This window comes from Uloborus diversus, chromosome 2 (genome assembly GCF_026930045.1).
Source record: "Uloborus diversus isolate 005 chromosome 2, Udiv.v.3.1, whole genome shotgun sequence".
Taxonomy (NCBI): Eukaryota; Metazoa; Arthropoda; class Arachnida; order Araneae; family Uloboridae; genus Uloborus; species Uloborus diversus.
In genome coordinates, this window is record NC_072732.1 from 175,830,787 (window position 1) to 175,974,965 (window position 144,179).

Here is a 144,179-nt window from a genome sequence, read left to right on the forward strand (position 1 = left end):
AAAGGTAGCGAAACGGAGCTATTTTATACGTTTAGATACCATGATTATAAATGGTTTGTTGTTAACACGGTCTCGTTAAAATTGGGTTGTTTCTCTTCTTTCAAAAATATTTTTTTCTGAAATTTCGGCTAATAATTGCTCGCAGTGAAAAGTCACCAAAAGGCGATAACTTTCCAGAAAAGACAACCACGCGCTCCGATTCAAGATGGCTGTCTTCATTTGTGACGTCACAGGATGAAACATTTTGTTTTAGAAATCTAGCATTTAAAAAATGAATTAAAAATTAAATGTTGAGAAAAAAAAATATTTTTTGACTACATGTGAGGCAGTGAGAAGCAAACGGATGCAAGTGGACGTTTTCAAGTTTTGAATAAAACGCATTTGAAGATTAGCTTTTAGGTAGGCTTTCATTAATTTTTTTTTTCTAAATCATGCTGTGTAACAGCAACTACCAGGGTTACTAGTACCATCTCTTGCCCCAAGACAGAGGAGAGGTTCACCTACTATGTGTACTGGTTATCTCCAAGTTTTTAATTTTGCCACTTGCATCTCTTTGCTTCTCACTGCCTCATGTTATATTTTTTCACTTACTCTATCAATTTCAGCGACCAAAAGTAGAGTTCTTTTGACTAAAGGAAACACCCCTCATTGCTATTCATAAAGGAACAAAAATTGTGGAAGAATTTACCTGGAACTACTTATTTTTTTGTTTTCGCTAGTAAGACCATCAGGCAAAGGCGATGAAGTAGCTGGTTTTCTTATTGGAGATTCACGAGAACTTATTGTATGTTGTCGTCTGATTTTCTTCTGCCATGAAGTTTTAATATCTGAAAAGAGAAAAATCATTTTTTGTTAAAACAGGGTTCGTAAGCTCATTCAAAACTCCTCTAATATTCCTTCTTTCTTAGTTCAAGACTATATAGCTATACAGTCTTCCTCTGTGACAGTAACTTAAAATATTTCAATCAACAACTTATCTTCGTCACAAGGGCGATTTTCATGTAGTAATTTTGTATATGTTTTTCCTCACAAAAATGTGATTTACAAATTGATCATATAAATTATAAAAGTTGAAGGTGAAAATATTAATAGATGACTAAGACATTTCATAAATGAAGTAAATCATGCTCAAATGGTGCTTGGCTATTTTTTCAAGTTAAATGATTCCTTGATCCCTTTTCCCTCCGCCCCACTCTCAGCGGCAAAAGTCAGTTTGTCAAATCATTATTTAAATATTAAAAATACCTGTACTGTATTAAGTGATTGTGTTAAAAAGACAATTGTTTAGTAAATCACAGTTATGATATTAGTGATGTCATGCCTTGAGGGAGAGACAGGTTCATGAAATTGTGACAAGGGGAAGAGAGAGGGTGACAAAAAGTGACATCACACAGTTATTGTAACAATATGTTTATAAAAATATGACATGTGGCAAGAGGAGGAGTAAGATAGAGTGTGACACTTTGTGACAAATGTGAAGGGGGTCAAACATGTTGAAAAAAAAGTGTGACGTCATTTAAGGACAGCCCATTGGTACTCCTTCAAAATCTCATTTCACTCCTTCATTTTATTTCTGAAATTGAGTACGAACCCTGTAAAAGATGTGGAAGAACTGCTTACTTGCAAATATAATCATCAATTATTATCTAACTCTTTCAAAAACTCAGCGACTGGATCAGCTGAATTTTGTGCATCCTGATGTTCTCTTATTTAAAGGCCGAAACTTGTAATTAAGAGAAATTATAATTTAAAACATTTTTGTAAGTTACAATGTGTTTTGTGAATTCTGTTAAAAATAAATCAAAAAGAATCAAAAGTTAATTTCAGAAATGAGAGTAAATGCATGTTTATTGCAAATAATTACTTTAATTTCTTGTTCTCCCTCTCCTCCATCTATTGTTCAAAGCTTTAAAGTATCTGGGTTAAATTTTCTTCTTGTAGAAATGGGTTGAATGTTTACCCATTGCTTGTTTTCTCATAAAAGGACTTATTTAATTAATTGGGAACAATGAAGACGAAAAATAAGTTGAACCCAACCATTTTGAATTTAGGTAAGGTTGCAACATTAAGTGTTACCGAAGATTGATAAATGGTAACACATCAACGATTTGCTATAGAATTTGTAAAATAAGGGTTGTTAAGGGTCAGATATTGGTATAGTCCGACCGCAAACAAATAAACATTGTCAATCATTTGAGAAAACGGGTCCATTCCTTAAAGAATAGAGAAGGAAGATCATTGCAGCCCTACTCGAGCCAATTTTTTATTTGGAATTAATTATCGGGGACGTTATTCTTGCTGACCTATGGCTGATGAAAGAAGTAAAACCCAAACCCACCCACTTACGTAGGGCATGACCTGTCCAATGAGACAACTGCCTTGACCGCACAAAATTAAAATTTTTTACCTCTGTGAGTATTTTCTTAAATTCCTAGGTGACGTACTCAATCTATAGAACCAATGACGCACTTGCAAACTCCGTTTCAACTTTTCTCTCCATATCGTTCCTTCACGAAAGTGAACAATTCTGAAACGGGGCGTGGTCAGACTTTAGCAGTCGCTTCTCCTGCTATCTCCTTTCAGTTAACTGGGCAAGAGCGAAAAATTGCGAAAATTATTTGTATAAAACTTTGGTTAACAACGAATTATGGTTTAATGTATATTTGTAGTACAGCCTTACATAAAGTTCTTCTAAAATGGAGCCAGCTAGGTTACTTCAATCTTAAGTTTTTATTAACATACTTAACAGGCTTTACTTAACATATCTAATTTAAATAACATAGTTAAAGATAAAATTTAACCGACAGATTTTCCTGCATTTCAGATATCCTATTTTAACGCCCATTCTCAGCATCCAAAAAGCCGCAGAGGAAATTTTGCATGCCATCAGAACAGAAGAATTTATTGCTGCGTTGCCACGCCGAGTGTATTGCTTCATTATTGGATCGAAGTAAGTCTCTCACTTAAAATAAAATTTGGTCAGAGCAGAGCGAAACTGTTTCTAATATATGTTTTAACAAGAGGCCCGCTCCGACCTTGTTCGAGGTGAAAAATTATCCATCTGAAAATCTATCCCCAAATTTTCTATCCCCAATGTCTGAAGCTCTTTTTTTTTTTTGGGGGGGGGGGGGGGTCTTTTCTTTTTATGTTTTTTATTCTTTTCAACTTAAAAGAGCGATCGACCTATTAGAGTTTAATTATATTTAGTTTTTGCAAAAATAAATGAATAGGTAAGAAAAATAGTAACTGAAAGCAAAATAATGGAAATAATACACAAAACAGAATAAAATAACCAACAGTATTGGAACAACTTAAACACAAAACGTATACTGCTATTTACGTTCTTTCAAAATTAAAATCTAAATGACTTTGCATGTTATTATTATTGACTACAAACAACTAACAAAAAAATATTTTTTAGATTATTTCCAAGAAAATGCTTTTGTGAAATTATGGATTTCGTGGACTACTGTCGAATGGCCAACGTTGCTTCTGAAAACTCGAAAACAAACAACGATTCGACGCTGAAGTGAATGAAGACCAAAAAAGTATTTAAGCAGAGTTTCCCGAAATCATCAATAACGTCACTATCTTCGAATTACAAAGAAGAAATATGGTACTGTGTCAAGAAAAAAAAAAAAAGAAAAGAAAAACTAAGCAACTGTTTTTTTTTTCCATTTGGAGGCAGGAGAACATAAGTGCAGTGTGAATCCGTTATCAATCCATCTCGCTTTGTACTTTTCAAAATTAAATTAAAATACCATCACTTTTATTTTTTTAATTTAATAATAATCAAGTACATAACTCTGAAAATTCGAACTAATTAGGGCCATAGATAGTTCAGATTTTCGAAAATAACCAATTAAATAATGTTCAGGAAAATAGTATTCTATTTGATGGATAAAAGTGGCTTATTCCAGCGATTCTCAACTGGTGGTCCGGAGGACCAGCAAAGGCAAGGTAAAATAATTGATCAGTCCGCAGTAATTTTTGCTCGCCCACGTCACAAAAATTTTCCTTAGTAAAAAAACCAAAAAAAAAAAAAAAAAAAAACTCACGATAATTTAAAAAAAAAAATGGTATAGTTCATTATTTATGAGAATTTTGTAATAATTTTCATAGTTTTCTATGAATTTTCTTCAATGTTTTTTACTTATGTATAATTATTACAATAATTACTTATTTTTTCTTATCATTTAAATATTTTTCGTTACTTCTTTAAACACCAAGTAAAGTTTAATTTACATAGTATTTACTAATTCATTTATTATTATTTTTATTTCGTAAAAAAAGAAAAAAAAAATCTTAACCGTTCGCAAATTTTTTTTTCACAAGGCCTCGAGTCAAAAACATTCTAAAAAAAAAAAAAAAAAAAAAAAAAACATAAACACACACAGAAGAAAGTGAACAAAACCTCACTGGTACGTTAAAAAATTTTTTTCTTTAGCAGTTCTCAAATGCGAAGGTTTTTTTTGCAAAAGAGATAGAGAGAGAAAAGGAACGGAAAAGAAAAGTTTTAAAAAAAAAGTTAAAAAAAAATAATAATAAAAAAAAATAAACATCACTTGTCCGAAAAAATTTGCTCTTGTAAAATAAAATATTTAATTTTTCAATTGTTATTCTTTCTTAAATACGAACAAACTGAACACAAACTGAACACACACCTGTTCATTCAGTAACAATCCCACCACATTTGCTATAATTCAAATTATTTTCAACATTTTCAATTTTACGTCACGATCTCCTTTAAAAAAATACAGTTACTTAAATGTCACCGGTGTTCGATATTTTTTAAAACGTGACCCCGGAGTACCGATATTGAAACCGGTATTAGGAGTTACTGAAAAATTGATCCAAAACGCATTGTTTTGTTGCCATATTTCATTATTTTGTTCAAAAACTGCAAGATTCATGAAAACGTATTGTAAAAAATCTAAAATGAAGAAATAAATGCCATAATAAAAAACCAATAATACAGAAAGAAACAGAAGGCATCTATTGAATTGTCTCTTAGTGTTTGGTACTTCCTCCAGAAAATGTTACCTCGTGAAAAGTTTAATTTTTTAATTGTTTTCTATGGCAACAGTTTTGATAATTGTTGTGTTCTTTCTTCTTGCAAAAGTGTTGTTGCATCTAATGAAGTAGTGGCTTCATGCGTTGTTTATTTTGAAGTAGTGGCTTCATATGTATAATTAGAAGTTAATTAGGAGTAGTGGCTCCTAACTAATAATAAAGTGTGTTGGTTTAACTTTATACAGTCCACATTGTGTTTTGTAAGTTTGTTCATTTCGAACCAGAACGTAACATAGAAATGGTCCTCCAGAGACCGGAGCTTTGAGTAATTAGCCGGTGAGTCATTTAGAATTATTGTTCACTTTATTTCGTCAAACTATGAATGAATTGAAAATAAAATTATTTGTCGCCAAGGCGGCATTAAATCGCCATAATGAAAAAGTAGAGAATTCTGTTGAAAAAGCCGATTTGGTGGAACTCAAGTTATTTGAAACCAAGACAAATCAATTATCGGTAGAGATAAATTCCATTTTTGATGCAATTTATGGAATGTGTAAGGAAACTGAAATCGAGGAATTTATGAATGAAAATTATTTACTGCAAGATATAATTGACGACCTTGCTTTAAAAATTAATCGCGCAAAAGATAGTGTGAGTGTGAAAACCGAAAAACTTGTTCTGCAAGAAAATGGCGACAATTTCGCACAAGTTAAATTACCTGTTCTTTCTCTTCCCATTTTTTCGGGGAAAATTGAAGAGTGGCTAACTTTTAAGGATTTATTCACGACTAGTGTTCATGAAAATAAAAGCATTTCAGATGCAATGAAATTGCAGTATTTGAAGGCTAGTTGTAAAGATGAAGCGTTAAGAATTATAAATTCTATGCCGATTTCAAATGCAAACTATTCGGTTGCTTGGCAACTACTTGAAGATAGGTTTTCTGATAAGCGAGAACTAGTAAATGCACTTATTAGAAAATTGTTTAATTTACAAAGAATTAATGAATCGCCTCAGGCAATTCTTAATTTAATTGATTCAGCTAATGAATTTGTGAGCTCTTTGGCTGTTATAGGTCATAAAATTGAAGAATTTGCTGAAGTTATGGTTGTTTACGCATTAGTTGAAAAACTGGACAAAAATACGAGAAGTTGGTGGGAACGGGAATTAAAAAAAGATGAATTAGGTACCTTGGAGCAATTATTCTCATTTCTTCGTGTACAAGCTCGTACTTTACAGAACAGTAAAAATTCTTTTAACGAAAAGAAAAATTCTAATTGCAAAGTCACATCTTTGTTGACTGAAGCAAAAGTAGATTGTACATTTTGTAAAGGTAATCATGCATTGGTGAAATGTTTTAAATTTAAAAATGTGCCTGTTCAGAAAAGAATTAATTTTGTCAAGTTTAATAATCTGTGTTTTTGTTGTCTTTCTTCCTCTCACCTGTTAAAATTCTGTAAATGTCCTCAAAAATGCAAAGAGTGCGGAAAATCGCATAATTCTATACTGCATATTGATAGGGGTGATAAAGGTATGAGTGCAGTGAATTCGGACAATAAACAAATCTCTAGTACCCTCTCTATTGAAGCTGAATCTTTTACTCCAGGAAAAATGTGCAATTCTGATGAAAGTAAAAATAACGCTAGGCTTTCCGGTGAACTTCCTAGCATCTACACAGGTACTACTTCTCTTCAAGTGGAAGAAAGAGTATCTAGAGGTGAAAATAAAGAAGTATTGCTATGTACAGTTCTTATCAAGGCTTTAGATTCTTCTGGGAGGTTTCAGTTATGTCGTGCCTCATTAGACCCTGGTAGTCAAGCTAATTTTATTACTGAAGATTGTGTTAATCGACTTGGATTAGGTAGAAAAAAGGCAAACATAGCGGTGTCATGCCTTGGCGCTACTGCCGCTCGTACTAATGGTCTTGTAGACTTGGAGTTTTCTCCGCATTTCGATTCTAAGCCAAAGCTTAAAAGTTCAGCATTTGTAATGAATAAAATTGTGGGAAATCTACCGCACACATCAATTGATGTTAGAATTCAAGAAGCCTTCAAGGATCTAGTACTCGCAGACCCCTCTTTTCATAAGTCAGCTCGAATCGACATTTTGCTTGGTATAGATATTTTCCTTCAAGTGTTAAAAGGTGAAATTAGCAACAGAGGTGATGGTTATCCCTCAGCAGTTCGTTCTTCTTTTGGCTGGATCATTTCAGGATCTGTCAATTTATTTAGGGATAATGTTCCACTTGTGTTAAATAATATAGATATTGATACTAATGAACTTATTTCTAAGTTTTGGGAGTTGGACTTGGTGCCATCTGTTAGTTTTCTATCAAGTGCTGAGAAGGCTTGTGAGGAACATTTCAAAAATACTCATTCTAGGGCTGAAGATGGAAAATACATAGTAAAATTGCCTTTCCACACCTCTCCAACAGAATTAGGTGAATCTAGACAGCATGCTTTACGCAGGTTGAATGCAGTTGAACGTTCCTTAAGCTCAAACCCGGCAAAATATAAACAGTACCAGGATTTTATGAAGGAATATCTTGAACTGAAACACATGGAACCAGTTCCCGAAACTGATTATGCAAAGAGTGAAGCATATTACATTCCTCATTTTCCAGTTTTGAGAGAGTCTAGTACAACAACGAAATTGAGGGTGGTGTTTGATGCATCGTCCAAATCATCATCAGGATACTCCCTAAATGATCTATTGATGGTGGGCCCACGCTTGCAGTTGGAATTGTATCCCATTCTACTTCGATTCAGAACATTTCCAGTTGCAGTCTGTGCCGATGTGGAGAAAATGTTTCGACAAATAAGGGTACATCCTGAAGACGTAGATTGGCAGAGAATTTTGTGGAGAAGTAATTTAGAAGAACCGGTAAAAGAATACAGATTGCTCACGGTAACGTATGGAACTGCAAGTGCGCCATTTTTCTCCACGAGAACAATACATCAGCTTGCCTTAGATGAGAAGGACAGCTATCCCCTTGCTTCAAACGCTACATTGAATCATTTTTACGTTGATGACCTTTTAAGTGGTGCGTCATCGGAAGAAGAAGCATCTGAGCTTGTGAAGCAGTTAAAGACTATGATGGCAAAGGGAGGATTTAATCTTCGTAAGTGGAAATCTAATAATACCAACATGATTAAAGAATTCCTAGATGAAGAAGAGGCTGCAAACTTAGAAACTGAAGTTAAGGTTCTTGGTATCCAGTGGTGTCCAAAAGCTGATTATTTTAGTTTTAGCATTGAGTCTGTGAAACAAAAGCTAGAATACTCCAAGAGGGAAATATTGTCTGAGATTTCCCGTGTATTTGATCCTTTGGGATTGCTTTCTCCTTGTGTAGTGTTTATGAAAGTGTTACTTCAAGAATTGTGGAAGTATAAGCTTTCTTGGGATCAAATCATTCCCGAAGAATTAAATAGGAATTGGATATCATTTTGTGAAGAACTGCATCTCCTTGAACAAATGAAAATTCCAAGATTAGTTCTAACTTTTCGCATGCAGATATAAAGTTGCACGCATTTTGTGATGCTTCAGAAAAAGCGTACTGTGCAGCAATTTATGTGAGATGTTTATTACCGAATTCGGATTTTCGTGTGTCTTTGCTTACTGCGAAAACAAGAGTTGCACCCTTGAAAACTCAGTCTCTGCCTCGTTTGGAACTGTGCTCAGCATTGTTGCTAGCTGATTTGTTAGCTGCTGTTTTGAAAAATATTCAAGTTCCAGTTCAGAATACTGTAGCATGGACTGATTCCAAAATAACTCTCGCATGGCTTGCAACTGAACCATATAAATGGCAAGCATTTGTTGCAAACAGAGTGTCTAAAATTCAGACAACCATCCCATCAGTCAAGTGGTTTCACGTCCGTGGAACTGAAAATCCATCGGATCTAGGAACCAGAGGTTTACTTCCGTCTCAATTAATCAGCAATGACATGTGGTTACGAGGTCCAAACTGGTTAAGTCAACCTATGAGTAGTTTCATACCATTAGACGTTACAGAGACATATTCTCTTCCTGAATGTGCTGTAGAAGAGAAGCAAAAAATCATTGCGTGCGCATCTAAATTAAAATTTGTTCCTGAATTCGTGGCAAAAATATCTTCGTTTACAAAATTGATACGTGTTTGTGCATGGGTTTTGAGATATTTGAACAATAGCTGTTCCAGTCGTACCAAAATCTCTGGTTGTTTCACATCCAAAGAACTTCATAACTCAGTGCTTTGTGTGGTGCGAACAATTCAAGAAAATGAGTTCACGTCCGAGAGAAAATTGCTAACTAAAGGAATGCCATTACCGCGTAATAGTAAATTGCTTCCTCTAAATGTGTTTCTTGACTCTGACGGCATTCTTCGTGTAGGAGGCAGACTTTCCAAACATCAATCCTTATCGTACGATCAAAAGCATCCCATGCTGTTACCGAAAAATCACAGCTTTACAGAGAAGGTCATAGATTACTATCACACAACTTATATCCATGCTGGACCGCAGCAAACGTTGTCTTTAATAAGACAAAAATTCTGGTTTGTTGATGGTAGATCAGTTGTTAGAAAACAACTTAAGAAATGCTTGAAGTGCTTCAAGTTGAGTTTGAAATCGGCTCCTCAAGTGATGGGAGATCTTCTGCCGTCAAGGATTGAGCAAACTCGTCCTTTTGAAATTGTTGGAATTGATTTTGCTGGACCCTTTTACACAAAATGTGCTCATAAAAGATCAGTTACCAAGTTTAAGTCTTACATTTGTCTTTTCATTTGTTCAGCAACCAAGGCAGTACACCTAGAACTTGTCTCAGAATTATCGACTGCTGCATTTCTAGCAACATTGCGCAGATTTATATCCAGAAGAGGATGTCCAAGTAAATCAGATAATGGATCAAATTTCCAGGGAACTTCAAGAGTTCTTAAAAGGTTATACCAATTGTGCCGTGAAGCAGAAGTGCAAGATTTCAGTTCAATGAAAGGAATAGAATGGTCCTTCATTCCTCCATATGCACCTCATTTCGGAGGACTGTGGGAAGCTGCTATTAAAAGTACTAAACAATTGCTAGTGATAGTGTCCGGTTCTGCGCTTCTCAACTTTGAGGAGTTTTACACGCTCCTTCTTCAAATAGAAGCCTGTCTCAACTCCAGACCTCTTACCGCATTATCATCCGACCCATCAGACCTCAGTGCCCTGACTCCAGTTCATTTTCTTGTTGGGGGTCCCATTCACCAATTTCCTGAGCCAAGTACTTCATCTAGAGCTTCTTCTCTCTCTGAGAGATGGAAGCTCATTCAGAGACTTCGCCTGGATTTCTGGAACCGCTGGTCAAGAGATTATCTTCATACTCTTCAACCTCGCTCCAAGTGGTGGAAGGAGCAGCCAAATTTGAAGGTTGGGGACATTGTTCTAGTTCACAGAGAAAATGCCGCGCCACTAGAGTGGACTCTTGGTCGGATTGTTGAACTTTTTCCCGGAACTGATGGAAGCGTCCGAGTAGTGACTGTGTATACTAAATACGGACATTTTAAAAGAGGCATAAATAAGGTTTATTTACTTCCAATTTCAACTCAACTATTTATTTATTTAAATTCTTTGTTGTAGTTTGTAATTTAGTTGTTGCCATTTATTATTTCTAAAAAAAATAAATTATTATTCCATAAAAAATATATGTTGAAACCTAATGAGATTTCAAGGGGAGCGGTATGTTTGGTACTTCCTCCAGAAAATGTTACCTCGTGAAAAGTTTAATTTTTTAATTGTTTTCTATGGCAACAGTTTTGATAATTGTTGTGTTCTTTCTTCTTGCAAAAGTGTTGTTGCATCTAATGAAGCAGTGGCTTCATGCGTTGTTTATTTTGAAGTAGTGGCTTCATATGTATAATTAGAAGTTAATCAGGAGTAGTGGCTCCGACTAATAAAGTGTGTTGGTTTAACTTTATACAGTCCACATTGTGTTTTGTAAGTTTGTTCATTTCGAACCAGAACGTAACACTTAGTCTTCAACTCATTTTACTGTACAAATTTTCTACAGTTAAAAATATTTTTCTGAATTCGTGCAGATCGGGGTGGTACTGTTAAAAGTTGTCGATACACCTTATAACCCAGTCAATGAAGGTAAAAAAATAGGCTTTGTCACAACTAATTTAGGGAAAGCTGAATTTTTGCAGGATGTTAGTGCTTAAAATATACACTAAAAAAACACAAAGTCCCGACCCTCACCCCTCTTGCTTCCTCCCCCACCCCTTCCGAAACATTGCAAGAGCAGTACTCTGATTATAAGCTTGATGAATGATGTTACCGGGGAGTTCCTTTTTTTATTTCATTCCTAACAATATTATAAACCAGTGGTGCCCAACCTACGGCACGCGGGACACAGCTAGCCCGCGAAGCTGATCCGTGTGGCCCGTTATTTTAAAATGTTACAACTCGAAGAGTGCGGTTAATGATAATGCTACGAATTAGGAGCCAAATATTTAGAAATAGGTTTCTGAAAAACAGGTTGCATTTAACAAAATAAGCATCAAGTAATGATAACAACAATTATTGATTTGCAATTTTCTTTCCTTTTCCGTATTTTCCCATTTCATTTATAAAAGAGTAAAATATTTTGAAATTTTATATGTGCTCTCTCCCGCTCGCAAGAACGATTTTAGTATGATCTGCGGCCCTCGGGAAGAAAATGTTGGGGAACACTCTTATGAACAAACTATATTATATACACTTTTTATGTAGATAGCTCAGTTTCACAACTTTAACAACTTAATCATATACAGAAAACTCACTACAAAAAGTAACTTCAACAAATTATAGGCTTTTATCTATACTTCTTGGGAAGTTATAGTTGAAATAGAGCAACAATAATGCAATTTTTTGCCACAAAAGTTTATAGTTCGTTTGTGTCGCCGATAGTAGTCTACAAATATGAACACTGTAGTAAAATGCACTGTAACAATATTTTTCGACCAAACATTATTCTGTAGACTATCAGCGACACAAACGAACTATAAACTTTTGTAACAAAATATTGCATTTTCATTGTGAAACCTTAAAGTGAACGTAATTACATTGATGCCCTATTTCAACTAAATGACTATTGCAGATCATCATTGTATTATTAACCTATAAGTTTTGTTCAAACATTTCTTCCCAAGACGTAATGATAAAAAGCTGTTGTTTGTTGAATTTATTTTTTGTTTTTTGTAGTGAGTTTTCTGTATGTGATTAAGTTAGTAAAACAATGAAACTGAGTTATCTCCATAAAAAGTGTATGTAACATAATTTATTTATAACAGTGGTTCTTAATCTTTTTCTTCCCATAAGGGCCGCAAATCATACTAAAATCGTTCTCGCGCGCGGGCTGGAACACATAAAAAATTTCAAAATGTTTTACTCTTTTCTAAATGACATGGAAAAATTTCGAAAAAGGAAGGAAAATTGCAAAAAAAAAAAAAAATTCTTATAATTACTTGATGCTTCTTTTGTTAAATGCAACCTGTTTTTCATGAACCAATTTCTAAATATTTGGCTCCAATTTGGAACATTGTCATTAATCGTGTTCTTCGAGTTGTAACATTTCACAAAACAGCGGGCCACGTGGATCAGCTTTGCGGGCTAGATGTGTCCAGCGGACCATAGGTTGGGCACCACTGGTTTCTCATATTGTTAGGAGTGAAATAAAAAAAGGAACTCCTCGGTAACATCATTAATTTTTGAGCTGTATACGCTTGTAAAATCATAGTACTGCTCTAGCAATGTTTCGGAAGGGTTGGGAGGTGTGGCTATTAAGAGAGGTGAGGGTCGGGACTTTGTGTTGCTTAGTGTATGATTTAAGTACTAACATCGTGCAAAAAATCAGCTTTCTCTTAATTAGTTGCTACACGAAACACGTATAATCATAGTACTGCTCCTGCAATGTCTCGGAGGGGGTGGGGAGAAAAGCAAGAGGGGAGGGGGTTAGAGATGAGTTCGGGCTCATTTTTGAGAGCCCGGACCCGCCCTAAAGCCCGAAATTGTAACCGAGTCCGCCCGAGCCCGAGTGATATTGTCTCGGACCAAAATCCGAGTCCGCCCGAGCTCGAAGGAAACTTTCTTGTATCAAAAACTGAGCCTTCTATATAGTCTGACATCATCTCTCTGTTAAGCGCCAAATGTTCTTCATTAACAGAAGTTTTTGAATTTTCTTAAAATGCTCCACTTCAAATGCATTACTGTATGACATATTGCAATAATAATCGCAAAAAAAAAAAAAAAAAAAAAAAAAAAAAAAACACTGTTAATAAGCGTTAGTTAATTTATTTATATTTTTTTTGGAGGGCGGGAGAGGGGGGTAAATTTAATGCTGATTGAACTGATTTAAATGTTCCTTTCATTTTCTCATAGTAGGAAAATGTTGATTTGCTTTGAATTTGTATGGAGATTGGCGATTGAATATCTGTGCTTGAGCCCGAGCCCGAAACCCATTTTTGGTTCTAGAGCCCGAGCCCGCTTCGGGTACAGGCTCGGGCTTGGGCTGTCGGGCCGGGCTGAACCCGTCTCATCTCTAGTGGGGGGTCGGGACTTAGTGTTTTTTTAGTGTATACTTTATGTGCTAACATCCTGCAAAAATTCAACTTTCCCTAAATTAGTTGCGACACGAAACCTTTATTGACTGGGCTATTATCTAATTGCCCAGAAGTCCTTCAGTTTCAAATAATTCGGTTTTTAGCGTGCTGGTTTTGAATAAATCATTTTTGTGTATGTGTGCGTGGATTTCTTTGTACTATGTGTAGTATTTTTTTTTTTTTAATTTATAGCTAGTTGTAGTTTCTCTTCGAGGAATAATACTTTTCTGATATTAACATCATCTTCAACAATTTCCTCTTGATGAGAATTGGTTTGCGTTTTATTAACCCATTGGTTTGAAATTTACGATGAACTTAACTAAATTCGAACTTTTGTCTTTCTTTATTTCTTTTTTTTTAGGTTGAATTCGTTTATTCGTTTTCTTTTCAAAATTCTTTACAAAAAAATATCTTTCAAATAAAAATATCCGAAATTTTTTTTCCAGTTGATTATATATTTCTTCTACACGATTTTTCAAGGCACTATATAATTGCTAAATATTATCCAGCCGAGCATACAGCTAAATGTTCCAAAATTTGGTAAAGACTTGAAAAAAAATTTAAACTTTATTTGCCAAGTCTAAAAAAAAAAAAAAAAAAAAAAATTAATAAAAAAAATTTGAAAAATCCAAAATGCTATAAAAATTTTAGCAAGTGTTTACGAACTTTTTGGTCAACCTAGTGGCAAGACCAGCATACCGATTCCGGTGACAACAAATTACTATTTGTTATAAATATGAAAAGGGTTTTCTCAAAATTTAATGCAGTTAAAATAAAAAAATAAACAAAAATACCATAAAGCATTGTTACAATTGATGATTATAATAAATTATTTATAGCATAAATACATCCGTAATTACACATGCAATTCGCTTTTACTAAAGGGGAAGTGATCAAGAAAATGGAAAAAATAAGAACATATGGTGCACATAAACGCACGGAAATGTGATTCATCATTTCACCTACAGTTGAAAATATCATTCTGTAATTATTCCGCTACTTTCATTTATTGATGCTTCATTAATTCGTGAATTTGAAGCCAAATTTTGGCATCAATAGATTGATTTTCTTAGTCTCATTGGAAAACAAACTCGCATCTCCAATAAGTTAAAATGAAAATCTTTAATCTCAAAAACTTTTTATTATTTTCAGCTAATACCGAAAATAACGGTACTTTACCTCAGCAAATACCGGTATTATGAAATAGCAAAGTAACTCGAAATACCGGTATTCGGTATACATATTTTGACTGTATTCACTTTAGCTCTGACTACTTCGTACTGCAAGAGAAAAAGGGACTCCAGATTAGGGTGGGCCGAAAAAACTTTTTTTGGAAATCTGTTTTTGGATAGTGCGGAAAAGTTGCTGTATGGGCCCGTTATTGCCCATAAAAAATTTCGCTAAATTTGTTTAATATTTAGCAGGCGCTATTTGACCTTAAAAAACTAAAATAAAAAAAATTTTGAAAAAAAAAAAAAAAGAACCGACTTCAAAATTGCTCTAAAAACTGAAAAATAATTTTATTCTTTGAACACCATCGATAATACTTATAAACATAATTTTTGAAGTTGGCGCAAAAACAAAAAGTAAAATCCAGTGTAACGATGCTTCGTTCAATTTTTTTTCAGAAAATCATCCAAAGTTAGGAACGAAACATTTATATCTTTACTCAAATAGGCTGTTATCAATGCATAATGTATGTGGTAGTGAAGAAACTAGGCCTGGTTAAATTTATAGTTGTAGTTGAGTTATGGCTGCGAATGATCTTATCTATTATTTTAGCGCCAACTTCAAAAATTATATTTATAAGTATTATCGACGGTGTTTAAAGAATAAAATTATTTTTCACTTTTTAGAGCAATTTTGAAGTCGGTTCTATTTTTTTTTCAAAATTTTTTTATTTCATTCTTTTTAGTGTAGATGTAGATATTTCAATGAAAGTAAGAAGTTACCTAGTATGAAGTTCGGCTCTATATCATTGTATTGCTTCAGAGAAGCCTTAATTCAAAATTAGCATTACAATTACTATTAATGTTACTGTTATATGGCACCAAACTTTTAAAACAATGGGTTTCATATTATTTTAATCATTTAATAGGGAAATTGCATGAAATTTACTGTTTTTTGCCCATAACTTTTTTTCTAAAGAACAAATATGGTCAGAAAAAGTAATGGGACCTAAGTTGAGCCATCCCCTATCCATTAAAAAAGGAATCATCGAAATCGGTTCATTAGGTGGGACGCTGTGAGTGGACAAACAAACAAAAAAAAAAAAAAAACATACATACGGTATGAACTGATAACCACCTCCTTTTTAAAGTCGGTTAAAAAAGGGCAAAAATGCATTTTTCAAAAAAAAAAAAAAAACAAAAAAAAAAACAAAGAGGGAGGGGGGGGGGGGGGTCAAAAATAAAAGTTTGAAGCTAGTTTCAGCAAACATTAGAATTATCTGTTAGTGAATTAGTTGAAATCCTCAAAGATTTTTATACATTTCGTAGACTATTTAGCTACGCTCCTTTAAGACTAAAACATGGGAAACATGAAAAAAAAAATAAATAAATAAATAAAATAAAATAATAATAATAATAATAATAATAAAGTAGTTTCGAAATAAGTAAATATTGAAATGTTAAGCAATACGTTACTTAGAAAAAAACTGAAAATTCAATCAATTTTATACGACATTTGTACACCAATTTTAAAAAATGCACACACTCAAATAAAAAATAGTTACATAAGACGCTAATTTTTTAATCTTCGGTTCCAATTGTTTTTCCTGGATAATAAACGACGCTCAACTGCTTCTTCTATTCCTAAGATTATTGAGTGATTACCATGATTTTATCTTATTATTCTAAATACAATAGCGAAACAAAAAATGCTATCAAAGCTAGGCAAATTTAAAGCAGAGGCTACGACTTTGTTTGACATTTGTGCCTGCAAATGCGCAGATTTATATTCGTGCAATTGCAGAAAAAAAAGCAAAAGTCCCTGATAGAGAAAAGTAATTTCTAATTGATCAAAGGACAGTAAGAAAAAAGCTATTGAAAAAGTGGATAAGGTAACAACCCAGAAACTACGAAAAAGAGAAAAAAGATACCAGAAAATTGAAACAAGTGTTGCTTTGGATGAGAAAGACATATCAGTACCCAGCACAAGTGGATTGAGGGTTAAGGAGTCACATTACATTGAATGAACCTGAAACAGAGCTTGAATCAGGAGAAAGCACAGAAAATACAGATGACGATTTTAAATTGAATTATCCGCTTTCAAGAAAACGTAAGCGAACTGATGCGCCATCAACAACGACAAGTCAAAGGAGACTTTCTATGCCTCATACAGCTTTAGCAGCAGATAACTGGCGCTTCAAACAGAGCAGTGGCTAAAATTGCTACAGCAGTTCTCGCTGATTTCGACTTAGTTTCCCCTAAGCAACAAAAATATATAGAAGATAAAAACAAAGTAAGGAGGGAAGTCGATAGAAAAAGGAGCGAGCTAAGAGAAAGGAATTTAAGAGCAGTTAAAGGGGCAGCTATAAAGAGTTTATTCTGACGGCCGCAAAGACGACACCCTTCAAAAGAAATCTGGCCATCAAAAATTAGCATCTGAAGCACATGTAGCATTGATAGAAGAACCAGGTAGCAAAAACATCGGTCATTTATCACTAACAGTTGGCGAAAGTGCAAAAGAAATTTCGCAAAGTATTACAGGCTTCGCAAAAAAAAAATATAATATGAGCTTGCTTAACTTATCGGTTATTGGATGCGACGGAACAAATGTAAATACAGGATGGAAAGGTGGAGTAATTCGTTTACTTGAGACATATTTCAAAAGGCCTTTACAGTGGAACATATGTCTGCTGCATACTTGTGAGTTGCCACTGAGACATCTTATTCTGGAAATAGACAGTTGCACAAAGGGGCCACATTCATATTCTGGAGCTATCAGACAACTTCTTAGAGATTGTGAAAAAAATCAGGTTGTCAAATTTGATAAAATTGACTGCAATCTTCTGGTTTTGGACATGGAAGATAAAAAAAATTACTAAACAACAATATTTGTACAGAACCTGTCTTGCAGTAAAAGATGGTAGTTGTCCTTCTAGCGTGGCTGACAGTAGCCCAGGCAAACTCAGTCATGCGCGATGCCTGACAGCTGCAAACCGTTTGTTACGCTTGTATATAGGCACTCCAACTCCATCAAAAAATCTTACAATGCTTGTAAAGTATGTAATGTTAGTTTATGCTCCAATGTGGTTTGAAATAAAAATGAAACCGAACTGCCAGTATGGTGCCCAACATTTTTGGAAAATGATTTCTCTTGCAAGGCAGTTTCCAGACAACGTTAAGGAGATCTCTCAAATAATGCATATTTCGCTCATCTTGAACAGCTACTGTTGACAATGTTGTTTGACTCAAGAAAATACATTCGGGAATTAACTGTTCGGCGCATTCTGAACTCTAGAAATAAGAAGACGCTCGGATTGTGTACGATTTTTTAAGCGTCCTAAACTCAATTTTGAAGCCGTTGATTATGTTGATTTAGTAGATTGGGCAAACTGTGTTGTAACAGAGCCACGTCTTACAATGCATCTAAAAGACCAACAATTGAAAAAAATGTGCAAAGAACAACCTACAGCAGTTCACTTCGAGAAATTTCCCTGTCACATGCAAGCTGTGGAACGTTGTGTGAAACTAATAACCGAAGCTGCAATAAAAGTTCGTGGTGAAACTGCAAGAGATGGATACATTCGTGCCAAACTTCAAGCTAGGAAAGAACTTCCATCATTTGATAACAAGGAATGCATGAGGTATTGTAAATCAAATTTGAAGATTTCTTTTTCAAATTTTTATTATTTCTATGTGTAATTCTAGAAAATGTATGATACTATTGCGTGATAATAATTACTATGATTAATAGTGCTATTTAATTAATTAGTCTATGATTTAATTTTGAAAAATAATTTTCACATTGGTTTTTAAAGAAATTCAATATTTTTTAATTTTTCTCCAATTTTTGATGTCGGAAAGGGGCGGTTAAATGCTCATTAAAATCAATGAAACATTTTATGGGCTCGAACTGGCTCATTATATAACATTTTCGGTGCATTCCAGCAAAATATTTGGAATTTAGTTTAAAAAAAAAATTTCGACAAAAATTCATTCTTCTCTTTTTTTTTCGGTTTTTCAGTGTCAAATAGCGCCTGCTAGATATTTTTTAATATCCAAGAAATTTTTTGTGAGTGCTAACTAGCTCACTACGCAACTTTTGCGCGCTATCCAAAAATTGATTTCGAAAAAAAAAAATTTTTCGGCTTATTTCGGCCCACCCTACTCCAGATGTCGTTATCTTTGGAGGATTAATTTACAATCCTCATACAAATAATAGCCGATGATCGAGTAACTCACGTGTTTCAACGATGAAACACGCTCCACGGCATGATAATTTGATAATATGTTTTGGTAATGTTTAATATGCAGAGAAAGGCTTTATCGTGACAAGGCTGAACTCGATCCGGTGACTTAACTGTTTTACTGGTAAGACCGTGTCATTTCAGGGGAATCAAGAAACGAAAAAAATGGTCAACAATGAACGCTATCTACATGAATTTAGGGTTAATCATTTGGAGTTAGGGTTACAATTTCAACTATCAAAATATCATCAAACAAGCAATGACTTCGTTCAAATGTAGAAGCCATACCTTGACGGGCGATTTTCTAGTTCCTTCAATATTTACAGTCGATCCCAAAATTTTGGCGAACATATGAGGTAAGTTAATTAGAAAAATATTTTATTTTTATTCTGATCATTATTCATTGGGAACTTAATTTTATTAATCAATAAGCTATTTTTTGCCGCTGGAATTTTAGAAAACTGATAGCTTTTAAAAGAATTAAATGTTAGGTTATTTATTTATTTTTTTAAATTTAAAACCAACTTATGTTTCCCTATTCTTTACCAGTAGCTTTATATCATTATTGTATTTATCGCAAGTTTAAAGATTATTTTATTTTTTGGAAAATCATTTAGCAATGGGATCGTTTCCAAAATTTTAAAAGTATTTTTTTCTAAAAGAGCATGCTTAAAAACATAGGATCTCACCATTTTTAAAATAAATCGACTATATTTAATGTTTTTAAAAAATTACTTTAATCGATGCGCTTTCATTGTTTATGCTTCTGCCAATGACATCGCAAATGATGAAATGCCATTCACTGATGCCAAAGCGTAAGGCAAAATATTTAATTCGCATCTTTACTCCCGTGGATTGGCAACGATATGGTTGATAACAAGCGTAGAGCGCAATACAGTCGACTCCCGCTACAACGCGATTCGACTTACGCGAAATGGCTATAACGCGAGTTTTTCACGAGCAACGAATTTTAGAGCTAAAGCGAATTTCTTCCTCGCAACACAAAAATATTTTGATATAGTGGGGCTAAGTGTCGGCTTCCTCATTAACTACTTAATTTTGGTTTCGTGAATGTACTTTCATCCTTTTAGCGTCACTAACTGCTCAAGATCCCACACAACACTTGTCTAAAAATCGCTTTGTTAGTGTGAATAAATAACCATCCCACATTTTTCATTTATTTTTCTAAATTCTAAATATGAGAGGTGATGAAACATTGTGGCAACTAAGCACGCTGTTTCATCTACAGATTTAAGATGGAAAGAAAAAGAAAAGGTTTTTGACAATTTAAGAAAAGGAAAAGATTATTGATACACTTGCAATACTAAAAAATGGATCGAAGGTAGCAAGACAGTTTAGGTATGAGTGGATATTCCATACATGCAATTAAAAGTCAAGAAAAGAAAACCGTGATGGTTCAGGACCGTAAAGGTTCTTATGAAGCTCGCAGAGAAGTGTCTAAGCAAAATGCTAACAGTATGAAATTGGAAACTACTCTTGCATTGTGGATTATAGAGACCCTAGAAGAGAGGCGTTACGATAAATGAAAACCTTATAAAAGGAAATGCGACGCAATGTGTGATTAAAAATATATTAGAGTAACGATCTGATAGCGCAAAATAAATCATCATCTTTAATTTTTGATTTATAAATATAACTATTGTATCTATGTACAGTTGCTATTATAGTGCAACGTTTTATTATTACTACATACTGTACATAACGTACTGTTTTACTTTATAACTCTCTCTCCCATTAATCATTGATTTCGTGCATCGTAACAGTATTTTAGGCTGAATATATATTGCAGATTATTTTAAAATACAGTAAAAATTCAGCTCTTTAGGTAAAAAACGATAATATGTAGTTAAGAAATGTTCTAAAGGAGTTGAGGGGCGTTTGAAACTGTCTAAAATAATATGGGTATGCCAGCAAAAAATTCATTATATCATCCTTTTTCCACAACGCGAAATTTCAACTTACGCGAAGGGTCTTGGAACGCATCCCTCGCGTAAGTCGGGACTCGACTGTATTTAATTCGCTTCTTCTCTAAGAGTGGCAGCAGACACATGCCAAAGTACATCATTTGTGTCATCATAAAGACCACGCCTTGTTTGAAAAATCGGACATTTTAAAAAATTAATTAAAAAATAGCTGTTGGGAAAATAAAAGTATTTTCTGGGTCCATGTTATTTATTTATTTATTGCTTATTCTATCAATTTCAGTGACTAAAAGTATTATATTTGACTGAAGAAAACAACCCCATTAAAATTTTTTTTTCAATATTTTTAGTAATTGTAAGATTATTGTGTATTATACCAGTTTTTTCGGAGAAAAAATGATGAATTGGCTTACATGTAAATTCCTACTTATTTAAACATTTTGCATGATTTGTTGGAAGCCGAAAAAAAATTGTTGAAAATATTAGATTTATAAATGTATGCGCTAGTTTTAAAATATAGGGTCTGGTGGGGGAAAGTGGTCAATGGGGTAAAGTGGTCATACTTCAAATAAATGACTATAGCTTGGAAATAAATGTTCGAATGAATGTGAAAATTTTATTTTAGGTTCGGTGAGTTAGAAACTACATTTTGAATACAAAATTTCAAAACTGGCAAAATTTTATTTGGTAAAAAAAATATTTTGTGTAAACATGAAAAATTTAAAAATCTAAACACCTCTTTTAACTTCTTTGGGAAATTTTGTTTGTTAGAATTATGAACAGATTGACGGCACAGGAAGCTTCCTACATGTCTTAAGATCGCTTACTCATTAGCAGTTAGCTGAATATATTTTAGATAATTTTTTAGAACAATTTCCGTAAGATGGGGTAAAGTGGTCATAATATTAGGCTTAACGAATATTGTTCTTCTAATGTCACTTAATAGTTAAGTATAAAGCAGATATAAATTAAATATTAATTTCACTTAATATGTATTGTTTTTACAGTAAGTAGGGTTAAATATACCAGTATATACGTATGCATACGCATATACTCGTGTAGGCGCGTACATAAACGTATTCACATAAATGCATCAATAAATACGTATACGGGTATCTGCGATATGGGTATTTTTTATCTATGCAGATATACATTCGACTACACACGTATATACTTGCTTTTACTCGTATGTATACGAACTCGTATACGTATATACTCAGGTAGACACGTATAATACACGTACGTACTCGAGTAGACACTTACATACAAGCATATGATATACAAGTATACAGGATGAGTTTAAACTCTTGGGAAAATTTTTAAAAGGTGTAGAGGGGAGGATAAGAAGCAAGAATAATAAGGAAAATATGGTCACAAACACAATGCTGACGCACTACATGCATGCAAAGTCAAAGACTGATGGATGCAAAACAGGTTACAAATTTGTTACACTAAGACAATTTTACACAACATTTTAGGTCGAAAGAAAGTTTCAAAGCGATTGAAGAAATCTGCGGCCTGCAGCTGTAATACAGGCGTCGTAATCACAAAGACCTCTCTGTTTTAATAACGAGGACTTTTGAAAAACTTTCATCCGTCGCTGCGCCTTTGTTGCGATGCGTGTATTAAAACCACTACGGGCCGTAAATTTTAACAAGTGCTATAAATATTTCTTAAAAACAAAAATGTTGAGTAAAATCATCTTTGTGTAAAAAAATTTGTGACCTATTTTGCATCCATCAGTTTCTGGCTTTGTGTGCATGTAGTGCGTCAGCGACGATATGCTCCTTATTACTCTTTGCATTTTATTCTCCCCTCTCACACCCCTTAGATTTTTGCTCCAGAGCTTGGATTCACTCTGTAGGCATGCATGTATATAAGCGTATATACTCGTGTATACATATATGTACTGGTGTATACACGTAAATGAACGTATATAATCATGCTTCCAAATATACCTGTATATACGTGAGTAGATACGTACAAACACGCACTGGATGCATCCACGAATTAACTCGTGTATACCCGTATATACATTTATGTACACTTGTGAATGTACCCACATGTACACCTGTACATTTATGCGTATATACGTCTACTATACACGTATATATTCAAGTATGCACGTGTATACTCGAGATACAAGTGCGCGTATACGTTCGTTTATACGCGTATATACACGTAACACGTATATAAACATGACACATATATACTCGTGTAGATATGTCAACACTCCTTTAGGTAATCACGTATACATGCTTATATACTCTGTATACACGTATATACTTGAGTAGGCACGTGCATGCATGTATCTGATGTATACATGTATCTACTCATATATGAACATGTTTACTCATGTTTACACGACACGTATATACTCGTGTATATACACATATATTAGTGCATATACTTGTAACCATAAAAATAACTGAAATATACAAATATTATTATTATTTAATATGGTTTTGCATTTATTTTTAACTATGACCACTTTACCCCATGCTATGACCACTTTCCCCCATCCCATGGGGTAAAGTGGTCATAAATACAAAGGAAAAAGAAAGTGTTGTAAAACTAATTAAATCAATATATTTTTTTCTAAACTTCAATGTACTGTGTTCTTTAATAATGCAATGTAAAATATCAACAAAAAAAGTTGAAGTGTTTAAATAATTTGTTGTGTTTATTATCCACCAAAGTTGAAAACCTACGATTTTATGACCACTTTACCCCACCAGACCCTACTAAATTTAACGCTCTTTTTGTTCCATCTGTATCACTGTCATTTTTGCATTAATTGTTTTTTAGTTACAATATTTGCCTAGCTTGTTAAATTTCAATAGAAATATGGTGCAAAGCATAGATTAGATAGTTGCAATTTTATTTTCACAAAACACTGATTTAGATGTTGTTGGGAAAAAGTAAATTTTTTCTGAAAAAAATTGCATCCCGTGAGTCATGGAAAGTTACCAGCATTAGTCACGGAAAATCATGGATTTTTAAACTCTGAATGTAGCAGAAACCCTGTGTGTAGCACATTAGCCTTTATGCTTCTATGCTTGTTTTAAGCAACTTCTCGCAAGATTCGTCAAGAGCTACTATTGTTCCAGAAAATCTTCTTATTCAATTCTAAAATGGCTCTGCATTATTTCTGGAGGAAAAAAAAGTTCTTTGTACTGATATTATTCTGTTTCGAAGACTGTTGAGGGACTAAAATATTCATCGTCCTTTTCTTTAGCTTTTGTAGTACTCATGTAGTTTTTTGTATTACTTTTTATTTTGTTACTATAGTTACTGCATTCTGAATTGGAATTGGTGTCCATTCATCGTTCGTGTGAAAGTAAATGTGTCTTAAACGTTTGAACAATGGAATCGAAAGAAATCAAAGCACCCGTTTTGTATTAAACGGGTATTAAGTTCCCCCAATGAAGCAATAAAAAGAATGTAAGAACTTTTTCTTTTTCTGAATAAATATTTAAGGAGAAATATTTTTTTCTAAATAAATATTTAGGAAAAACAAGGCAAATAAATAAATAAATAAATAAAAAATAATAAATAAATAAAGAAAAACAAGTGAATAACAATAATAATAAAAAACACAAGTGAATACAAATTGAACGAATAGTTTTGTTATGGTGCAGCAATTCTTAATTCGAGCTATTTTCTTAAACTCTAAATTTACTTTGAAATTCAAAGAATACACTAACAGAAAAACTAATCAAATCTAACAATCTTTGTATGTGTATTAAAAAAAGCAATTTCAACGAAATTGTGAAATAGTGTCCGTGGCTGTCCCACGTCCAAGAGAACCTACAGCACCTACAAATTTGATATTTGGTTCAAACTTTCGTCGGATTCCGAGGGTTTGCACCTAGCTATACGTTTTTTTTTTTTTTTTTGTTTTTTTTAAATTTCGAAATAACCTTTCTGTAATTAATGTTTTTAACTAAAATTTCACAGAAAATTAAAAGAATCAAAGATTTTTCCCCGCTCTTTATTCATTACTTGACTAAGCATAACAAATTTGATTCCTATATAAGAAGGTCTATAGGTTACTATCATTTCCAAAGGAGTTTACCTCGTATTGCTAATTCTAATTAAAGTATACTTTTTTCTCTTGGGGTTAAATATTTGTATCTTTTTGTACATAACGCACCAAGTTGTGACCTTCGAACAGTAAAGCTTGGCCTTTCAAATATCTTACATTTCGAAACCCAGAACCTTCCTCTTGATAAAAAGGTTCATTGCACACCGAAACAGATATCAGAAATTATATAACGAATTTGTTGTGCTTGTATGCAGTGGCCTCTATCCAGGATGTTTCTGGCTGACGTTTCCCTTGTCATGTCTCAAGCTTATTCAAAGCACAAAATCCTGGATGTTTCTGGCTAAGTTTCGCCCGACATGTCTCAAACTTCTTCAGAACACAAAATTTGGGCTGTTTCTGGTTGACGTTTACCGTGACATTTCTCTGGCTTCTTCTGAGCCCTAACTTAAGGATGTTTCCATCGGACTTTTCACCTGACGTGTATCAAGCTTCTTCAGAGCACAAAATTTGGGTTGTTTCTGACTGACGTTTTGCGTAACATGCCTCTGGCTTCTGAGTCGAACTGCAGGATGTTTCCCTTTGACTTTTCACCCAACGTGTGTCATTCTTTTTCAGAGTACAGAATCTAGGATGTTTCTGACTAACGTTTAGCGTGACATGTCTCTGGCTTCTTCTGAGCCCTAACTCCAGGATGTTTCCGTCTGACTTTTCACCTGACGTGCATCAAGCTTCTTCAGAGCACAAAATTTGGGCTGTTTCTGACTGACGTTTTGCGTAACATGCTTCTGGCTTCTGAGTCGAACTGCAGGATGTTTCCCTCTGACTTTTCACCCAACGTGTGTCAGGCTTTTTCAGAGCACAGGATCTAGGATGTTTCTGACTAACGTTTAGCGTCACATGTCTCTGGCTTCTTCTGAGCCCTAACTCCAGGATGTTTCCGTCTGACTTTTCACCTGACGTGTATCAAGCTTCTTCAGAGCACAAAATTTGGGCTGTTTCTGACTGACGTTTTGCGTGACATGCCTCTGGCTTCTAAGCCCGAACTCCAGGATGTTTCCCTATGACTTTTCACCCAACGTATGTCAGGCTTTTTCAGAGCACAGAATCTAGGATGTTTCTGACTGACGTTTAGCGTCACATGTCTCTGGCTTCTTCTGAGCCCTAACTCCAGGATGTTTCCGTCTGACTTTGACAAGTATCAAACTTTTTCAGAGCACAAAATCCAGGGTGTTTTTGACTGACGTTTCGCCTGACGTATCTCAGCTCTCTTTAGAGCGCAAATGTGGGCTCTGAAGAAGCCTAAAAAAGACAAGCGCAGCGTCAGCCTGAATTTTCCTGAATGGACCATGGCCTGCAAACCCTGAAATTAGTTATATCATTAACGCCGGCCGTAAAACACTGAGTTTTAAAAGGTTCTGGAGTTTTCTTGCAATTTGTGCTTTTATTATTTGGTTTTTTTTGAAGTGAAGCTGTTTATGTGAGGGCTTTGAAATTCTAATCTGCAACTTTTGCGGGACGGAAGTGACGTAGTAGTTTTTGTGTGACGAAAAGTCACACATGCGCTCTTCTCCCTTTCTTTCTCGTTGTCCGTGCGTTCAGGTGGTGTTGAATTCACCGAGTACAGTTTTTGGTTATGAACAGAGCATCTATTGAAATACGTGTGTATAACCAACGCATTTCAAGTATTGTTTATTGTTCTCGTTGTTTATAATTTATTTTCTTTACTAAAATATCCAGTTTTGATGTGAATATTCGTAAAATCATCAAATATGTACAATATAAATATATTTCTAAAAATAAACGAGTATTCATTTCACTTTTCACAAACAGAAAAATAGTGTCGGCGAACCAGGAGAGTCACTCATTACAGTTTTCGCTGTTTTGGGAATTTCTCAGTGAGAGGGGGAAGGAAATTTTAGTGTCTGCCAGGGGGGGGGGAGGGTTAAGCCAAGCACTTACAGCATGCAATCAACAGTAATAGGTAGGCACAATCATATTCTAGTTTAGATTGCATTTGAAAACATAAAAGTTCCGAATTTTCTCAACCCTTCCATTAGTGGAAGCATACATTTCAATACGAAAGTATCATTCACAAAAAGGCTCCATTTATTTATTCAAATGAATTTCATTACTTGCAGCGAAATGACTTGTCCGAACACTAAATTGCTTTAATGTTTTACATGTCACGCAAAGTTTGCCCGCCCCCTTCAGGAACGAGGGTCCGGTCGTTGTCGATCGAGTTGCCTTAGAAATGTTTTTCTCTCCTTCGGAGTGGAGATCTTACTTTCAGCGGTATGCGAGACTCGAGTGCTTGGCGAGTGGTGAAGGGTAGGATTTTGTTGGTTTCCGTTATGCTTTTGATTGGCGGTAAATCCTGGTAAGAACAGAGATATATTTTTTAAAATTATAGTAAACTATTTTGAATAGTTTTTGAATTGCATTTATGTTCAAATTTTGAATTTAAAAAAAAAACACTGCAATCCTTATTTTTTAAAAAAGGATAACGGTTTTTATTTTTTTATTTTTTTAAATTTTGATGCAATATTGTGCAGATAATTATTTGATAACTAATTGCAGATCGTAAAGTGATACTAATAAATAAGTAAATGAAATAAAAATTACAAAGTAATTTTCAATGTAACTTTTAAGCCCCTTGCGGGTTAACCTTTTTAATAGGTTAATTGAGGCGTTTAATATCAAAACCGCTCATTCAACAAATTTTTAAGAGTTGTCCATAAATGATGTCACGCTTTTTTTTTCAGCATATTTGACACTATTCCCACCCTTTGTCACAAAGTCTCACACTTCACCTCTCCCCCTCTCCTCCACTTGTCACATATCATAACACATTGTTTTAAAAATGTGTGATGTCACACTTCCCGTTACGCCCTCCCTCCCCATTGGCACAAACTTTCACAAATTCACGAGCACCCCTCCCCCTCTCAAATCATGACATAATTACCTCAAAGCATGACGCTTATACCAAGGGGGGGGGGGGGGAAGGTGAAGCTCCGAGGCCGTATGCGGCCTCTACGAGTTTCTTGTGCGGAATTGATAAAACCTAGCTCTTGTATTAATTAATATTTCCATATCTAAACTATCAATTTCAAAATCGATTTTAAAATTGTATTTCAAATAATTTATATCATGTTCCAAGTAAGGCGTATGTCCGTGTTGCCTTATGCCTAGTATAGTAGATAGCAAGAATATATACACTATAAGTATAGTAATATTCATTAATTTTCAAATCCGAAATAAAAGCAAACACCGCACTAAATTTTTCGACGAATTTTAAAACTGTTTTGCACAATAATGTACTCTGATGCAATTGTACTACCGAATTCCGTTGCTTTTTTTGACATCTATCGGTAAAATGAGGAATATTATATCACCTGTTGTACGCCGAGGAAGATCTTTATAAGAAAGGATAATGATCTTAAGAGCAGTCCTCGTACGCAAGTCGCACAATCGCGTTTAATAGTGCACCTGCTATGCCTGTTGAGTCATCAACTTGAAATAAAAAGTTTTCCTGTTATTCCCATTTTTTTAACCAATATTTTCCCATTGTTACCCGATATGTCTTTAATTCTTATGTCATACTCTTATTGGTGTCTAAAGTGGCACTCTAACTACTTCATTCATTGCATCGGAATCTATTACTCCCTGTACGGTTTCTTTACACGCTGGCAAAATAAGGTATTATAATAACCGCTGGTGAGCATTTCTGTTTTGGCTAAATTTAACTAGCAACATTATACAGGTAGTTACCAAAATAATAGAAACATTCTGTGACAAGTGAGTTGGGAATCGCTATACTCTACCGTAAATGTTCTGTTAAAAAAGGTGCTTTCTGACAGTAATCACTCACACTGGTGAATCCAGATGGTGATTGAGTTCTGTGGTCACTTTTGCTGCTATTGCTCGATTTTTAGATATTACAATTCATTTCAATACCCGACGGTTTCTTTTACTAAGCTTCTCTTTCATTCCACTATTCTTCTTTGCCGAGCTCAAGTGCTTAAAAAAAATCCAAGACTTCCGGAACTTCAATTGATACCAGAATATGTATATTTCTGTTCATTAAAAAAAAAAAAATAATAATAATAATTTGAATTTTGTCATCTTGAATTCAAATTATGTTTTTCGCAATCACGAGTGTGTGTGTGTTTGTGTGTGGGGAATATGTGTGTAGGCATATGTGTTTGTGTCTGTGTGCAGGCATGAGTTTGTGGGTAGTTGTGTGTATGTGTGTAGGTTTGTGTGGGCGGTATGTGTATGTGTGTAGGTGTGTGTGGGCGATATGTGTGTGTAGGCATATGTGTTTGTGTCTGTGTGCAGGCATGAGTGTGTGGGTAGTTGTGTGTATGTGAGTGTGTAGGTGCGTGTATGTATGCCTGTAAGTGTAGGATATTGACGAAACCTGGAGACGGTTTTCGCTAGAGGTGCAGCATCGTGAGGAGCCGGTCGACGGTGATGATGCGGAGGGTGCTGGTGGGAAAAATCAAAGGAACGTCAAAAACAGTCAAATGAAAGCAATAAGCAATCGTGATTGCTTAAAAAAACAGATATCTACCTGTTATATTCTTTATTACTTACGAAGCACATTCAACAGCGTCACTTTTACTCACAGGTGTTCCCATTCTTTTGATAACTACCTGTATCTATCCTCTTGTAAACTATCAAACTTTCGCACAGGTAAAATACATCATCGCTCGATCTTTTTCTAAGGTTTCGAAAATACCATGGCACTTCAAAGATATTTAGTCGCGGCACTCGGTTGTAAAGCACTCTAATATAGGATTGGTAACACTAAATAGTGCTGTTGGACAAATAATAGACAGCACTATGTAAGTTATTAATAAAATAATGATTTAACATTATTTTGACGCGGTTGAAAAGGATATACTATATAAATTATGAATACATCAGACGTCACTAACTTGATAATTCTATTTAAAAAAAAAAAAAAACTTATCTTCAAAAATTTCCTTTTTCAGCAAATGTTGTGAATGTATTCGGAAAAATCTTCTGATAACAGATGATTATAAAGCGTATGAAGCACCTCTACAATCTGGTAAGTGACCAGGTAGGTTTTACCCCTCTGTAAAGAAACTTTTGCGTATAGGGGAAGCAGGGTCGCCAAAAGTCAGGGCGGGTCTGTTGTCAGTTTGGTCTTCGGGCTTTCCTAAGGCCCCTATAGTGGAAGAGCCGACGCATCCGCCATTTTGGAGCAAACTTAATCCAGTGCTTCGTAGCGATAGCATTGCTGCTGATGTTTACATTTCTCTAGCATGTGCTAAATTGAGTCAAATGGGTGGTTGTTCGGCTGTAAATTGTGCAAACAGTTCCAAAAAAGGATTTCAGTTCTTTAGATTTCCAGCAGATGCAGAAAAAAAAAAAGAAATGGATAATTAATAGCCCGCGAAGTGAGTAGCAGCCTAGAAACGACGCCAACTATTTTCAAAATTTCGCCAATGTTCACCCTCGCTCTCTGACTCTCCAATTCCCCGTTTGGCGAATGATTGCCAATAAAGGTAGCTTTCCCTGTTGTACGCTTGCTCCAATATGGCGGATGCGTCGGCCTCTCCAGTTATAGGGGCTCTAGGCTTTCCTCCCCTCGGAAAATTTAAAACTTATGCTACTCCGATTCCGAACTGGGCCCCTATGTTTCCGACTAGTCTGATATAGCCTCTCGTCCGGCCTGAGGGGAACGCGAGGCAAAGTGGAGTAATCAAGGACACGAAACTTTCATCTATATTTTACTCATGAGCTCTTGGCTCAACGTATAATCACTGCAACAAAATTCTACTGTTCTCAAAAACTAGATGAAAGAGTGAAAATTGAAAATATTTTTAAAAACCTCGCTTAAATTAATTACAAACACTTCATTTGTTAACAAATAGACGATGGCAATAGATAAAAATTTTAAATCATTAAGGACCGTCTGCAACAATTGGATGGCGTGAAAGGTTTGCACCATAGACTAATAATAAGAGTAGACCGAGCTTTCCCAGACTTGCTGATGAAAAATTGGCTCATGGATACATCATGTAACCGGTGGGAGGCTTGGCGAAAACTTTGGCAGCATGGTTGCTAGATGGCAACATTATCTATAGTTTGGCACTCGACATGCATTTTAAGACGTAATGTGTTTTCATTATAATTTTTTTCCCAGGTGCAGAGATTGAACTGTTTTTCTTTTAGTTATGAATTATTTTAACATTAGTAATTAGTTTTTGATCACAGTTTTCAGTAACTTTTATTTCATTTGGAACTGCTACGTCAGCGTTGGCGTGAACGTAATGGCGTAAACGTTTTGCATTAACGCAAAAATGTACTAATCGGTATCTTAAATTGAAATTGTAGAAATCGGCAAACGGTAAAAATCTTACCGTTTGCCGATTCTTTTTGGGCGCTTGCATCTTTAATTGCTTAGAGAGTTATTAAAATTGACTAAAAAAATGCACAATACTATCTAAACGAAAAACTCACTATATTAACAAAATAATTACAACTTAGAATAACAAATTTACAAATCGGACTCCATAAAAGATCATTTTTCCGCGTTCCATCAATTCTATTTATTTTATTTCTCGCTGGCGGCCGCTGTTGCTAGGATATCCACCAGTCACATGGTTTGGTTTATGGGCAGCAAAAGGGTTGCCATAGCTCGGTCTATTCTTATTATTAGTCAATGGTTTGCACAAGACAGTCGTAAGTGAAAACATTTTAATGTGATTTATCTTTCTCATTGTTGACTTAATTAAACGCAAAAGATGAATGATATAATCTGTTATTTCTGAACTAAATGTTTGTCGTGAATGCCTTAAGGGAAATCTTTAAATAATAGAATTTTCCTCATTCTATGCTGTCTTTGTTTTAGATAACAAACCAACATATGTCTTCGTTAATCTTGACATCTTAGATATAGACTACATAAGTGAAGAAGGTATGGTAAGTTAATTTTTGAATTTTTTTGTTGTTTCTTAGAATGCTAGTTAAGGGAAAACGGCATTTTGTTGAAAATACACTAGCTTTAAGAATGACTCAGCAGTTTTATTTTCAACTAATTTGATATCCGTTCAATTTTACGTAGGATAACTAAAATTTTTTTCAGATTAGCATGCTGAATTAGCGATGGGAACGGTAAAAAAAAATATAAAATAAATAAATAAAAAAAAACGGAAATTTTGGGGAAAAAAGCTTTTCCCCATTTTTTTCCAAAGAAGTTTAGTTTCACTGGGGAACACTGAAAAAAAGTTACTTGCCCAAAATAATGCTTTTGGAAATTTATATTTTGTATATTCCATTGCTTTTTTTTTCCTTCTTTTTGCTTAAATATTTTTTTATGTTCACTACACCACATAGAAACACAAAATTTGATTATATAAACCAAGGGCGCCCATATGGGGGGGGGGGGCGCAAGTGGGGGCTCAAGCCCGCCCCTATGAAATTAGAACTTCCTTGCTATTAGTACTTTTTTCTTTGCAAAAAATGTAAAAATATTCCTTCTCCAGAAATTAATGAATAAGTTATTAAAAATGTCAAATTTTAATAACTTTAATCTGTAATGAAATTGGTTTCTATGGGGCATATATCCTGCTAAACCATAGAGAAAATATCTGTGTCGCCCCCCCCCCCTTAAAATTTTGCATATGTCCGCCCTTGATATAAGCTGCAAGGCAATTTAATTTTTTGACAGGAACAGAAATGTATGTAAATGCATGAAACAAACTTGGATAGGGAAAAAAACAACTTCTTGGTTAAAATCTCTTGGCCAACTTCTTGGCCGTACAAAGAAAACAGACACACACATATTTCTGTCAAAAAAGTGATTTAATAACAATCACACATAACTCAAAATTAAATGCCGAATGATGATTGGACTAATTCAGGTAATTTGTGGTGTTTTAAACTTAGATCTGTCTTCAGTTAGAAAATAGAAATGGCTCTTTTAATAGTAAAAGTTTTATGCTATTTCTGAGAAGGAAAAATTATATATAGGGCTGCTTTTTTATCTGCATATACTATATTTAAATATCAAGCTCTTTTTAAGTTTTGTTAGAAACTATAATTACTAAATTACATATAACTGGCAAAAAATCAATTCCATTTTTTCCAATCTTTCCAAAAAAAAAAAAAAAAAAAGAAACCTTCAAAATTTCCGGAAGTAATATGTCTCTGTGCTGGATGAAGCAATGTACTTTTAACTATAAACATTATCGCATCGTTTCATTTGATGGCATTGTTTCTAAAAAGCGTTTTGATAATTAAAAACGAAACTAAGTCAAAAAACAAAAATAAATAAAGATTAATTACAGTAAGTTAACTAATTAATAACGAAAACAAATCACACCACTGAAAAATTTTAGCAGCAAGGTAAATAGTTATGCATCAATTTTATTTTAAAGAATATATGTTTATCTTACATTTTCATTTTAACTATGAACTAAAAAAAAACTTAAATATTAAAATAACAATTATTTTTCAGAATTTTGCTGCCGTGTATTCTTTTTGAATTCTGTTGGAAATGCTTTCGAAGTGGAGCTGAAATATATTTTAATTACTATTATTGCACTTATTTTTCCCATTGTAGTGACGTTTCGTAGCGATTCTTCTTTACCTTCTCAATTTAATCATCATATTTACATTAGGAATATTCGATTCAGTTCTATGTTAACGAATACTGGAAAGATATGCGGTTGAACAATTCTTATTTCGGCAAGAAAAAACGAATACAAGTGCCGAGAAGTTGGGTTCCGGATCTATGGACTCCTGATACAATATTTGAGAATTCAAAAGGAGGTTGGATCTATCCAATTTCTGTTCCGAATGTGTGCTTGCAGTTCCATGATTTTTCCTACATTCATCGATTTACTAGGTAAGGATTTTCGTCTGATTCTCTGTTATGATTTTTATTAAATACAGGAATTTAAAAAAAAATAATTTGAATTCTGAAATTTTGAATTCAAATTATGTTTTTCGCAATCACGAGTTGCGACACGACCCTACTCATTGGAGTTATTTATATTCTAGAAACGACTGTTGTCCCCTCAAACCTGCCCCTCCTCCTGGGCGGTTACGTGTGTATATTGGTGTGTGAAGGCGTGTGCATGCATGTGTATTAGAGTGCGTCTTATAATGCACTGTTTGAAAAACATTTGAATTTCTTATGGGGCACTCCTTTAATTGCTTCCTTTTGATGAAAAAACACCTACTTAAAAGTTTTATAGAATAATTTGAACAAAATTTAGAGGTTGCTACCAGCGATTAAAATTACGTTCATTGTGAAAAAACAGAGTAAAAATATATTCGCAATTTTCTATTGCAATATTTGACATCAACATGAAATTGAGTTGGTTAAGGTAAAAACATAACCCAAATACTTATTTACTATACATACAAAAAAATAATAAGCATTTCATGGTTGCTATGCTGTGTAATAATGTCAAACAAAAATCATGCAAAAGTTCCACTACGCCTTTTAGATCATTGGTTTACAATTTCAGTTTTTACATTCACCAATATTGTAATTTTCCCCCCTTTGTTTCTAGTAATGTGAAATATACAAGCCTTTTTCTGACTGCTACTCATCATCCAAACTGTTTGATAATATTTCTTCAAAAAAACTTGGTGAAAAGACCTTTATGGTAAAAAATCTGAATGTTGGTAATGAAATCCTCTATTTTTTTTTTCCTTTAGTTTTAGTTCTACAACATCTGCTGTTCAGTGCTTCATTGGAGAAGTTGTTCTTTTAGGTTTTTTAAGAAAGAGACCAATTTGGAGTTTGTCTCTTCAGAAATGACACGTAGATGTCAAAGAAAATTGCTTGAAGCAACAATTTCCTTCTTGTAAATGAAAATGCTTTTCAACAACAAAATGCCAAATCTAGATAAACTTGATTGCAAATTCTTGTTCTTCAGAATCAGTCAAAGTACATTCAGTTACAACAGAGGTTAAAAAAACTACTTTCACTACTAGACCGGGATCTGAAGGGGGTTGAGCATGCATGGAAAGGCTGACGCAATATTATTTCTGATTATTGTTACAGGCACGATGGTGATTATGAAACCACATGTCGTCGTCCCCCTGGGTGGTCGACAACCCCGGGGGAGGAGGGAAAGCAGTGGGGGGAGTCGTTTGCTAAAACACTCATAACTCGCGAACTATTTGAGATAAAGCACTGAAAAAAGTGGCAATAGACGCAACAAAACAAGGGCTTCATAAAAGCTAAATATGATTATGGACCTATCTTTGTTGGTTTCAGAGTAAAATTCCATTTTTCGCAAACAAGCAAAATTTTTGAATAAAATGCGCAAAACAAACTTTTTTTGACCAAAATAAATTCCAAATCAAAATTGTTTGATTATTTTTTCAAATGAAGTCCAAAATATCATTATTCAGTTTGTTAAAATCATTTGAGTACTGTTAACGCGTTAAAAAACAAAATGACAGTAGCAAGCTCGAACACGATTTGCATAATAGTTCAGGATCTGAAGGGGTATTTTGAGCATATTTTTGGTTTATATTGAATCAACTCCCCTGTACCTTAGCAGGGCCTTTAGATGTAACCAAGTTTGGGTTTCACTTGAATGAAAATAAATCAATAAAGTCCCACACCTTGTGATGCAACCAGTGTTACCAGATAGTTTAATTCCACCCTGCGCAGGCAAAAGCTGTAAATAATCTTGTAATTGTTTTATCAATAATTCATTTTGCTGTAAATACTGTGCTTTTAAGGCTAAAGCAAAAACCCATAAGCTACAAAATACTCGGAAGAGAACGATTCAATAGAACAATTACAAGTCAACAAAAAAGAGTATGATCCAGCTTTCAGAATTTCTGATATATTAATGCTTTATGTATGCATATTGATATTCTACAATTATTTTTAATACGCATTATTTTACTAATTTTATTTAATTAGTTTTTTTTAGAACTCTAGTGTATAATTTTATATTTATTCGTTTTCATAAAAGCTCAAGCTTCTTATTTTTTATATTTATTTAGTACATATTATTTCTTGTATCATTGTTCTTTGTTGAGTAAATTATAAAAAGCAATATCCGCAAAACAATACCCGCAATATTCTTTTGTGCAAATTGAAAACACAAATTAATAGAAATAAATTAAAATTATATTTGAATTGAAACTACTGTGGGCCTGGTTCCCTAGTTCCTCTCAAATTTAAAGCAGTATATAACAAAATTAAAGCCATAGTTAAATACTTCGCAATTAGAATGTTTGTAAACTGAAGATTGAATAGTTCGTCATAAGGATAATAAGGCTATTTTTTTTCTCCTTAGCATACTGCCGTTTTATTCAATGCCGCAAACTTAGGCAAGTGCTTGCATTTTCTATTTCGCTTTTAAACGCTCACGTTAGTAATAATTAAGTAGTTTTAAACAAACTGAATAATGAAATTTCAGGTTTTATTGATTCCCTTAACGGTTAAATAATTAAAAAAAAACTTATCTTTGAAAAAAAAGCTTTTTGTATTTTATTCAAAATTTTTGCATGGCTGCTAAAAAAGGTATTTTAATTAAAAACCAACAAAGATAAGACCATAAACATATTTAGGTTTTTCAATCCCTTGTTCTGTTGCATCTTTTGCCACTTTTTTCAGTGTTTTGTTTCAAATAGTTCGCGAGTTATGAGTGTTTTAGCAAACGGCTCCCCCCACTGCTTTCCCCCCTCCCCCGGGGTTGTCGACCATCCAGGGGGGCGAAGACATGTGGTTTCATATTCACTATAGTGCCTGTGACATTAATCAGAAATAATTTTGCGTCAAGTCTTCCATGCATGCTCAAAATACCCCTTCAGATCCTGAACTATAATGCAAATCATGTTCGAGCTGGCTACTGTCATTTTGTTTTTCAACGCGTAACAGTACTTAAATGATTTTAACAAATTGAATAATGATATTTTGGACTTCATTTGAAAAAAATAATCAAACAATTTTGATTTGGAATTTATTTTGGTCAAAAGAAGGTTGTTTTGCGCATTTTATTCAAAAATTTTGCTTGTTTGCGAAAAATGGAATTGTACTCAGAAACCAACAAAGATAGGTCCATAATTATATTTAGCTTTTATGAAGCACTTGTTTTGTTGCGACGATTGCCACTTTTTTCAGTGTTTTATCTCAATTAGTTCGCGAGTTATGAGTGTTTCAGCAAACGGCTCCCCCACTGTTTCCCCCCTCCCCTGGGGTTGTCGACCACCCAGGGGGGCGACGACATGTGGTTTCATAATCACCATCGTGCCTGTAACAATAATCAGAAATAATATTGCGTCAGCCTTTCCATGCATGCTCAACCCCCTTCAGATCCTGGACTATACAGTTGATTCAGATTCTTCATGATTTTCTTTCTTTCAATATTTCTTCTTTTCGTGCATGTTCTGTTGCCTTTTTAAATAGAGATTTATTTGTTACCAATTTCGCCTTATCCTCCTAGGTTTCTTTCAGTCAGAAATAATTTCTCGCCTGAAGTGAAATCTTGCGTAAAGTATCATCAGCAAGAGCAAGGTCAAGCAAATAATCTAATGAAGGATTCTAATAATTTTGTTTTTGATTATTGAAATAGAATTAATTCTCTCTTTTAATTTTCTTTTTGAGTTTTAACTGACGACTTGTGTTTCTTTGAGTTGCTAACCAACAATTAGTTAAGAGGTTGACAGTTGATTGTAGCTACAGTTAATTAACATGATTTAATAAAATATGAAATAATTTCAAAGTCAGTAACAATCTAATTTATTACTCATTAAAATTAATGACAAAAAGGTAACATAAATAAATATTATAATAATCGATGCAAAAAGAAAAAAAATGTAAGATTTCAAATTTTTCAGCAATGGTAGCAACCTCTAAATTTTATTCAATTTTTATTTTTGAGATATCTGATTTTTTTTTTCATCCAAAGGAACAAAATAATAGGGTGCCTCATGAAAAAATAACATCTTCAAAAATAAGACGCACCCTAATGTGTATGCTTGTGTGTGCGTAGACCTGTGTGTATGCACGTAGGCGTGTGTGTGAGTTTGTATGTGTGAGAGTGTGTATGTGTATGAGCGTGTATTTGTAGGACATGGACACCACCGGCCTGGGGCAGCGGAAACCGGGGGACAGTGCTCAGGACCAGAGGCCGGTGGACGATGGTGCTGCAGAGGCCCCTGGTCCAAGCTGAAAAAGGAACCAAACGCCAAGGACGGTGAAGTGAGAACAATAAACAATCGTGATTGCTCAAAAAAAAACACACACACACACACAAAGCTGTCAATATTATTGGATAAACCAGTAACATCATTACGGGGTGAGGGGGGCTACCCCATACCATATCCCGCACCCATTTGGAGGTGACCCTCAAAATGGATTTAGGAGTGTATAAAAATATTTATTCTTTATTTCTGAACATTTCCTCCAATGTTTCTTAAATTATATTTAAACTATCAAATTTCAACGAAATTAGAGCGCAATATTGGGAGGAGGAGCGGTTACATACGGGTCGAGGGAAAAATATTGCATAAAATATATTCGCAATTTATACTTTTGCTATGATTTAAATTTACGTTTCGATATAAAAATAAAAATAAGTTGTTTCTGAAATTTTAAACTTCATGTTTACATTAAAGATTGAAAACCTTGAAAACATCTTTTTATCGGCAGGTGCGGTTTTATACGTGTCGAGGGCAAATTTTACTTATAATATAAACGTAGTTTACCCTTGTGCTATGATTTAAATTTACGTTTCGCTACAAAAATAAAGATAAACTGTTTCTGAAACTTCAAGCTTCATGTTTACATTAAACATAGAAAACATTTTTTGGCGAGGGAGGGGGGGGGGCATCGCATGTTACCGCCCAAGGTTACACCCGTGCTAGGAATGTCACTAGATACACATTAGCTTATGATATTCTTTGACGAGTATTTTTCAAAATGTGCCATAAAAATAAGATCTATACTCACGAGGGTTGTCTGGAAAGCAAGTAACAATTCGAAAGAAAAAAAAAGCACATAGGGTATCGACCCTAGTAATTGGCACTTTAAGAGTTTGTCCTTAAACTTACCTCTGTTTTTATCACTTAGTTAGAAGAAAAATATTCACTTGCAAATATTTTTGTATCAAAGAATCCACATCTGCGCATCTATTTAGTTCAGTAGAAGCAAAAATTAGTTGAAATGATATTTTTATAAAAATGTTTATATAAAAAATTTACCAAAATTACCAGTAATTGGCACCTGATATCCTAAGAAACATAATTAATCTTAGTTTAAAGCAGGTAATTTTACATAAATTAATGTTAAAGCACACATTTTGACGTTGAAAAAGTATTTTAGAGAAATAAAAATAAATTTGGAGTGTTGCATGGAAAACAATATAGAGATTATTGCTGTTTATGCAATATATGCTAGAGATTATGCAATTTTGATTTTACGAATGATAGCTATTTCCACAGAAAAAGGAACATTAACCCGATGATTCTAACGGACCATAAAAAATGAAATAATTCTTTACTGTCGCAATATCTGACTGATGGCCAAACATATTTGTTTTTTATTGCTTCTCTTAAAAATTTAACAATATATTCTGTAGGATTCAAGTCAATAGTAGAACCTATTTAATACAGTTGCTGTGCAAAAGTATGAGAAATCAAACAAGTGACATATTGCACGACACATTAGTGTTTATAGGCACATGTGCTAATTACTGGAGACTAGCAAAACTGAAGCACCACTAAATGGCATCCATTATTACTTCAAAAATCCAAAAAGGGACAAAAATATACTTCTACCCACTCAAAGTAACACCCTTTCAACTAAACAAAACTTTTGACAACCAAAATTTAAAATATATTTTTAGTCAAATTTTAATGGATTGATGCGCATACTTCCCTTAAGCCGAAAAAATCTTTGCAACAAAAATGGCTGATTTGACAAAAGTCACATTTTTTTTTCTCTTTCCTATGCACTGCTACCATTTAGTAACGTGAATTGAAATTGTAACCTTTAAAGTAAATGTACGTTTAGTTGGTATATAGCCTTCTACTTTTAAAAGATTTGATACGAATCTTATTTTAGGACATTTTTGCTGGAAGTGCCAAACACTGATGATCTGCCAATTACTCGGGGTGTTACCATTGAGAAGGAATAAATACTAATGGAGGGAGCGACAGCAAATGTCTCAGTCAGATAAGCTTGAAAAACATTTCTCCCAGGTCAGGTGACTAGTTTGGCTGGGAAGTTGTTGCGTTTTGGCACGCAATCGCTCTTTTGGCATTAAATATTTTTCAGACGACGGCACTAATTATGAAGTCGGGGCTACAAATCAGAGCTGCAGAGTTGTAGCAAAAATGTCAGACTCTGGCTTGAACAGCTTTACCTAAAACGTAGTCCGACTCCGATTTCAACCCTGAGTTTAAAAACCGTCGGACTCTGACTCTTTGCATAAAAATCAGTCTGAATTTGCAGCCCTGCTACAAACCAGGGCTGTGGAGTCGAAAGTGAAATGACCGACTCCGAGAATTTAGAGCATTCGTCTCCGACTCTTTTTCTTCAAAATCAATTTGACTCCGACTCCGCAGCCCTGCTACAAATTAGGGTGGCAGAGTCAGATGAAAAATGACCGACTCTAACTTTGAAAATTTTAGATCTTTCAACTCAAACTCCTTTACCCAGAAACGCAGTCCGACTCCGACTCTTGCAGTTTGTAAGAACTTAGACTCCTGACGCCGATTCTTTTACACCAAAATCAGTCCAACTTCGCAGCCCTGCTACAAACAAGGTTTGTGAAGTTGGAAGAAAAATGACCGACTCTCTAACTCGGGGAATTTTAGAGCCTTCGACTCCGACTCCGACTCATTTACCCCAAAAGCAGTCAGACTCCGATTTCGACTCGGAGTTTCAAAACCTCCGACAATTTCACTTAAAAATCAGTCCGACTCCGACTCCGCAGCCCTGCCACAAATTAGGGTTGTGGAGTCGGAAGAAAATGACTGACTCCGACTCACAGGGAATTTTAGAGCCTCCAACTTCGACTCCTTTACCCCAAAAACAGTCCGAGTCAGATTTTGACTTGGAGTTTCAAAACCTTTGACCTCTGACTCCAACTCTTGAACTTCAAAATCAGTCCGGTTCCGACTCCGCAAACCTGCAACAAATTAGGGTTGCGGAGTCGTAAGAAAAAAAAACGACTCCAACTCAGGGAATTTTGGAGTCTTTTACTCCTACTCCGACTCTTTTACCCCAAATCAGTCTGACTCCGATTTTGACTCGGAGTTTCAAAATCTTTGAACTCCGACTCCGACCCTTTTACTTCAAAATCAATCATACTCCGACTCTGCAACCGTGCAACAAGTTAGGGTTGCATAGTTGGGAGAAAAAAGGCCGACTCCGACTCCGGGAATTTTAGAGCCTAAGACTCTGATTCCGAAATAGCAAGACTAGATAGCAATCAGTAATTATACACCAAGCTTACAAAAGTAGCAGATAACATTCAGTGCAAATCTTTTAATAAGGACTGATTTCGGATGAATTGTATTTTTAATTGTTTCAGCACATAATGTAAATATTTATTTGATTTGTTGATATTATTATCTTGAATTTCTACTTTTAAACATTGATTGTTTACCAGAAGGTTTTTAGAATGTGTCTTTCTTCCTGTTTTAACTATCTACCCAAATAAATATTCGACAGCTATTAACATTACTAATTTATGTAAAATGTTTGCACACATTTCTGGTAGATCGAGACAATTCGTGAAAATTAAAAGTATCTCTTTATTTTGGTAAAGTCTGCCCATCTCTATTCTATTCGCAACTCCAACGAACTATAGGGGGCGCTGCAGCCACTCTCTAATGGCAGACGAAAAAACTAAAACAAACGCACGCTGTAACGAAGAAAATGCTAATAAGCCTAGTAAACTTTGTTCGTATGCATAATTTTTTCGCTCTATTCTTTTTAAATTAATTTTCAAAGTCTTGTTGATATTCTGACCTACAAAGAAAGAAACGAGAATTCAAGAAGCATTACTAAACGTCAAATATTAAAGCAAACTACGTAGTTCATAGTTCTAAGCAGCCATTTCCACGATGTTGAATTCGATATTTATCAATTCTTGATAAAACTAAATAATAATTGTAGCTTGACAAGAATAACAACTAATGCTAGAAAATTTATTATGACAATATGAATTATTATCAAAAGAAGATAATACTTCTTTGCCTTGCTTGGCTAGCGCTTATTGTTTTGCATTTGTAGCTAAGTTATTTCTGTCAAATTCCCGAATCGGTAAATTTAAAATTTTTCTGTTTCGATGTTTATAATTTCTGAGTTATGATTTAATTATGTCATGTTATGCAAATCATCAACAAAATTCTCTTGGATATATGGTGGCAGTTTTCTTTTCAGTTTGATCTACCATTATTTCTTTTTACTTATCGAATTCTGTAATCTTTCTACCATTTTATTCCACTAATGATAAAAATTAAAAATGGTGGAATGGTAAACATGAGGAATCTCGCCAAGGCTACTTTGTTCGCACAATACTAAAACTATAACCCTAAACAAATTTGGCGAAACCTTTCAGCTGAGAATAAAAGCAATAAAGTAAATTCTTTCTCGGTTAAACGTTTTTCATTTTGTTCTACGATAATATATTCAAGAAAATATTTTGCATACTGTCCATTCCAACTAAATGCTGCTGTAAAATATGGTATCTTAAATTAATTTAAGATTTAAAAAAAAAACCCATATTCTTACAAATTCACACAAAACAATAAAAAATTTTACCTGGTATAACGTTATCCAAGTTTGTTAATCCAGAGTTTTCTTGTGTTAAGGAAAACTAACATTATTTTGAGAAGCTCGGGAATACTACTAAGGGACGAAACAATATTTCTGTAGCTGAAAGCAATCTAAGACACATCGATTGCGTTAATGAATACTCAGAACAAACTGCCTGTGTTTACGTCAACAGATAGACGTGGAACGTAATATGGCAATGTTTTAGTTTTTCCGGCAGTTTTGTAAATCACCGCAAGGTAGCGTATTCGAGCGCTGGAGTTGCGAATTCAAATGAATATGCATAGTGAAAAAATATCGTCTACTTTTAAAAATCAATATTATTAAAACAGAGATTAAAGCCAAGTAAGAAGAAAACAAATTCAGCTGCCCTATTTTTTAATTTATCGTCTGCGTAAATTTATTTTTATTATATTTTGGAAACATGTTTTAACAATTAAGAGTTGTTATTTTTTCTGAGAGTATTAGATCGACCAATTGTGTTGTGAGTAAACGAAAGTTTTCAGCATGAATTATTGTAATGAGTTTTTATGTTGTGCATCGTTAGTTAAATTGAGCTCGTGTGTGTGTGTTTTTAAAAATAGTATTGAAACTTTCTCTATGATTATTATTAGAAGATTAACAGAGTTTTGAGCAATATTGCAGGATCAGTTCTAAAAGGTATCGTTTCTGATTGTTACTTTTCTCCGCACACACCCCACCTCTTAGCCGTAGGCCTTAGGTTCCATCTCACGGGGGGTCCGCGTAGCGGGCCCCCCGCGGGACTGAGTGCGGCGATCGATAGTCGTCTGTGCTACGGACGGGCTTGGTGCTTATTGCGCCGGGGAAGGTCACCATACTGAGCTTCCGCTCAGCTGGGTGTTTACCCCTTAATGTGTGGGTCTTGCTCACCGGCATAGATAATGTCGTGAACCTTTTGCCAGTTTTAAATAAATAACGGATACAAATACAGGCCTGTCATTCAAACTCCCCCCCCCCCCCCCCCCACACACTTCTTCTCGGATTTTAAAATATGATGTAATTGCATTTCTCACGTATTTTGATGTGTATTCCTTGTAATGACGAGCACGTACAAATATATGTTTAAAGTGTTTTGTAATTGACTGAAAATTTATGGCTTCTTGTGTCTTGTAATCAATGTTTTGAAATTATTTCATACGCAGGCATACCAGCATTTAAATTAAAGCATAAAAAAGCAACAAATCCTTATTCTCAAATCTCAAACTTGTTCTAAACGCATCTGCTGTTCACAGGAGCTTGGCGAGAAGCTACTCGCCAACTAAGCAAACGTACACAAAATGCTTAAGATCCGTTAAAATAATTACTAGTTAAGTAAAAGGTATTTTTATGGAACTAAAATGTTATTCGCACTTATGATATGCAATATTTTTTCACATTTATAGGTAAAATCAGTACAAAAATTTAAAAATTATAGGCAACTGTGGGATCTGTACTCGTTGAATGCATATGTATGTTATTTTGTCTTTAATTAGAAGTAAAAGACATTCGTACATACTTATAAAAAGTGAATAGACCTCCTGGTGTGATTTTTTTTTCACATTTTATCATGCTACAATACTGCATTAATGCTATAAATCTTATTTTTCCCTTCTACAGTTAAATGTTTTTATCATTCATGGCTTCAGTTAATGAAAACTTCTTCAGCGGTTACGGTTTACTCGAAATTGCTCCCCAGGTCACATGGTACTGTTGCCGTATCGGGATAGTAGGGTTGCACTCTCTCCATCTATTCCTTCTCAATGGGTGTTACCCTATAAACGATTTTTTAAAGCAAAATTTAGTTTTACAGGAAAGAAGCATTCATTATATAAAACTATTTTTCTACATAGGTGCCACCATTGTTCAGACACTTGTTGTGACGGGAAAACAACATATTTATTTCCTCTTCACAGAAAGATGCCACCAGTGAGGACAGCCATTGTTGAACTCTGTTTTTGCATCTCCATCGCAGTCATAGCTAGTACTTCCAAACAAGTGTTAATCAGAAAGTGCAAGATCGGGAATACGAGCCGGGTAATAGAACGGCTCCCAACCGAATTGAGGTTTTCAGTGACAACAGCAAAATTGCAACCTTTTGACTGCCACTTAATACTTAACTTTAAGAGTGATTTTGGAGGAAGGTACTTCAACAGCAATAACGACGCAAACAACTTACTACAGCAAATGTCTGAACAATAGTAGAAAGGATATTAAAAATAGTTGATGAAATACTATGATTTATTTCATATTGGTACTTACTTTCTGGACAGCAATTCTATTTACAAGCTGTTATTTATTTCTTGATATTGTTGTAAATAAAAATTACAATTTTAAAATGGGAAAGTAATTATCAAAGCCCAAAACACTCTATACTGTAAAAAGTTTCCCTGTGTGTTACCAGAATCTGTAATCTACATACAGTAAATCCAAGTAACCTACTCAAGCGTCACTCTCCGATTGGAATAAAACTTTGCACATCGTTATAAATCTAAAAATATTAATTCCTTTTTTTTTATTGGCAATAAACACTTTGAATTGACTGAAATTTACTCCTAAATATTGGATAATTGGGATATTAGAGGGTGCAATTCACTCTTTTATTTTGAAATTTTAATTGCAAAAATTCAAGTAATTATTGGAATTTGAAAAAACTAAACAAGATTAAGTTGACGTGTTTCAGAATTTTTCTGAAAATACTATTAATAGGGGTAAACATCCTTCACAATCTTAACCCGTCGAGGGCTGGTTGCCTAGGCAACTAGTATTTAGGCAGCAATATTTAGGGGTAAATTTTATCCTGTTAAAAGTGCTTACCGCCGGAAGAAAAAAAAAATGCTTAATATTTTAAAATGTTCTATCGCTGTGCTAGGTTTTATTAAAATCGAAAGGTGACATTTGAGTATAGAGTAAGAGTTCATGAGTGCCAGACCTACGTCATAGTATAAAGGCGCAAAAGTTTTCTGCGTAAGGACATCATAGCAGATAAAAAAGGGTCGCTATTATTTAAGCTGAGTCGCTATGGCTTTGGCGGGAAACAGGTAGCAAAGTTGAGTTACAAAATGAGTCATTCTATGTCAAGTGAGCTCGTCGTCTTCACTCGACCATCTCCGATTTGAATGAAATTTTATAGAAGTGCAAACAGTCCTTTGAAACTCACCTGTACAAATTTTCAGCTTCCAAGACCCAAACTCTGTGGATCTAGAATAGATATAAAAAATAAGGGGGGGGGGCCCTCCAAAATGGCGAATCAGCTTTGTGAAACGAATTGCCATGTTTGACACGGTTTCCCCATTGGAGGGCACTTTGGAGCTCATTTTTTGCTTCCTTTTACAAAAAAGGAAGTATTGTATTCGCGAAAAAAAATTCACTCAAAAATCGACCTTAATTTCCATTTTACTCACCCCCGAATGAATGTTGAGTTTTTTTTTCGACTCGACTACACGAGGATAAGGGGCTAAAAACGTATAGACACGCGAAATATCCATTTTCACGATTCCCGAGATAATTACAACGAGTTTTCTCGTGACGTCTGTATGTACGTATGTATCTCGCATAACTCAAGAACGGTATGTCCTAGAAAGCTGAAATTTGGTACGTAGACTCCTAGTCAGATCTAGTTGTGCAGCTCCCATTTTGGTTGCATTCTGGTGTTTCTAAAGGGGTCTTTTGCCCCTTTTTGGGGGGAAATCATTAATAATTTCGATGCAAACTCGAGTGGTGTTGTAATTTTGCGGACACTTGGCGATATATCGTCAGTGTTTTTTCTTTTTTGCCAAATCTTGTCATTAACTTGGCAACAAAGTTGGCGATTTTTTTTTTCTTTTAAATCCGAGTTCAACTTGGCCACTGTTGGTGATATTTAGAGAGTAAACTATTGAATCACATTAAAATTGCCAGTAATGGGGAAATGACATTAAATTGGAGTAAAAGGAAGTCATGTGATGCACACATCAGCTCGTTTTCTTTTTAAGGTATTCTAAATCCTCATGACTTGTGTCTTGGAAGCTGAAAATTTGCATAGATTAGTTTCAAAGGCATGTCTGCACCTTCATAGAATGTCCTCCAAAACAGAGATGGTCGGATGGGGATCACCAGGTCACGTGACATGGAATGAATCTATGATGTTTAGTTTTTGCAGCAATTTTACGCATCTTTGCTACCTGTTTCCTGCTAAAGCCAGCGCGACTTAACTTAAATAATAGCGAGTCTTTCTTACCTGCTGTGATGTCCTTAGGCAGAAAAATTTTGGGCCTTTATATTTTTACGTAGGTTTGGTGCTCATCGTCTCTTGGACTAGTAGGTTTACTTGTTTGCTAATATTTTTCTTCTCAATTAATACTACCAAATTTGATCTTGCAAAAAAAAAAAAAAAAACTCTTATGTGGATTTTTTTATACTTTGAGTTTTAAAAATATTTTGCATCAAACTTCCCGTAATTTAATAATCAACTTTTTTTTAAAAAATAGGTATAGTATGAAAGTCACGTGTTCGATGACGTTTTACTCTTATCCCATGGATACGCAAAACTGCTACTTGAGCATAGCATCACGTAAGTTATTAGTCTTAAAATATTCAATAGCTAATTTATAATAACTTCAATAAAATATTCAGTTCTTAAAATCATACAGAAGTTCTTCCTTTGTGCAAAATAAGAGTTGAAAGAACGTAACATTGATTTGTTATGTAATTTGCATATTTCGAAGGACACCAATTTATTTATGTTTACACTGAAGAGGACACACCTACTGTCCGACCTCGAAAGCCGGGACTAGCACCGTTGAGCGGTTCTATTTTAAAAAGGGGTGAGAGCTTGAGTAAGAAAATGCACCATGGAAGCATTTCTGCTTTACCGATATAAGGAAGGGGAATAAACCTAAAAAAAAAAATCTCAACTCAAACCAACACCTCTAATAAACAAATCCAACGGAAAAAAAAGAAAAGAAACAAAACAAAACAAAAATAAATAAATCCCCTCACATTCATTATCTCTCTCATCAATATCTCCCCTATTTTGATAAAATCGGAAGAGACCTCACGCATGCGCAAATTCGAGGAAGGTCGCGGTTTAAAAATCAAAGAGTAAGACTTCTATCCACATAACAAGTAGGCGATTGTAGGGTAAAATGACGAACTTAAACTTTAATTTTTTTTATTTGCTTTAAGATATGAATTAAGAACCTGAAATTTAAGTCTACGACTTCTTTAAGTTATTACGTTTAATTTTTTAAAAAATCGAAAGTTTGACTACCTTGTTTCGAAGTAAGAAAAACATGCATCAAAAACAAAAGATAGTTCAAGACAGATTTAATGTGACCATTTATTGTTTTCCTCAAAATGGGACACGTAATAATTTTCGGTACCAGCCAGTGCAACTTCTTTTGAAGACACCTATTTTTTTAGTATTTCCTGCTTATAACAGAATAGAACGAAAACGCCGCCACGTAAGAGTTGCTGTATTTTTTTTTACTATTTAAATATAAATACTAAAATTGAAAAAAGGAGGCAGAAATGACTCCCCCCCCAAAAAAAGACGCCATTTTAGGCATCCCCCCCCAAATCGGCTACGTCCAGACAATTCTACATCCTTGTTTAATAAGAATCAACTTAATTTCATGTTTCAGATTACCAGGAGGACTGGAACCTTGTCAACCAGTAGACACCTTTTTTTTCTGAGTCCCCACTTTGCCGGCCTCTACTGATTTTAATTTTGAATTCCCCCCCCCCTCTATTATACATTTTTATACTTCTCAAGTATCAATAAAAACTAATAAAAAATTGATACTAAAAATGTTTACAGTTTTTTTTTTTTTTTTAATTACGCTCACAAAATCGACTGAAAAGTGAGCCGCTAGACTAGAATAACCCTTTAAAACAGCTTTCAGTTGAACGTTTCAGTTACGTACCGTTCCAAAAACCTTCTATTCAGTTTATTTGTTTTTCTTCTAGTAGCAAATGACAACTCAAAGGTAGAATTCAAATGGTTGCACGAGAGAGAGGAGGGAAATTCTGGCATTCCAGACCTCGCTCGCGCCAATTTTGCACCTCTCAAGTATTACGTGGCCAACGTGAATCCGGGAAAACGGGTACATTTATGGCCCAGTGGTAAGTTTTACTTTCCATTTTAAGCCACATATGAAATAAACAAGATGTTTAAAGTGAAAGAACTGACTGCTTCTAAAAAAGAAAATGTATATATTTTTTCTTTCATGCTCAGCTGATGAGAAACAATAACGGGACAAATGGAGTTGTTTCCTTCAGTCAAAAGTAGTACTTTTTTGTCACTGAAATTGATAGAATAAGCAAAAAAAAAACATGGACTCAGAAAATACATTTTTTCCCCCAACAGTTATTTTTAAATTTTTTTTTAAATGTCCGATTTTTGAAACAAGGCGTAGTCTTGATGACGTCATAAATGATGCACTTTGCCGCATCTTTCTACCGCGGTTCCACGTTATGATAATCAAGAAGCGAATTAAAATTGCGCTCTGCACTTGCTATCAACCATATCGTTGCCAATACAAGTGAGTAAAGATGCGAATTAAATATTTTGCTCTGTGAATGGCAACACAAAAGGGCATTTCATCATTTGTGATGTCATCGGACAGAAACATAAACGTTGAAAGCATGCCGATTTAAGTAACTTTTTAAAAATATTAAACTTAAACAAATTATTTAAAAAATGGTCAGATCCTATGTTTTTAAGCATGTTTTTTCAGAAGAAAATACTTTTAAAATTTTGGAAACGATCCCATTATAGAACAGTAATTTGATTCTATGTAGTAATCGTCATTAAATATATCTCGTTTTATAAAATCATTTATTACGCGAGAAATCAACGAAAATGCATGTCAGTTTTTTCTATGAATGTTAAATCGTTTCTAACAGTACAAGTAATATTTTTAATTTTGCATATTGATATTATTTTGATGTGTTTCTGTGCTTAAGGTTTTGAGATGTTTTGCTAAATTTTGCGTCTAATCCATTAATGTTCACAAAATCACCTTACTTTTCGAAGCTTTCTTGTAAGTTGTTTTCTCTTTTAAGCTAGCAGGAATTTTTGGTGACAAAACGTAGTTGTCAAAAATAAATCCCACTAGTCGATATCTAGTGAATTTCTCGCTAAACCCATGAGGAAAAAACAGATTATAAGTAAAGCTTAAAGAAGTAAGGTAGTTTTAAATGAAAAAATGGAATAAAAGCCAAATTTAGCAATAAATTAAGCACATAGAAATAACATCTAGTTTTAAAAATTGTATTAATATATAATATGATCAGAAGAAATGAAAGATTAATTCCCCTTGTGCGAAATAATTACTCTTATTCGCACTATATTTCCCTGCCGTGGACAGGTATAGGGCAGTGTCTGCAAATTTCTATCTCTCTTTGATTTCTTTTTCTTTTTTTTCTTTGCATTTTTGTCATTCATTTTACTTTAGCTTTATTGTAAAAGCTTGCTCATTTGGTTTCTCCTGAAAAAAAAAAAAAAAAAAAAAAATCAAACTCTAAAATTTCTCTATTGTTAGTATGGAATCCAAAACGCGTTTCTTCAAAGATCTCAAAAACTCATTTCTACAGATACTGCTGCTCTTTACTTTTCCACTGCACACAGTAAAGCATCTTGACGCAAAAAATACCAAACTAACGCGTTTTGAGGTAGCATCCTCTACATTGGCTCAAGTCAAGAGGTTGCAAAATTCTTAAATCTTTTGGTATGGGTGCTAAAACTGCGAATTTCTCAACCGTCTTAATTCTGTAGAGCTCAGAATAGATGGACCCAGGTCACGATTTCGATAACGAAGTGTGACCATATTTTCCCCTTGGTATATGGATCACTACAGAGTGGTCATAATCTTTCGTTTTCGACCAGATTTACGAGCATTTACATGTATTGCGATTATTATTTGCATGTTTTACCTGTATGTGTCATAGTACACGTGGTTAATATGGTGGTACCTTTTCGTTTTCAAAACCGTGATTGGGTTCCTTACGACTTCTGCCGGATTTAGCGATTTGAGAATTAAGGTAAAGGATGCTACCTAAAAATGCGCCACTTTTGATTGGATTTTTGGTGAAAATACTACGTTGTGCAGCAGTTTAAATCTCTGTACTGATAGTGTCTACATGACTGTTCTCTAATTGGTCCTTGCAGGTGATTTCACCGTCCTCTACGTCAACTTCACCTTCGTGCGCCACATCAGCAGCCACATCTTCAACGTCTTCATCCCCAGCGGTATGGTGGTCATATTGTCTTTCCTTACTTTCTGGCTGAACGTGAGGTCGGTTCCGGCTCGAGTGGCCCTCGGCCTCACCTCCCTCCTCACTCTGTCCACTCAGGCATCGCAGGCCCGCAACCACTTGCCCCCCATCAACTACCTGACGGCGCTGGACGTCTGGCTCTTCTCCTGCATAATGCTCGTCTTCCTGTCTCTCCTCGAATATGCAACTGTATACCACTTACACAACGAAAAGGTATTTCAATGCGTACAGAATGAGGCAAGAAGTGCGCGTACCCCCCCTCCCTTTATTTTCAAAATTATGCTCATTACAGTTGAATGTTTGCTATACTTTGTTGTACACAGTTACCTTGAAGGCTTAAGAGTCCTAAACATCGGTATCAACTCCATCCATGTCATAACACAGCCGAAATCTGCGCCATTTTCCCGCGAATGTCTTGCGGAGATATACCGGAGTTACGAAGGTTGTGGTTGAATGTTTGCTATAAATAGTTACCTTGAAGTCTTAAGAGTCATAAACATCGGTATCAACACCACCCACGTCATAACACAGTCGAATTCGGTACCATTTTCTTGCGGATTTCCTAACGGAGATATTCCAGGGCTAAAGTGTGTTTTACAGCTACCCGTAATTCATGTGTTGTGTGATACCGTGTGTTTCTCGCTTGTTGCTTTATGAAGTCACAGAGAGCTTTGTCTGGAGTCTTCAGAACGGGACTTATTGGAGCCCAAGGAAAGTGAGCTGGTAAAGATACAAACCTCTTCACTCCACCGGCCGGGAAAGATCTTATTCGGGTAATTGCGCACATGAATCGGAAAGTGCGCTGGTGCTCCATCCTGTCGTAAGACAACAGTATCTTCAATTCCATTTGTTGTACACATGTACCAAATTGAAAAAGGTACACATGTACCAAATTCTCCCACCGCCAAACAAAATAAAGGGAAAGGGAGTGTGCCCACTTCTGGACTGTTCTGTATTTATTATTAAAATAGAGTCTACACTGGTAAAAATTTTCCTGAAATTTTAATATAATCAAAAATAGTTATAAAAAAACAACTGCGTAAGAACCGAAAAAACTAAAAAGAAGAAAATAAGTCCAGTAGTTTAGAATGCTATTAAGTACTACTGAAAAACTGCACCATTGAAATAGTTTTGTAATCGATATATATACACACTTAAGACAAATCATAAATTCTAAAGCAGAATAGAAGGATCAACAACCGGGGCCCATTCCTTTCTGACCAATCAAGGAATTCCGTAAAATTTGAATGGGCAGCGACTGCTAATCCTTATGTTCGACTTTTGAATTTATGTGTGTATGCCAAGGTGTTTAGTCTCTACAACGCCACATAAGAACAAACTTACATATATACACATACATGGACTCATAAGCACATTACCCTCCTTTGCGTCGCGTACGTGCAGTTGGGGAAGAAAGGATTGGCATCCATGTTGGCAGTACTTTTTACCGTAAAATCCCATTTTACTGTAAAATTTAACCGTAGATTAAAAAAAAAAAAATACGAGAATACTGCGGCTGGTTGCGATGAATAAGAAAGAAAGAGATGCAGGCAGCGGAGTTTGAACCTGGAAACCTTTGAATTTTGCTCATATTATAAGCTATGAATTTCGTTACTAGGATTTTAGTTCGAAGAAATTAGCTAATGGGCTCAATTATTTTGCAAAACGCTTCTCTTGAAATGAAATGAAAAAAAAAAAATATTCAGTCGATACAGGAGTTTTGCTTAAATAAGAATCTTTTAGCGTTGCGTAAGTGAGTAACAAAGCATTTAATTTGCGGTATGAAACGGCATGTCGTTAATATTTAAAAGTTTTTCGATATTTTGAGCCATTTATCGGCACAAAACCCTTTTTTATTGATTGAAATATTTTATTTACGAGCAATTCAATATTTGTTCTGATGACATAAGTGCTCCTTTCACCATTGAAGACACATACATTGCTCTTTTCTTGTCTTTTCAAACTTGGCATATCGATACGGTAATCTGAATCGTTTAACTTTGTAAATTACAAACTACGGTGGGGAGGTAAGCGTTACAGTAAAATAAATTAAGCAAAGTTTTTATATTCTAAACATCAACAACAAATTCTAACAATCGATAGCTGAAACTTTTTCAGAATTGGTGTAAATCTACCAATTTAAATCATGTTTTTCTGAAGATTTTGATGAATTTTTTACACAATAACTTTCTCCGGAGAAACACTTAGACAGGAATTAGACTTACATTATTAACCCCAAAGTATTTTGATCTGTCACAATTTCATTTAACAAGTAAGACTTGTTAAAGTAAAACAATTGGTTAACTAATATCGAAACAACGAATACATTAAAAGTTACTGCTTGTTCTAAATAATGTTTCATAAACAGATATACAAAGAAAAACAAATAGTCATGTTCTGAAAATTTTGACATTTCTCCTTTTTTTTAAATATAATTTCTAGTTTTGGCTTCTAAATTGGAAAAAAAAGCCATAAAAAGGAAGGGGAGGACAGTTGCTTCCCCCTTGCATCCCCCCCTTGAATCGCCGCCACTGCCTCCAGGCATCACTTGCCTGCAGAACTACGACGGAGAATCATTGGGAGACTAGAGGCGGGACAAAGTCAATCAGAAGTGGCCAGTTGGCTAAATATGAGTCCTTCTGTGGTTCATAGACTTGGGAGCCAATTTCGAACCACAAAGTCGGCATCCAATTGGTTCAGCCAAGGGCGGCCAACGGCTACGACGAGCGCCGATGACCGATATTTGGCATTATGTGCCCACAGGAATAGAACCGCTACTCCAACTCAATTCAGATCCTCCTTTCCTGCATTCGCCAGAAGGGTTGGTAAGCGCCATCATCCAGGGTACGAATGACTGCAAGATCTTCTCGGTTTGGTTTGTCCTGAATGACGTACGTGTTTATTGATTAAAAAACAAAACATACAGTGATCGTGATCGCATGATCACATGGAAGACTTCACGAAAGTGGTCTGTATGCGCGGGGACCAGCCATTTGTGTGCCGTCCACCTCACGCCATAGGAGGCATCGTCGTTTGCAGTGGGTGCGACAACACGTCCACTGGATGCCTGATCAATGGAGGAGTGTTCTTTTCACAGATGAGTTCAGGCTTAGTCTATAAAGTGGTAATAGGTGTTATTTGATATGGTGAGCTGAACCCGTTATCATCCGTCAGACATCCGTGAAAAAAAAAAAAAAAAAAAACCCGCATACGGAAGAGGCAGTGTCTGTGTTTGGGGTGGAATGTCTTTGGGTGGACGAGAAGACCGCCGTGTCTTTCCAAGAGAAACCATGAATGCTCAAGTTTATATAGTAGGGCATCAACTTAATAAATTTCAGAAGCATAATTTCAGAAGAATAATTAATAAATAAAAAAGATTCAAGATCACTTACAGTTCATTCATAAAGTATTTGAATACAATATCTAATAGCGCATTTGTATGATATTCTACATCTATCCATCTTGTATGCAATTGTTAAATTATGATCACATGCAATAATTATATAATATTGTCAACGGTTTAGAGTGTCCCCTGTATCCGCTCCTGCTTCCCTAACTCTGTAGCCCTGGGATTTTTCCTTCACGTACATGAATGGTAAAAAATGTAAATTTCTTTTCCTTCTTCCCCCTCTAGATTCTTAAAAAGAAACGTTCAGCTGATCAGAAGAATCAGTGGGCAGACAAAAGATCAGCTCTTCCACCAGTGTCAGGCGCAACAAGCGTCACGCACAACGAAAAGGAGAGAATCACGCCCAAGAAGTCACTCCGTCCAACCAACAATACTCCTTCTGATACCGATGCCGAAGAAGACACGCAGTTCTTGGACAAATCGTGTCGTATTATCTTCCCTCTTACTTTTGTAATATTTTCTGTTGTGTATTGGGTTTGTTATTTGGGTCTGATGTAACATGCATCGGTCAACTTTTTTCATACTATATCATGTAAACCACATCCAGGTTCTGATTTCCGAAGGGGCAAGTGGCGCACTTGGAAAAGGCCCTTGCTTTATTTGGGACAATAAATCCTGTTCTAAATAGCAGCTTTAATGCTATATTTGTGTTTCCTATTCCACATTTTTTTTTCAAATGTGAAGATATCTGCCACATTTCGCGTTGTTATTTATAAATGAAGTTCAATTTATTTTCTTTTTACTTATATTAATACTGTTATAATCTTTTAAATATTTCATCTTTGTATTTTCAGTGAATACATTTGTGTATTTTACACCTCGTTTTATGAAACTTATTGCAAAATATCTAGGTTTTAAACAAGCATGCACCCAAAATCTATGTGCAAACTGTGTGCGTTTGTGAATGTATCTGTGTATCTGTAACCCTATTTCCTCCTTACTGTAAATATATGCCAGGTCAATACTGTTACCGGTGAATACAGGACATCCAGGTCAAGCCACTCCGCCCTGTCTCACTCCTATAGACCTTAAGTAGCTGGACATCTAGGATATCCCGAGGACAACCTGGGGTAAAAGCATTAAAGTCATCAACTTCTACCAGCGCAGGCGGCATTGAGCCATCGCAGATGGCGAAGGGGGGTTGGCGAGCGGAGTCCCCCAGAGGTAGAGATCCTATCTACCCAGAGGGTTAGACCATCTTGTGTAATATGTTCAGGGGGTATGAGATTCGTGACGTAGCTGCGGATGCATAGCGGAGCAGTTAAGAGCATTTCAATGGAAAAAGTAATCGCTTCATTACTATTTATGGACATCAAAACCTTAATTCGAAAAAAAAATTAAGCCATGCTACTCATTTTATATTCTTTGCTACTAGTGTTTATGACTCACCCATATTTTACGAGAATAATTTTGAATTCGAATAAAATTAAAGAACAAAACTTGATCATGAGTGATTTCAAACTGTAATTATTATGAAACTAAACTAAGTTTGAATACAACTTAAAATAATTTTATTAGAAGAAAATGGTAATCTATTTAAGTCATTAAATTCGTAAACTACTACAAAAAATCTTTTCCTGATTTGAAAGAGAAAGTACTGTTATTCATTTACTTTAAAGTTTATCTTCCAACAAATTGTTGAAGAGAGAAAGAAACGATATTAACATTAATAATATAATAAATTAATATGAATTATAAGAAATAAAAAAACGAATTTACCAATGTGGTCGTTTCCAAAATTTTAAAAGTATTTTTTTCTGAAAGAGCATGCTTAAAAATCTGACCATTTTTAAAATAATTTCTTTAAGTTTAATATTTAAAAAAAATTACTTAAATCAGTGCTCTTTCATCGTTTAACGCTTCAGTCGATGACATCACAAATGATGAAATGCCTTTCAGTGATGCCATTCACGGTCCACAATATTTAATTCGCATCTTTACTCACGTGTATTGGCAACGATATTGTTGATAGTAAACGTAGAGCGCAATTGTAATTCGCCTCTTGATTATCATCGCGTGGAAATGCGGTAGAAAGATGCGCCATAGTGCATCATTTGTGACGTCATCAAGACCACGCCTTGTTTGAAGAATCGGACATTTAAAAAAATTAATTAAAAAATAACTGTTGGGAAAATGAAAGTATTTTCTGAGTTCCTGTTATTTTTTATTTTTTTTGCTTACTCTATCGATTTCAGTGACAAAAAGTACTACTTTTGACTGAAGAAACAACTCCGTTAATAATCATTGAATTTATTAATATATAGCAACTATATTAGTTCAAAATAGTTATATATTTACATTTATCAAATATATATAACAACATAGAGGGAAAAATACAAATACTCAGAAATTGGTTACCATATGGTACTTCATTTACACGTATTTTATAAAAGAAATTAAATATCTTATGAAGAATTTTTTAAGCAATTACTGTTATTACAAGCAAATATTTTCCAAATACTGTTACTCGTGTATAATGGAAAGATTTTGTAACTATATTGATTCAAAATTCAAATAGCTGTGTACATAAATGACTATAATAAACACTTTTTACTGAAATTGAATCAAATAATTTTTTCATCAATGAAGAATATGGAGCTAAAGGTTATTTTAGAAAAAAGAATTCTTAGATCATGAAAATTTCAGCGAATATGATACAGAGTTGAAAAAGGATAGAAATACTTTAAATAAAGTGAATAACGACCTTAACCGTCGCCGAACGACCTTAAACGTCGCCGCTAGCCATAAATGATGTCATGCGTTAAAGAGGGATGAGGGTTCGTGGCATTGTGAGTTTTTAACAACGGGGAATGAGGGGGTAAACAGAAGTAGGATATCACGAATTTTTTTTTTTTATTAAGGATATGTTAAAGAAAAATAGTTTGACGCGTAACAAAGGGGGGGGGGGTTAAGAAGTGTGACACGTTGTCACAAAAGGGCTGGAGGAGGGTCAAAATGTTGAAAAGAGACACCATTAATGGATATCCTCTTATGTTAAGTTCCCGTAGCCTTCTCAAAAGTTTAAGACCCAATGAAAATATCGAGGTAACGGAATATTCGAGGTATCGAAAGTTGACTATGTAATGCCATTGTTTATTTTTGCTATGTAGTATTTTTTTCACCTGAGGCTAAGACACATAAACAGATACAAAAGTATAACAAATAATTTTATTAAAAATGTTATTGCCTAAGTTACACGAAGACAAGGAAAATGAATTAAATGAGGAACACTAAACAAATGATATAAAAAAAGAGTTTGAAATAATTATATATGATAGCTTTTGAACTCATCGATAGAGAGAAAAGTTGCGCAAACAAGTTTCTGATTCAACATTCGCTGTATCTATGCGCGCTTCTGAAGGAAATAAAGGATTAGAGCGAAGACAAATGCCAGTGAAGAGATGCTTGACAAAGATGCCATGTTGCAAGACATTCCTAGGAGAAAGAAATGAAAAACGTTTAATTTTCTGTCGGTAGACATAGATTCATGAAAATAAACATTTTCATGTGAATCAACTTGTTACTCAATTAAAACTATTACATTTTTACCAAACAAACAAAGAATCATATCGCATCACACTCCAAGGTCCCTTGTACCTACCACTGTTTGTGGTTTAACTGGCTGGATGGGGTCCTGAAGACAGCTCTGTTTTTTGATCCAGACAAGAAACCGAGCAATCCCTGGTCCAGCACACATAGAGGTATTGATTCACTTGAAGGACTTTTTGACCACGACATATTTCACGTGCCCCAGTCACCTTTAACCAACACGAAGGATCTTCGATTGACTGGCATCGAACCCGAGACCTTTCGGTAGCGAGTCCGAAGTCTTAGCAAACAGGCCACCACAGTCTTGTGCAACAAAGAAGTAACAGTAAACGTTATAAAGCACATATTAGAAACTTATTGCAGACACGTGTTTCGAGTTTTCAAAGAACCCCTTTTTCAATGCAAAAAAAAAAAAAAAAGAGTGAGCTTCTAGATGAAAAAGTATCTGGGAAAAAAAAAAACAATGAAAGTAACGAAAAGTAGTAACTTCTTTTCTCGGATGACTTTTCATTCAGAAACTCACTCTTTTTTACATTGAACAAGAAGTTCTGTCTAGAACTAGACGAGCCTACTTTCCCGTATACCCATACTACTTTCTAGTATCTGATCAATATTCTCAAAAATAGCTAAAATCGCTAATTTTTTCAAACATATTTTAAAAAAAATTTATGCTGATTCCTCATCTAAAAAAATTAAATGCGTAAAAAAATAACAGCAACTTTTAAACAAAGCAGCTAATACACTTTTTTCCATTAAAAAAAATCTTTAACAGCTTTCAAAACGAAAAAATAGTATTATTAAAATTAATTAGCTCATTAAAATAAATACATCATATCAAAAAAGAATCGTTTCTTTTTCCCCTGTTGCCAAAAACAATTATTTAAATGAATTAATGCACTTACCAAAATAAATAAAAACAATAAAATGTCAACTTACAGAAATAATTTTCATTGTCAAAAAAAAAAGAAAAAATCGTCTGTGCATATCTTTATTATATAGAAACATAAATTCGGAACACCAGCGCTCGAATACGCTATCTTGCGGTGATTTACAAAACTGCCGATGAAACTAAAACATTGCCACGTTGCGTTCCACGTGTGTCTGTTGACGTAAACACAGGCAGTTGATTCTGAGTATTTATTAACGCAATCGATGAGTCTTAGTTTGCTTTCAGCTACAGAAATTAATTCGTCCCTTAGTATTATTCTCGAGCTTCTCAAAATAATGTTAGTTTTCCTTATTTCCTTCTAAAATATGAATTGATTGAAAATGGTGAAAGCGAAAACTGGATTAACAAACTTGGATAACGTTATACAAGGTAAAAAAATTTATTGTTTTGTATGAATTTGTAAGAATATGAGTTTTTTTTAATCTTAAATTAATTTAACTAAGCATCTTTTCAGCAGCATTTAGTTGGAATGGACGGTATGCAAAATATTTTCTTGAATATATTATCGTAGAATCATAGACTAATAATAAGAATAGACCGAGCTATGGCAACTCTTTGCTGCTCATGAACCAAACCATGTGACTGGTGGATATCCTAGCAACAGCGGGCGTTGATTGTAGCAGACGATCAACTACCGCGAGAAATAAAATAAATAGAATTGATGGAACGCGGAATATTTATGGAGTCCGATTTGTAAATTTGTTATTCGAAGTTGTAAATACTTTGTTAATATAGTGAGTTTTTCGTTTAGATAGTATTGTGCATTTTCTTTAGTCAACTTCAATAACTCTCTAAGCAATTAAAGATGCAAGCGCCCAAATAGAATCGGCAAACGGTTAGATTTTTACCTACAATTTCAATTTAAGATTCCAATTAGTACATTTTTGCGTTAACGCAAAACGTTTCCTCCATTACGTTCACGCCAACGCTGACATAGCAGTTCCAAATGAAATAAAAGTTACTGAAAACTGTGATCAAAAACTAATTACTAATGTCAAAATAATTCATAACTAAAAGAAAAACAGTTCAATCTCTGCACCTGGAAAAAAAATTATAATGAAAATACATTACTTACATTACTTAAAATACATGTCGAGTGCCAAACTATAGATAATGTCGCCATCTAGCAACTATGCTGCCAAAGTTTTCGCCAAGCCTTCCACCAGTCACATGATGTATCCATGAACCATTTTTTTTATCATCAAATCTGGGAAAGCTCGGTCATCTCTTATTATTAGTCTATGCGTAGAACAAAATGAAAAATGTTTCACCGAGAAAGAATTTACTTTATTCCTTTTATTCTCAGCTGAAAGGTTTCGCCAAATTTGTTTAGGGTTATAGTTTTAGTATTGTGCGAGCAAAGTAGCCTTGGCGAGATTTCGCGTTTTTAGTTAAACCATTTTTAATTTTTATCATGAGTGGAATAAAATGGTAGTAAGATTACAGAATTCGATAAGTAAAAAGAAATAATGGTCAATCAACTGAAAAGAAAACTACCACCATATATCCGTAAGAATTCTGTAGATGATTTGCATAACTTGACATAATTAAATCGTAACTCAGAAATTAGAAAAATTGAAACAGAAAAATTTTAAATTAACCGATTCGGGAATTCGAGAGAAATAACTCAGCAACAAATGCAAAACAATAAGCGCTAGCCAAGCAAGGCAAAGAAGTATCATCTTCTTTCGATAATAATTTGTAATGTTATATTGAATTTTCTAGCATTAATTGTTGTTCTTGTCAGGCCACAATTATTATTTAGTTTTATCAAGAATTGATAAATATCGAATTCAACGTCGTGGAACTACGAACTACGTAGTTTGCATTAATCTTTGACGTTTAGTAATGCTTCTTGAATTCTCATTTCTTTCTACGTGGGCCAGAATATCCACAAGACTTTGAAAATTAATTTAAAAAGAATAAAGCGAAAAATATCATACATACGAACAAAAATCACAACACTTTTAGCATTTTCTTCGTTACCACATGCGTTTGTTTTAGTTTTTAAGTCGGCCATTAGACAGTGACTGCAGTGCCCCCTATAGTTCGTTGGAGTTGCGAATGACTTCGAGTTTATTCGCCGAAAACTGAATACCTAAATTAAAACTTTAGCGTAGAAATAAAAACAAGTCAGATCAACAATAATTATTTCACCGTCAAAACCATAGCTGCGGAGTCGGAGTCAATCTCATTTTGGGGTAAAGGAGTCGGAGTCGAATATCTAAGAATCGGGGTCAGTCATTTGTCCTCCGTGGATAAATTTTTGCCAAAGCTACGATGTCAGAGTCGGAGTCCGATTAATTGTCGGGCATAGGAGTCGGAGTCGGAGTCAAGTGCCCCTAAATTCTCGGAGTCGAAGTCTGGAGCCTCAAGAGCTATTTCGAACAAAATTTGTTTGAAAAAAATCCGCCTTCAAGTACGGAATCCACATTGACTTTCAGTTTCCCCGTAGGCGCTAATGTTAAGGGATTTGAACTGTTCAAAATTGAACGGAAAATTGCTCAAATCAAAAAGATATTTTATATACAAGTTTTTCATCAAAAGCTTTTTCCTACAAAGTTTGTTTGAAGCAAATTCGCCTCATGGTTCGGAATTGCCTTGAATTTCCCCGTGGGCGCTAATGTTAAGTTTTTTTGAACTGTTCAAAATTGAACAAAAAATAGTTCAAATCAAAAAGTGAAATATGGGAATGAGGTGTCCTCGCCGAGATCTTTCGAACAAAAAAAAAGTTTGTTCGAATCGGGCTATTCATTCAAAAGTTATTTGGGGGAGACAGACAGACCGACGGACCGACAGACATTTTTCCCCATCTCAATACCCTACTTTCCAATTTTTAATTTTTCAATATTCATTTAATTATTTTATTTATTTTTGACTTTTTTTTTGCGATATTTTTAAGATGCATTAAGCCTTTTTTCATGCTTTTTTTCTTCTTTTTCTGACTTTTACTGAGAAAGTAGGCTAGAAATGGGTTCCTTAAACCCAGAAACACGTCTCTGCAATCAGTTGCTAATTTGTGCTTAATAACGTCATGTTTATTATTGTTACTATATCGTATTATTCATTTTTATGGCCATAGTTTTTGTTGCACCCTGCACAATTAAATTGGCCGCTTTCATTTATACAGTTGCTTAACACATTCCGAAATCCTTAAAACTTTCATATTAGTTAATGGAAAATAAAGGAGCTTACCATCGTGTTGAAACTCGAACTGGATGTCTTTAGCTGTGCTGCATCTTACACCTAAAAATATAAAAATCAAACAAATTATGCATAGAAAAATTCACTGCAAGTGCGTTTTAGCTTCTTGCATCAAATTTATACGTGTCATTTGAGACACATCTTCTATTAATAAAGATTCATCGAAAAAATGATTTTCTCTAAAACTTTCCTAAAACTTGTAACATAAAGGTATTAGAAGTTAAAAATAATCACCATTTTAACCCTTTAAATGGAACTTCGCGCACGATAGAAGGAATTCAAAAACCCAGTTTTTTAAGTCTTTCTTTCTGTTTCTTTCTTTTCTTTTTCTTTTTTTTTTTGAATAATAGCAAACATGTGGCTTCTCTCTCTCTTCATATATTTTTCGCTAATGGCGGTGAAAAATCTTTACAATAATGTCTTAATTCTAAAGTTTGGTAGAGTATAAAGAAAATTATAGCGTTCCCCCACTTCATAAAAAACATTCGAGAAATAACATATGTGATTTGCCACGGTAAAATAAATTTTAACAATTTCAGTCCATAGTTAAGCAATTTAGAACCCTACAGGGAAAAACGAGAAAGAAAACACAACTAAAGTTCTATAAAGTTATGGCGGTGCCAACCTTACTATACGGTTCTGAAACATGGACTTTGAACAGTCAAGAAACTAGTAGAATTCAAGTAGCAAAGATGAAGTACTTGCGATCGCTGAAGAACTGCACTATCCTAGACAAAATAAGGAATGAATCTATTCGTAGGGAATTACAGATATTCAGCCTCAATGAAAAAATTACGGAATATCGTAACGATTGGAAAAACCATGTTCGACTTATGACACGAGGGAGACTTCCAAGAGCTGCCTTTTATTACAGACCAAGGGGCAAACGAGACCGTGGTAGGCCCAGGAAGCGGTGGGGCGATCAAGAAGCCGGAACAGGCTATATGCCTACATGGGCGGATTTATGGGGGGGGGGGGGCGAGGGGGGTCAATGCCCCCCCAGTCTTGGGAGAACTTTATACATGGTAACAACACACCTTCAAAAATGTAAAAATAAAAAAAATCGTGATTATTTTTCTTTTTTTGAAAAGTTCAGAAGTGAAAATGAAGAGAATAGCCACTGTCCTTTTCTGATGGCGGGGGGGGGGGGGGGGGGCACCGTACACTATATTACAAAGAGTAAAGCTGTTACCGGGTTGTTGAAATGTGTTGAAAAGGACTACTTTGAATTGAAAACTATTAGAGCAAATATATGAGAGAAAATATAAGTAATCAGCCGCTATACTTGAAATAATCAACGACTGTTTCAACAAATTGGAAACTAAAATAAAGATTAAAACTGGATTTACCTATAAACTAAACAAGCTATAGTTGAGGGCACCCGCTTTGTTGAAGGCCCCCAACTCCGGAAAATTTCATGATTTGTTCTTTAAAGAAAAGAAGAAAAGTACTTGAAAAAATAAATTCCATTTTAAAGTGCTTGTAAACCTTGAAAATTTGGAAAAGGGTGGATACAAACCATAAATTTAAAACTTTATAACAAATGATGAGGGGGGGGGGGAGAGAGAGAGAGAAATGCCGAAATGTGTCAAGTTTAGCTCCTTGCCACATCCTGCATTAAAAATATAAAAATAATGGTTCTCACGTTTCTGTAGCATATTACTTGAGATAAATTTTTGTGACTCACATGTTTCATATATTGCTGTTTATTTAATCCCGAATGCAGTAATTTTGGAAATTATTTTGTATAACTTGCTTTTATCTTACTTCTTCTGCATATTGTTAATCTGTTCAGCCCAGAAGGAAAAAAAAACCACTACCTCTATTTTTTTTTTTTTTTTTTTTTTTTGTACTACTTGTAATTGAAAATAAAAAGTTGTTGTAATGAGAAATCAATAGTTTTTTTTCTTTTAAACTTAAAATGTGGTTGTTGTTCCTGATGGCCCTTGGAGCACCCAAGGTAATGAATAACGGAGGCGTTAATCCACTTTTGATGCTAATATGAGCGGCTTCCGTTTGACTGAGCCCCATTTTAGGTGGACGTCCGACTTTTGCTCAGACACATTTGACAGATAGCACAATTCAGATTTATTACAATACAAGGAAATCAGAAGAACACCCATGGCAGTAGGGGGGAATCGAACCTGTGCCTCTATGCATGCAAGCAGTTGCTGAGCAATACCGCTTGGCCACCGAAGCCCCAAGCTTAAAATAGTTGTTTCTTACAAAGTTAGAACAATACTGTAAAACAGTACAATCAAGTACTAAATTTCAGAGACTGGAAAGGCCAATTTAAGTGCCTTAAATAATTTTAACTGTTCTCAAGTCCTTGAAACGGATTAGACGAGTGTTTGAAATTCCTAAGCAAAGTGTGCTTCAACTTTATTTCTTATCAAGTGTATAAATTATGAACTGTCCAAATGGGCCTATTTTCTAAACCTATACACCATTTCTTTTAAAGCATTTTTTTTACTATTGATCATTTTGTATTTAATTCACTGTTATATTTGTCGGTGGGTTGGAGGCATGATCAAAAACTGATTGAATTGAACCGACAGCCAAAGTAAGCAAATTACAATGCATAATCTTCTATTCTTTCTCGCTTTTTCTCTCTGAGAACTGTTGTAATTGATTTGTTAACCCGAAAACAATTTTTACTCTGTATTATCGTAATTTGCAAAAGAGGGTTTTGCTATTTGTCTCCGAGATTTTAGTAGTTCCAATTACCCCTTCTAAGGCTTCAAAATGCAGAATTTTATATCTATTTTACAAAAATTCCTCCGGGGGAGAAAAATTGGAGATATTCTACCCCCTACTTAAAAGGAACTCCATTTTCCACCTTAGACCTTATGTATAATGCATGGGGGGGGGGCAGGGGGGCTTTAAAAATGGCCTTTTTTTGACGCCGATAGAGAAGTTGACCAGACTACTAAAGAGAGCCAAAAACCCTGAAATAGCTTAGAAGCACGCTATGTCTAAATCCAGCCAGTTGTAATCAATACAACTGATAATGCTAATAATAATTTAAAAAAAAATAAAATGCTGCCCCCCCCCAGGAACTCAGTTCTAAATCCGCCTATGTATGCCTAATCCTTGAGGAAGAAGAAGATGTTAAGCAATTAGCTTTATTTTCCCGCCACAAAATACAAAACGACAAGAAAATAAGAAAAATTCATTTTGCTACTTACTTTCGCAGTATTTATCATTTGGAGCTTTCTTTCCTTCGATAAAGAAGTAGAATGGATTACAGCTGTACACAGTTCGTCCTACAAATCATCAAAGAAAAAATAAGTCAGAACCCTTTTTTGCCTCGACCGAAGTTAAATAAGTACTGGGCAATTCCATGTGACAGAATAATATTTTTGATAAAAAACAAGAGTTTCTGTGATTACAGTGAAATTATTTTCATTGAAATTGATATTTATTTCTTTGCATTTCATCGTTAGTAGTTAAAATATAAAAATCAAAACAAGAAATATTATTTTTATTGTTAATTTTTTATGCTTTATTTTGCTTCATGACGAATGGAATTTTTATAAAACAAGCTTTTGGATTTCTTAGTACAAAACAAATTTCTCTGAATTATATATGAATCCATTCTTTTAACTGATGAGTACTTTTAATGATAAAGAAATAACAATAAGAAACTTAGTTTTATGATTTTCCTCACACTAGCTTGAACTATTTTAAATCTATGCGTTGTAACGGAATTACAAGATTTTTTTATCAATTTATTGCAACGAAAGTGACCAAATTTTCAACGAAATAAATAAATATATACAGGGTGCGGAGAAAGTTCCCAATTTTATTAGATATTTCAATAGGCTGTAACTGACACATAATTCAACAAATTAACAAGTTAAAGCAATAAAAACTCTTTATTGAAACAATAATAATAACATTAAACAAAAAAATTAAAACAATTGTTCAAAATTGGCTCCTTGGGTCAATACATTCACGGAGCCGCAGTCTGAAATTGTCAACGATCAGGTCAACGATGCTCGCGCACGCATCCACCGTTATCTCATTCCAGGCACGCCTCAGAGCCGTTTTGAGCATGTCGACCGTGGCTATAGTGCCTAGAAAGAGTAGTGTGCCGATCGGCGGGGAAAAAGTGAGGTCAGATCTGAGGAAAATCCAGATGGCGCTGCACTCGAGTAGTACGTTATGCTTCTCAATCAGACTCGTTTTAAATCAGCGATTGCATGCTGGTTTTGCAGTTTAAAAACCCCGTTTTTCGGATTAAACTTATTTCTGCGCAAAAGACAAATTCTGTAATAAGTGCTAATTGTTATATGGGTGTTTGTTTATTTTTTGAAACATATAAAATTACCTTATTACCTTATTATAAAACTACCTTACTTCAATGAAAATAGTAGACTATAAGGGCCCATTCATTAAATACGTAAGGGTCCCGAGGGGGAGGGGGGTTGGAAAAGCCTCTACGTACCCTTACTTGGGGGGAGGGTCAAACTCATTCTTACATAATATTTTCCAAGTCGATATTTCACATTAGACATTGCGCGGTCAAGTGATTTGGCAGAGATTTTGTTCCATTTGCGTCTGGAAGGTAAGAAACGTGTTAGGATAAGATGTTTTTTTATTTGTTTTACAAAGAATTTATAGTGTAAAATATAATAAAGGAGTCGCATTGCGTACGGCATGTTTTATTTGTAATTAATATTACATCAAAAAAAAAAAAAAAAAGTCGAAAAAACATTCAGTTTAGATTCTTTTCAGTAACTATTTCTTTACACAAAAGGTTTAATTTAATAATGTGAATTTAATAACGATTCCAGTGATGTAACGATTCAAGATTTGTTATTTTATCATTTTGAAAAACGAAATGGAATCTTACGTAAGAATGGGGGGGGGGTTGAAAATTCTTACGTACCCTTACATGGGGGAGGGAGGGTCAAAAATTGCCAAAATCATCCTTACGTAATTAATGAATGGCATCTAAGTATTCAATAACAGCGCGTCTCTTATTTCTCTACTAATAATAAAGCCGAGTCTCTCTGTCTGGATTTCTGTCCGGAATTCTGTCTGGATCCCTGTGACGCGCACAGCGCCTATACCGTTCGGCCGATTTTCATGAAATTTAGTACAAAATTAGTTTGTAGCATGGGGGTGTGCACCTCGAAGCGAATTTTCGAAAATTCGATTTTGTTCTATTATTATTTTTAAATTTTAAAAACAGTTTCCGAAACAGAATTATCATAAGATGGACGAGTAAATTACGAAATTATCCTGACGTGGAATCGTAACATGGGAAGAGGGAATGAACATAGCCAATTGGCGAGAAATTCATCATCCATTATTTGTAAATATACAGGCTAATCAAATGACCTTTTAATTTTCTCCTTCGGACAAAGTCGTGCGGGTACCGCTAGTTACAAAATAAAACTGCTTCTAAATTCTTGAAGCTAATTAAAATTATCAGGGCTTCTCAGTCTGAGTCGAAGAACAGGATAATCTACTTTTACACCTTTGACCAAAATAATAGCATTGATTTGTAAATTTTCTTCTACTTCAATAATGATCTTTTTATCGTCAATATTATTTTCCACATAATTTTCATTATATACAAAAACTACAATATTTGGAGATTTTTTTAAATTCATACAAACCCAATATTCGTTAGGCAAATTAATATGAACAATTTCATCTATAATAGATTTATACGTGGTTATTTCAGTTTCATCTGCGGAAAGATCAAGTTTTATTTTTTTCAAACAGGGAACATTTTTCTTAACTGCATAATTCCTGATGGACCTTTGCTTTGGTATTTTTTTAGTAAAGTATGTTGGCAGATTTGGGAAAATTGTCGTAATTGCCTCGTCTTTTAAAAAAAGTTTTCCCCGAGAATCAAAACTTCCTCACCATTTATAATATGCTCATTATGCGTTTCAATAAAATGTTTTTCCAAATGCAGAGCACAAATTGAGCAATATTTATCAAAAACTTTATCTAACCTGGGAATTAACGAGTCCCACTTCTTTAGTTTTTCTTCATCTGCTGGAGCTTTAAAAAGCGAAACTTTTTCTTTGCATGTTTTGTATCCACTTTTGCACCCTGGTACGAAACAAGATGAAGCTTTACTTCTTCTAATATTAAACTTTGATGCCTCCATTAAAAGCCTTAAAAGCTGTTTCATGAAATATTCACGAAATAAAGGTAAAAAAGAGAAACGCGGAACTAAATTGTAACAAAATCCCGCGTCTACTAATGTAAACACCGCGAAATTGAACGTACACCTCGACCGCACTGCCCTCTAGCGGTTTTCATACATTTTGTCTTCAAGAGTCGAAGGGGAAAAAGCGCCGATCGGCACACTATTCTTTCTAGGCACTATACCGTGGCGTATCGTTTTCCCGAGATTTTTTCCTCCAAGATTGACCACACCGAGTAATCCATCGGATTGAGGTCCGGTGAGTTAGGGAGCCAAACATCCTTGCCCCAAAAACCTGGGAACAGATCTTCGCTGATGGCAATCGTCGATCGGGCCGAATGCGCAGGAGCCCAGTCTTGTTGGAGTGTGAATCCATCTTGGCCAAAGTGTTCTGTTGCCCATGGCCTTAGTACATCGCATAGAACCCGCTGCTGATAGCTCGCAGCATTAATTTTGACGGTTATGTGTGGGCTTGATGGTGAAGATCTTCTGCCTTCGAAAGGCAAGCACCAGCAGTCAAGCGATGCACCCGTCAAGCTTCAATCAATCTTTTATGTTTCATTGTGTCATTGAGGAAGTGGAGGCGATTGATCTTGTAAGAACGAAGTCCCAACTTGTTTCACGATGGTTCGGACCCTTTTTTCGCTGATCTCCAGTTCTTTGGCCATCTTTCGCAATGAGCGCTCTGGATTGCGACGGATGCGACAGCGGACCTTCTGCACATTCGCTGGAGTCGTTGCAGTGGTTGAACGATCACTCCGTGGACGGTCGGCAGTCCCTCCAGTCTCTTTGTAACGTTTCACAGCGTCATAGACTGTTTTACTCTTGAATCCAGTCGTTCGAATAATATCGGCTGTTTTCATTCCCTTCTTATGTAATTCAACGACAGTAATACACACATTTTCACGATTCATAGCTCACTACTCAATAAACTAACAAAGAACAAATGATTAAACCTCAAATACTTTTAATGCCAATAAACAATATGTGCCAAATAAATCGCCAACATACGATTTTAACGCCAAAAAACGCTTTAAACGATTGTGGGAACTTTCTCCGCACCCTGTATATTGCACTTGGAAACAATTAGACAATGAGTCCTTTAATTTTAAACAAATGAGGATACTTTCTTGCAAAATTCATTGTTTAATATTGATTACTTTTCATTATTATTCACTTTGCACTTGCTGCTGGAAAGAATTACAGGTTTTGTAACTCAGGACTAAAAAAGTATGTTTTACTTATCCTTTCAAGATTTTTCATTATTTTTAGTGAAGTGCTTTGATTTCTCTACTAGAAGTTTCAGACATTGTATCATGCTACATGAAATACAGCACTAGCTCAGTCAGTTCCAGCCGAGGACTGCAGTTTCGTGCTTATTAGCACTCATCAGCCCGGCATAGGAGTGACTGAGCTGGAGGCGGAAAACCTCAAGGAAGCCAAGAGTGCCAAACAAACTGGTAGCTAATACAGAATTAGCAATGATCAGACGAGTGACCGAAGCAATGGTTCGGTTCAACTCGAACATTGAAGGCAAGGCATGTATATTCAGTATGTTACCGCCCTATAGCCAGGGCTAAGGCAGAAATACATTAAATACACCGCCAGCTCAGTCAGTTTTTAAAGACTAACTGCAGTCCTCGGCTGGAATTGACTGAGCTGGCGGTGTATTTCATGTATTTCTGTCTTAGCCCTGGCTATAGGGCGGTAATATACTGAATTGGATCATGTTATTTAATTCCAGAAATCTTGTTTACGTCACCAAAGGATAAAATCAACCTTATTTGTTTATATACTTTCCTTCTTCACAGATTCATTAGTTACTGACAAAAATTAGTTATACAATCCTCTTTAATTACAATAATTTGACTAAAAAGCACATTCTAGCAAAACGAAAGAAAGGAAAACTCACGATGACATGGATTCCATTCTGTAAATGCAACTTCTTCACCTGAAATCAAAGCTTTGTTAGTTTGCCAAAATGGTAGTCTTAAACAATTGCTGAATCCATTAGGAAATTCAACTTTGCAACAGAAACATTAAACAAAATTGAGCAATTTATGCCAGTTTTAGTTTCGATTATCAAAAGTATCTTGAATCAATCTCCTCCAAAACCGGAACAATAAATCCCTTAAGCCTTTTTAAAAACCTTAATAGGAAACTAATTCTTACGAAAAAGAGGCAATAGATTACAAAGAGAAAACCAGAAACTATCTCGTAATATTGAATGAAAAAAAAAAAAAAAAAAAGACAATTTGAAACACAGGTAAAGGGTTTTTTTTTTTTAGAGGTATAGAACTTTAGGTTCAAATAAAACACCGTTAAATGGTATAAATCGCCCTGAATTTGGCTTTATTCGAAATATGATTCTTTGCCATTTTTATTTAAATGTGATTTCTGGTATATGGCCACTTCGGCTGACTTGGAGAACGTCCAATCGGGAAGCCCAATTTTCTATCCCTTTTTGCAGCAATGGGGGCCGTATGTGAGTGATATGTGGCGAATGTTCTTGTCCAAGGCGTCAATCGTTTGTGGCTTATCGGTGTAGACCTGAGACTTCACACAGCCCCACAAAAAATAGTCCAGTGTAGTTAAATCGCATGATCTCACAGGCCAATTCACGGGTCCATTAAGCGAAATTATTCGTTCGCCGCAAGTTTCTTTCAATAAATCAATTGTGACACGCGCTGTGTGGCGTGTTGCACCGTCCTGTTGTCTATTCATGATGAAATGGCAAAATAAACTGAACACAAAACAAGTGACAACTATCAAAATGGCCCACAGAGCAAACAGTGTTCCCGACTTAAAGTTCTATACCTCTAAAAAAACACCCTTTATAAGGTACGTGAAACGTTTTTCATTACTGATTCTAAAAAAACTATACGCAATGGAATTAATTTGTGACATAATCTAATGCCTCCACGGGTCAAGAAGAAACGAATTTGGACTCAAAAGGGGGTGGGGATGATTGATAAAGGTTATTTTCGGGATGTATGTGATCATTTTTTTTTCTCGTAACAACGCTCTGCCCACTTCTCATACTGAAAACTTTCCCTAACATATTAAGTTAGTTAGCATTTTAAATGAGTAGTTTAGAGTAAACAAATATGAAATTCAAAATTGGTGATGTATTAACTTATTTGAAAATTGATTAAAAATATATGTAAAAAATAATTTGCTTCCTTTCATCATGACATTCGACATTCACTCAGATTTTCTTTGTAAAACATTTCAATACAGTAATAATAGAATCAACAGCAGTAACAATAATAATACTAATTAATAATAAAAGATTTTAAGCGGATGTTTAGAGGACCAATTTTATGCATAAATGTATTTCTAAATCTTTAAATTGTGTTTGTATTCTATCATTTACTTTTGAAACATTATCGAAACAATAGAAAAACGCAGGAAATAGTAACAAACTATTTGGAAGAAAAAAGAAAATGCTTTCAAAAAAAAGTTTTGTTTTTTCTGAAAGAATTGAATTTTTTCAACACTGATTTATTGGTGTATTACATGATGGCAGATTGCATCAGATTGTTTCCACGGTAAATATTCTTCAAAAACAAGATATTTCAATTTCACAAAAAATGAATTATTGTACCGGTAGTATATACATATACAGATGACCGCACTAACGTGCGGTTAGTTATTTAAAAATCATATTCAAGGTAATAAGTACGAATAGTTGTAATAATTTCGTTTGCAATTTTTATTATCGCTGTTAATAAAGTTCATGTCCATTAAAATTTCTTAATGTTTCGCACAAAGATAATCTTTTTATTTTCTACTGTTGATTAACTAAAAAGCGACTTATTTTCCCCCCCGTGATAAGGGCAATTTTGTAAGAGCTTTTTGCTCTACTTATTGGGATGCATTTTCTACAGTAGTAGACGCATATAGAGAGGGGAAAAAATGTTTGAATCCATGGATAAGAACGACCAACTTTAAACTTTTGTAGAACGAGTTCAATATCCATTCAATTTATTCATCTAAAATTTGATAAAATGTAAGTAAAAACGGTAAAGTCCCCGGATAAACTTTTCGCAAGAATTCTGGCCTAAGAGAAGATCTTCTAAAATGAAAAATTAATTGTACTTTATAATAATAAAAAAAGAAATAGTTAGGAATTTTTTCCTTGAAGCATGTACTTCATTAAAAAAAAGGGAATAGTTAGAAAATTTTCTTTCGGAGCATGAACTACATAAAAAAAAGAGGAATAATTAGAAGATATTTCCTAGAAACATGAGTTTTATTTGAAAAAAAAAAATAAATAAAAATAAGAATAAATAAATAAAAAAGGAACAGTTAGAATTTTTTCTCGGAACATGAACTTTTTAAAATTAAACTTGTCGGATTATAGATGTGTATTCAATGCATGAATTACGAAAAAAATCCCTTCTTTTTATTAAAAAGTATTTAAAAATAAACCACAATGCAACGGTATAGAAATCTAAATCAGATCATCAGTACTCTCATGTAACAGTTCAATGTTTATAAGTCTCTCGTTGAGACTTCAATGTTCGTCAGTTATTTATCTTGAGTCAAAAATTAAAGTGTCCTGAACGTTTTAATAATACTGTACCTTCTTCGCACGTGACTTCGTATCCCGTCCTGTCTTCAATGATCTTCTTGTAGCTTCGCGAGAAACAAACTCGAATCTGTCCCCCATTAAGAGCTCTAAACTGAAATTGAGAAACAGAAACATACTAGAGTAACAGCACTAGTAACAAGACATGCTTAAGACATTGCTCTAAGGTCAAATCAGTTTTCTGAGCCTTGTAATGTATTTAGACTTTTTGAACTGTTTTCCCCTCATGCAACTGCATCTCATCTAACGTTTGGCAGCTTCTGGATCCTTTGAATTAGTTAATTTTATTTGCTCAATTTCGAAAGCAGGTCCGACCCCCCAGTAACAGACACCTGATGATACCCAGTAACATATAGGACGAGGAAAGGACAAGTGATGGTTAAAATTCCCCTTTTCTCTTTAAGATGGGCAAAATTTCTTTATTTTTAGAACTAAAGCCTTATTTAATTCAAATGAACATGAAACACCAGCTGATCTCGTGGCGTCTGTTCATAACCTTCCATCACTGCCTTGTAAATACCAACTGGCTCATGAAATTCACTCTGACAACACTAGATGGTTGCACCGTATTCATGGGCCACATCAACATCAGTTTTACCCGCCTAAAATTCTTATTATTCAAATCCAAATTTATGACTGTTGGTTGCTGGACCCTTGCCTGTTACTGGTGCTGTTACCCTACTTGGTAATTTTTTATATAATTCTATTAATTTATAGGAAAACCTAAATTTGGAACATAAAAATCATTAACTTCAAAGCTAATGATGTATTACTTATGCATCACTACTTTTGATATATTTGTACTGAGTGCAGTGGCGTAGCTAGGGTGGGGCGGAGGGGGCGGTCCGTCCCGGGCGGCATATCTTTAGAGGCGGCGATTCAGTACCATTGATGTGGAAAAAAAAAATCTAAATATAGGAATCATACTATAAATCAATTACTGGAGGCAAAGAAAAAGAAAAAAAAACCCTTCGAAATGTAAGGTTTTGTTATGACTACAACTGCATTTCTCAGTGTTCAAATTTGAAATATTTCCGTAGTGATTCCCTGAACCTTCTTCATTCCCTTTACGTCCATTAAGACTGACTTAAATTGTATTTTTAAAACGTAAATTTCGGAAAATATGCGAGAAAAGACCCTGAATTTCTAACGTCACCAAAAGCTAAAACTGATTTCAGTTTTGATGAAGATTCAGGAGAGAACCCCATCTTCCTAAAAGTCACTCCTAACTTTGATTTTTGATGTAAATTTAGAATATTTCTCTGAGATAGGCGCCTAACATCCCCCCCCCCTTTTTAGTAGGAAGAAGACGGATTAAATTAGTTTCCCTTACCTTCCTTAAATGAAGTTTTCAACTTGTTCAATAATTTCGCTGGTTTAATGTATTAGATATGCCTCAATGAAAGGGCGGCAAATAGAAGAACCGCTACGGGCTGCAGAAACTGTAGCTACGCCACTGACTGAGTGATGTAAATTTATAACCCCTTTTCTTTTTGTGTCGGGGATTTAATAGTAACACGTTTGCGTGGAATTAATAAGCTTACTTTCATCGATATTTTGTAACTCTTCAGGAAGTATTTTGGATAGATAGCCCAGTACTGGAATTTGTTCAATGGAATAAAATATTCTTGTTTGTTGTCAGCTTCGGCTCCTCTGGAATTTTGATAACAGTTTTTGAAGGTAAATTCTGCAGGGGCTGCAATAAACAAATAAATGAAAATACGAAATAAGTAGCCATTGAAATAAAATAAACAGAAAAAATAATAAATGCGTGAAAAATAAGAAAATTATAAGACAAGCGAGACTATGAATCTTTGAATGTATCTATCTATGACATTCTAACCGAACGCCAAAGAATTGACGATTGAACCAGGTATAGATAGATGCATAATTTTCAAGATAGCATGTTTAGGCAGTTTTCGCTTTTCTACGACTATTATCAGCGGAGATATTAATTAAAACGTAAATTGTTAATATGTTCCATTCACATTTATTTATTTTTGCACATATTGTCGCAAAAATTAAAATTAATTGTCGAATGTCATATGCAAGAATAGATAGGCATTATTTTTCCATGAATAAAAAATTCTTAGAACATATTTTAGGAATTTTTTGTGCATCTTTTGCATGCATATTTTAATGATTTTATTGTACACATAAACCGGGCTCTATTTATTATTATAAGTATTTTTGCTCAACTTTGTTACAATCAACACAAAACAATGACTGAAGTTAAATAAGAACAAAAACATATAGGCCATTCGTGTGTTTTTTTTTCTTCAAATGTGAAAACTTATTTTTACATAAATAAAAACATTTGGTGCATATTTAAGAAACCTTTAGTGCATCCTTTGCATGCATATTTTGATCATTTTATTTTACATACATAATCCGGACTCTATTTATTATTATAGTTATTTTTGCCCAACTTTGTCAGAATCAATACAAAACAACGACTGAAGTTTAATAAGAACAAAATCAGCAAATGATTTTTTAATATTCTCCTATGACTTACCTTTGCAAATTCTAGTTTTTAATCTGCGTGCGACATTAGTAGGATTTGATGATTCTACAAAAACATCTGTAGTGTCATCGCGAGTGAACACCTCGAGGCTTTCCTTTTTGTTGCCGATCGCCAAAATGGTTGCTTCTGAAATGTGGAATGAAACGACATCAAACAAACGACACATGCACTTAAGGGAACAATTGGCGCAGTGAGAAGAGACGTAAGAGAACTTTTTAAATTTTCAATTAAAACGCATTAAATGCGTTTTCAGATCCTAGGCAGGTTTTCGTTGAAGTCCCCCCCCCCCAAACCATGCTGTACAGCAGCACCCACCAATGCTACTAGTACCATCTCTTGCTCTTAAATGGAAGAGAATTTCGCCAACCATTTGTGCTGAATATCTCCAAATTTTTAATTTTTGCACTGACATCCCTTTGCTTTTCACTGCCTCAATTGTCACTTAATTATATGTTGTATTGAAACGTACTAGTAAAAACGTTAAAGTCTTTGATCAACTCATTCTCTTGTTCTTGTTTTTAAAAAAATACGAAATACTGCCTGGGTAACTCTAGACCGAGTTAAAGAGTTTGCTGGGTCATTCCATATAAAATCAACAAATGGGCCGTGCCGCACCATTTTTGATTTTGATGAAATTTGGTTGGTAATATGTACCAACATCATGTACTCCAAAACAGTTAGTTTTATTTCTTGAAAAAAAAATTTCTCTGAGATATAGCCCTTTCTTTGTTCCACGGATGCGTAAAATTTGCCTTTTTTGACCTTTCTTCTGGGAGCTGTAGTGGATTTATTTATATTAGTCGAAAGATCAAATACGGCTTATTGTAAAGCTAAAAGAATGAACTTTTGTTTGTGCATAATAAAAAACTATTTAAGTTAAACCTAACTAGAAAAATTTCAAGGTCAAAACGGGGTTAAAAAACTGCTGTTTTGGTTATTTTGGGCATGAAAATAACAATGAAGGACTTTCAGTAACAGGCTAATTTTTTTTTCTGTTGCACTTAGGTATACATACTAGAAGAAGAGGAAAAATTAAGCTACTACTGATAGTCCTTCATTATGAAAAAATTGCTTAAACTTGAGAAAAAATGAAAAATGTACTTTTTCACCCTCCAAAAAAGCTTGGTAGGTAAGGGGATAAAAATCTAAAAATGCTATAGCAAGAAGCCGTCACATTGCCCTTTAAAACAAAACAAAAACTGTCTTGTTATTCCAAAGCGTAGAGGAGATATAAACGTTTCAAAACTGAAACATTTAGGGTTTTTTTTTTTTTTTTTTTTTTTTTTTTTGTACAAGTTGGAATATTATGAGCGTTAAATGAATCTCTTTGTGAAATTTGTTTATTTAAAAAAAAAATGCCCTCAGCTAGCAGACGACATTTTCCAATAAACTGCTACAGTAAAAAACTATAGAATTAGACACAAAACATAATTAAAATAAATCAAATAACCACTTGATAAAATTTTACATTGCTAAGTTTTTACATTGTCCTTTAAAACAAAACAGAAACTATCATTTTATTTCTTGGTGAAAAGCAGATATAAGCTTTTAAAATAATACAAAACGACCGTCTGCATGCTATTTGATACAATGTTTAAAAAAAAATAAAAAAACATGCTAGTTACCAAATGAAACACATTTGAGGTAAATTTAACTGAAATATAGTGAAATAAAATTCTGTACAATAAATGACGTTCAGGTTTAAGTAAATATTCTTACACAATATAATTTTACACAAAAATTGCTTTTAGTTTTTACTTCGTGTTTACAGTTTTGTATCTAGCGTTTTACTGGAATGTTTTTGTTGACAGTAACAGCCTTGAATTCTTCTAACAGAGATGGCAAACGGACATGAAGAATCCCGAGGCTGACAGGAACAAAACTGCAAAGTTCTTGTGTGTGGGACAGGAATTGTAAGTTCGAACCTTGCCTGCAATTGATGTTTAGTGTCTTCAATATTTTGCTTTGGACAAAATACAAATTCAATATTTTTGATATTTTTTGAGCAGTACTCAAACATATCAAGCGGATTTTTAATTTGGTTTTCTAATGTTCTTTGAAGACTAGCTTTTCTTCAGAATCCTTTTAACAGCCCCACCAATACCGTCACATAGTCCCTTTCCATGGCATGTGGCGAAAAAATGCCACTCAGCTTTCATTCCAAAATCCTGCTGGTGGTAACACAAGTTTATGAAATTTTTCTTGTTCTTGTGCTGGGCAGCTGACCCATCAGAAAAATAAATTATTCTCTTCAGATCAGGAAAGTATGCCTTTAAATTTTTAATTACTAATTTCTGGAATGCGTGAAAAGCTACAGTACTATGTTCTAATGAGTCACTAATTACGCAAAAGCAACGGTTTTTCAACTCTTCATTTTCTTTTAAATATAACATAAAGGGATGAACTGTTGTTTGGTTGCTTGACCAATGATATGCTTGTACTTCCTCTTGTATAATGAAAGAAAAATTTTCAGAAAAGTCCCCCATTAATATATGCATTCTTTCTCTTGCAGATCTTTCTTCTTTAAGTTCATGAATTCTGTTTGTTTTTTGCTATGAAATGATGAACTTTAAGTTTCTCTAACATTTCATGTAACTTCTCCAAATATTCTGCAAAAGGAAGAAGACTGGTTGACAGCTCGCAGCAGTCGGTAGATACCCCTTGTGAAAATTTTATCTCTGTTTCATCCTTTTCAAATTCTTTCTATCCTTCTTCAAGTATTTCCCGCAGCTTATCAGTTCCTGCACATTCACTACACTTTGCAAGAATACAAGAATTTTTATCAGTGTTGCAGAACATACAAGTGAGGAGATACTTGTAGTCCATGTCTGATTTCAAGGCCGAGAGCATTAGTTTTACGTTCTGGTGGATGATACATACCATACAGAATGAGTTCCAGATGCTCCGGCTAGAATACAGAATTTAGGTCTCAGATCTGCAAATTTTGAAAAGCCTATCTTTGTAAGAGGATATTTTTCTTTGAAAACTCTATAAAGTTCTTTAAGGTTGCATAAAATTAACCTTTTTTGGACATTAACTTTTTCTCCGTCAGGTTTTCTGACTGATATGCAGTCTCTTTGTCCGGTCAGAATTCTACTGTTCTCCTCATTTTCGTAAAATTGGTCTTTATCAAGCTTATTCCTGGCAGAATACCGTCTTTTTGTACTAAATATTTGGATTGTCGAGCAAGGTACTGACTGACGTTAAATTCCCTCTGGAGTTTATCAATGCTCCAACTACTAAGAACTAAACTTAAAATATTTCCTCTTTCTTGTGTAGAAAATGCAACTTTCATTTTTTCTTTTAGCTTGTGAATTAGTTGTTCATACTCATTTGCTAAATTACAATGCAAGTTTTGTGAGAATTTCTCATTGCCAGCAGAAATGTTCAAATCAAAGGCTTTGGTTTTTCAGCTGCAGATTTAGCTTTTTTAGTAACTTTCTTCTTTAAAATTGAATCCCTTTCTTCAACTGAACGCTTCTGTGCATTTACTGGAAAAATGTTAAGGGCTATGCAAGCTTTGTTTACTTCTTTGACGAGAGCAGGTTTCGGTTCAAAAGTGCCTAAGCACTCATTTTCAATGTCACTATCTGTGTCTCGTTTAGAGGTTCTAATTTTGTCCAAACATCTTGAACATAACGCTTTTCCTGGAATTAATTTCAGATTAGAATTGCACATTGAAAGTTCAATTGATATTTGTCTTAGGGATTTTTAATAGGTTTTGAGTGAATATTGTAGGGGTCGGAGCAAGATTTTCCATAAATATAAAAGTATCTGTTCAAAAACTTTTCCCTATGAAAAGTACAAACATTCTCTATATCACTGCATCCTGTTCTGATTGAAAATAATTTTATATCTTCATCTGCGAATTCAAGAACTGAATGTAATTCTGAATGTTTAGGGTAATGTAATTTATAACATATCTCTTTTGTAAAGATTCCAATAGAACAAGAGTCCTCCATCATACAACTTAACCTTTGTAACAAAGGTTTCGTTCTAAGAGCGCTGCATTGTCAAATCAAATAAAAGACTTGAGAGAAAAAGCAGAAGCTGAGTTGTTTATGAGAAACTTACATTATCTGGAAATTTAATTCTATGTCGTTTGGAAAACTAATTCGTTATTTGCATTGCCACAGTGGTAATTATCGTTGACTAAAATCCAAAATTTAAAAAAAATGTTTACACTTTACAATAAAACCATTTGTGCTATAAATACCAAATAGAACATAATTTTAGGTGGTTATTAGATTAAATCGGTTTTGTGACTAATTATATCGAAAAATTAACAAATTTTACAAAGCAGATTCATTTAATACTCATAATATTCCAACTTGTGCAAAAAAAAAAAAAAAAAAAAAACCCCTAAATGTTTCAGTTTTGAAACGCTTATATCTCCTCTACGCCTTGGAATAACAAGACAGTTTTTGTTTTGTTTTAAAGGGAAATGTGACGGCTTCTTGCTATAGCATTTTTAGATTTTTATCCCCTTACCTACCGGGCTTTTTTGGAGGGTGAAAACGTACATTTTTCATTTTTTCTCAAGTTTAAGCAATTTTTTCATAATGAAGGACTATCAGTAGTAGCTTAATTTTTCCTCTGCTTCTAGTATGTATACCTAAGTGCAACAGAAAAAAAAAATTAGCCTGTTACTGAAAGTCCTTCATTGTTATTTTCATGCCCAAAATAACCAAAACAGCAGTTTTTTAACCACGTTTTGACCTTGAAATTTTTTTAGTTAGGTTTAACTTAAATAGTTTTTTATTATGCACAAACAAAAGTTCATTCTTTTAGCTTTACAATAAGCCGTATTTGATCTTTCGTCTAATATAAATAAATCCACTACAGCTCCCAGGAGAAAGGTCAAAAAAAGCAAATTTTACGCATCCGCGGAGCAAAGAAAGGGCTATATCTCAGGAAAAATTTTTTTTCAAGAAATAAAAGAAACTGTTTTGGAGTGCATGATGTTAGTACATATTACCAACCAAATTTCATCAAAATCTGAAATGGTGCGGCACGGATGTTTCTGAAAATTTGTTGATTTTATATGGAATGACTCTGCTTTTATTTCTTCACTACACAAAAATTGCTTTCTTTAGGTTTTATTTATTATTATTTTTTTTAAATACATAATCTAAAATGATCACTTGTGGGCTTTTTCTTGGTATACGAAATACTTTTAGCTATAAGTGTGAAGGTAACCTCAAATTTCATGAGCGGCTTTCTACCCCTATTTGTGTTTTATTTAAATCAGACTGATAATCGCTAATAAGCGTGAAACTGTAGCTTCTGTATATAGCCGTAAGGTCTTTGTTTGTTATTAATGTCAGAGGTTTTTATTTTTTAATTAACTCAACTTGTTATTTCAAATTTTCAAAGAAAACACGAAAAGGAATTCAAAGTACATTGAATAGTCTTCAATAATTAATGCATCTAAGACGAAGTAAAACTTTTATATCATATAGATTGCATTCTTTAAAGTACATCAGCTATTTAATGAATTTTCCGATACAATGGGGGTGTTTCCTTCAATCAAAAATGCTTTTTTTAGTCACTGAAATTGATAGAATTAGCAGAAAAAATTACATGGAGCCAAAAAATACTTTCATTTACCCAAAATTTAATCTTCGACTATTTTTTTTAAATGTCAGATTTTTTTAAAACAAAATGCGGAACGAGAATCGTTGGTTAAATAAAATATTCATTTGGCAAAATTTGGCGATGTCTAAAACTTCTTTCTGGTAACCCTAACGATTTGTTCACTAGTGACGTCAGCAGCGAAAATGAAAACAACAAAAATATTAAGAAAAAAAATGTAAATCACCCATGTTTTCGACCATGCTATTTCAGAAAACAAAATAGTTTTGGAAAATGTGAAACAACCCAATTATACAGTCAAACTGCTGTCATCAGCGATTAAACGACAGTTCTGTCTACTTATCTTTTAAAAGCGCCTTGTTAGGAAGCATTTGTGTGACCTTACCTCTAAAGTATTTTTCGATTTCCCAGAGAGCATCCCTCAATTGGTAGTCACTAGTAGATGGATTTCCATAATTGAAGTACAATACAATCTGTAAAGGATATACAATTAAAAAATGAAACATTTTTTATGAACTTTTTCTGTTTTACAGCCTCTGCTTCGTTATTTATTGACTGACCCTCATACTTGCATCTAAGCTCGTACATAGACATCGAAAGAATGCTCGAAAAAGAAAAAGATAAAAATCTGATACAGTTCAATTTCTCAAAACTTCTAAAACGATTTTCCGAAACATATTTGATTATTTTTAGCAGCAAATTGTGAAAACTTTTATCTCCTTCTTTCCTAAATTAGTGTTATAAACTTTCCGCTTTCCTCTCGTTTTTGACTATTTCGCATTTTTATTCTTAGCTATTTAAGTCATACAAGTACTATGAAATCATCATGCTGACTGTCTCTGATTTGAACATGTCTTAGCACCTGCAAAAAATTCTTACTTTGGAGGGGCGACCTGCTTTCGGTTCGGACAGTTCATTTTGCTGAGTTTCATAATTTTTATCAAATTCTGTCAGTGTTTCGTTCAAATCTCGGAATACTTCGGCCTCATCCTCCTTAGCTCCAGCTGAAAAAAAATCAATAAAATAATAAATAAATATCACCCCAAATAATATCGAAAAATGTTGAAATAATGTGTTTATAACCTTTCAGTTAATACCGAATACTTTATAATTCATATTCGGAGTCCTTGTATATTTTCGTAGAACTAAGTTTGAAGCATTTAATTAATATGTTATAAAACTTAATGTTGAAAAAAAATCTACAGCTTCCCCTTAACTTAAACTTGAGATGTAATTAGTTACTATTTTAATTAAGAGTTTAAAATGGTCGATAAGATCTATACATATAAAAGTGACGGTGTTTCTTTGTACCTGATGGCCAGAAGACCCCATAGCACCTACAGCCCTGAAACTTTGCACAAAATTCGAATATACCCCGGGGATCTGCACCTCGAAGTCGAAATTCTAAATTTCGAATTAGTTTTCTGATAATTAATTAATTAAGCTCAACTTTTACGTGTTTTTCTCGTTTGTCGCCTATCTAGTAGGTAACCCCCCCCCCCCCCACCTCCTAACATTACATATCGTTTGAAAGGGTTTTCCTTTCCGAACAAGATGATGTTTGTTCCATTTCTCTCAATTAATTAGAGCGGGAGATATAATTGATTCTAATTGCGATTCTGATTGAGCCACTTTTCAAGGCTAATCTTGATTTGTGTTTCTGCTATGACGTCATCTTCGGTGTTCGGGTGAAATAAAATTTCTGCAGTGATGTACAAAAATCAAACGTACCCCGGGGGTCTTCACGTCGAATCCCAAAATCTGAATTTCGAACTAAAACTTTTTAAATGAATTTTAAAACACATTGTTGAAAATGTCCATCAATTCTTGAAACGTCAATCTTGCGCAGTATACATGCACAGAAGATCTGATAAATGAATTCTAGCTTTAAATCAGAAACGAATGGCTTAAAAAATCATAACAGAAAATTTCCCAAATAAAAAAAAAATGTGAGATAAAACTTACATCTCATGATGTATCTAGCAAAGCAAGCAGGACATCCTGAAATACCAGTATTGTTGGCAACTACGTCCAGGAGGTTGGAGGACTGCGGTTTGCTGTTGGTGTACACTCCCACGGAACTGCCTCGTGGACGGATGTCGAAGCTCACAGACAGGTTTCTGGACAAAAAGACAGAAATGTTAAATCAAAGTGAAGCTCAAATAGTTTATCAAATCTTGAATCTTTAACTGACATATTTTTTAATAAAATTCTCTTTAAATTCTGATTACTACAAGATGTGAAAAAAAAGGCGTAGGGGGGGGGGGGCTTCATATCAGTTGTCATAAATTTCTCTAATCGTTGTCCTTGCAAAAATGTAAATAGACAGCACCCCCACGGTTTTTTAGACAAAAGTCAAATGTTTCGTCAATTGTTTTATCATACTTCATATCCAAAGAATATTTTTTACTTTTTAGTTCACATTGCTACAAAAGCGTGTTTTTCAAACGTTTTTGAAAATATTATTTTATTTTATAAACACCCTGCAATCTTTCTTTAACAACACACTCGATGCTAATAAGATAATCTCCTAGCAACATACACTTTATAAAGGGTGTCACATCAACCCAACTGCAAGTATTTTTCTTTTCCATTGGCGTCATTGAGCAATCAAAAAATCAAAATCCTTTGAGAGAAAGTAATATTTAATGATGGATATGACATAAAATCAAGGAACATTACATAAATTCAAGGCTTCCACTGATTAAACCTAAAAACCCTATTTAGCTGATGTGTCCCTGCTGCTGCTGATCTGTATAAATGAAATTCATTAACTTTTCATACAGATATATTTATGTGGAAAAACATCATTAAAGGCCTGGGTTTATTAAGAGGGAAATCGCCGATCTTCGGCGTTGCGCCACGCTGAGGACATGCGCGCGCGAGGCAAATCGGTCGATTTGGCTCGTGCGCGCATGTCCGGAGCTTGGCGCAACGTCGAAGATCGGCGATTTCCCCCCTAGGAAACCAGGCGGTAGGAACGTGACTAACGGAGGGTTAAGTCAAGAAGGAAAATTAGCAATCACAAAGTGTATTTACCCGATGAGTTCTTGCTGGAATATTTTAAGAGAATCTCCAACTGAATTGTCGAAAATGGCAAAAATGTCATAAGGACTGCTGCATCTTTTTTCTGTAAAGAGACACATTAATTAAAGTATGAACTTAGTATGTTTTCCTCGCATGAATGCCTTGGCAAAAGTTTTGCAAGAGGATGCTGCCAAGTTTCAATTTTTCTGCCTTTGAAGCAATCAAAGACTGCATACTTTTCCCCCTTTATTGAAATTGGTTTAACGATCTATTGTAAATCACAAGTTTTAATTTTATTTATTGCGCCGGCTCATAGTGGGGGCGAGCGCTAAAAAATGTTTTTTTTTCTCCCTATAATCAACCAATGGAGGATTAACAAATTTGCACAGGCAATCAGAACTGGAATTTTAGAGCCCTTCGTCCACTGCAAAGCTAAAGGGAAGACGGTGAAGTACCATGAGTGCGGGAATTAAAAAAACATGCTTTTAAGCATTCTATAATTTTTTTTTCTTATTAAAGGCGGGTATATTTAATTTCTCTCGTGCCCAATGATAGTAATAGGACGAAAAAAAATAAATAATCGAATACTGAAATCAAAAATCGGTTTTGATCAGCACAAAATACAAGGGAATTCAAGATTTTTTTTTTTCTAAACTCACTACAAAAAATGTACTCTTTTGTACTCTTTGAAATTAATATTGATTAGTCATCAATGATCTGTATGAAGACCCTGATAGGGAACAAACCTGCGAACTTCGAACCCTGAGCCCAAACATCGAAAAAACTCGCTAAAGCTTGAATACCGAGGGATGACCTTGAAGTGAAAAAAACATCATTTGCATCAATTATAATAGGTAGAAGAACCATTCAGAAAGTACCGAGTAGTAAGAGTTGTTCTCGCTGATCTTATCAATTACAAAATAAAAAATTTTGAAAAAAAAAAAATAGAACCGACTTCAAAATTGCTCTAAAAAGTGAAAAATAATTTTACTCTTTAAACACCATCGATAATATTTTTAAACATAATTTTTGAAGTTGGCGCAAAAACAAAAAGTAAAATCCAGTGTAACCATATGCATCGTTCATATTTTTTTTCAGAAAACATCCAAAGTTAGGAACGAAACATTTATATCGTTACTAAAATATACTGTTATCAATGCATAATGTATAAGGTAGAGAAGAAACTGGGCTTGTTTAAATTTATAGTTGTAGCTGAGTTATGGTTGTGAATGATTTTGTCTATCTTTTTTTTTGCGTCAACTTCAAAAATTATGTTTAAAAATATTAACGGTGGTGTTTAAAGAATAAAATTATTTTTCACTTTTTAGAGCAATTTTGAAGTTGGTTCTATTTTTTTTTTCAAAATTTTTTATTTCATTCTTTTTAGTGTAAATATTTCAGAAATAGTAAGAGTTACCATCACGAAACTTCACCTTATTTTTTTCATAAAAATGCTCCATACTAAAAAAAATTATGAACATGCCTTAAAACTTTAAGCGATTGCCACTAAAAAATTACCCTTGTTCCTCTGTGGAATTCATTAGTGCGTTAATTTAATTATAACCATTTAAATATTACGTTTTTCCTAACTAATGTACATTTCACAGTATACAAGTTGCTTGTGATGCAACCCTGTATCTCTTTACTTAGTCTAGATCATCTGTTATTGGCATAGTTGATAACGATAAAAACACTTAACTATAGTTGTAGTTCAGGATCTGACAGCACTTCTGTAGGAAAGTTCGAGTAGGGAGAATTTCTTTTCAAAAATGTTTTGTAGGTGTCTTAGAAAGTATTTTTGACTCGGGTGGACATCCGTCACCTGGTCACTTCTCTTGCTATGACGTCATCAAAGATGGCGGCCGCTCGCTCTCATGCTTAGTATGCTTAGTACTTCGATAGGAAGATTGAGTACGGAGAATTTTTCTTCAGAAATGTTTAGTAGGTGTCCTAAAAAGTATTTAGAGCTTATGTTGACACCTGCCATTTCGTACATTTTTTAGCTATGACGTCATCAAAGATGGCGGATGCGCGCTTTCGTCCCCATATAAGCTTAAATTTATGTTAATACTTAACCAAAAAAATTAAAATTTGGCCAGTAAGTTACAATTAGTGTCTTTAAGGCGAATAGCAATGTATTTTTACTACTACTATAACTGAATAACTATTTTTTTGTTGCACTTAGTAAAATTATATTTAAAAGGGGTTGTTACAAATTGGTTGCAAACCCGTACTATTACAATTACAGAAAGAGCAACAGGTCACTTCATTTGCTCTACAAGTACAGGAAGATTTGGCACATTTCAAGCAATTACATATTCCAATAAAATCAGTAGGAAATCTCCGTAAGTTCTTTTTTCGCATCAAATCATCATCTACCATTGCAAAACCAAATTCACAAGGATCTAAGTCAACAGCAACATCATCAATACAATGTCGTTGTAGGTATGTGTAAAAATATGATCCCTTAGCACTTCTGCTAGTAGGCGGCAACTTATCAGTTTCAATATTTTTCGTATGATGATACAGCCATAACCTAAGTTCATCTAAAGATTTAAAGAATGACCCTTTTTGCAGTACTTGCCCTAAGTATTCTTCTGCAGATTTAAGGCTTTGCTCCATATAAATCCAGTCAGATGATACGCCAAAATTCTCCAAATACTCTACAGATGCACAATGAAGAGCAGATTTTTTGGTACCAAACTTACTTGTGCAATCTGCTCCAGATAGTGCGTGGATGGCAGGAAGCAACGAACATAAGTTTTCACCTATTTTTCGGTGAATATCATTAACAGATAAGAATCGTGTTGAATTACCAACTCCAGTACGCACCCGAAGTTCCTAAACACCAAATCGTTGAAGAGTAAGATAGTAAAACAAAGGTAACAACACCATTCGGCGCTAACAAGAACGATTTTAGTGAACCCACACAGGGATGCATGTTTTGAATGAATCAACATTCTGAAGTCAGTTTCCTCTACTGTCAGACAGTTTAATTCTGGGTGATTTATCTGTTTTCCACTTTGCACAGATATACAGTTAAATATTACATCATCCTCTTCATCACCATGAAAGGCACTAAAAGTGTGGTTGGTATTATGTGGTGTTTGAGTCAAAGAAGCTGTCACTGTATCAGCAATGAACTTTTGAAGACATCAGTTTGTTTCTTGAAGATCCCCAAAAGCTGCTGAGTTGGACAGGCAATGAAATATCTTCTGAGATTTTGACCACATCTATAAATATGCTGCTACCTTGTCTTAGCACCCTTTTAGACTTTTTAGGAGAAAATTTGCGATAGCTGTCAAAAATGTAATCTACTCTTCCACAGTTCTTGGTGATGCTCCCGATGTATAACGAAAAAGTTGAAACAGCTCCACCAAAGGTTTTATTTTCATTTGTCATAACCTTTCGTACAGAGTTCATGACATCGACGTCAGACTTGAACCAGGTATCATCACTGGTGCTACCATAAGATGTTTCCAGCTCTTTAACAATGCACTTTTTTGTGGTTTTACCATTAGCCCTTGGTCATTGAACAATGAACAGTTTTTAGATAGCTTATAGCGAAAGAGTTCTTGCATGTCATAAGAACGATCCTGAGCTATTTGTATCATTCGGTGAGATGACTTGTTCGATATCTTTTTAGTGACTTTACTTGTAGCATTTATACTTTGCGCTTTGGTGCAATGAAATGGTGGCAGCGTGGCTTTAAGGATGGTACTTGATATTCTTAATGTTTTGTCCTCGTATCGTTTTTTCCGCAATGTACAATACAGCTCTTCGCCGGTCTTAAACGATTTTAATATTTTTTTCCTTTTTATCTTGGGAAACCAGTGCTTTTGTTAGCAGATTGTGCAATGGATTAGGAAACATATGCATATCAAACGGATTACCTTTGTGTAATATATATTTAAACATTGAGATAACTTTTGTTTCTATGTTCTGAGTTTGCTTCTTCGAAAATTCATGGTGAATGTTCAAACTTTCGACAAAAGCAATAGAGTCTGTTACTTCTCGAAATAGATTTGATATCATCAAACGTTCATGACGCGTTATTTCCCATTCTGCTACAAAATCTTTCTGTTTAGTTCGCCCTAAGATGCCAGATGAGCTTTTTTGAGAACTTATAATGGTTTGTTCTAATGCCATATCCACAACAGCTGAAAAATTATGATCATATCGTTTCACAACATGATTCCCCTTCATGAACATTTCATGCACCTCTGGGGCTGTCTTGGTTAGTCTCCTCATGTCTTCTAAATACAGAGAAGATCATTGCTGACAGTTGACACAGTCAAATACAGCAAATACTGGTTGAAGTTTCTGCACTGTATCTAAATATAATTCCCAAAGATCTTGTCTTTCTGAACGAATCAAATTTCTGAGAAGTTGGACGAGTTTCAAAAAGTTGTCCCACGTGTTGTTAACGTGTTCAAACTCATAGTAACTACGTCATTTCGCAATTTTGCAGCGACCCTTATTTTTTCACGACCATTTTCTGTACTTATATATTATATATAGAATATCACACTATTATCACTTTTATCACATAATGCAAGTCTTTGCAACTAGTTTAAGGTCTCTTACGCTGTCTTTTGACACTCTCGACGAATTAATAATATCCATATCTCAATTTTATTTCGATAAATCTCGAACATAAGAATCATTCAGATTAACAGCGTTTCATCATCTCAGAAACTAACCTCTGTCTCACTCATAACACATCTTATAGTTCAATGGCTGCCAACTTACTACTTCGAAGAATAACAACGCGCTCGAATGTTATGTCTGCGACGCGCCGCCTATAGTGGCGCGCCTAAGTGAAGCTACTAATAAACACTCTGATTGATTAGTCACACCAGGTGAAAATAGCAAATAAATATTTTTCTACGTAAATAGTTTTTGAGTATAATTTTATACTGTTATTCAATGATTGACATTTGAAAAAATAATTTTAAAGAATGAATTTTAAAAAAGGAAAATAAATAAAAAACAATAAAATAAATTGTTTTTAAACTACTTTTTCGGGAAAACTTTAACACTAACTTAAAAGTAAACTAGTTAATGTAAATTAGTACAAAAATGTGCAAGAATCACGCAGAACAGTCAAGTCTTAAAATAAATATGAGCATTCATGTGATCAAGATACCGCCATCTTTGATGACGTCATAGCATGAGAAGTGACCAGGTGGCGGATGTCCACCCGAGTCCAAAATACTTTCTAGGACACCTACTAAGCATTTTTGAAAAAAAATTAGCCCTACTCAAACTTTCCTACAGAAGTGCTGTCAGATCCAGGACTATTGAGGCAAACTTAACCTGGTAGCATTGTGAAGGTTAAGCAGATCTTAATCTCGCTTCGAGGTTAGGTTTCCCCCGACTATAAAGCAATAACACTGAAGAAACTTGATGCTTGCTTCAGAGAAGCCTTCATTAAAAACTATCATTACAATTACTATTAATGTTACTGTTGTATGGCACCAAAACTTTATAACAATGGGTTTTATATTCAATCATTTAATAGGGAAATTACATGAAATTTACTGTTTTTTGCCCATAACTTTTTTTCTATAGAACAAATATGGTCAAACAAAGTAATGGGACCTAAGTTGAGCCATCCCCTATCCATTAAAAAATGAATCATCAAAATCGGTTCACTAGGTGAGACGCTGTGATTGGACAAACAAAAAAAAAACATACATACGGTATGAACTGATAACCGCCTCCTTTTTGAAGTCGGTTAATAATAACAAACAACTTATTACAAATGTTACAAATGGTGTTTGAAGGTACAAATGAAGGTCATTCGTCATCTCTCCGTGGCCAAGCTTTAATTGCATGCCTGTGTAAACAAACAAACAAACGAGAGAGGTTTAAAAAACTTTTTAAAGCACTTTTTGGCAATTTCGCCCCTCCCCCCCTCTGTGTGACCACCGATGCTGTGGTAAAGCAAACAAATGAACGAATCTATTTGTTTACATGGGTGATAGTTCGTTACATATACGTGCTTCTGCCTCTTAATTATTTGGACACAGTTTTGAAAAATGACAATACAGTAAAATTCATTTATAACGAATACCAATACAACGAAATTTCCGTTTCAACGAACTACATTTTCAGTCCCAATATAACTGCCATTAAATTATTCGAATTCCATTACAACGAAATTCTTGTTACGAAGAACAAAATTTGCGGTCCCTTGAAGTTCGTCGTAACGGGATTTCACTGTATATTCACGGCAGTAGTCTGAACAATTTCTAATCTATATTCTCACTTTAAAAATTAATTAATTTTTTACAACATAATTAGTTTATCATTTTGCTTTTACATTTCCGGACAAAATGAAAACACTTCATTTTCTTGTTGTTTCCATAGAAACTCTGTTTTCCCTCACTTTCAACTAAGAGAATGCAATAAGTTAATAAGGCACTAGTGACATTATAAAACGCGTGCATTAATATCTCTATACATACATCGCTATTTTCACATCTTCCCTGTTAGATTCATTCAGGTAGAATAGATTGAATAGGTCAAGTTAAGATTCAGGTAGAAATCTTAACTTGACCGATTGCCAAATTTCATACATTTCGCGGTCAGACTGTACATTGCTATCCACCCATACTACTTCCACTAACGTAACCCCATCACGATTTAAACGGTGCCCTCTCTAAGTAAGGTGGGTTGATATGCTGCAGTATGTACAAAAAAGTGTCATATTGTCGTCAACCTCTTGTGAATAGTGTTAGCATTGACGCATTTGTGAAGTAAAACGATATTGAAATCTACTTTTGCTTACCGAAGCTTGTTTCAGATCCACTGCATTCTTCTGCAGCTTCCTCTGAAAAAGAAGAAGAAATTAGTGATTCAACTAATTACTGCAGGTCAGGCTGGGATTTGTTTTTCACAAAACTTAAGGTTGGGCTCATAAAATTCCCTAGACCTGGGCAAGGATATTTCCTAAAATTTATTCCCTCGTGTGTAATCGCTACTATTGCTAAGTGCTCAATTTTAGTTGTAAAAATGATAAACTAAAGAAAAATATGTTGATAAACACTAAAATTGATCTGTCAATAACTGTTTGTTAGGAAAATTTCTTATAAAATGGTGTTGAAACCCCGATTTCACTTTTCTCAAGGGACATATTTAAAAAAATGTAAAACAGGGGAAACCCGTAAAATGCAGAAAATATATGGCAGCAAAACTGGTGATGGGACCCGTTGAAAACACATTAAATGCAGGGGAAACGTAGATTTGGGAGACGTAAAATCGAGGTTTAACTGTAGTTTTCTGCTAAAAAAATAGTTTTTCTTGATACAATCATACAGATAGTACAAGACCGATAGGCAGGAAAGCTTGACGACATAAAGGGAAAAATTACATTCAGTGCTAAAGCGAAGAAGATTTTCTCCCCTCGCAAGGCAATCTTTTTTTTTTTTTTAGGCAATCTTTTTCATGCAGCATGTGCACGAAAGGAACCACTATTCTAAATTGCTCAGCCAAAAAAATTAGACTTTAGTGGAAATATGTTTGATCGTTAAAATACTAAATTTTTAAATGTATCTTCATCAATAAAGCCTAAAAACCATCAGTTAAAAAAAAAAGAGCAAGATCTCGGGGGAAAACACAAGCTTTTGTAGCCCTTCTTCAGGCCACTTGACAACATACAAATGTTATAGATTGCAATTTATGAGGTTACCTGTTATCTCTCCAAATACCGATCCTTGGATCAGTGAGATCGCCTGGCCGATTTTGTCCAAAGCATTGTCAGCGGGAATCTCGCCGGCTTGAGCCTTGTACAGCTTGTTGAAATTCATCACCTCGTCCTTGAGCTCTTGCATGTTGCTGAATATTCGTTCCCGCGTGCACCAACTTGTTCTTTCCTGATCGTCCGGCAGTCCGGAAGTTCCGTAGTACATACGCAAAATTTGGCTCACTCGTAGCCTGCTGTAAATCTGAGGTTTTTCTTCAACTTTCTTGCCGAGAATGAGCCCTGCGGAAAGGTATGAAAAACTTCATCATCACTGGGAAACGATGCTATTGAGAATGTATTTGAAATTTGATGGTTAAAATCCAATGGAAGATTGCTCTGAATTGATTAAACAGAAGCAAAAATGCATCACTTACTTACTGCTACTACAAGACAACTCCCACTCTTGGCTTTTCAGCCATTAAGATGAAATAAATTGATTGATAAATAAAAACCATTTGAAAGAAAGATACGAAGTAAACTTACCGTCTATGGCCCCGCGAAGAAGGGAAGTACTGAGATATTCTCTGTTGTTATCATTCAGAGCGTATTCAGTAGTGCAAGTGATGTCGTTCCATAGTCCATTAGGTAATAAATCCATGTCATCATTCCTAATGGCAATAGTCACTAAATCTAAATCACAGAAATGAAAGAAAAATCCTTTAGGTAATACAATACACTTAAAAAAATGTCTCAACAAAAGAAATGCAGGGTCTAAGTAGTAGCTGGAAGTCTTACAACGGAAATAATTTCGTTTTTTCAAACTAACACTTTCTTAAGCCTTTTTTCACACGCTACTTGCAGTTTTGAACTCGTAGCAATGAGTGAAAAATTCTTCACGTCGTAACACACAAACACTAGCTAGATACATAACTAAAAACCTGTTCCATGGTCAACTGAATAGAAGGGCAAGCGCCGCCAAAAAAGCACATACCCGCAAATAACTTTTGACGAGGATGTAATCCGCATACTATCCACTGGAGATCAGTGATTGCAGTTGCATCCTTGGTATACGCTTTTACTCGTTTAATTCAAGATTCACGCCTTCAATGGCGGCCGGTACAGCGGCTGTGGATTGTATTTAGTTGTATTGGATCTATGCTCTAACAGCGGACATTCTGGAGAGGTGATGCTGTGATAGTATCGTTATGAAAAACACAAATGATATATTCCAAATATTTGATTATTGTATATTTACAGCAGTATTGTTTCTTATTTCTGTCCGTTTCATCAGTTCTTGTTCTGCCCCTTGTTACGGGACTAATAGATAACTGATACAAAGTTTCTCAGCGACAATTTACGAAACAATACATTGCATTGGAAACAGCTCTTAATTTTGAACTATTTTCTCTCAGTAAAATAGATACGTATTTTTATGTATCTAGATGCATAAACAGTTAAATTAATTACAAAATAATTAGGAATCTTTTTTTTCAATCTCTAATACACGTGTAAAGTTTTACAGCTTAATAAAATCTATTTGCATCAGCATTAACTTATAATTGTCTTTCAACAAGCAGAAGAATTAGAATTAATAAGCAGTGAACATAAACACCTGAAAGGGAATTTTAAACCACATACATACAAAATATGTACCTGATATTGTGACAGCATAGAGCCGATTCACCTGTACGTCCCGAACGCTGTCTTGGTCTCCTGCCTTCAATCTGGCGAGGATGTCAGCAGCATTTATTTTGTTGCTTCCCGATAATCCTGCCATAAGGCCCATGAGAACTCGGTTGATGGCGATGGCGTGTTTCCATTTGGCGTGGAGACTGACTACCCCATTTTCTCTCGGATGCTTGGCTAAACTGCAATAGAAGAAAATACATTATGAACTGGGCCTGATTAACGCACGGTCCTACAGGTCCATGGACCTGGGCACCACAGTTTTAGGAGCAACAAAATGGGATAAATTTCTTCCTTTTTTTGGAAGCAGCTACTTCGAAAATGTGAAGATTATCTTGTGATTGGAGCACAAAATTTTACAAGGACCTGGACACCATTTCGGCTTGATCGGACCTCGAAAAACACCGGTTGGAAAATTAACTGTTCACATGCGTAAAGGGCTTGTACCCTGTATCTGAGAAAGCGGTTTTACCCAATATCCTTAGCTGCCATACCGCGCAAGTAAACAAACTCGCTTCTTGTAATCCATTCTGGGTTTTTTTTTTAAAAAAAAGAAAAAAAAACGCATGTACTTCAGTTGAAACCAGGAGGCAGAAAGATCCACATTTACCCGGGAAATAACCAGAATGCGGTTTAAAGCAGGTTTTTTTTTCTAGGTAGAAAAAGTCTATGTGAACATTATATAATATTTTACTATTATATAACATTATATAATTCATATAATATTGTGAATATTGTATAAATTTTGAGGATAGAATGGCAGCTCAGTAAAATAAATGAGAAAAAAGGCGAAAGACGCAGTCTATATCTGCGCCTTAGATTTTTAGTAAATGCTGAGGGATCATAGCAAATTGTTCCTGTGTCGTTGTATTAATCACTATCAAAATATGGGTGCCATTGCCTTCAGAGGTTGGACCTCTTTACAACACAAGAAAGATTTACAGTACAAAGATGAGAAATAACACCCAGGACTCCGGTGGGAATCGAACTCACGACCTCCGGTATTCGAAGCGAAGCTTCTACCTCAGAGCCACGGAGGCCAAGCAAGCAAGCGCGTCGCATTCAAGTCTACGTTTTTTTTTTTTTTTTTTTTTTTTGAATCCACTTAGATGCAAGCTTCCCTCATTTAAGTTTTTCCATAATGCCAAGCTTATTTACGATTTATATGTGAGAACATTTATTTATTTATTCATTTTTTTTACAATTTTCGATTTAATACCGATATTTACTTTTATTCCGGGAATTATTTTTATTGCTTCACTTAGCGTCTTTGCAGTTGTAGTGCTTTCAAGTTCTTTGAATGATACCTGTACCAATGTCCTAACTAATCGTTTCTCCAAACTACACTAACTTACACAACGCTAAATGGCATCAATTGCACGTATGATCCAACACTAGTTCGTTTACATCATTCCCACTAGCAGAAGAAATGCTGCTCGTGCACGTCAAGTAGGTACAGGTCAAGGATGGATCCAACTTCTGGTTTTGGAGGGGGTGATCGTCGGGAAGAGGGGAGCACATTTTCTCATCGCTGAAGAGAGTCAATTTGTTTGTTCTCAACAATCACTTGGGCGACTTCATGGGACATGAGGGGCCTCGGGATCCCCCAATAATTTGTGTGTGGGTATGCCTTTTTTAGAGGAAGTGGACACTGCTTTACTTGAAGAAGAGTTTCTTTTTCTTGGCTTGAATGTCAATGAGAATTGTAAAGTTTTTTTAGGAATTTGTAGGCATTTATGAAATTTTATTTGTCAAGGCAAAAACCCTATTTAATTTACTAAAAGCTGTTCTTGTACGCCTAGACTTGCCTTTTTTTTGGATCGAAAAGGACTGCTTAGAGTACGTTGCGTCAAATATTAGGGGGAAGTTTATTACCACAAGCAATATATATCCACTGCCTGGCTCTCCACGAAATAGAACAGTAAAAATGTCCTTTAAGACAAGGGACACGGTCTAATTAAACCAGAAAAATTTGCATACCAATTTTTAGACTTCTATATCTTGAAAACGCCATGTCACGTATTGCTGGTTCATGCAAATTGCACACATCAGAAAATTTGTAAAATGGCATTTTCAAGGTGCAAAAATAGGAACATTTTCCGGAACCCCTAGAACCGCCCCCCCCCTTTAAGTGAAGTCCGGCCCCCTCAATAATTGTTGCAAATCGGCACCCCATCAACAATGATTCTAAAATTCTTATAAAATGTGGGTCACTTACTTCGGGAACTGTTCCAGTTGCGCGTCTCTGTCCCTCTTGGTGTCGTTGACTGTGTGGGACAGCATGAAATGCAAGGCACATTTCTCATCGTTGGAGAAGTCGTCCTCCGCGAAGGCGTACTGCACCTTGTCAGGAATGCCAAAGAATGCTTTATGGAATTTATTCAGGAGGGTGGAGTAAGTTTTTCGGAGGGCGTTCTTTGTGAGGTCTGGACTGAGGTCGTCGATTCGGAAGCTCACCAGGAATCGCTTTATGATTTCGACGTTCCCCAGAGTAGGGTTCAGAACTTCGTATCTTTCGATGAGGGAGACCAACGTCTCCAGAGAGTTGGGCAGTGGCAGTTCCTGGCCGTTGACGAATTCTTTGGATATTCTGGAATCTCGGCGGTCATTATAGCAACTTCGCAACGGAGAATCACGGAATTCAATCACAGAAAGAAATGCCGAAGACAATTGAAAAACGGCTGCTGCTGCTGCAAAAAGTGGAATCATCAGTCATTTACTCCAGAACTCCTGCATATACTCACGGGTAATAACAATTCTCACATGTATACATATTAATGATAAAAGATTACCAAAATGGGAGAGGCCAAGTGCTCTGGCGGGAAGTTTAATCCAGGGGTGCCCACTCCCTAGGAAAAGGGCGCCCCCCTAAATTGCAGGAAATGTAAAGCAGGACATGATAGGCAAATGATTAGAATTGCAGATGGGTAGCGCATGCGTATGCTGAGTAGTGCCCTCTGAACGGCGGATCGAACCGAATATAAATAGACGACTGTAGCGAGGCGTGTATGATTATCGGTGGATATATGCTAGCGTAAATGTTAACCGAATCTTTACTATGCCTCTTCGACGAAACAAAATGAAACTTGAGCAAATTTCGGAGTTTGAACGGGGCAGAATCGTCGGCCTTCGTGAAGCTGGATTGTCATATCGTGCAGCAGCCGCTCGTGTGCAGCGTAACAGCAGCACAATCATGCGTGTATGGAAGCAGTGGACGGACGAGGGTCGGACAGCTCGGAAATCCGGGAGTGGACCCTGAAATGTGACGTCAGCTCGAAATGACAGACACCTGGTGCGTATGGCGCTGACGGACCGCACAACTTCTTTTAGACAATTGGCAGCACAGTGGTCAACAGCTACAGGTGTTTCATTGTGTGCTTCATCAACTCGGAGAGTAGTTCTTCTGCTGCGTGGGCTGCGCGCAATTATTCCTTTATACAGCATTCCTCTCACGCGAAACCATCGAAGCCTGCGACTACAATTTTCCAATGTGCATAGTAACTGGCGTGCTGATTGGCAGCAGGTCGTCTTTTCTGACGAATTCCGGTAAACGGTACATTCCGGAGTGCATCATCGAACGCCACAGTGGACAAACACCCGGAGTTATGGTTTGGGGTGCCACAGCATATCATGGACGATCACAATTGCTACGAATTGTGGGCAATTTGAACAGTACCTGATATATAAATAAAGTTTTACAGCCCCAAGCTATTCCTTTTCTGTAAGAATTGCCAGGGGCTATATTCCTGCAGGATAATGCCCGTCCTTATGTCGCCAGGACTGTCAAATCCTACCTTGATTCGCAGCAGGTACAGCTTCTTCCTTGGCCTGCATATTCCCCGAATATATCACCGATTGAACATGTGTGGGATTTCGTTGGGCGGCGTCTCGCTCGTGATCCTCGTCCTGTTGCTTCGACAGACGTACTTTGGGTGAGTATACAAACAATATGGAATACTCTTCCTCAGGCAGATATTCAAACTTTGTTTCACTCCATGCCGAGTCGTGTAGCGACTCTCATTGCGGCGCGTGGTGGCCTTACAAAATACTAATTTCTATATATTTTATTGTTGGTTTGGTTTGAAAATGTAATCATTTATTTGTACCATTACCACTCAACTGTGTATTAAATTTCATTCAACTATGATGCTTCCTTCATGGTGTTGCAATTTTCACAAACAGGAGTGTATATGTGTGTGTGTGACTTTGTGGCAAAAGAGGTCAAATGTGATGAAAAATAGTGTGATAGCATTTGTGGACAACCCCTAAGAAGAACAGCAGATATCTGTTCATTCGGACTGTTGTTATCGGACCCCTCCCACACCCGGATGGCAAGTAAGGAGGTAGGTAGCAATAAATTGCTCAGTTGTATTTGTTATTAAATCGTACATGTCATAAAACCCATACGTATAATTATATTTTCGAGGACAAAAAAAAGAAAACTATAGTTTTTTCAAAAAAATATATAGATCACAAACAGTGTCAGATTAAATTTTTACTAATACTCTGAACAAAAATATTTGTGATCAATATTAGTCTACATTGTTTCTTATTCAATTACTCTAATTGGAAGAATCATAAAAAAGTTTGTTTAAATGCATCTGAATTGGAGTATTAATTTCAAACAAACATTTAAGCACCTATTTTATTAGAAATTTCCTGCATTATAGAACTATAGTTGGAGAAAATCTAACGTGGCAGCGTCTTAATGCTGTGATTAGGGTTACGTAGCCTTCACAACGCTGCCACGGTAGTTTTGCTTCGATTGTATATTTAATCTCTTTTAATTTGCCTCTGTGCACGTTTATGTTTTGTTGTTTAATTTAAAAGTTTTTTTAACACTTATACCCAATAGACAAACAAGGCTTCTTTTTTCATATTCCAAACATCAAAATTCTTTCCTATCCATACAGCTCTCGGTCTAAACTCTAAATCAGTATGGATAAGAAGGTTTCGACTGCATATTTTCAAAAATTATTTCTTCAGTTTCTCTAATGTCATCACTTACCGAATAAAAGTAGAATAGCCTTGGTTCTCTTCATTTTTTGTCTTGAGATATTTTAGCTTATCATCAGGATTTCTGTAATAAAAAGACTAAATTTAAGTTTTTGCATCATTATTGGTATGAATCACAGTTTAATTCGCATGGGAGTTCACCGGAGCTAAACTCCTGTACTTCTTTTCAGTCTTATGTGAATTTTCTCATTTTAGTCAGAAACCAGGCTATTTACGAACTAAAGCAAGTTAGGGTTCTCGCAATTCGCTAGAACCAAAACCAACTCAATTCATCATGAATTTTCAAAAGAGGTTTTTCTCCACAATTGAACATTAGAATTACGGGAGGAATCATTTTGACCCGAAGCATACTTTTTTTGCTAACTGCTCCTCCGTATTTTCATGAAACGCTTAATCCTTCCTTGAATTTTCCTAAATAATCATACTGTTTAATAATATAAATCTTTCAAGAATACTGAATTCTTTCTTAACCCAAACTAAAGGGTTATACCTAAAAGTTTAGGCAGCTGTCTTTTTGACCCTTTTGAGAAAAAAAAATGCAAATACATTTACTGATGCTGAAAACTTGCAGAATCTAATAAAATGCCTCTTAGAATGTAGCATTGCAAGAACTCGAAGCGTTTATAATGTTTTTGTACATAAAAGAGACTCAAATTGAACAGCGCTGGTTATTTTAAGGGTTTTTAAACTATTTTTAAATGCTTCAATATGCATCCTCAAAACCTCCGCATCCTTTAAATAGACTGCATTTATTTTAAATATGTTTATTTTAAACTAATTTTTACAAATATAAAACTTTATGTCAGGAACTATGCAGATTTTTTCCCAGGGGTCAAAATGACTCCCGCCGTATTTCTAGGTATACAAAGATCTCGGTAATTCCAATGTTAAACGTATTTGCCGGTGCTGTATACAGCTGCAATGCGATTTGGAACTATAATCCCTTTCAAGCAGGTCGAAAAACGCTACCAAAACGCCGTTCTACACCCAAAACCTGCTCAATTCGCGCTACTATCATATTGTCACTGTAAAAGAGAAAGAGTTATATCAACAACATTATTATTGTTAATTGATCAATAAACTCTAATTTTTATTACAGACTAGTAGGAGAATGTGGAGCAAAGTGAAACAGTTAACTTACTTTTTTCAAATTGAACTAGTTGAAAATTTGTTCTGAAAATTACGGTAAATGAAGAAAAACAATATATTTTATGATAAAACTTGCATTGAAACGTTATTTTTTATTTTTTGGTTGTGAATTTGTACCTTCTAAAAAAAAGATGAAATTTTTTTTTCTTTTATTTTTTTCATGAAGCAAAGTGAAAAATAAAATATTTTTCTAATGAAATATTTTCCAATCGATTATTAAAAATATTTTTGATCAAACAAGTGAGTAAATAAAAGACTGACTAATTAAATGATAGGGAAATATAACACCAAACGAATAAATAAATAAATAAATAAATTCATACACGAGGAAAAATATATGAGTGAATAAAATAGTGAATGAAGGACTAAACAATGGAGTTATTAAATGAAGTAACTTAATGAAATAATGAATACATGAATTTGAAAATGATTTGATAAAAGATTTGAATAAGTAAATGAAATGAACCATTTCACTTTGCGGCGCAAGCACTTGACTAACTGTACAAAGCATTTAAAATACAAATAAGCTTAATATTAACCACATAAATACTGCAATGAATACTAGTAGATCTGAATTAATATTTAAAATGTTAATAACAAGAATATTATCATTTAATATTAACTAAAATAATCTTTGACTTACAACAAAATATAAATATGAGTATAATTTTTTGAAAATTGCTTGTGTTATTAAATTCATTGCTTTTCAGAGGCAATTTTTTTTCCAGTGGAATAGAGTACATGTGTTGCTACGTAGTTGAAGTATTACTAAATTGGTGGCGCTAAAAGCAAAGTAAATTTTACATTATTTTACTTTGCCCCACATTACCCTACATGGCATAGAGTTTAGATATCACATAATTTTAATTCAATTTGAATGAAAAATGTAAAAAAAAACCGGCTGGTTTGTTTCGAAACCATGTCAATCCAAATTATTTTCATGATTTAAAAATTTTTATCTGTAGACAATTAGACATAATTTCTAATTTAAAAAACGAAACAAAAGTGTAGTCGTACTCCAAAAGCAATTCAAAAAAAAAAAAAAAAAGATCGTTCGGAAAAAGGACAGAGCTTGACATGGTTTTTGTTTCTCGTGTAATAAAGAATGGATTTAGCCGATTTAGAAATTGAAAGCGTCCTTTTTCGAAGTACTTTCCAACGTGCAGCCGATGCTTGCGAAGATTTTAGAACTTTTTCTGTATCCATGTTCAAAATTGTTAACGATATCTCTCATGGACAATAACATTCTTTTAATATTTTTTTCCCTGTATCCTGCATCTTTGCACCGAATAACTCGAAACGTTATCGGTTATCTCTGCTTCTGCACACACTCACTTACATTTTTGGTAACGAAATAATTCTTAACGTTATCTTCAATTGCTATGACAACGTTATCCGTTTTTCAAGAACTGTAAAGTATTTCTATCAAATTTGAAATGCCTTTCAAGAACGAGTGATTTCTTAAGCCCAAAATGACGAAGTGGCTGTGGAAGATCGTTTTTTACTGAACTAAATATTTCGTCAATTGAAAAACGATTCAGAAAGCTTTTGTACTAAAATATGAATGAAATGAAGAACAACGTGAAGTTTAAATTGTCAGTAAAATACTATAAAACTCATTTTCAAGTCCACAATCATGGCTGTTCCCATAGGGCAGCGTTTTATGAAGTGTGTTCCGCGGAACCCCAAAGTTCCTTGAGATCACACAAAAGACTCCACGAAACTTGTATTTCTTTTTATTTTTCTTTTTTTCCCTTAACGTTCAAATAAATCACTAAAAAATAAGATTTGAGTGAAATGTTTAATGAGTACCGAATGGGGGGGGGGGAATGGCTGAGAAAATATCAATAGAGTGGATTAAAAAGTCATTTATTCTCAACGTATGGCCATCAATTATGTCAGCTCTAGAATACGACTCTTTTACTGAAATGGGATTTGATCCTTTCTTGCACCAGAAACTTAAAATTGTGCCATTCAGTGAAGTTCTGGTGCAATTTAAGAGATGAATGTTCTCAATTGTCACAAAATTCCTTGTTTTCACGTTTACTGTGTGCAATTAGATTTATGTTCTTAACTTATCTGTCGACAAAAAAAAAAAAAAAAAAAAAAAATCATCATTTCAGACTTAGTGTTGAACCTGATCTGAGAATTCAACTTTCATCGATAAAGCCTGATAAAGGATTTATACTCATATCATTAAAATTAAAACTTCAAAATTTTGTTTGAAACGAGTTGTAAACGCTTAGTGAAATTTGTGTTGGAATTACTTTTTTTTAAAAGTCGATAAATATTTTTTTTAAACAAAAAAAAGTGCTTTTATTGAAAATAAACCATTTTTAGAATGCTTCACCCAAAGTATACTATTGAGCAGCGTTTCTTAAATTGTGTTCCGCGGAACCCCAGGGTTCCGCGAAGCCCTCTCAGGGGTTCCACGAGACTCGTAAGTTTTTATTCCATATCTTTCAAATTTGTCACTTAAAAAATCGATAAAAACTTTTTCCCAATATTAAAAATAAATTTACTTTTACTTTCGTACACAAATCTGAGCTATATTAACTATCAGGGTTAGCCACGATATTAATAATTTTATTTGTCGCCTGAAATTGTACCTTTAAGATTCAACTTCGAAATGTTTCCAAGATCAGTCATAAAGCACCTCACTTTTAAACATTTCAATTTCGAAAAAATTCCGGAAGAAGCTACTGACCCCCTAATATCCCCAAAGATAGTTTAAAAGTGACTTCAATGCTGAAAAACTTATGGAGAGACACCCCCTAAGTCCCTTTCCTGCATCATTACCAAATATTGAATAAAATTACTATTTTTAAGGTACATTTTAAGTATTCTACTATTAATACTAGCCACTCTCCAAGTATATATGCAAGCAGTTGAAAGCACAGATTTAACATTTACCGAGTGAGGACCAATTTAAGTCAACATAACATACAATGACATCAAAGTCTCTGTGAATTATAAAGAACTTTAAAAATTGTAGTAAAATAAAAGACATTTTTATGTTTTAAAAACCTTTTCTTTGTAAATTTTAGTGAATTATTAACACTATTGCAGGTAAATATTTTAATCATATAACTCATGCATAAATTCTAAGGTTATTTATCCCTTTTAAAAATACTCAGAAACGCAAATAGGCATAGGCGGCTCGTACGAGGGGACAAAGGGGGGGGGGAGGGTGCGATTGCCCTCTCACTTTCAACAGTATAGGGATTTTGTCCCTCCCAAAACTAAGGGTAGAATGAAAAATGATAGTGATGATCTATTCACGTGTTTGAAGAAAAGTGCTTGTTTTATGTTTTTTTCATTTCGTAATAATTAAAATGGAACTTTGATTTTGTAGGAGGGAATCTTCTGTGGCCATCTGGTCCCGCTTTTTGAGTCTGTTCCTCGAATTTTTGGAAGAAGGTCAATTCATTAATAATGACGTAAAAGTTCAATTGCCCAATTTTTGAAGAAAAATTTTAGCTTTAAAGGTGTGTCGCCCACCAAACCTGCGTCCTTCCCCCGCACCTCCTTTGACCCCCCAACTTTTTCGGGGCACCCGCCGCCTATACAAATAGGAGTGTTTTGGTGTTTTATAATGACAAATAATAATCAGCAAATAGCAATAATTATAATGATCAATAGTGAAGTCTATTTAATTATCAATTTAACGGCAAATAGTTTATCTGATACTCTCTTTGAGATAAGAACCTGAACTCCCTCTTGAGCAGAATCTTTGCTATGCCACTGCAAATTATTGATAAAAAAACTAAGGGTTCCACGAAAAAAGGGTGCATTTAAAAGGGTTCCACTGATCGAAGAAATCAAGAAACGCTGCTATTGAGGGAAAAACAGGCGTTTCACAAAAAAATTCGACATTGAAATAGATTCCACTAATCAAACAAGTTAAGAAACGCTGCCGTAGGGTTATACTCCATACACGCCGTCTACTCTCAAGCATTTTTTAGACAGGTTATGTTTATGCTCGCATACACATATTGTGCATAATGGAGTATATCCTCAGAAAAATTGATGGGATCATCACTGGCTATAATAGAGCCTCTCCGTCAGTGCAAAGTGCTCAACACACACCAAAAAGTTGTGACTGAAGAACTCAAGTCGGTGTTACCTCACCAATTTTACGTTGTGTGTTGAGTACTTATGCACTGATGAAGAGGTTCCATCGTAGCCTCGAAATAGCGATTTGCAGCATGTTCTTGACAACTTGTTTACGTTGTTTTTCATTTCAATCACAAATATTTCGTAGTTATTAAACATTTTATGTGTGGAGACAGGGGCGGCAAATAGGGGGAGCAAGAGGGGGCGTTTGCAGTTGCACCCCCAAATATTTTGCGCAGAATATTAAGAAATCAGGAAATTCAATTTACCTAACGCGCAAATCAGTGATCATATGCAATAGGAAGTTAAAAAAAAAAAAAAAATCTGCAGATGATCTTTAGTAAAAGTTGATGAAACTCGAGACCTGTCCAGCCACGAGCAAGTGTTTTTCGCTATTTGGATAAAAACTTTGAAATTCATGAATCATTTCCAGAACTTTCATAATAAAAAAATAGATGGAGAATAAATTTCTTTCAACTAAAGAAGAAATTTCCTCATATGGTTTATATGCCTCATACTTGTAAGTGTAGTGTTAAGATGATGCTTCTGCTTCTAATGTACGACTGCATTTTACGGGTAGTGCAGTGTGACTGGCCCGATTTTTACGAGAAGTTTCTTGGTATTTTGAGTTCATTGTTGCGCTCATATTTTAAATATACGTTCAATTAGTGAGTGAACATTGATTCCTCCTGTTAAGAGGCATATTTAGCACTTCAATACATTGTATACTTTCGTGGAAGCTTCTTACAAAAGACACGCTATTTTTGAAAAATATTCGTGCATCAACAGATACTTTTGCTGGATGAGGTACAAAATGGTCTTCAAAAGTTAAAGCTAGAACTCTTGATCGAGCTCCTATTAAGAGCTTCTTGTTAATTTGGATTTATTGGACATATTAAAAAATAAATAAATAAAAAAGTGACAAAAATCCACATGATGATGCAAAGTCAAATGATTGACTTAATATTTTGTATCAAATAATAGATTCATTCAGTTTCTAATGAAATTAACACAAGATTTAGTGATAAATCTAAGTTCAATATTATATGTGCAGGTTATTGAACAAGATAAATAAAATATTTCAGTTACAAGTAAAAGTTGTTGAACGAAGCAAAAAGAACTGTTTTGCGAAGAGCCAGTGTACTTCAGTAATGAAAAATGAAGACTAGAGCACAAATTTTAAACTTGCATGTTTTTTTTTTTTTTTAAGAGAAAAATTTTAAAGATGCGTTTTCTAACATGACTTTGTAGTTTTAATTATTTTTTCACCGATTCCAATCAACTCAGCTAACAGTGAAAGATCATTTTCGTGTCTCAGAAGGTTAGAGAATTTTTTTTTTTTTTTTGGTGCATGATGGGACAAACGAGACTTTCATCTTCAGCTATACTGCCAAGAGCATGCCGCTGGATATTGACGGAATATAGTACCAAGATTTCCTCTTCTTCTGGATTCCAAAAATCGTGCATTAAAAATTTACTTTAGAAACGGTAGTATCAAGATCTTTTCTGTTATAGCTGACTATAAAATAAATTAAAAGTGTGGATATTAAAATTTGAATTTCTTTAATGACCTTACTTAAAAAAAATGTACTCGCATTTTATTCCACACTGAGAAAATTCATGTTTAAAAAACTCGACCCCCCAAATGAAATGTTGAAATGCCGCCCCTGTGTGGAGATATTATTATTATTATTATTATTTTAACTCTCTGTGTTGAGCGATTTTTGCTATGAATCTTGGACCTACTCTTACAAACTTATCATACTTATTTAGAATAAAGCGATTACTTCTTAAACAGAGGTGCCAACCCCCCCCCCCTCCCCCGTAAGTGCAAGGGCGCATCCTCTAAATATCACGAAGACCCTCCAAAAAGCAAGAGTCCCCAAAAGAGAAAAATACCTCTCAAAATACCCCATTCTAAAAATTTCAACGGCACAGTTTGTGCCATGATCCCCCCCCCCTTTTAGATGGGCACCCCTGTTTAAAGGTCATTTGGCAATAAAGTCAGCCTAAAAAAATGTTCAATAGCAGATTTTGTTCATCGTTTTACGTCCAAACAGTTGCATTAATTTACTTTGCAATAACACAGTAATAATCCCTAAAAATCGTGTGCAGAAGTTGATCGCAAATCGTTTCAAACGTTATTGGGCTTAAATTAACTATACGTTACTAAAAAGTTATGAAATTAAATATCTATAATTTCATAAATACGCGTAGAATACTTCATTTAAAAAATGTTTTGAAAGTAGAAAATATGATAATGTTCTCTTTTATGACTGCAATCATTAGGAATTTTAATAAAAAACATAGCGGGGGAAAGTGGGTCCATGGGGGTAAAGTGGGGAAATATTGAAAAAGATATTTTCTCTTTCTCAACAGAGATGTTTGTTTATTTCGTTTTTGGGGACGTTTTTTGATATTATTGCAAGTATTTTTGTTTTAGTTTTAAAACCTGGCGACCAGCGGAAACGATACGACAAATATTTATTTTATGTTCGTTCCATATAGAACACTACTTTATGCGGTTGATTAACTTCTTTCTAAAATCAGTATTAACAGGCACAAGATGTAATTTTTACTACAGACTGAAAGGGCATTATTTAAAGAACAGATATCTATACAAAGATGAGAATGAATTTAAAGATTCGATTTATTATGAAGCAGAGCCGTAACCAGACTTTTCTTTCGGAGGGGGTTTTCCCAAAATTTATTTTTATTATATTTTTGGAAACATTTATATGGTCTATAAAATTTGGTTTCATGTATATTCTATTGATTTTTGTTGCAATAGATTATCTAAATGGAAAGAGGTGCTGTTCTTACCAAACGCCATATTGTTACATAATAAATGAATTTCTCAATAACTACCATAAACTACAATAAACACACAATGAGTTTGTTCAATTTTTCAGTCATACTAATTTCATTTCCCACATAAAATTGAAAAAATAATAATAACAACATTATTATTTTTGTCACTAAAAAATAAATAAAGAAAGAAAACCAATATGAAAAATTTCGGAGGGAGTTTGAACCATAAAAACCAACTCCTTGCATACGGCCCTGTTATGAAGCGTTTTCTGAGGTGATGAAAAGGGAGTCTATGATTAAGGGTAGAGCACCTATATAGAAGCTACGCGTAGCTTCTATATAGGGACTCTAATTAAGGGTAGCTCAGAGTTTTTCATTACGATGATTCTTTTTGCCATTGAGTTAACGTTTGTCAAAGACTAATGTTCTATATTTTGTAACAAAGTGACAAAACAAAATTTCTTCTCATTTTTCATTATCTTGGGAAGTACCTTTATCCTTAAAAAGTCAATTTCCTTAACAATTTTTCTCTCTAAATGTAGTTTAGAATTTAAAAAAAAAAATGTTGATAACGTTGCCATTATTTGTTTCAGTAAAACGAAAAAATGAATGTACCTACATTTTTGTGAATTTGTACCGTTAAATGCAACCAAGCTGCATTCATTTCATTTTTCTTTTTTCAAGGACAATATTTACACATTTATGTTTACATATACACCCTATTTTCTGAACCCTCTTTTTACCATACTATAGGGGAACATGAGGCTATCAACACATGATCTTTTAAATGTGACACTGAGAGAAAACTACTAAACAAAACTAAATAGTTCTGCTTAATGCTTAATCTATTTGAATCCAATGTATATAAAATGCATCAAAAGTTTCATTAAAATAAACCTAATAGTTTGATTTTAAGCCCTTTTCTGGAAAAAACTTGGTTTAAGTCCCATTTTCCTTCACCTGACCCTACTGCTTAAAACTCCTTAATTTCATTAACATTAAGAAATTTGTGATATTGGCTCTCGTGCAGTTTTAAGTATGCCTATTAACATAAGAATACTTCTGCCACTCACTGTATGCAACTTAAAAAAAAAAAATTAATTAATTTTCGTATCTTCTTTCAATAGTGAATGTATTCACTAATATTGCTTTTAAGTCATCACTATAGTAATTTTGTCTCTACGTGGCACATATGTCTGCACAAGCAGTGGTGTTCCCATAGGGTATACTCTATATACGCCGTATACTCTCAAACATTTTTTGAACATTTAGCGTACACCCGCAAGCTTCAAAAATTTTCATATAGTGACATATTATGTATCGCAGACACATATTGTGCGTAATGGATTACTGGGAGTATACTCAAAGAATGAAATATCTTTGGTATACCCTCAGAAAAATAGATGGGAACATCACTGTGCACAAGTAATGATTAAGTATTTATAATGATTTTTATAAGTAATAAAATAAACAATTTTACTTATGATTTTTTAAGAGTCATACAAAAACTTGTTAGTTGAACAAACTTTCAATTAATAATCGAATAAATTCAAAAAGTAGTAAGATGTGACAAATAAATATAACTACTGCAAATCGCACAAGTTTGCAAAGAACTGTTGACACGTGTTTCGGTGTTGCAAGGTACCCTTTTTCAATCCGATGCAAATTTCCGCGATGTAACGTCTTATTTTTCTTTAAACTTTTCGGCACAAAGGCTTTTCTTTATTTCTTAGTAAGACGTAGTTCAAAACAGTAGTTGGTAACTATCTGAAAACGATTACTAATTCAATGATAATATTTTAGGGCGTGGTTGCAACCATGGATTAATTTGCATGGGAGCTCACGAGAACTTTGCTCCAACAATTACTTTAAATTTCATGCGAATTCCATAAATATTAGATGGAATGCAGACTATTTACATATGAAAATAAGCACTGAAGGTTATTGGGCTCCCTCACTTCTTTGTTAAAAATTAAGCCTTGTTGCGTCAAGACTGAGGAAAAAAAAAAAAAAAACCACACACACACACACATAAACCTATAAATATCTTCAAAGCTATTTTCTAATCAAAATAAATAAAAAGTACTCACGAAAACACTATTTTTTTCTGAAACAATTCATTAAAGTTTTGAGACGAAGATCGTTAGAACATCACAACCTTATTAAAAAATATCAGCATTTGCACATAGCCTGCAAAAAAAGACTTTGACCCCACGTGCTATTCGCGGCATCTATCGTTACATCTACCTGTAAGACAGAATCTTATCACACAATTTTGGATATGCTTTGTCGAGAATCGCTCCATTCTCTTATCTTGAGTTTTCTTAGTGTCAATAGTTAGGAAAAATACTTTGTGCATTATGTGGGTGTGTTGCGCAACGTTTTGGTGACTCATTTGTGGAGGCGACAGGGGTTACATGACATTTTGTGTTTCTTTTCTGACAAAAAATTTTATATAATAGAAAATTTTACTTCTGGGTGAAAAGGTCACCATTAGTTGAACTGAAATGTTTCGTTTTTTCGGCAATCACATTGCTTATTGTTCTTACTTGACTGTTTTGATATGTTCCTATATGATTTTATTTACCCCCCGCCTCCCTCTGCAGCACCACCGTTGACCGGTCTCCCGATGCTGCTTCTCTAGCGAAAACAGTCTCCAGGTTGCTACACACACCCTACACACACACGCATACATACTAGGACTCGACCGATGCATCGGCGCCGATGGTTCAACAATTTAGCCATCGGCATCGGCATCGGCGGCCGATGCTAACTTGCAGGAAACATCGGCCCATCGGCCTTAAAAAACATCGAAAAGCCGATGGAATTGGCCGATGTTTTCGAAACAAAGGACCTTTGCTGATTTACTTTTTAATACAAAGTTAAGGGAGTTATTGTTTTTATATAAAATTGTTTACTTAAATTTCAGAATGAATTTCTATTTTAGTCACCCCTGAAAGAGTTTTTGATACTGCATTCAGGTACCAAACAAGTTAATTATTAGGTTGTTTTTTGAGGCTGGATGTACGTATGTATCTCTCATAAGTCATACCTCAAAAATGGTAAGCTGTAGAAGGTTAAAATTTCGCATGTAGAGTGCGCGTACGTTCCAGTTGCGCATTTCCCTTTTTGTTTTCGATCGGGTGTTCTAAAAAGCCTATTTACTCATTTTTGTGTGTGGCTATTAATTACTTATTTCAATGCGAAACTAATACATATAGCGTCTCAGACTGGCGATCATTTGGTGATATATTGCTGAATTAGAGACTAACTTGGAAACAAATATGAGATGGCGAAACCGGTTTTTTGTCATTTTGTTAGATTCCCATTAAACCGATGGTAATTTTTAATTTTTCGACATTTGTAATGTGAATCACAGTAATGCAGTCTTTTCTGTATCGTTTCGGCGGAGTTACTAGTTTGAGGCCCGTTGAAATACATTTTGGGACTCTATTTCTCTATCACGGAAATTTAAAACATTTATCATAAGCATTTTTGTAACTCCTACGATGCCCCTGTGGTTATGGAGCCTCTCACGCAATAGCAACATTTGCTATATTTTAAATCCACCACTGCACGTCAAAACAAACTCGGGTGCAAGTTTTAAAAGGGTTTTTCTGCTCAATGTTTATGATTATTTTGAACTCAATTTTTTGCGACTATTTTTTGTATTTCCGATAACACTTGCGTGCCTCCCCCCCCCCTCCACCTTCCTCTATTTCTGAAATTAAATTCCAGTTGTTCTTCCGAGTTGTTAAAACTAACACCATTCATAAAATCAGAAGAAAAAAAAAATTTGAACTTCATCTATTGTTTAGGAAGAATTTAGAGCATTAATGTAAGAAATTGATTAAAGACTTATGAATGGTGACATAATTCTGCAAGCAAAGAGACTTTTGAATTTTTTCTCGGAAGTGCTGAAGTAGATTCAGAAACTCTTCCGAGGCGTTGGTGGTAGCGCTTCTGTACTAAAAAAGGAGGCCGAAGTTTAATGTTGTGAGTTACTCCAAAATCAGAGGGTGCCCCCCTTCCACCCCTCCTTCGTCGTTTCAAGTATTTCTTAAATATTTAGCGGTTATTTATTTTGCTCAAAAAATGTCACTTTGTGTTGTATTTATCATATTTGTTTCACCTATACTTCGTAATGCGTCATCTTTTTTGCATCATTTAGAGCGATCGATTTTTTTTCTATTGTAAGTAACTATTTTTATGTATTTTTATAAAATCAATGAATAAGTTATTTTTGTTTTCATCATATTTTTAATAATATGTTATAGAAAATTTCAAGGATTTTTTACTATGCGATTTTTTAAATTTCAGAAAAGTATTTTTAAATTGAAAAATGTAATTTGAACTTGTTTATAGTGCTTCATAAAAGGTCAAACAATCAAATTGGTCAATATTACGTGTACAAACATCAGATCAAGTAGTATATGTATTCAGTTATTATTAACTTGGTATAAATATAGATTTTGTTTATTGTAGCTGCGTATTAAGAACCTCGCTCTTTTCATGGCTATTTCTTTTTTCAGCAAAAAAGTTATGTCACTGTCAGCTTTTATGAAAAATGCAAACTGTTCTATTCATAAATTTTTAAAAAGGAAAAATATTCCTATTATGATTAAATATTGTAATTTATCTGTTACCCTTTATGTTTAATTTGATGACTAAAAAATGTCTACGTGCAATCTTTTCACTTTAATTACGTAATTTGTTGACGGTTTCATATTTTTATTCTTATTCTTCTTCTTCTTCTTATTTTTTTTTGGAATGATTAAACAATATAATTTAAAATTTTTTAACTATGTATAGTGTACCTAAATCCATACATCATTACATTATTACCGAAATCTTAGTTATGTGTTCAATTTAAAAAAATAAATCAATTGGTTACTAAACAGAGTCTTTGTTTTTGTTTTTGTTTTTTCCCTTTTTTCTTCCTTTCTTTCTTTTTTTTTCTTTTTTGCTGTTGTTCTTTCTCTTTCATCATACAGCAGTCAAAAAAGAAGACGCATAACTACACCCTATACAGAATGTAGGTAATACGATCCAAAAGTTCGGGGACAAGCTGTATTAAAGATTGCCCAGAATAGTTCACATTGCCGATGCACATCCATCTTCAAAGGGTCACCTTGAGAGACTATGTACTTCTGCCAATGTTCATATAACTTTTGGAAACACTCCTGGAAGCCATTTTTCGCAACCTTTTGTGATGCAGCTTTATCTTCTCCTGACATAAGAAAGTGACGTCAATGCAACTGTTTTTTTTTTGCTGGCAACAGGTAAAAGTCACACGGAGCTAAGTCCGACGAAACATTATGTTATTCGTTTGTCATATCAGAGTATTGACCAATCGAACCGTGCATCCTCAACATGAAAGTCGCCTTCTTCCCCACGATGAAGTTAAAGCATCAGCGCAAGAGGGCTTACAGGAAGTTGCGAAAAATGGCTGTCAGGAGTGCTTCTAAAAGCTTTACGAACGTTGGCAGAAGTGCATAGTCGATCAAGGAGACTATTTTGTAGATAGATGTGATTCGCTAATGTGAACTATTCAGGGTAAGGTTTTATACAGCTTGTCCTCGAACTTTTACGCAAGTGACGCAAGTTTACGCGCATGAAGGCATCACAAGAAAACTTACGATAATTAACTGAGGAGGTATTCAAAATGGATATTTCAGTCGTCGATATGTTCTTAGGTACATATGCATCTACAGAAAAAACTTGTGAAATTCAAATTGGGTGATCGTAAAATAGAAATTTAGGTCAAAATCTGATTTTTTGTTTGTTTGTTTATTTTTTTGTTTTTGGGATTACAATTCCCTATTCGTAGAAAAGAAGTAAAGTGAAATGAATAAGTGATCGTTTAAATCCCTGACAATCCTAGCAATTTATTTAACTTTTTTTTTTCCAACGGCATCGGCCATCGGCCATCGGCAATCGGCCATTTGGAGAAAAAGAATCAGCCATCGGCCATCGGCCATCTTTGAACAATCGGCCAACAATCGGCATCGGCCCATCGGCCAAAAAATGCCATCGGTCGAGCCCTAATACATACACACATCTACACACACATACGTACATACACATACACACAGCTACCACACACCCATGCCTGCACACAGACACACACATGCCTACACACACATACACATACCCCGCCCCCCCACACACAAACACACAACTTCCCACACACTTATGCCTGCACACAGACACAAACACACATGCCTACACACACATACACATACCCCTCCACAAACACAAACATACAACTACACACACCTCATGCCTGAACGCAAACACAAACACACATGCCTACACACACGTACACCCTCCCCACAAACACACAGCTACCCACACACTCATGTTTGAACACAGACACAAACACACATGCCTACACCGCCCTCCCCCACAAACACACATACACACATCTACCCACACACACATACACATACCCCCCACACACACATACACATACCCCCCACACACTCATGCCTGCACACAGACACAAACACACATGCCTACACACATACACATACCCCCGCACACAAACACACAAGTACTCACACACTCATGCCTGCTCACAGACACAAACACACATGCCTACACACACATACACATACCTCCCCCCCTCACAAACACACGCCTACATACACACACACACTCGTGATTGCGAAAAACATAATTTGAATTCAAGATGTCAAAATTCAAATTAATTCTTTTTATTGCTTCATTTCTGGGAAAAATGGGTGACTTAAAACTGGGAAAAATGGTGAAGGTAACTTTGTTAACTGAGAATAGCCCTCATATTGGTTTCGAGGCTTCTTTATCAAATACTACGGGCTTTCGTCCGTTTTTCTCAAGCTTCTAAGTAGATTTAAAAAATTGTTTTTTTTTTTTTTTTTTTTTTTTTTTTTATTCCAGGTGCCTTTTCTGCTTGGTCACTACTGCTGTTGTAGCCCATTACATCCCCAATGTAGGGGTCATGCACAGGGGTACCCCGATGGGATGTCAAGAGCGGTGCGACCTCTCATACATTTCTTTATTCAGCAAATTTTGTCTGACGATTCGACAATATTATCATCGTTCTGCAAATTTGGGGCTCTGTAAGGCAAAATTATCATCATTTGGCGAAATTTGGAGATCACTTCTGCAAAATTATCATCATTCGGCCAAATTTGGAGTTCCATTCTGCGAAATTAACATCATTCGGTGAAATTTGGAGTTTCATCCGGCAAATTGAGAATTTCCGCCCTTTTGGGAGCCAAAAATTTAAGTTCCGGGCACCGCTGACCTTGTGACTCAGTAATGAGAAAAAACAAAAATCACACACAAGTAGTAATCGCTTCCAAAATAAAATGAATTCGATCTGTTAATGTTTTCAATGAGGTTGTCGCAGACGTATATAAAATAAAAGAGTAAGATAAAACAAAGATATTTTACTTGGAGAAAAAAGTATAAAATTATACTTATTTCACAGGGGAGAGTGAGAAAGGAGAGAAAAGTTTTCTCGTTTTTTTAATTTCTGCTTCTTTCCCTTTTTTTTTCCAATAAGGATTATGGACTAATAATTTGACCTTGCTACAGCTTAATATAACCCTCGGCTGATTTCTTGCTTCATCAATGATTACTTAATTTTTAGATTGCAAACATGAAGCAATCCTTTTCCCGAAACTTAATAAACTCCCTTTTTAACCGACTTCAAAAAAGGAGGTTATGAATTCGTCTTGCGGCTTTTTATGTATGTTTTCGTATTGCTCCAAAAATACTGGACCGTTCGAAAATAGTTCAATTAATTAATTTAGTATAAAAAAAAATTTTTTTTGCTCATAAATAACTTCATTTAGTCATCAAATTTTTTTTTTTAATATTTCAGTTTTCCGACGATTAAATTAATGTTCATTAAGTATATCGTAACTGGTGTTCGATTTCTGAAGTTTGACAAGTGTTCTTGATTTAATATTTCATGACGCCGTCAGTTTAATTTCCAGTTATGGCAGGGGGGCCCACCTGGGGGGGGGGTCATGGCGCTGGGGGACTACGGCGTTGAAATTTTTAAGAGGGGTGTTTTGAGGGGTATTTTTCTCATTTGGGGGCTCTTGCTTTTGGGGGGGGGGAATCTCCATGACATTAGGGGGGAGATGCGCCCTTGCCCTTAGGTGAGTGGGCACCCCTGCTTATGGCAATACTAATTAATAGACTTCGTTGGAATTTTTTTATGTACCCCGATTACTAGAAGACGCCTGGACTGATAGAAAAATTCTTTTTCTGTTTGAAACGGTATACTTCTCCCGGTTGTCTAATGATCTTCAAGTCCGGGTAAAAGGGATCCTGGAGAAATCGAGGGACTTTTTCAACGTTCATACTCGTGCTTTGTTGTTTGTAAATTCATAGCGTCTCACTTAGTGAAACTATCTTCATGGTTTTTTCGTTTAATGAATAGGAGTGATCTAACTTATTGTCTTTGCTTCACCATATTTGTTCTTTAGAAAAACTTTATGGAGAAAAAACAATAAACTTCATTTAATTTCAATATTACACGATTAAATATGAAATCCATTGTTAAAGAAAGTGCCCTTAAAACAAAGGTACTTTCTTTACTCAGTGTTAAAGAAAGTACCATAAAACATTAATATTAATCAGGGGTGTCCCCTTTAGGGCGGGGGGCGGGGGTGTTTTGAGGGGTATTTTTCCTTTTTAGGGGCGCTCTTGCTTTGGGGGAGTACCCCTCCCCCTAAATATTTCCCCTGTATTAATCATTAGTAGTCATACCACAAATTTTCAATAAAGACTCCTCTGAAGCAAACAGGAAATTCATTTAGTATCATTGCTCTAGTAGTATTTTGATCTTCATACAGTGACTCCCAAAAGTGTTCGTACACTTTGACATTTTTTAATAAAACCAAAATAACTCGAAACTGAATTCGAATATGAAGTTCAATATTTTTTCACATCATTCCTATGTCATTCTAAATACAACCCATTGTTTTTTTCAAAATATTGTCGGTTTTTTTTTTTTTTCGAAATGGGTCAGAAAACGAAGAGACAGAGAAATAACACCCCACAAAAGTCATCGTACACTCAAATATTTTCGAATAAATTCATGATTAAAATTATCATATGTCGTTTTATTAATATTTTTGCATTGTGTTGACCCTTATAAGTCATTTGGCTTTTATTTTTTTGTTTATTTATTCCTTATTATTGTGCTTATTACTGTAAAAAGGCTGGTATTCGTAAAAAACAGCAAACACCATTCAAAGTTTGAATTTTTTTCCCACAGTAGTGCTAAATTGGTTTGAAATGTCTCTAAATTAGTTAATTTATTTAGTTGTATAGTAAAGTGCTCGATAAAATGCTTTAAAGAAAGGAATCGGACCGAAAATAAGGTAAGAAAAGGTCAACCGGCAAAGTTGACAAAACGTGGTCGGAGATTTAAAGTTAAAAAAATTATGAAAAATACACATTTGAGTGTTGTAAAAGTTTCTGCAGAGTTAAATGAAACATTTTACATTTAATTTTCACCTAAAATTGTTCGCCAAGTTCTCTGATTAGCTGGAATAAATGGGACCTCTTCCCGCAGAAATTTTCTTGATCGTGCGTAAAACAGAAAGCTTACGCTTTTCGTCGCAAAATCAATGATAAATAAGCTAAAATCATTTTAGAATCATGTCTTACTTACAGATAAACATTAATTTAACATTTTTGGTTAAATTGTTGTATAATTGTAAGTAGAAGAAAAAATTAGGAACTTAGTCTTAAGAACATATTTGGATCAGTTTATCAGGACGGGGTGGAGGTGTTCTAGCGTGAGGGTGCATATCAGCATCAGAACTTGGTAGTTTGTAATTTTTTGATGAAATAATGAATCATGCTGTTCCTTTAAATATTTTAAAAACCAATTTTGAACTCTTATCCGAAAATTTGGTTATTGGAAACAATTTCGTTTTTTATCAAGATAACGATAAGAAGCACACGGTTTTCAACGTTTGCGTCTAGTGCCTCGAAAATTGTCCTTAAGTTTAGAAAATACTCTCTTAATCTCCAGATTTTAACTTAATGTAACGTATTTAGAGATATCTGGAGGCTAGATTACGAAAATAGGGCTTTAAACCAAAAATAGAGTTAGAAACAGTGAGACTCGAAGTGTGGTTGAACACTTACTCAGAAATTACGCAAAAAAAAAGAAAGAAAAAGAATGAAATCTATTCCCAGACGTTTAAAAGGTGTTATGAATACTGTATGATATTCTACTAATTAATAACTTAATCAAAAGTTAGATTATTCAATAATATATAGACATTTTATAAAGTGTACGAAGACTTTCGTGAGATAAAATTTCCGGCACTTTTTGGTTTTTGATTTTTAAAAAATTAGGTTTTAATATTTTTTAAAAACTTTTCATGTAGTTTTGTTAAAAATTGATCATAGATTTTATAATTAAATACCTATTCCGAAATATTAATTCTAACGAATGGATTGGGGCCTATTTCGTTGAAAGTCGTAGGTGTACGAAGACTTTTGGGAGCCACTGTATATACAGTATCACAGTAGATACTCTGTTTCTAGTGTGGTGTTGATCTATAATGTGGCCAAATAAAGAGAAATGTGACTTTTTTAACGAGTTACGTGACACGTATTATTGTGAAATATAAAAGAGTTAGGAAAACCATTGATATTTAAATAGTTATAACTAAATTCACGCACAAATAAATCCTGGAGAGAAACAAAGATCAGTTTTTAGTGCCAATCGTATAAAATGTAATGCGCATTATGATTTTTTCTTTTTTTAACCGAATTCGTCTTAATCTTTTTATGTATGTCCCCCGTAAACTCAACCACGCACAGACATATTTGGAAAATTCTTTTTTTTTTCTCTCTCGTTTGAAAAGCTATATACTTCCCAGGTGATCCCATAGTCATCAGGTCAGTGTCTGAAGATGGAATCCTTCAAAAATCAAGAAAACTCTTCAAATTCCATGGGCAAACAAAGCGATTTCTGTTGTTTTTTAGTGACCTGTGAATTTTTTTCGGAAAGCATACTTTAACAAAGTCAAACCGATGATGAAGACGATTTTCTTTGTAAATAATTGCGCATTTGAAAAAGCCTTTCTTCACAGTCTTCGGAAGTCACCGAGACGCTGTCATCTTAGTTATTTTCAGACTACTCTGCTCGACGCTTTCTCACTCAAGATGTACGTAAGGAGTGTACCACACACTCTACCCTACGTACTTATTTTACGTTTGTACCACTAAAAAGCAAAAAATGAATTATTTTCAAGTAAAAAAAAAGAACAGACTTCAAAAAACAAAGAGGAACTAAAAAGTAAAAATATAATTGGTCATACTAACATACGAGTTCTTATCCAAACGTATCAATCAAACTTATTTTACAATCCCATACAAAAATCAACTAAACTAAACACCCAATTATAAAATAAACACTAATTTTAATTACTATATGATGAATTATTTTAATACCTAACTATTTGTGTACGATCTCTTAATTTTTAATAACCGTTTGAAGTCGGGGCATCCTCCAAATCCTGAGTTAAACACTAATTTAACAAAACGCGCAAGTCTTTAAAACTGAACCTGCTGCAGTTACGTTAGGTAGTAGTTTATAGGGGGCCCCCGACTTCAAACGGTTATTAAAAATTAAGAGATCGTATATAATTAGTTAGGTATTAAAATAATTCATCATATAGTAATTAAAATTAGTGTTTACTTTATAATTGGGTGTTTAGTTTAATTGATTTTTCTACTGGAATTGTAAAATAAATTTGATTTATACGTTTGGGTAAGAAATCGTATGTTAGTATGACCAATTACTTTTTGTTCCTCTTTGTTTTTTGAAGTCGGTTCTTTTTTTATTTGAAAATAAATTTATATAAATTTACCTTTTGATGTAGCTATCAAAAATGCTCTTCGCTGAATCTAATATCACTCATAATTGCTCCATCAAAACACGCTCAGGTAGAAATTATAGCATAAACAAGTGTTCATAATTCCCCCTAATGTGGTTAGCATTACCTCAAATTTTCATCCTTTGTGATTTCTGGTGATGTAATTGTGTTTAGTCCTTTAAAAACCTAAGTAAACAACTAAGCTTGAGATTTTTTAGGGTATATAAAAAGTTCAAAAAAAAAAAAAAAAAAAAATCAGACTTGGTTATAATTAACCGAACTAACCCTATTTTCATTTTACTGAACTGTTTTTGAATCCCTAATTTTTATTTACAAAACAAGTATTTTGACAAGTTGTTCTGAGTGTACAATCATACGCTGCTCTAACAACGCAAATTCGTGAAAACGGCAACCATCACTATTATTCAAATCGATTATTTCGAAGTTGTGGTGCATCGATGATCTATTAAATATCACATTTACCTTTACTGCTTAAAACAGATAAAAACTTTAAGCAATTGTCAAAAGTCAAAGTCAACTATTTATTTTATCACAGAAGAAAAATATTACGGAAGAATAAGTTCGATAGTAAAACCATTATTGAACTTCTTGATGCATTTACCAATAATAAATTAAAAATTAAATGTTGGGAAACATACACGCAAAATACAGTCTTTGCAAAACACTTCTAAATTAAGAAGAAATAAAAGTCAATAGCTAATAATGAATGCAACTAATTGTGGTGAGGGAATTTGTATGGTCAGCGTGAGCCGGGAATATGTACAAGTTAGCTAAAACGCATCAGTACATTCATTCGGGGTTAATTTGGCCACACTATCCCAAATTTCTACTACCCTATCTTCATTTTGATATTTTTATTGAATTTATTGGTAAAAACAGAAAAAAAAATCCTAAATCCACTATAATATTAAAATCTATTCGCGTCCGTCTGTCTGTCTGAAGATCGATCTTCTCAAGAACCGCTGCAAATCGAGTTCAACGAGCTGTCGATCAGTTCGAAATTTTCCAAAGAAAACAAGAGGACCAATCTCGCAATTGTGCGACTTTAACTAGCAGAGATATTAATTAAAACATTAATTAACATAACGTTATTCAGGAATTTTTATTTCTTTCCACACACTAAAATTATCCATTTTGCATATGGATAAGCAAGTAAAATTCTAATAATTCTTTTAAAAGAGATTTTTTTGGCTGCTGTCCAAATCTTAAAACAACGTTTCTATCTAGAATTTCATTTTAAATTAGTTTAAAATTGGTTGCTCTATTCGGACATAGCCTTTATTTTATCGTCTGTCTTTTTTAATTTTTTTCATTCAACGTTTTTAACTCTTTTCAGCATATAAAAGTTGCTTCTTTAGCTACGTTTATTGATTGTAGTGTAAGTTTATCATTCACCGGCCTCATATTTTGGTACATTTAGGATGTGCGACTAATTATGTTTATTTTGTTGGATTTTTCTCGTCACATGAGTGAATTTTCGAATTGTAATAACTCTCTTTTTCCTTCCTGTTTCTATTTTTGAAATACAGTTTGTATCGTTAAAAGAACATGTTAAATTGAGATTGTTTGGATTTCTTTAAGTGAAATAGAGTTGAACAAAAAATATTGTTTTTAAGGATTTTGTTTTCACTAAAGCTAATTTGGAATCTGATGACTTGGTATTAAATTAATGCTTATTGGTATTTATTTAGTATTGGTTCTTTAGTTTCACGTAATCAACCAAAAAGTATGTGTCATTTTGCGTAAAAAGTTGATTGTAACTGTACATAAATATTTCCAGGGCCCGATCAAGCCAAAGTGGTGCCCAGGTCCAGGTAAAATTTGGTGCCCCTCTTGCAAGATAATCGGTACATTTCCGAAGTTATATAGTTCCAAAAAAAGTGCAGAAAGAACAAAATTTACCCTATTTTTGTGCCCCTAAAATTGTGGTGCCCAGGTCCATGGACCCGCTGGACCATGCATTAATCAGGCCCTGAATATTTCAGAAATAGTCTATCAGTGTAATTCATTTTAACGTGAGCACAGATTATATTTGATAATGCATATATTTTCATCTTTTGTGCTAATTGAAAATACTAATAACTTGTATCATTGATAACTATGATTAACGTTAAAGAGATTTTTGCCAAAAATATGCTCTACTGGTGTTTTGCAAACCTTGCATTACGAGTATTTATTTACTCCTTAGCGCTTTAGAAACTGATGCCAGAGTAATACAAAAACATCAATTGTACATCTCTTTCATTTTTTAAGTAAGCGCCATCCTTCAGGGCCCGAATGATTGCAAGATCTTCTCGGTTTGGTTTGCCCTATCGTTTGCCTTCTCTTCACCTTTTTTTTTTTGCAAGCGCTACTTTTTGAACACTACGGGGAACATAGAGCCTTTATTTTTGAGGGCTATTTTGATTAAATAAATAAGCCCGCGATTTTTTGCATGATCTTTGTTTCTGTTACGAATTGTCGGTTAGGTTAGGTAGATACAGAGATAGATAGAGGTTGAGTGGACAAAAAATGTTTTTGTTTTCGAATTAATACTTATATAAATAAAAAAAGATTGTACTATCAGGAGGTAGATATGCGCAGATCGTATAGATTGATAGATAGACAAATATAGAGTTCGATATAGCAGATGGACAGCAAGAAAGAGGCATGCCCGTCATTTAAGGAATTTCAACGGGGTGTCAGTGCCCCCCCCCCCCACACATCATGACTTTGAAAAAACAATATTTCACATAAAAGTGAAAGTGCTTTTTGTTATTTTTCGACAAAATTTGGATGTCGTTTGTGTCTCCCCCTCCTTTAAAAATATTCCAAACGACGGAACTGGAGATAGATCTAGAAAATATTTTATTCAAACTACTAATGATATACATAAATATAGATTGATTGATACCGCCACGAAATTTGTTTAAGCAGCCGCCGAAGGCGACAACCTCGGTGTAAAAAGGCGAATGATAATATTGAGAAAAAATAAAAAAACATTGATTAATACCGTCCCTAAATTGTCTAAGCAGCTGCCGAAGGCGGCAACTCTGGCGCAAAAAGGCGAATGGCGTAAAAAGGCGGACCAGCTGGTCGCCGCAGGCGGCTAGTTCGAAATAAAAAATAAACCATTTACCAAACAATTCCTTTTTCAGTCTTTTTTGTTTCATTAGACCGTTTATTTATGTGGGAACAAATGTTATGCGTAATTTATTTTTAAAAATAGGAGCAACTTAGGAAGATGGGGCCCCAGGCCCAGGCTTAGTTGGCATGTACGGTAATCAGTACTGGTTAAGTATATTTGAAACAAATTATTAGAGTGGCTCAAAGTTATCCTGACACTAGGGGGTAACCTTGAGACATGTCCAAAATGGGGTGCAAAATAAATTATTTCAATAAAATACTGAAACTTAATTGCAGCAAAATAACATGTTCAAATGTTTGAAAACCGCCTCTTTTCACACTATCATAAGAAATTTATCATTTATACTATTTATTTGAATATTACAATCAGGGCTACGGAGTCCTAGACGAACTGATTTTAGAGTAAAGGAGTCGAAGTCGGAGTTATCAAAAAATCGTCTGCAAAGCTCTTTTCGTTAAAACATATAGGACTTAGAACTTCCTTTTGTTTCCCGTTGTCAAAAATGGAATAAATAAATTTAAACCTTAGAATGAAAATAAAAACACATCATTATTTCCCAGTAAAAACCAGAGCTGCGGAGACGGAGTCGTTGAGTCAGAGTAAAACTGATTTTGAGATAGAGTCAGAGTCGGAGGCTTAAAGATCACGGAGTCAGAGTCGGAGTTTGTTACTTTTTCATAAAGTCCGCCAGTGTGACAGTACTTGCGTAGTCGGAATCAGACTGATTTTGCGGTAAAGGAGTCCGAGTCGAAGGATCTCAAATTCTAAGAGTAGGAGATGTTCATTTTCGCTCCGACTCCGTAGCCCTAATACAATGTAGGAAAATACGTTTATCAACACTAAAACAAGCTTCCATACAGTAACTTCAGAATTATGGAAAAATGTAATGAGCTGTATGCAGTAATATCAACTTTTTTCATCAGGTGAAGAGTAGAAAACTTATTTCATACTGTAACGGATTCGGTGCGACTTCCACTTTCTTGAAATGAAGACACAGTTCTTGATAAAAACACAGGAAATTTATTTACACTATGTACAGGAAAGATCGTCAACAACTGCTAAATTATTCATCAGCAATTAAGCAATTATCACACAACACCGTAAACTCAACGTTTACACACGTATTTACTTCCAAATACGAAAACAACACAGCGAAATGCCTCGTAATAAACAGAGCAAATACGCTCTCAGTTCGAAATCTCAATCGAAACTCACTATTTATCCATCGCTAACGGCTTATATACACACCGAAAAGAAATCTCAAAGATTCCAGAAAATGCTACAACGTTCTACAACTACACTTTCATTGATAAAATCAGTGAATGAAATAAAAAAAAAGAATAGGGGTTTGTATACTTTAGCCATATGTTAAGGGGTTGTATATTCATTACGGGAAACTATTTACAGGTTACGTTACTACAATAATTACTATTTACAGAATTTGTAACATTGCCCCCTTCCCAAGGACTGCACGTCCCGGGCAGTACAATCCCCAGAAAGGGTGCAAACTTCTATCACAAGTTCACAAATACACACATTAAATAATAACCAATTGTGCAAAGGAAACACAATAATAACAAGAAATATTACTAAACATTAAAAGCAAAAATTATCTACAACTTTTATGTTATCAAACATTGTTGTTTACGTAATACTCATGAACTATGGCCATAGTATGGGGCTAACCGATCAAAATGTACAACCCTAGGTTTTGCATTAGGTGATTTTTGGATCCTCACTACGACGTCATTCAGTCGGTTAAGGACTTTGTAGGGTCCATCCCAATGCGACTGCAATTTGGGTGAAAGACCTTTCCATCGGATGGGATTCCATAACCAAACCTTGTCGCCTTCGTTGAATTCATGTCCAGTAGACCTTGTGTCGTATCGGGTCTTCATCTTCTCCGCCGCGATGTTGATTCGCTCTCGTGCGAAGTTATGAACGTCTTCCAACCGGGTCTGGAGATCCTGGATGTACTCCTCAGGCGATGCAGGCGCATCCGGAGGACGACCGAAGACGAGATCACAAGGTAGCCGAAGCTTTCGTCCGAAGAGCATCTGAGATGGGGCATATCCGGTAGTCTCGTGGACAGCACTGCGGTAGGCCAGCAGGAACAAAGGTAGCTACTTGTCCCAATCCTGTTGATTTCTGGAGACCATAAGTGAGAGATTATTCAGGATTGTGCGGTTAAATCTCTCCACCATGCCGTCCGATTGTGGGTGTAGTAGTGTTGTCCTAGTTTTCTCAATTCCGAGAATTTGACATAGGCCCTTAAACACAGCAGAGATGAAATTCCTCCCTTGATCGGAATGAATCTGCAAAGGTGTTCCGTATCTCGAGATCCAATGTTGGACTAGAGTCTCTGCTACGGTGGTAGCCTCTTGATCTGGAATGGGATATGCTTCCGGCCATTTGGTGAAGTAGTCGATGGAAACAAGAATGTATTTGTTCCCATCAGCAGTTCTTGGTAGAGGACCCAGGATGTCGATCCCAATTCGTTCGAAAGGAGCTCCAACGTTGTACAGATGTAGCTTCCCTCTGCTTCTTTTCTTCGGTCCTTTACGAGTAGAACAGGCGTCACAAGAATGGCACCACTTCTCCACGTCATCCTTCGCCTTGCTCCAGAAGAAGCGCTCCCGAACTTTATTGAGGGTTTTCAAGACACCAAAATGTCCTCCAGTCGCACTACTATGTATTTCTTTCAGAACATCTGAAATATTTGATCGGGGAAGTAGTAACTGCCACCTAGATGTTTTGCCGTCGTCAGATTCCCATTTTCGGTGTAGCACGCCGTTCCGTAAATGGAGCGAGTTCCATAAAGCCCAGTATCTTTTTGATGCAGGACTGAAGATGGAAACGTCCTGCCTGCTAGGTCGCCGACTGTCACTTTCCATGAACTCCAAAATTGGTTTTATGTCGGGGTCTTCAAGTTGATCTTTCCGAACTTGGTCGTCACTCCATGGATCAGGTTCTGATGATGTTGGAGTCACTGTCACCTGATACGCAGTAGGGCTAGTCGTTCCATACTGTTTCTCGATTCGGGAACAATATTGCAGTTCTCAGGACAGGGTATCCTTGATAAAGCGTCAGCATTACCGTGAGACAACCCTTTTCGGTGCTTGATCTGCATGTCATATTCCTGGAGCCGCTGTATCCACCTGGCTATCTGGCCTTCTGGATTCTTGAAGTTCAAAAGCCAAGTTAACGAGGCATGATCTGTCCGAAGCAGAAATTTTCGGCCGTAGAGGTAATGATGGAAGTGTTCTACAGCTTTCACTATGGCCAGTAACTCCTTTCTGGTGACGCAGTAATTTCGCTCCGACTTTGATAAGCATTTGCTCCAGTAAGCGATGACATGTTCATTTCCGTCAATTTCTTGGGATAAAACAGCTCCGATGCCCTCGTTGCTCGCATCAGTGTCCACGATGAAGGATTTTTCAGGCTGAGGGTAGGCGAGGATAGGCGTTGATGTTAAAGCCTCCTTCAGTCGTAGAAATGCATCTTCGCATTCTCTTGGCCATTCAAACTTTTGCTTGCTCTCCGTCAGCTTATGCAAAGGTCGTGCAATGTTGGAAAAACCCTTTACAAACTTCCTGTAGTACGTGCAGAGCCCCAGGAAACTTCGCAGCTGATGGATGTTTTCGGGACGACTCCAACTCTTGACCGCAGATACCTTTTCTGGATCGGTTTGTACACCTTCAGAAGAGATGATGTGACCAAGGCCGCCACTTCCCGGCGGAACAAATTACATTTGGACGGGCTTAACTTCAGAATGGCCTCCTTAAGCTTTTGCAGCACCTTCCTAAGGTTTGCCAGATGTTCTTCGAAACTGCGTCCCACGATGATGATATCGTCTAAGTAGACCAGACAGGATTCGTAGGAAAGTCTCTTAACACTGTCTCCATAAGACGCTCGAACGTAGCTGGTGCATTGCAGAGGCCGAGAGGCATCTTTTTAAACTGCCATAAGCCTTGTCCAGTTGTAAACGCTGTCTTCTCTCGGTCGTCAGGGTGTATCTCAACCTGCCAGTAGCCGCTCTTCAAGTCCAGGGTCGAAAACCACTTGTGTCCGGAAAGAGTGTCAAAGGTGTCGTCTATCCGTGGAAGAGGGCAGCTGTCTTTCTTGGTGATTTCATTCAGCCGTCGGTAATCGACACAAAATCTGGTGGAGCCATCTCTTTTTCGGACCAAGACGATGTGAGAGGCCCAAGGACTGGATTACGGTTCGATTACATCATTCTCCTTCATCTCTTTCAGGAGGGTCTCAACCTCTTCCTTCTTGGCGAACGGTAGTCGTCTTGGATGCTGTTTAATAGGGGGGTGTTCTCCAGTGTAGATCCTATGCTGCGTTAAATTCGTACGGCCAACATTCTCCGATGTAGATGAAAACAGATGCTTGAAGTCATCCACCAATTGTTCCGCAGCAGTTCTTTGATCTTTCGATAAGGGTGCACTCCCAATTAACTTCGATGTCAAGGACTCAGAAGACACAGTCTCGGGGAAATTGATTCTTCTAATGATGCAGTTTACTGGAGTACAAGTTGCTAACACTTCCCCTTTCCAGATATTCCTTGGCCTTTCACTCACGTTGGCGACTCTCACAGGAAATACATCCTTAGAAAGGTCCACAAGCGTAGATGCTACCAGCACTCCTTTTAGGCTATTGCTTAGGTTAGGGTATTCAATGAGTCCAAATCGAAAACTATTGGTTTCTTCAATGGAGCCAGTTATTAATGATTCTGACCTTGAGGGAACCGATAAATCTGTTTGGGCTATTATTTGATGAGCGGATTTTACATCATTTTCTGCGTTGAAGATGGCTATGTCTTCTCTCATCGAGTGCAGTTCATTAGTCTTGAAATCCAGGGTGAAGTCGTATTTCTTTAAAAAGTCCAACCCGAGAATGAAGGGGTCCGTGATATCCACGACGAATGCCGTATGATGGTAGGTGGCATTCCCAAACACTATTTCCAAGTCCACTTTGCCTTCAATCTCGATTTTGTCACCTGTCACAGTCTGGAGACTTACGCGTGGCGATGTCCACAACAGTTTTAATCCAAATTCACGAGCCACATCTGTCCTAACGATTGTCACATTGGCTCCAGTGTCGACAATCAGTTTGCAAGGATTCCCATTTACATGTGCGTAAATGAAAAGTCCATCACTGCCACTACTAGAAGAGGAAATCTGCAGAGCTCTGGTGGTGGTGGTGATTTCCTTCCCTCGCGTAGCTTGGCGAGCCGGACAACTCCTTCGCAGGTGTCCTTCACTACCGCATTTCCAGCACTTCTGCTCTTGTTTCTTTTGGGCTGTTGTGCTGCTCAGATGTCTTGCCAAGTCACCGAGTTGTCTCTCAAGTTCAGCGAGGTGGGACAACCTGGAATCAGACTCATCAGCTTCCTGAGTCCAGATTAGATGGCGATCCACACGGGTTGCTTCTTGGGCGGCCTCGTATCTCATCGCATATACCAAAGCGGATCTCAGGTCGTTTACATTCGCCATCCGGAGGGCCTTCTGGATCTCAGGATTCCGAACTCCGTCGATGAAGTAGTTGAGTGCCAGGTTGTCTCGAACATCCGCAGGACAGTGGCAAAAAGCAAGATGAGACAGTCTCTCGACGTCAGCCGCTAGCTCTTGCAGGGTTTCCCCGGTTTTCTGGAAACGGGACTTCAACTGGAGTCGGCTGAAATCTTTCTGGCACTTCTCACCGAAGCAAAGCTCCAACGCAGATGTGAGCGCTAATCCTGGCGCTGGCTGTCCGGAAGGGTCTGGAGAATGTCCGCTGCGTCACCTCTCAGGGATGCTGCAAGATGACAGGCCTTGGTAGCAGAGTCCGATCCGTTCGCTTCCGCCACTATCATGAATTGGGTCTTGTACACTTGCCACGAACTTTTCCCATCAAATGTGGCCAGTTTAATTTACGGTCGAGCAACAGATGTGGGAGCGCCAAAGTGTACAGAGCTGCTTTCCGCGGTCGCCAATCTCCTTTCCACGTCCTTAATTATTTCTTCCTTAAATGAAGTCAATTTCTTGACTTCTTCTTCCAACTTATTTTCCATATTGGCGATGCGCTCTTCCACAGTATCCAATTTTTCTTCCAGAGCATCGACTTTATCTCCCATGGCGGTTAGTTGATTCTCCATCATGGTTTTCATCGACGTTAGGTCACTTTTCATTTCATCGTGACTTGTAGTAATTTTAGCAGTTAAATCATTATTTAACACTTTTGGTTAGTCGCTAATTCATTTTTCAATTGTTCTTGATTTGCAGTAAAACTTGCAGTCAAATCACTTTTCACAGAGGTGATTGCGTCAAGAAGTTGTTTTAATTGTTCATCAATTGCGCGAGTAATCACCATAAAAACAAAGTCCAAATTTAAAAAGTCTTTATGAAAAAAATGTCTAAAGTCACACTTACTCCAAGAAAGTTCAGAAGTAGCCCCACGTTGGGCGCCAAATTGTAACGAATTCGGTGCGACTTCCACTTTCTTGAAATGAAGACACAGTTCTTGATAAAAACACAGGAAAATTATTTACACTATGTACAGGAAAGATCGTCAACAACTGCTAAATTATTCATCAGCAATTAAGCAATTATCACACAACACCGTAAACTCAACGTTTACACACGTATTTACTTCCAAATACGAAAACAACACAGCGAAATGCCTCGCAATAAACAGAGCAAATACGCTCTCAGTTCGAAATCTCAATCGAAACTCACTATTTATCCATCGCTAACGGCTTATATACACACCGAAAAGAAATCTCAAAGATTCCAGAAAATGCAACAACGTTCTACAACTACACTTTCATTGATAAAATCAGTGAATGAAATAAGAAAAAAAAGAGTAGGGGGTTGTATACTTTAGCCATATGTTAAGGGGTTGTATATTCATTACGGGAAACTATTTACAGGTTACGTTACTACAATAATTACTATTTACAGAATTTGTAACAATATTTTTAATAACAATTTACTGTGTGATAACTTAGCCAGGAAAGTGCAATACTGAGTAAAATACTCTAAAAAAATTTAAAAAAAAAAAGGCTTGGAAACAAACAGGGCTCAAAGTTACCTTAAATGACTGTAATGAAAATTATTTTAATGAACAAAAAACTGAGTGTCTTTTACGAAACGTTATATACAGATTTTGACACAATATTGTTTTAAAAAGGAAAAACGTAATTAATGCAACTTAGTTATGATTTTGATTGTAATTATTATTATTATTATTATTACATTATTATTATCATTTATTTATTTATTTATTTTGCCAGTGCTTGACAGAAATGGAAATGAAACGCTGAAAAATATCGAAACCAAGACATAAATCAAGCTCAATTCGGTACGTTATTACACTCCTGTTTGTGAAAATTGCAACACCACGAAAGACTTACGCGAGTGAGCTGAAAATTGCAGGAAATGTAAAGTAGGGCATGATATGTAAATAGTAAATGATTAGAATTGCAGACCGGTAGCGAATGCGTATGCTGAGCAGCGCCCTCTGAATGGCGGATCGAACCGAATATAAAAAGACGACTGTACTGTAGCGATACGTGTATGATTATCGGTGGTTATATGCTAGAGTAAACGTTAACTGAATCTTTACTATGCCTCTTCGACGAAAGAAAGCGAAATTTGAGCACATTTCGGAGTTTGAACGGGGCAGAATCGTCGGCCTTCGTGAAGCTGGATTGTCTTATCGTGCAGTAGCCACTCGTGTACAGCGTAACAGCAGCACAATCATACGTGTTTGGAAGCAGTGGACGGACGAGGGTCGGACAACTCGGAAATCCGGGAGTGGACTCCGAAATGTGACGTCAGCTCGCGATGACAGACACCTGGTGCGTATAGCGTTGACGGATCGCACAGCCTCTTCTAGACAATTGGCAGTACAGTGGTCAACAGCTATAGGTATTTCATTGTATGCTTCATCAATTCGGAGACGTCTGCTGCAGCGTGGGCTGCGCGCAAGGATTCCTTTATACAGGATTCCTCTCACGCAAAACCATCGCCGTCTGCGGCTACAATGGGCCAATGTGCATAGGAGCTGGCGTCCTGATTGGCAGCAGGTCGTCTTTTTTTGACAAATATCGCTTAAATTTATGGCACCATGATTGCCGAATTCATGTCAGGCGCTATGCCGGTGAACGGCACATTCCGGAGTGCATTATCGAACGCCACAGTGGACAAACATCCGGAGTTATGATCTGGGATGCCATAGCATATCATGGACGAACACAATTGCTACGAATTGTGGGCAATTTGAACAGTACCCGATACATAAACGAATTTTTACAGCCCCAAGCTATTCCTTTCCTGCCAGGATTGCCAGGGGCTGTATTTCAGCAGGATAATGCCGTCCACATCTCGCCACGACTGTCAAATCCTACCTTGATTCGCAGCAGGTACAGCTTCTTCCTTGGCCAGCATATTCCCGGGATATGTCACCGATTGAACATGTGTGGGATTTCGTTGGGCGGCGTCGATCCTCGTCCTGTTGCTTCGACAGACGAACTTTGGTTGCGCATACGAACAATATGGAATACTCTTCCGCAAGCAGATATTTAAACTTTGTTTCACTCCATGCCGAGTCGTGTAGCAGCTCTTATTGCGGCGCGTGGTGGTCACATAAAATACTAATTTCTATCTCTTTTTATCGTTTGTTTGGTTTGAAAATGTAATCATTTATTTGTACCATTACCACTCAACTGGGTAATAAATTTTATTCAACTATGATGCTTCTTTCATGGTGTTGCAATTTTCACAAACACGAGTGTACGTATTAGTCGAATAGCGTTAAGCCCGATTTGTGAATAAGAAGTAATGTACTTGATTCGGAATCAGAAAAACTCGGTTCAAATAAACATTTAGGGCCGTGGTAGCCTGATCGGTAGGGCATTGGACTCGGGGCCGGAGGGGCTCGGGTTCGATCCCCGCTGGTCGAAGACCCACCGTCGTCATTAAAGGGGACTGGGCGACGTTAAATATGCTCGTGGTCTCAATGTCCTCCAAGTGAAACGATACCTCTGGGGGTGCTAGTACCAGGTAGCTATTAGCTCTTGGACTAGTTCTAAATTCTCATTAACTGTTCGATCCGGTGATGGTGCTGCCATCTATCGGTATATAAAATAATGGAGGCAAGGCACTAGTATGCAGACCTCGACATAAAATACAGTTGAAGTCAGTTGTGACTCTTGAATAGAAAAAAAAAAAATAAACATTTTTGTTTTCGTTACAAGTAATGTAGAAAAGGAATAGAGGTAGTGTACTATTTTTTTCACCTGCTAAACAGATGACCGGCATGCAGTAGAAGTAAGATAGAATTGAGCAATAGCAAAAGAATATCCAAAATATTGAATTTGGCATTAAATAGTAAGATATGAAACATGTGTGTCAAAAAACTTCATTTCAAACAATATGTTACAAAACTGTGAGAATCATAATTTTTACATTTTTGATGCAGGATGTAGCAAGGAGTTTAATTTGGCTTATTCTGACTTTCCCCTTCCCCCTCGCATTCGTTAGAAATTCTAAAATTCAAAGTTTGTAACTATTTTTCCAAATTTTCAAGGTATTCAAGCCCTTGAAATTAAAATTTTTTATTTCAAGTACTTTTGATTTTTTAGGAATAAATCGTGCAATTTTTCGAGCGTTAGAAGACCCCCAACAAAGCAGGGGCCCTAAGATATATCTTGTTCAGCTTTATAAGTAAATCCAGAGCCCTGATCAAAGCTCATAGCAAGAAAAAAAGAATTTCGTCAACGATATATTAATTGCGCAGTGATCTGTTTCCCTCCCTTAACTGCGCACCGATTTCTATCGATTCTTTAGAATGGGGTTGTTTCCTTCAGTCAAAAGTACTACTTTTACTCACTGAAATTCATAGGTACGCAAAAAAAAAAAAAAAAAAAAAAAAAAAAAAAAAAAAAAATGGACCCTGAAAATGCTTTTATTTTCCTAACAGTTATTTTTTAATTAATTTTTTAAAATGTCCAAATCTTCAAACAAGGAGTAGTCTTATAATCAAGAAGCGATTTAAATATTGCGTTCTACGCTTGATATCAACCATATCGTTGCCAATACTAAGTTGGCAATGTAAAGATGTGAATCAAATATTTTACTCTGTGAACGGCAACAGTGAATGTCATTTCATCATTTGCTATGTCATTGGCAGAAGCGTAAACAATGAAATCGCACCTATTAAAGTAATTTTTTTAAAATATTAAACTTAAAGAAATTATTTGAAAAATAGTCAGATCCTATGTTTTTAAGCATGCTCTTTCAGAAAAAAATATACTTTTAAAATTTTGGAAACGACCCTATTTAAGTAATCCAAAAAATTTTAAACTAATTTACATTGAACCAAAGAGTAACACGAAGAGTTGAAACTTTCAAAAAGATTTTCGTCTATTGCAGATTTTCCATTCATATTTTCATATTATATTTCGGAATGTTTTCTCATTTGTTTAGGAGCATTACTTGCACAAGAAAAGTAATTACGTCAGATGAGGCACATTTTGTGATTTCCGAAAAATAATAAATAATGCATGAGTAGTGCCGAAATCGTGATGGTATAATCATTGAAATAAAATGCTGTCGTGTTGAAAGTTCTGATAAAATTTGCAAATTCACATTATCTAGACATCAATTTATAAGACTAGACTGTGTGACTGACCGTAGTTTTGATTTTAGTACTGATGTAAATTGTCTTGTAGTTTATGTTACCGAAGAATTTCTTTCTTTGATTTTATATTAACAGGATTTTCAAAACAAAATCTTTAAAGTCCTCGACTTCAACTTATTTGACTCGAGTTTTATACTTACAAGTATTTCTTTCTTTCTTCTTTTTTCTTCTTCTTTGCATGAGAAAGAAGTATGTTTTTCTTACAATAGAAAAAAGTTTTAAACGTTGTTAAAATGTACATTCAGGGGCTCAGTGACTTTAAATTTTTGAGAGGGCGGAAATTCCCAATTTGCCAAATGGAATTCAACATTTTGTTGAATGATGATAATTTTGACGAAGGTAACTCCAAATTTCATCGAATGATGATAGTTTTGCCGAATCGTCAGACAAATATTGCCGAATAAGAAAATTTTTGGGACGTCACATGACCTCCGAGTCCTTCCATCTGGGCGCCCTTGGGTATATTTGAAATAACAGCAACCTAAACTAATTGAGAGATAGTTTATCTGAAGTTAGAAAAACGATATTTAAGTGGTCTCATTTCTTGCAAATAGTAGTTTAGACAGCCTACTAAAAACTAAAGCATGACCACGGAGAGATGGCGCGTGAACTCGAAGCGGAAACGGACCACTTCATTTTGTAATAGGTAGCATCTCTGAGAACATGATACTTTACTGCTTGCGCGTTCTCGCTGATTCAAGGGCGGGTCCAGATCTTCAAGGGAGGGGCGAAATTACGTTTCAAACATTAGCAGAGAAAAGAGCTTGCACCTCATTCCTTTCGCTAAACTTACTGAAGACGGTTTAAAATCGCTTTCATTCTGAAACATTTCCGATTGAGAGCATCCTTAAATTCTTCGCAGATCGTCTAAAAAATACTTTTGGAACTTCAATGTCGATAAATTGGCGGTAGAGACTCTCAAGGGAGGGGCGATCGCCCCCCATCGCCCGTCCCATGTATCCGTCCCTGCTATGATTCTACCTGTCACAAAATGAAACGGTCCGTTTTCGCTTCCAGTGCATCCGCCATTTCTCCGTAGTCAAGCTAGTTGTATATTTAACCTTTAAAGCACTTCAAAACTGTTTCTACAGGAAGAATTACTGCGTAGGCATCCAAAACCTTCGGCAATCCGTTTGACTGTGTGTGTGTGTGTGTGTGTGTGTGTGTGTGCGTGATTCGTATAAACTCAATTATTATTTTCACCATCCTTGTTCGCTGTGGACCCTTTGGACATTTCCACTCTCGGACAGGGCCAGATTACCGCACAAGCATACTAGTGGGGCCTGGGGCCCCAAATTACTTAAAGAATTATGCATAGCATTATGACTATATGAAAAATACACAATTTTCAGAATAACAGTTGAAAAATAATGATTCGTCAATTGGAAAAAAACTTTCTTAAAGGAAAATTTTTATTCATTCTGCCAGTAGCGAGTTTACCATATCACATTTTAGAGAGGCCCTGAAGGAGATTCATAAATGCAATTGATAAATGATTTACATAGTTCTGTGACAGACAAAGGGGTCCGAAAAATACATTTCGACGGTCCCCAAACCTGTAAATCAACCACTGTATGCCGCTATAGAGTCTTCAGGGGGCCTCCAAATCATTGCGAGCCCAGGGTCTCAATTTTAGTTAATCGGTCCTTGCTCTCGGAAAAAAGCATGTGGCTAGTGGTGAAATGCATTGCAAGCCCGCAGCGGTGTCACCTCAGATCCAGCCAAAAAGGGTGATGTGGTTTGTCTCCTCCAAATGACCCCATGTTTTCTGTTCACTCGTTTTAAGGCCTTCAAGGTGTCGTATAGTCCTCTAAAATTGGAGTTTTGTGCTTAAAAATGTGCATTGAATGCTTTTTTTTGTACACAGAATTAAGGCCGTATTTAAGTTAATTTATTCAAAGTTAACACAACATCATTCTGCTATGGGGAGGTAAAGGACAGTAATTGCAAACTTTTCATTGCATATTTGCCATCTATTGCAGCGATTCTCAACCGATAGTCCGGCGGACCGCCACTGGTCCGCAGAAAAATTTGACCAGTTCTCCTTTAGTTTAAAAAAAAAGGGAGAAAAAACCTTTACTCAAAAAAAAAAAAAAAGAAGAAGAAGAAAGAAAGACATAATAATATCCTATTAGACATTTTTCGTTTTAATATTGTGATTAATTTTCAAAACTATCTATATTCTTTGTAACTCATGCATAGTTATTACATTAACTAGCTATGTATTATGTAATGTCCTTACATTTAAATGCTTTGCAACAGTTCTTTAGTATCAAGTAAAGTTTCATTTATTAGTATATTAATTTCATTAATTTATTTATTACATTATTATTATTTTTTAAATTTATTTATTTTGTAAAAAAGAAAAAAAACCTTCACTATTCCACTTTTCTACAATTTTTATTTTTTTTTATTTCTTTCTTTTTTTTTTTTTTTTTTTAATTTCTTTTTTTTTTTTTTTTTTGCGGGAAAAAATAAAAGAAAAAAAAAGTAGAAGAAGAAAAAGGTTTTGACTTTTCACAGATCAATTTTGAAAAAAATTTTGCCGATCCGCGGGTGAAACGCTGATCTATTTATTGTACGTTAGCATTATTGCACAAGCTTGCATATTTAGTTTCAGCTAATAAAAAAAAGCATGAAAAAAAAATGAATTGAATGAACCAACCAATTTTACGGAATAAAGAAACGTTAGGGCTGTGTGCTAATTATAAACTAAATATATTTATTTTCTTTTTGTGAAAAAAATAAAGAAAACTTGGTACGGGAGATTTTTAAAGGCTTTTCGCCTTAATTTATAACTAGAGAAAGCTTTTTAAATGGGTGTCGGGCTTGATCGGGCTGTTTTAAAAGTTGCATCGTATTTGGCAAAGTCTCTAGTGCTAATTTCAGCAAAAAAATCTTCCGCCTACAACTGCCCTTTTTTTAAATGATTTTTTTTTTTAAGTGCATATTCCGATTGCTTTGTGACAAGTCATGATTTTAAACTGAATTTACCCACAAAGATTTAATAAATTTGTAAAAAGCAGACACGAGTTTCAGGGTTACGAGAAACCGCTTCATCAATGTATAAAGATGTAAGCTATGGAATGAGAATCATCCAATTTATTTCGAAACGCTTAACTTTATGCATCGCTAAAGAGATTCATTGCACCCCTAAAACATGTGTTTGCGTTCAATTATGTTAATTTTCTCATGTACGTTAATGAGATAATAAATTAAATTATTTTGTGATCTCGCTAAGAAAATTTGCTCTTCCTTAAAATTGAGATAGATTTTAGGTAAAATAAATAAATATTTATATTTTTTCAGTTCATTGCTGCAAATAATAAATAAAGGGGGGGGGTCTTTTTCCCCCTTATACGTAGCATAAGGGGGAAAAGACCCCCTCCCCCCATACACTAGCTACACTCGCTAGCGTTAGGTGACAATTGTAAATGTCTCCTAACGCTAGCGAACTATCCACATTTAAGACATTTTACCTGTTCATTACGAAATTGAAGTTATATTAAATTTAGTTCCAAGTTTTTGTTCGTACAATTTTTAGCGGGACACATCACGCTAAGTAAAACTAAGGATCGACCCAAGGTACGGGTATATGTACAATTTCTTCAATTCAAAAACAAAGAGCTTTTGAATATCCATTTTCGAGTGTTTTTACAGTTATAAACTCCTAGTTCATTTATTTATTTTTTTTTTACAATAGAAAAAAGGTTCTTTGTAACCCTGAAACTCTTGTCTTCAATTCTTTTTGTGCAGGATTAACTCAGGGTTTTAATGATTGAAACCAAACGAAAAGAATAAAATTTATTATTTTTTTGGTTTCAAATTAGTGTTTTGTACAGAATACTAGGATTTTTTACCGCTTTTTTTTCCCTCCAACAATGCACTAAATTACATATCTTCAAAGGAAAACAGCCATTCGCATCAAACATGTTTACTTATCACTTGTCTAAGCTTTATTGGCAAGCCGCCAACTGTGGCATCCATTTCGGATCGACTGAAAATTATTGAAAGTTTTTATTTCAAATCATTGAAAAAAAAAATCATTATAAATCAGTGAAACAACATAACTTTACCGTTTTCACTGTAAATGAAGGTAAGGTGTTTATATTATTTCCTTAAAAAGTTTCAGAGCCATAACATTATCAGAATATCAGATGCAGGAATTTTAGTTTGCATTGATTGAGTAATTGAAAAAAGTCGAAAAAGTGACATATATATATATATATATATACATTAGGGTGGTCCTTATTTTTGAAGTTGTAGATATTTTATACGACGCCCCCTCAATTTGTTCCATTATACAAATAAATGATCCATGCAAAATTTTAAGTCAATCCATGAATATTAACACGTGTCCCTAGGGCCCCCTTTTTTGAGTTTTGAAGAAAAAATTGCGGATTTTCTCATTTTTATGTAAAAATGTTCCTGGGTTTCATATTTAAAGTAATTTTGAATATCAATAGATGTTGCTACTTCCAGACCAACCATTCTCTCACTTTCATTCTGTAAAATTTTATATATTACATAGGGTACAAGTACACCAATGGCCTTGGGACAGGCATACCGCTATTCGCGCTCGTTTCAATCCAAGCGGCAGGGGAACGTTTCTTTCGACCAAGATGGACACAAGAGATTCTAAAGGCCATTTATGAATGGTTTTTGACCACAACAAATTGCCTCCTCCAGGCTTTGGGTGTGTTGATTTAGAAAATTTTCTGTGTATGTAATAGGTGTGGCAAATAGGGTCACTAGGTTTCCATGCTATAAATATAAGTAATGACAATTATATTTTAATTCGCTGTTCTTTAGTTATATACTTAAATGTTTATACATTCTTATAATTTAAATTTTGAAAAATCCTCGATTACCCTACCACAAAAATAAACTCTATTTTCCATATCTAAATCTATACTTTAAACTGTCTTCCATTTCAGTACATAGTCCTTTGTTATTATCAAATTCCTCTTGCATTTCACAAGATTTAGAAACCGAAATGGGTATCTATCCTAACCGGTTGAACCTTTTTTTCTATATCTGGTCTACCACAACGCAAAAAAGCTTGACAACTATTGAGATTTGCTCGCATTTCATCAATGTTAGACAAATGCCATATTAGGAACAAAGATGCTGCTCATTTATTAACAGCCTATGTAGATGCAGTAAATTTAAATCCAAATAACCTTATGATCAATCGTACATCCCTTAAGAGAGCAAGAAAAAATCTTCGAGAGGTAAAATCAGATTTCATGAATTTAAATTTAGGTTTTTTATTTATTCCCTGGGATACTAAGCTACATCCAGACGTAACTGAAAAAAAACGCCCGATAGGCTTACCATGATAGCTTCAGGTTCCAATGTTGAACAGCTACTCAGAATTTCTGAGATATTTCTTCAGTTGTATATGATATCTTAGATGATTGCTCTTTATTGCTAACTGTTCAAGCTGTAGTGTTTTATACAGCGGCTTACAATACCGGCCGTATAAATTGTGCATGTATTTTTTTAGAGCAAAAGCTGAACGGTGATAGATTGCATTCGTATTGCTATTATCATGCACTTGAAATCGTACTGCTGAGTGTCTTTAAAGAAGTTCTTGCCTTTCTTAGTTCTAGACGCGATATTCCATAATTTAAGCGCTTCAAAATTCAAAAATTACACATACCACTTAAATTCTAAAAGAAGAATTTGATGACATATTATTGTTCATAGAAAGCGGAATTAAGAAATATTACAGAGAGTTCTCATAACGTGTAATAGTATTTTTTAGTTGAAGTCCTCGCTCCTACAGGGATATGTTTTCGGCAACCTGGAGCTTATCTGTGAGCCAGATGGGTCGCTAAAGGAATTTATTGTTTGAATATTTATATATTTAGGAAAGAATTTGAATTGACCTTACATGAAGAGATTGCCCGTAAATGCTGTTTTACAGTTAAATGTTGTATGAAGATATAGTTTTTCGCAGCAACCCTTTCTAGGCCTTTTAAATTAATATAAAGTCTAGTGTCTAAAAAACCTGCAGCGTACAAAATGATAACAAACATGCAGCAGAAGCAGTGATTGAAAAATTCATAAATCACTTATGGTTCTTAGGTGATGAACTAGTTGCTTTGTCCGTATTGAATGAAGGAATAAACTTCGAAGATAGAAAAAGACAACTTCAAAAAAATGCTTCCTGAATAGGAAGACGTGTCTGGTGACTGTATAAAAAATTTCAAATAACAGTAGATGATTTGGAATACTTTCTTAGTAAAGATCTTCTTCTTTATAGAATCAATTACAAGTGAATAAAACTGTTTGATAAGTTACAAACACCAAAAGATGTTTTCTATTTGATCCTGATTCATTGCAAAATGAAGGAAGCTATTGAAAGGGAAGAGATATCGTTAAAATGCTGAAAGTTGTGAATGATACAACTGAACGAGGAGCACAATTAATCGAAGAATTTCACAATCAATTAACCAAGTACGAGTCACAAAAACAATTTAGTATTTTACAGACACTCTAAGACTATCAGAAAAAAATGCACGCGATTGAGATACATTGAGAAAAGCGTACGATTAAGGTAAAGTTTCTAAAGCAATATTTCATCCTTATTCAATGTAAAATCTTTAGACAGTATAAAGTAATTAAAACGATTAATTTTAGTGCTACCTCGCTGTAAAAATAATTTGCAAACATAGGAGAAACGATGTACGGGGTCTGAAGTAAAAACTCGAAGATTTGTGGGAAAATTATCAAATGTGTTAAAGTTCAACGTCCTAGGGGCACGTGTTATTATTGACCGATCGAGTTCAAATTTTGCACCGATTACTTTTTATTATAGTGTCACAAAACTAGGGGGCGTCACTTGTTGAATTCCAAAAAAAAAATTTTCCCATATAAATAAGGACCACCCTAATATACACATATATATATATATACAATATATATATTATTTTTTTTTCTACTTTTACTGGGATCGTTTTTACGGTCGTAAGCATGCAAAAGTCTAAACGTGGATAAAATATTAAATATTTCATTTTCTAATTCAAATTTAAAAATCGAGTTTCAAATTGTAACATCAGACCTTTCAGACAACTCGTATATCAAGTTTCGTGTCTACAAGTGGGATGGCTTCGCCGTACAGCGCATAAACGCACACAAGGGTGTCGCCTTCAGAAGAGTGAAAATTTCAAACTAGTTTTGGCCAGGATTTTCAGTCAAATACTCCACTCTGCATCCTCTTTGGAGGCCCAGCATGGGCCTGTATATATATCTAATTTGAATTCTGACACTTTGAATTCGAATTATGTTTTTCGCAATCACGAGTTGCGACAGGACCCTACTCATTGGAGGCTGTTGTTTCTAGAAACGGCTCATGTCTTCCTAAACTTGCCCCTCCTCCTGGGCGGTTACGTGTGTGTATGTGTGTAAGGACTTGTTTGTGTGTAGACGTGTGTGTATGTAGGAGTGTGTGTATGGCAGGACATGGATGCCACCGCCTAGAAGGAGGGGATTCCGGTGGACAGTGCTACTAGTGGAGGCTAGGACCATAGGAGCAGCTCCGCCCTCCGGTGGACGGCGGTGCTGCAGAGACCCCTGGTCCATTCTGAAAAAGGAACCGGACATCAAGGACGGTCAAATGAAAGCAATAAGCAATCGTGATTGCTCAAAAAAAAAAAAAAAAAAAAAGCGTCTCATTCCAATATTTCCCTATTCGCAACTCCAGAGCTCGAATACGCTATCCTGCGGTGATTAAAAATACTGACGAAAAAGGTAAAACATTCCGTTCCACGTGTTTTTTTTTTTTTGGTAAATTACAGGCTTCAGACAGTTTGTGGTGTAATGTAATTTCAGAGGAATAGAAAAGAAAGCTACCCACAAACACGATGATAAATTTCTGTCATTCACTAAGCTTCAAAGTAAGTTGCAAGTTCCGGCATTTGTTTGTTTTACCTTTGTCATCCGCCATTAGACTGTGGTTGCAGCACCTCCTATAGTTTATTGGAGTTGCGAATTTGTAGTATTGAATACAAAACACGTTTCTTCAAATACCTTGAAAACTCATTTCTGTAGATTCTTCCACTTACCTGCCCATAGCAGTACAATTCAATTATTACAGAAATATGACGAATCATTGGATACAAATTCACACAAAAGCATTAAACATATCAAAAAAATATGATTTAATAACACAAATAATGTAATATAAAAAGATAAATCCATGAAAAAAAGTTTAAAAAAAAAGTACAAAACTTTCAAATTATTACATCTGGTGCTTTTATTGATATAGCAGCTGTTCCAGAAATTTTTTCGTTCCGAAAACAGTAGGTTTGTTTATAGGGCGGGGGGGGGGGGGGAGGGGGCACTCTCTGTATGAGCCCCTAAAATGGTAGTTAGTATTCGACCCTCGTACAGGACTTAATGCATTTTATAAGGGAAAAACATCAAAATTCACTACATTATGTTCTACACTTCGTTTATCCTTGAAAGGAAGACAATTGGGCACCTCTCACCCAAATGATGGGCTTCTGTTAATCTAACGAGAGGAACGTTCATAATTATCTTCAGTAAATTAAGGAAATAAAGTGTGGAACAAAATGTCTGCTGCTTTAGCTCTTCTTTAGCTTTGCCTGATAGATGACAGAATTTGTCGCTTATAAAATGCAAAAAATAATAACACCAATAAAAAAAGAGATAAATAAAAAAAACTAATCGAAAAAATATTAAAAAGGAAAAAGCGAAAAAAGAAGAAATACATATATATAAATCCAAATCAAAGCTTACAAAAATAAAAACAGAACTTCCTCGAAATATAATTTAATTTATTTTAACAAGCAGACGATATTTTGTGATTTCCAAACTATCGTCTGCAGAGATTTTTCCCGCGGTATTTATGGCGCATTCTAAACGCCATCATTAATTTCACGACTTCGTTTGCATGGCTTCTCTTGTGACGTGTGAAATTGTTTCAATTTAGTGTTAGAATTATTTACAGAAATGGCAAAAAATTCTAGATTTCAATACAAGCTGTGGAATGTTGTAAACACTTGCAAAAGTGGTGCTATTAGATGGAGTAAAACAGGAGATTCAATCATTATTAATTTTGATAAGTTTAAGAAGGAATTTTTAGATCCCAATGACAATTTCTGCAAAAGTAAAAATATGAATTCGTTAATACGGCAGTTGAACTTGTATGGATTCAGAAAAATGCTGGACTTGACAGGATCATCTACTACAGGAGAAGATAAGGAATACTCGAACTCGGACTTCAAACGTGGTCACCCGGAACTGTTGCAATGTATAGTAAGGTGTAAAACTGAACGACATGATACTAAAGTAAGTCAAATTCTATTGTTCTTAGTTTTATCAGAATATTTTAATAGAAAATAAGAAGATGCAGTCGAACAATTCGTAGTAATATTTAATTTCATTGCTTACTGTTCTAAGACTATAAATGACTTAGAAATTTATTTAAAAAAAATCCATTTTATACTACTTGATAAAATGCATGTACATTTTTTACATCCAATTATACTATTGTTGATATAACTTTTAATTTAATAATTATTCATCAATTTTGCTTAAAAAATCCATAGTTTAATTTTTATTTCTTTGCTGTTTTCTTCCATTATTCTGGTTAAATTTTATTTTACTTGTGTTTTATTCCATTTACTTTTTTCTCTTTAGTTTTTAATTTATTTATCTATTGTGTTTTCCCGAAAACAGATTCCATTTTAACGTGAAGTAGTTTTGGCTAGCCTAAAATATGAATGTTCACCACCAACCAAAAAATTACTAACAATAATTGAACAGCTGCTCAATGCTAAATCTTAACTGGTTTTTTGCTTTGGCAATATTACTAACCTTAAAGGGAAAAATATAGTTCGCTTTATAAAAGCCCACCGTCTTTCATGGCTTGGTCACATTGAGCGAACAGACAATAATTTTAGATTGAGGTACATAAATTATTAAAACAAAATTTCAATAAAATTCTTAAAATTATAATTAAATACCATTCAATATTAAATATTAATAAAGAATAAGAATTTGTAAAATAAAAATATCATGAACTATTTCTTAAATTATTTCTGTAAAAAGCCATATACTTTTAATTTTTTAAAAATAATTTGAGAAAATCTGAAGTGTAATAAAGAATTTCTTTCTTACTTTTTTTTTTTTTTTGAAATTTAACTGTGCGTGTTAGAAAACTACATAAATTTTGAAATTTTGAAAGTTGTTGTAAATATTCGCAAAATCGTACCAATTAATATGAATGTTATAAAAAAGTAAATGGAAATCTTCATATAAAAATCGTAATAAAATGTCAATTTACCAGCCGTAATTTGACCCACTGATACTCAGAGGGCGCTTTTTTAGAGGCTCTAAGAAAAATTAAGCTAAGGAAAAAAAAGTAAAATGAAGGAAAGAAAATTAATTTGAATTCTGAAATTTTGAATTCAAATTATGTTTTTCACAATCACGATCTGCGACAGGAACCTACTCATTGGAGTTATTGTTTCTAGAAACAGCTCCTGTCCCCCAAATCTGCCCCTCCTCTTGAGCGGTTACGTGTGTATAGTGTTGTATGTGTAGGTTTGTGTGTGTGTGTGACTGTGTATGTGTATGAGCGTGTATGTGTGTCAGTGTGTATGTGTATGAGCGTGTATGTGTGTCAGTGTGTATGTGTATGAGCGTGTATGTGTGTCAGTGTGTATGTGTATAAGCGTGTGTGTGTGTGTGTGTGTGTAGGATATGGCCGCCACCGACCAGAAGAAGTGGATTTCGGGGGACAGTGCTCAGGACCGGAGAAGCCGAGCCCTGCAGAGGACGGTGGGGGGTTGAAAAAGGAACCAAACATCAAGGATGGTCAAGTGAAAACAATTAAAAATCGTGATTGCTCAAAAAAAAGAAAAAAAAGAAATGAATTAAGATGTTAAAATTATCTTTTCACACGTCAATATTGTCTACTGTAGTAGATAGCACAAGATCAAGTGAAGAATGAATTCGCAACTCCCATAAACAATAGGGGACGCTGCAACCATAATCTAATGGCGGATGAAAAAGGTAAAACAAACAAATGCCGGAACTTATAACTTGCTTTGAAGCTTTGTGAATGACAGTAATTTTTCATCGTGTTTGTGGGAAGCTTTCCTTTCTATTCCTGTGAAATTACATTACACCATAAATTGTCTGAAACCTGTAATTTACCAGAAAGAAAACACGTGGAACGGAATGTTTTACCTTTTTCGGCAGTATTGTTAATTACCGCAAGGTAGCGTACTCGAGCTCTGGAGTTGCGAATAACATTACTAAAAAGTATATATATATATATATATATATATATATATATATATATATATATATATATATATATATATATATATATATATATATATATATATATATATATATATATTGTACTTTTTGCATAGTGTATTCCTTGCAACTGAAAAAAAAAGAGGAGTAAACCAGCATTTCTCAAATTTTTTTGACCTACCGACTGGTGTCTTTTTTTTATTATTATCATTTGCTCCTCTATTCCTCTGTCTTCCTTTTTTTTTTTTTTTTGAAGCAAAAAACCCCCTTGCATTTGTAGACTGTTAAAAACATGTAAATTTTGTTTTCGCCCTTCCCCTCCCCCCCTTGTTTTTTTTTTTTTTTTTTTTTTTTTTTTTTTTTTTTTGCAGAAAGAAAATAAACTTTCGACTCGAGGACCGTAAATTTTCATAAAATTTTTTTACGAAAGACTGAAGGTTTTTTTTTTCATTAAAAAAACATAACAATAATAAATGAATTTTAAAATGTATTAATAAAACTTCACTTGATGTTAAAAAACTGCTACAAGAAATATTTAAATGTTAAGCATAAGATAAGTGCTTATTTTAATAATTATGCAGAAGTAACAA

The 144,179-nt window shown here is 34.9% G+C and overlaps 4 protein-coding genes across 5 annotated transcripts in view; 3 read left to right on the forward strand and 1 right to left on the reverse strand.

Moving 5' to 3' along the window:
• LOC129216174 (short-chain dehydrogenase/reductase family 16C member 6-like) overlaps positions 1-4,369 on the forward strand; it is a 27,206-nt gene extending 22,837 nt beyond the window's left edge. The window contains 2 exon segments of the mRNA XM_054850348.1: positions 2,825-2,950; positions 3,422-4,369. Of these exon segments, the coding sequence (XP_054706323.1) occupies positions 2,825-2,950; positions 3,422-3,533 (238 nt within the window). The 3' untranslated portion in view covers positions 3,534-4,369.
• A 2,174-nt stretch (positions 4,370-6,543) lies between these two features.
• Positions 6,544-8,529, forward strand: LOC129216673 (uncharacterized). The gene has a single exon (XM_054850889.1). It carries the CDS (start codon positions 6,544-6,546, stop codon positions 8,527-8,529), a length of 1,986 nt encoding a protein of 661 aa, XP_054706864.1.
• A 25,284-nt stretch (positions 8,530-33,813) lies between these two features.
• LOC129216674 (glycine receptor subunit alpha-2-like) lies at positions 33,814-55,078 on the forward strand. The gene is made up of 6 exons (XM_054850890.1): positions 33,814-33,885; positions 47,268-47,350; positions 48,748-48,903; positions 50,951-51,270; positions 54,692-54,893; positions 55,014-55,078. The coding sequence occupies exons 2-6, from the start codon at positions 47,275-47,277 to the stop codon at positions 55,076-55,078; spliced, it is 819 nt and encodes a 272-aa protein (XP_054706865.1). The 5' UTR covers positions 33,814-33,885; positions 47,268-47,274.
• A 2,542-nt stretch (positions 55,079-57,620) lies between these two features.
• On the reverse strand, positions 57,621-108,719 carry LOC129216172 (uncharacterized). 2 transcript variants are annotated; one of them, XM_054850344.1, is made up of 18 exons: positions 108,639-108,719; positions 98,465-98,536; positions 95,675-96,146; positions 93,424-93,638; positions 92,314-92,460; positions 91,777-92,070; positions 90,877-90,918; positions 84,093-84,183; positions 83,019-83,173; positions 81,933-82,057; positions 81,439-81,526; positions 75,450-75,584; positions 74,479-74,630; positions 72,929-73,028; positions 70,253-70,291; positions 65,357-65,434; positions 62,160-62,210; positions 57,621-57,901 (listed from the first exon to the last, which is right to left on the reverse strand). In XM_054850344.1, the coding sequence occupies exons 2-18, from the start codon at positions 98,496-98,498 to the stop codon at positions 57,810-57,812; spliced, it is 2,310 nt and encodes a 769-aa protein (XP_054706319.1). In that variant the 5' UTR covers positions 98,499-98,536; positions 108,639-108,719; the 3' UTR covers positions 57,621-57,809. The 2 variants fall into 2 exon arrangements, with proteins under 2 accessions (XP_054706319.1, XP_054706320.1); XM_054850345.1 differs by having other exon boundaries at positions 95,675-96,143; positions 108,639-108,704.
• Positions 108,720-144,179: the final 35,460 nt, after the last annotated feature.

What these genes read in the sequence shown, in the direction of transcription:
- LOC129216674 (XM_054850890.1), top strand. Translation starts at nt 47,275, where the DNA reads ATGAAAGTCACGTGTTCGATGACGTTTTACTCTTATCCCATGGATACG. An exon ending in CTACTTGAGCATAGCATCAC is followed by an intron (nt 47,351 to 48,747) that starts GTAAGTTATTAG and finishes TTTTTCTTCTAG; the next exon opens with TAGCAAATGACAACTCAAAG. An exon ending in GTTCTTGGACAAATCGTGTC is followed by an intron (nt 54,894 to 55,013) that starts GTATTATCTTCC and finishes AACCACATCCAG; the next exon opens with GTTCTGATTTCCGAAGGGGC.
- LOC129216172 (XM_054850344.1), bottom strand. Translation starts at nt 98,498, where the DNA reads ATGAAGAGAACCAAGGCTATTCTACTTTTATTCG. An exon ending in GGCTATTCTACTTTTATTCG is followed by an intron (nt 96,147 to 98,464) that starts GTAAGTGATGAC and finishes CACTTTTTGCAG; the next exon opens with CAGCAGCAGCCGTTTTTCAA. An exon ending in CGAAGTCACGTGCGAAGAAG is followed by an intron (nt 70,292 to 72,928) that starts GTACAGTATTAT and finishes CTTTGATTTCAG; the next exon opens with GTGAAGAAGTTGCATTTACA.
- LOC129216673 (XM_054850889.1), top strand. Translation starts at nt 6,544, where the DNA reads ATGAGTGCAGTGAATTCGGACAATAAACAAATCTCTAGTACCCTCTCT.